Source organism: Hyperolius riggenbachi, chromosome 3, assembly GCF_040937935.1.
Source record: "Hyperolius riggenbachi isolate aHypRig1 chromosome 3, aHypRig1.pri, whole genome shotgun sequence".
NCBI lineage: Eukaryota > Metazoa > Chordata > Amphibia > Anura > Hyperoliidae > Hyperolius > Hyperolius riggenbachi.
In genome coordinates, this window is record NC_090648.1 from 166,320,357 (window position 1) to 166,464,535 (window position 144,179).

The 144,179-nt window shown below is 43.8% G+C and overlaps 1 protein-coding gene across 2 annotated transcripts; it reads right to left on the reverse strand.

Moving 5' to 3' along the window:
- Nucleotides 1-22,200: 22,200 nt before the first annotated feature.
- On the reverse strand, nucleotides 22,201-110,558 carry TICRR (TOPBP1 interacting checkpoint and replication regulator). Of its 2 annotated transcripts, none has more exons than XM_068275197.1 (22): nucleotides 109,809-110,558; nucleotides 102,003-102,249; nucleotides 98,757-98,983; nucleotides 91,692-91,926; nucleotides 90,769-90,898; nucleotides 89,682-89,815; nucleotides 85,992-86,186; nucleotides 80,822-80,973; nucleotides 80,352-80,449; nucleotides 80,182-80,275; nucleotides 74,471-74,550; nucleotides 71,373-71,606; nucleotides 71,200-71,287; nucleotides 66,642-66,723; nucleotides 65,079-65,219; nucleotides 58,765-58,855; nucleotides 51,786-51,847; nucleotides 49,353-49,503; nucleotides 49,095-49,221; nucleotides 39,888-42,579; nucleotides 39,684-39,803; nucleotides 22,201-23,229 (listed from the first exon to the last, which is right to left on the reverse strand). In XM_068275197.1, exons 1-22 carry the CDS (start codon nucleotides 110,436-110,438, stop codon nucleotides 23,090-23,092), a joined length of 6,150 nt encoding a protein of 2,049 aa, XP_068131298.1. In that variant the 5' UTR covers nucleotides 110,439-110,558; the 3' UTR covers nucleotides 22,201-23,089. The 2 variants fall into 2 exon arrangements, with proteins under 2 accessions (XP_068131298.1, XP_068131297.1); XM_068275196.1 differs by having other exon boundaries at nucleotides 90,769-90,901.
- Nucleotides 110,559-144,179: the final 33,621 nt, after the last annotated feature.

Sequence of the window (144,179 nt, forward strand, 5' to 3'; positions counted from 1 at the left end):
TATTGTGGAGAAAAAAAACACTTCTCCGATTTTATTTGTGAAAAAAGTGTCCAGTCCAAAATTATTCATACCCTTCACAAACTGTCACAGTCTGCGGGAAAATCCAAAGTTCTATAGCATTTCAAAAAGTCCAAGCTGTTCTAAAGCATCCTGATTACCCTGATTAATTGGGAACAGCTGTTTTAATCAACTTCACAGGTAAAAAAAAAAGCAGCAGCTCTCTGCAGTTGGTTTGTGGACAGTCATGGCTAAGACAAAGGAACTTAGTGAAGACCTGTGGCTGCGCATCATGGCTGCTCACAAGTCAGGAAAGGGCTACAAGGCCATTTCTAAATGTTTTCAAGTTCCAGTGGCTACAGTGCAAAGTATTAATAAAAAATACAAGATGCTCCGCACTGTGGAAAATCTCAGAGGACGTCGTCGGAAGCCAAAAGTGACACCTGTGCTGGCCAGGAATATAGTGAGAGAGGTGAAAAAAATCCACGGATCACCACCAAGGCCATCCTGGTAAATCTGGGCTCTGCTGGTGGCAGTGTCTCAAGGCAGACAATCCAATGGACACTGCACACTGCTGGGCTCCACGGATGCAGACCAAGGAGGACACCACTTCTCCACATAAGGCACACAAAAGCTTGCATGGCCTTTGCAAATGCTCATCTGGACAAAGAAGAAGACTTATAGTCTTCTGTGTTATGGTCAGATGAAACAAAAATGTAATAGTTTGTCACAATGATGATTCCTTCATTTGGCGTAAAAAAGTAGAAGCCACTGTCAAACATGGTGGTGGGAACCTACTGCTTTGGGGGAGTTTTTCAGCCAATAGACCATGAAATCTAATCACAGTAAAGGCACCATGAAAAAAGAGCAATACATGAGGATTCTCAACGTGAACATCAGGCACTCTGCAGAGAAACTTGGCAGTGGACTTTTCAGTATGGCAATGACCCAAAACACACAGCAAAAGTGGTGAAGACATGGTTAGCAGACAATAACATTAACGTTTTGCAGTGGTCCAGTCAGAGTCCTGACTTGAATCCAATTGATAATCTGTGGAGGGAGCTAAAGATCAGGGTGATGGCAAGAAGACCCTCCAACCTGAAAGATTTGGAGCTCATTACTGAAGATGAATGGGCAAAAATACCTGTGGAGGCATGCAAAAAGCTGGCCTGCAATTATAAGACGCATTTGATTGCTGTAACATCCAACAATAAAAGCTTTTCTATTGATTATTGAGAAGGGTATAATTTCAGACAGGATACTTTATGCTCAAATGTTAATAAAAGCTGAGAAATATTTTTTTCCACAATAATGCCTTTTGTACATTGTCTTATCTTTTGGGAGACAATTATGTCATTTCTGGTCAAAAAATTACTTGCTGGCTGAATAAAAGTAACTAAGTAAAAATTTGCCAGGGGTATGAATAATTATGGGCGGCACTGCATATAAGAAGAACTGCATTTCTAAGCTTCCTTTTTATTATTAGTTTGCTTTTAGAGTGTTGGTTACCAAAATGTTCTTACCTGGGCTTAGTCCCCCTGAATAAAGTAAAAATACAGTAGATTGCCAGTTATCTGGAACTCAGTTAACCAGAACAGCCACCAGAAAAAAAAATCCAGCCTTGTTAAAGGACAACTGAAGCGAGAGGGATATGGAGGCTGCAATAATTATTTCCTTATAAGCAATACCAGTTGCCTGGCTGCCAGGCATCATACCGACTCGGGACCCGGTGCAACAGAAAGCCGGGACTTTCAGCTTTCCAAAAATGATCTTCTGGGGGGACTAAACAGAACTTTAACAAAAAACTGCCAAACCTTCCAGGCAGGATAATATGTAAGTACCATATTTTCTTTTAAGAAATACCAGTTGCCTGGCTGACCTGTTGATCCTCTGCCTCTAATACTTTTAGTCATAGACCCTGAACAAGCATATGCAGATCAGGAGTTTCTGACATTATTAACTGCATGCTTGTTTCTTGTGTTATTCAGACACCAGTGCTGCCAAATAGATCAGCAGGGCTGCCAGGCAGCTGGTATTGTTTAAAATGAAATAAATATGGCAGCCTCCATAGTTTTCTCACTTCAGTTGTCCTTTAAAGAGTAATTGAAGCGGAAAAAAAATGATAACGAATTGGTTGTGTAGTATGGATAATTACCAGATTAAATTAGACAAGCAAAGAAAATATTTTCATATTTTTATTTTCAGTTATATAGTGTTTTTTTTTTTTTATAACATTGCATATTTCTCTAATATTTGCAGTTTATACTACTCAGCATTCTAAATGTTTTTACAGAGCAGTCTTGTGAACTATTGACCTGTCCTCTGGAGAGAAAAAGAAAATACAGTGACTAACAGTTGAGATAAGCTTCAGCAGACAGAGCTCTCTGCGACTTTCAGCTCAGTGACTTTTTTGCATAGATAACTGGAGTTTCTTAACTCTTCCTGTACTGGAAACAATATTAGACTTACAGTATGTCTCTGCTAATTATAAATAGACAATAAGGTGCGCTCCTTCACGCAATATCAATCCTAATGGCAGTCAATGTTTGGATCGCTCAAATCTATGGTTTGGGTGTCAAAACCGTACGTATGTAGTTCAAAGTGGTTTAGCGCTCAACAAGTCTCTATAAGGTACAATACTTTCTTCCCATAAATACAATTCAGTCCTCCAGTGGATTACACTCTTAAGCTGGCCACTAACTGTCCAATATCTAGCGAAAAATCGTTAGAGCGATCAGAAATTCTGATCGGATTGGTTGTAAATAATATCCATTGGTGGACACAATCAATTATGAACGAGTGAAAAAAATGTCGCCCGAATGAATTTTCGTCGAACGAAAATTTGGATTTTCTTGGTGGTCGTGATAGATAGGAAGCAATGATTGGATAGTTGATAGTAGTGAACGATTTTGCGTCCGATCAGAATTTCTGATCGCTCGAATGCTTTTTCACTAGAAATTGGACTGTTAGTGGCCACCTTAAGATTGCGCTCACCAGATTGTGTTGCTAATCGATTACAGATCAGCCCATAAACTTTTATCCCAGCCAGTGTTGAATTCTCCTGATCATCTTCTGAATACCTCAAACAGAAAAAAAACCCACTACAATGGTGCAGTATGTTCAAGCATTTAGCGCGTTGCCTCCCCACATATACAATGCGCTCACCAGATGCTTATGCCAATCTATAGATCAGCCACTTCACTTTTGGCCTTGCCAGTGTTGTCTTTCTCCCCAGGGTCTTTTCAATTGCTTGTAGATATGTAAGGGAATATAAACACATGTATAGTGTAGTATGTTCAGTAACCACCACCACAGGTGCACATACACATGCAATGTGCTCACCAGATTGCAGTGCCAATCGATCACAGATTAGCTACAACAGCATGTGTCCCAGCCAGTTCGCAGTTGCGTAGTTTCAGATCTCCACCAGCTTCAAAATAAAAGTGAACACATCTATGGTGCAGTACATCCAGCATAATCAACCCTACACACACCATGCAATGCGCTCACCAAATATCGTGGCCAATCAAATAGATCAGCAGTAACGCTTTTGGCCCAGCCTGCAAGCTTCTCTTAGTTGGTAACCTCCATCACACTGACAGCTCATGTAAAAGAATAAAACACTCCTTTGGTGCAGTATTTCACCTTAAGCTCACAATGCAATCCACTCAATAGTAAACACAGAGCCTCTCACCTATTTGTGTTGCTGACCCACATGGAACCAGCCACAATTCGCTTAGGGTTTCGCTTTCACAGCTTTCTTCATACAGATTCGAACCTTGAACTTGTATTGTACCTTATAGAGACTTGTTGAGCGCTAAACCACTTTGAACTACATGTCTCTGCTAATGTTTTAGCTGAACTACACATACAAATCATTATATAATAATTTTTTTTCTCGCTTCAATGTCTCTTAGTTTGTCTTTATTTTACCTATTTGTTTTTAATTACTATATTTTAACTGCAATACAAAGTTTATGAGTTTATGATGTGGGTATTGTAAGAGGTATATGGAAATATCAGTTAGGAGAAAATGCTGCACGCTGTAGTTAGACTAGTCCCATCAGGATACATTTGGCAAGGTGCTGTAACGCTCCTCAAAAGCACCTTGCATGTGTGAACCAGGCCTGATCAAGTGTTCATGTGACCATACCCTTATTCATCACCTAAACCTGCTGTTCTGTAGTTTTCGCAACTATGAACGGATAGTGTTCTCTGTCCTCTCTAGGGCTCCACCCCCCTTCCCCATGCTTCTCCTTAGGGCCCATTTCCACTACATGCGGTGTGATCATCGCATCACATCCAAACTGCCGCTAATGTTGGAACAGCTTCCATTGACACTAATTATTGTTTGTTATGCGACACAGCAAAAAATATGGATAGCATGCTGCAGTTTCCCGCAGCACACATCCGATTCCCATAGGGATAGTATTGGGCCGCGCATGGAACCACCCATGGCTGTTGGCGGTGCGATACAAATCGCACTGCGGCATTAAAAGCTAGTGGAAATGGGCCGTTTCTGATTATTTGCTTATGCAATTATATCCATCCCAAGGTTTACAGTCTGTCCCTTTTACAAGGTAGTTATGCAAATGCATTCACAGGAGATAAGAACTGCCACTAGATATAACCCATTAAGGGGTAAGGGTCGGTTCCCACTTGAAAAAAAAAAACACGTACTCATTTGGTACATTTTTTACAGCGTATCAAATAAATGCAATGCAAAAAAATGTTTGCTCCTACTAGCATTTCAAAATGGACCTGTATGCTGCATTTCAATAAACAAAGCGCAAAGAGAAGCAGGAAACTTGGGCACCAGCTAGCGGTGGAAATTTGGCTGGCCAAATTTCACTCTCTTGCCAATACTTTGTATGGGTGCCTATGGGGCTCGGAGGCAAAAATCTGTTTGCTGCTGTGTAGAAATTAGGTAGTAGGAGTCAGGATCTTCTAAACACTCGCACACAGCTGCTGCTGTTCCCAGATGAGTACACATTGCTGTGTGCGAGTGTTTAGAGGATCCTGACTCCTACTTCCTTTACAGGAATTTCTACACAGCAGCAGACAGAGCCCTACGTGGCTCCGAAACGTTGGCCATATGCTTTTACATGGAACCAGTAAAAATGTACTTTGGATGCGCCAGCTCTTTCTTCTATTGAATACTGCATAGAGGGTGTCATCCCTCTTTTCCAGCTGTTGCACTCCCTTCAAAGACAAAGGGTTTGATCCTTTAGACAATAATACAAATGTGATGCAGCTCCTAAGTGTATCAGATGAAGCAAAAACACCATTCAGAGGCTTTCCTCCACTTAGGTAAGTATGTAACATTTTATGTTTAATCTTAAAGGTTTGCTTTAACACCATTTTTGCTTTTATGCGTGCTCTATAGAGACACAATGGGCCTGATCCTATTCACTTTTTCTCCTAAGTTTTCTCCTAGTTGATATTTCACATCTTATCAATAAAATGCCCTTTAAGCCACCAGCAAGCAAGAAAATACTCTGGCAGCACTTTTCCACATACTGCATTTTTTGGACTATAAGACTCACTTTTTCTCCCCCAAAAGTGGGGAAAAAAGTCACTGCGTCTTACAGTCCAAATGCAGGGAGTTCCTGATATGTGAATCCCTGCCAATACGAACCTCCAACCCACCACAATGTTAGGAGACCCCCTGTACTGTGCCCATGCAGAGGAGGGCACGGGGACAAATGGAGGACACAGGGAGACACAAAGGGGCATAGAGGACACAAGGGGGACACAAAGGGGCATAGAGGACACAAGGGGTACACAAAGGGGCATAGAGGAGGAAAAAAGGGGGCACAAAGGGGCATAGAGGAGGACAGAGGAGGACACAGGGAGACATAAGGTACAAGGGGGCATGAGGTACAAAGGGGACATAATCCACAAGATGTACCAGGTTTAGGATATTTTTTTTCCCCTTGGTTTTTGACCTCTAAACCTAGGTGCGTCTTATGGTCAGGAGCGTCTTATAGTCCAAAAATACGGTACTTTTTTGGTACTTTTTCAATTGCAGAGTATAAAAAGTTATTTTTGACAGAAGATGAAAATGATCTCCTAGGAGAAAACTTAGGAGAAAAGTGAATTGGATCTAACCCAATCTGTCTTAACCCCCTGCGGTAATCCTGAGCTATGCTCAGACTAAGAGAAAGCAGCCAGGAGCGGTAAGCCCATGCGTAGCTAGCTAAAATAGCAGCTCCAGCTGCTTACCTGGGTGCCTCGCGCGATCAGCGCTTTCCAGAGGGACTTCAATCCCCTCTTGCTGGCCACCGGGATCCCAATCTCCTCTCTGCTTCCTGGATCCTGTTGGCCAACCAGAGGCGGTGCGGCGGAGGCGGCGACGAAATTTAAAGTGGACCTGAACTCTTGCACAAGAGGATGGAAGGAAAACCGAGAAATGCACCTGGTAAGTATATAAAGAGTTTAGCCTGTCTAATTCCCCCATCTGGACCTGAACTCTTGCACAGGTCAGAAGAAAAAAAAAACAGAGAATTGCACCCTGTATGTATTTAGAGAGTATATCCTGTCTAATTCCCCCTCATTTGTCGCTAATCACAAGTTGTAATTTGATCTCTCCCGTGTCACATGACTGCCATGGCATAGATGGCAGATAAGCTCATTTGAAAGCATAGGATGTTAACAATATAGCCATTTGGTTCCCAACCGCATCTGCTGATCTGCCTTACTGTTACTGCCCGAATAGGGTGTACCAGGGAAATGCACAAATACAAACTATAGTCTAAATAGACAATCCCTTGTAGGTACTATAAACAGTAGCCATACACTTTTATTATAAATACAAGGTAAAATGCAGGTTGTGGTGGAGTCACACTCCTAAATACACATAAAATTCAGTGGGGATATCAAACCACACGAAGGGGGGGGGGGGGGGTGTCTTTGCTTATCCCCACCACTCTTTGCCCAGTCAGGTATGTATCAACAGAGTGGGGTGTAGCTATCCTCCCTGTATGTCTCTCAGTCAAACTCCACTGTGAGGGGGGGGGGGGGGGGGACACTCGGAGCAGTGCTTTTCAGCGCCGCGATAGACTGTAATGGGAATCAGTCTATAGTAACGTCAGTGAGTAACGTCGGCTCCATCAGAAGACGGAGCCGAAGTAGCTTAAAAAACAATAATTCGGCCTCCAGCAATCGCTGGAAGCCAAATTATTTCATTCCCCCACTATCCATGGCGGCCTGGAGGGGGAATAGTAATTAAAATGGCCCGGACTTGTGCAGAAGCAGGATCAGCCATATAACAGCTGGATCCTGCGTCCAAGTCTACCGGCGCCGATTTCAAATGTACTCGGGAACACTGGAGAAAGGTCCAGTGTTCCCCCTCACAGTGGGTTTTACCTGAGAGACATACATACTGGACACCGGCCCATATGCAACCCACTTTTTCACCTGAGTTTTCTCCTAGTAGATAATTTTTCATTTTCGATTTAAAATAACTTTCCAGCACTTTTCAACTAAAAAAGTGTCAAAAAGTAGGTGAAAGGGTTCTATCATAATTATTTTGAGTATTTTCTTGCTTTCTGGTGGCTTAAAAGGTGTTTTATTGACAAGTTTAAAAATATCGCCTGGGAGAAAACTCAGGAGAAAAATGTAATTGCATATGGGCCACAGAGTGGTGGGGGATAAGCAATGACCATGATCATGTGTTTTGATATCCTCACTGAATTTTATGTGTATGTAGGAGTGTGACTCCGCCACACCCTGCATTTTACCTTGTATTTATAATAAAAGTGTATTGCTACTGTTTATAGTACATACAAGGGATTGTCTATTTGGCCTATAGTTTGTATTTGTAAATTATTTTTTGCATGAATTTTGACTGCTCTCTGTCTGCCACCTGCACCAACCTTTGCCTAGATTTTTACTACTCTCTGCCTGCCGCCTGCACTGACCTCTGCCTAGATTTTGACTACTCTCTGCCTGCCGTCTGCACCGACCTCTGCCTAGATTTTGACTACTCTCTGCCTGCCTCCTGCACTGCCCTCTGCCTGGATTTTGACTACTCTCTTCCTGCCGCCTGTACCGACCTCGGCCTGGATTTTGACTACTCTCTTCCTGCCGCCTAAGACTGATAGCAAAGGGAAAAAAAGTCTGAAAGGAATCACGCTTCTACTGCCCCGATTGTGATGTCGCCCTCTGTGCTATTACCGGTTTCAAAATATACCACACGCAAAAATATACCACACAAAATTGTTGAAATAATAAAAAATTTATGAATAAACAAATTTTTATTTTAAATGTTTATTTATAAATTTTATTATTTCAACAATTTTGTGTTCCAGTCTTATTATACACGGGATGTCTACAAGACCTTTATTCTGACATATTTTGGTGAGTTAGGACTTAAGAATTGGAGGTCTAAAATTCTTGAAAAAAATGTAAGAAATTAACTGCCAGGGAGGTTAAGATTAGATGTTACTGTATATTAAGGAGTGATCCCTTTGACCCACACAGCTTAGGAGTACACAATGTAATATGTATGCCTAGTTTTCATGCTGTGATGTGTATTAGAGTACAAAAATTCAGTGGAGCATACTCGGTTTTCTTATGCTGCTGGGTCTGCCTTGCAGAAATCTGACCTCAAACCAGCAATAACAAATCCACACAAATATCATAAGTGCTCATTATATTTGCAAAAGGCTTTCCAACGTTTTGTAAGATGTCTAATCAGTTTATGATTGTTCTTATTGTTCTCTTTCTCCATGGAAAATGGAAACAATCATTTCACTGTGTGTGTGTGTGCTGAAATGAAACGCCTCAAAGAATTAAAAAAAATATATATATTAAAAAAAAAATGGTGGCAAGTTTGGTAGAGTCGGTTGCAGCTGGGATACATGGTGCTTTCATCTTCCATGCTAATTGATTAGTTATGCCATCATGTATGAGGCCCAACCTTTGACATATGATTTTGGGTAAAAATCATAATCCTATAAAAAATCCTAAACATCGAAAGAAAAATAAATAATAATCATGTTTTTATAACGCTTTTCTGCCTGGGGACTCAAATCGTGCAACATTGCGTTCTGCAGTCTCGGGAAAAAAGGTGGGATTTTAGCCTTTTCTTAAAGCTGTCCAGAGAAGGAGCCTCTCTGATTGGGGAAGTGAGTTCCTTAGGGCTACATAGGAAAATGCCCGTGCACCAAATGTTTTTAAGTGGATCCTGGGAATAACCAAATTTGTCTCATCTGCAGTTCCCCCCAACATACACAAACTGGCAGCAGTTTCCCAAAATACACTTAAAGAGAAACTCCGACCAAGAATTTAACTTTATCCCAATCAGTAGCTGATACCCCCTTTTACATGACAAATCTATTGCATTTCACAAACAGACCATCAGGGGGCGCTGTATGACTGATTTTGTGCTGAAACCCCTCCCACAAGAAGCTCTGAGTACCGCGGTACTCTGGGCAAACTGCCACAATGTAACAATGTTCACAGACAATGTTCACAGACAATCTGTAACAGCCAGAACAGCTAAAAACAGCTACATAACCTGCCCACAGTAACAATGTCACCATGTAATAAATGTCAGAATGTGAATCTGGGAGAGGAAAGATTTTACAATGAGCAAACACTGACTAAATCATTTATACATAATTATGGTAAAAAAATGAAGCGCTTTTTTATTACATTATTTTCACTGGAGTTCCTCTTTAATCTGGCAGCAGCGGTTCCCCAAAATACAGATAATCTGGCAGCAGTTCTCCCAAAAAATGTGCCCCCAGTATAGGTTGCCAGGTCTATAGGTGTCCCCAGAATAGGTAGCCAGGTCTATCGTGTCCCCATAATAGGTAGCCAGGTCTATAGGTGTCCCCAGTTCAGTTAGCCAGGTATATAGGTGTCCCCAGAATAGATAGCCAGGTGTCCCCAGGAGGAGGGGAGGCAGTGCAGTAAAGGGGAGCAGAAAGCACAGCGGCGGGGAAGGGGGGACGTCTTCCCTCTTACCTGGGGCTCCCCATTCTCACTCCCCCTCCAGAACTAAGCTTTTTGGCAGGCTGGCAGCAGGCAGGGAACTACTTACCTCTTCCTCGTTCTGGGCGCGATAGGGAGCTCTGCGTGCCGCTTGTCCGGTCTACTCAGTCGCTGAGCAGACTGGAGCAGCGGCACACAGAGCACCCTCCCGTGCTTGGAACAAGGCAGAGGTAAGTCCCTGCCCACTACCAGCCACCCACAAAGTGTAATTCTGGAGGGAGGCGCAAGGAATTGGGAGCCCCAGGTGAGGGAAGGCGGGGAAGACATCCCCCCTTCCCCACCACTCCCCCTGCACCTCTCCTCACAGCGTGGCTGTGCACAGTTTTTTTACGGATGTGCCCAATCCACTTATGGATTTTACGGGCACATATTTAATTGCAAATTTACGGAATGCCCGTACATCTACGGGCGGTTGGCAACACAGTTTGGGGGGCAGTTTAGGTTCCCTTTTTGAGTTCTAAACAACAGCCTAGACAATGTGATGTAAAATTAGCTTTATTCAGCTGCAAAACAGAAGCTTTGAACTTTACAGCACTAAAACCTCATCAGCAGTTTTTCCATCAACTTATCTTTTCAGGAAATGGGGCTAAATTGGACTTGGCCTAATTTGCATAAATTATAGAACTTGCTGTACAGGAAATCTGAAAGGGACTAAAGACAATTTCTTCATAGGATTACTACTACTATATATACCTATGTTTATCTCATGTCACATATCAGGTCAGGTACCCTTTACATTCAAGGAAGCGAAAATTTAAAATAAATAATGCTCAAAATAAGCTGCATGATATTCCTTTTTACCCATGTTTAATCTTTTTTTTTTAACTTGCTATGCACTAAAAATTTATTTTTGTAGATTAAAGAAGACCTGTAACAAAAAAAATAAATAAAAAATCTCCCTCTGGGAGATACTTACCTCTGGAGGGGGAAGCCTCAGGGTCCCAATGAGACTCCCCCATCCTCTGTAGCTTGGGGGAATGCGCAGGCACAAACGACTCGCACCTTGCAGTAGAGCGGATATGGCGCTCAGAAAAGCGTTTATAGTGTGATGAAGTCTAACATTTATATACAGCAGCCCCCATCAGTTATATACTGATCCCTTGGGCAGCAGCTCCCCATCTCCATGTGCTCTTTATTTGCAACCTCTTTATTCCATATCAAACAATCCCTCTTCCATTTCTAAACGCCCCTTGGCCTGGTGCCGCCCAAGATCCGGGCCTTTGTGGCTTTTTAAAAAATTCAGCCTTGATGTTGATCCTCAGCCTATAACTCTGTCTGAACTACTCACATGGATCAGTATAAAGAACAGCGATTCTAACAATCCGCAGATGTACGCTTTCTGTATATGTATGTCAGAACTACTGTTTCACCACCTTCAATTACTTGTACTCTTGAAACACTGAAACAAGACAACCTCTATCTCACTATGGTCCTCTGCACATAAATTTTACACCGACTACTATCACGAGGGCCAAAACAATCATAAAAATGTGAAACTGTCCAAGGCTACAAAAAACAAAACAAAAAAAACCTGTCCAAGGCTACAAAAAAGAAAAAGAAACTTGAACTGGGAGGGATAGCCACCCTCTTCATTTCCTTAAAAGGGAACCTAAACTGAGAGGGATATGGAGGTTTCCTTTTAAACAATACCAGTTGCCTGGCAGGCCTGCTGATCTCTTTGGCTGCAGTAGTGTCTAGATCACAGACCTGAAACAAGCATGCAGCTAATCCAGTCTGACTTCAGCCAGAGCACCTGATCTGCATGCTTGTTGAGGGGCTGTGGCTGAAAGCATTAGAGACACAGGATCAGCAGGAAAGTCAGGCAACTGGTATTTTAAAAGGGAAAATGTGGAGTTAGCACACCTAATCAGTCAACCCTCATTCATAGTTTGTGTTTAGGATTCAGCACATCAGCCAGGTAAGTAGGATGTTTAAAAATGGAGTTAACAACTGCACTTTTCTTGTTCCCTTCAGTTAACATTCACTTAGGAACCCGAAATGAAAGGAATACATCTTTATTCTCCAATAAACAATGCCAGTTACCTGACTTCTGTGACTGATGCTCTGCCTCTAAAACGTTGTCACTGGCCCAGAATGGGGGTTCACATTCATTCTGGCTGTTTATATAGATTAAATTCAGCTACTGTACATTGTACATTTATAGACATTAAAACTAGCTCCATGGTTTAAAGGCAGATCTAATTGCTTACCAGTCCTGATCTTTAAGTGAAACAGAATGGGTGTTTAAAATCAGAAATCCTAAAAATATCCAACAGTGCCATCTAGTGGCCAAGAATAGGTCTCCAGTATTGAAACAACGAGTGCTATTCATAGCTTCTGTAGCGGTTGATCTAGAAAAAAAAAAAGTAACATATTTGAGGGGAAAAATGCATAGATCAAGAACAGGACAATCTTTCAACAGAGAATACAGAGGTGTTTTCAGGACTGGTTGGCGGGCTCCGAAAGGAAACCCCAACTATGTCCATAACTCTGCAGTTTCATACTGTTTGGCATCCTTGACAAGGAACATTCATTGCGATGTCTGGATGTTGTATATCAAAAAAAGTACTTGGCTATATAAGACTACGTGTTTCATATCTTATATATGTTTGCAAGCACCGAGGTTGAATGTTTGCAAACAGAAAAGTGTGATACATGGATAACCAACACACTAGCATATATTCATAGATTCAGTAGACCTCAAAACACTTCCAGACTCCTATAAAACTGCTAGACGGGATGCTCTCTTTGGAGACATCTGATGATGATTTAAATAAGCAGCATGTTAAAACATTCTTTTATGTTATATAGTGAGAGTTAACATATAAAAATATGTACACAGCCTATGCTGAGCAAATTACTGGGACTACACCCGAAGGATTACCTATGCATAGGCTATAGTCTACATTACAGGTGGATGGAGCCAGATTCTGAAATACCTAGGTCGGGTCTTTATTAATTCCAGCTGTGCAAATAGCTACATCTTTTATGAGTCCTAAAGAGACCTATAAGGTTTTTGAACACTTCCAGATAAACCGCTGTCAAAAATTACAAAGAATGACAGTTTTAAAGCCATTGCATTTGGAGTGTGATCTACGGTATGTACTCAATAAAGAAAGGAAATGGGCTATTGGAAAGGATTCAGTTTTAAATGCAAACTTCTGTCTGCAACAGTTTATAAGGGAAAACTGGTCCATAAAACGGTAGGTTTTGAATTCACAATTAAAAAAATCTGAATGTAGGCCCCACATTTACAGTATGGGCCTCTGTGCACACCAATGTTTCCATGACTGGGCAAAGATTGCACAGAGCAGAATCAGAAAGTCTCACTGGAGGCATGCTGAAATGCTAGCTGAAACTGGGTGAAATAGCGTGAAACTTTAACCACTTCCCGACCGCCTAACGCACAGAGGCGGCCGGGAAGTGGACCGCGCAAGGACCAGCTCATGCCCAAAGGCGGCGGTCCTTGTAGGGGCATGGGCGGAGCGATCGCGTCATCCGTGACGCGATTCTCCGCCGGCGCCTGTCACCGCTCGCCCGCCGCAACATCCCGCCGGCTATACGGTGGGATGTTAACCCCACGATCGCCGCATACAAAGTGTGTAATACACTTTGTAATGTTTACAAAGTGTATTATACAGGCTGCCTCCTGCCCTGGTGGTCCCAGTGTCCGAGGGACCACCAGGGCAGGCTGCAGCCACCCTAGTCTGCACCCAAGCACACTGATTCCCCCCCCCCCCTGCCCCAGATCGCCCACAGCACCCCTCAGACCCCCCCCCCCCTGCCCACCCCACAGACCCCTGTTTGCACCCAATCACCCATCAATCACTCCCTGTCACTATCTGTCAACGCTATTTTTTTTTTTAATCTCCCCCCCCCCTGCCCACTGCCCCCTCCTGATCACCCCCCCCCCCCTGTGTACTGTATGCATCTATCCCCCCTGATCACCTGTCAATCACGCCCTGTCACTGCCACCCATCAATCAGCCCCTAACCTGCCCCTTGCGGGCAATCTGATCACCCACCCACACCAATAAATCGCCCGCAGATCCGACATCAGATCACCACCCAAATGCAGTGTTTACATCTATTCTCTCCTCTAAACACCCACTAATTACCCATCAATCACCCCCTATCACCACCTGTCACTGTTACCCATCAGATCAGACCCTAATCTGCCCCTTGCGGGCACCCAATCACCCGCCTACACGCTCAGATTGCCCTCAGACCCCCCCTTTATCAATTCGCCAGTGCATTAGTTACATCTGTTCTTCCCTGTAATAACCCACTGATCACCTGTCAATCAACCATCAATCACCCCCTGTCACTGCCACCCATCAATCACCCCCTGGCACTGCCACCCATCAATCACCCCCTGTCACTCATCAATCAGCCCCTAACCTGCCCCTTGTGGGCAATCTGATCACCCACCCACACAAATAGTTCGCCCGCAGATCCCCTCCCAAGGGCAGTGTTTATATCTGTTCTCTACCCTAAACACCCACTAATTACCCATCAATCACCCCCTGTCACTGCTACCTATCAGATTAGACCCCTATCTGCCCCTAGGGCACTCAATCACCCGCCCACACCCTCAGAATGCCCTCAGGCCCCAGCCCTGATCACCTCGCCAGTGCATTGCTTGCATCTATTCCCCCCTCTAATCACACCTTGAGACACCCATCAATCACCTCCTGTCACCCCCTAGCACACCTACCCATCAGATCAGGCCCTAATTTGCCCCGTGTGGGCTCCTGATCACTCGGCCAAACCCTCAGATCCCCCTCAGACCCCCTTCCGATCACCTCCCCAGTGCATTGATTGCATCTATTTTCCCCTCTAACCACCCCCTGAGACACCCATCAATCACCTCCTGTCACCCCCCTAGCACCCCTATCCATCAGATCAGGCCCAATACAACCTGTCATCTAAAAGGCCACCCTGCATATGACCGGTTCCACAAAATTCGCCCCCTCATAGACCACCTGTCATCAAAATTTGCAGATGCTTATACCCCTGAACAGTCATTTTGAGACATTTGGTTTCCAGACTACTCACGGTTTTGGGCCCGTAAAATGCCAGGGCGGTATAGGAACCCCAGAAACTGACCCCATTTTAGAAAAAAGACACCCCAATGTATTCTGTTAGGTGTATGACGAGTTCATAGATTTTATTTTTTGGCAAAAGTTAGTGGAAATTGATTTTTTTTTTTCACAAAGTGTCATTTTTCACTAACTTGTGACAAAAAATAAAATCTTCTATGAACTCGCCATACACCTAACGGAATACCTTGGGGTGTCTTCTTTCTAAAATGGGGTCACTTGTGGGGTTCCTATACTGCCCTGGCATTTTAGGGGCCCTAAACCGTGAGGAGTAGTCTAGAAAACAAATGCCTCAAAATGACCTGTGATTAGGACGTTGGGCCCCTTAGCGCACCTAGGCTGCAAAAAAGTGTCACACATGTGGTATCGCCGTACTCAGGAGAAGTAGTATAATGTGTTTTGGGGTGTATTTTTACACATACCCATGCTGGGTGGGAGAAATCTCTCTGTAAATGGACAATTGTGTGTAAAAAAAAAATCAAACAATTGTCATGTACAGAGAGATTTCTCCCACCCAGCATGGGTATGTGTAAAAATACACCCCAAAACACATTATACTACTTCTCCCGAGTACGGCGATACCACATGATTGGCACTTTTTTGCAGCCTAACTGCGCTAAGGGGCCCAAAGTCCAATGAGTACCTTTAGGATTTCACAGGTCATTTTTGTTTCAAGACTACTCCTCACGGTTTAGGGCCCCTAAAATGCCAGGGCAGTATAGGAACCCCACAAATGACCCCATTCTAGAAAGAAGACACCCAAACGTATTCCGTTAGGAGTATGGTGAGTTCATAGAAGATTTTATTTTTTGTCACAAGTTAGCGGAAAATGACACTTTGTGAAAAAAAACAATTAAAATCAATTTCCGCTAACTTGTGACAAAAAAATAAAATCTTCTATGAACTCACCATACTCCTAACGGAATACCTTGGGGTGTCTTCTTTCTAAAATGGGGTCATTAGTGGGGTTCCTATACTGCCCTGGCATTTTAGGGGCCCTAAACCGTGAGGAGTAGTCTTGAAACAAAAATGACCTGTGAAATCCTAAAGGTACTCATTGGACTTTGGGCCCTTTAGTGCAGTTAGGGTGCAAAAAAGTGCCACACATGTGGTATCGCCGTACTCGGGAGAAGTAGTACAATGTGTTTTGGGGTGTATTTTTACACATACCCATGCTGGGTGGGAGAAATACCGCTGTAAATGGACAATTGTGTGTAAAAAAATAAAAAAAAAATCTAAATTTACAGAGGTGTTTCTCCCACCCAGCATGGGTATGTGTAAAAATACACCCCAAAACACATTGGCCTCGATTCATAAAGCATTCCCGCATGCGGGAATGCTGAAAACGGCATACTTTACCGACCACACAGCAGAATCTTTATTCATAAAGGCTTTTTCCGCATGAAAAGCCGACTTTCGCGAGCAGAGTGATAAATCACCGCCTTGCGCGGTGATTATCATAGCAAAAGTAACAAGTAGTCAATTCATAAAGATTAGAGGTAGCGGTATGCGGACGGGTATTACCGCTACCTCTGATGTGGCGAGAAGCGTGCGGAATACATTGCAGTGAATGGGACAGACCTCCCAAGCAGCTGCAGAGAGAACACCGCACGGAGGGATTCCGCCTGCTTCTCCTGTTTCCGCATGTCTCCCGACAGCCTAACGCCTGCCTACAGCGGAATATCTCCGCACTCTTGTCACAACTAGCAAAATTTTTATGAATTACCACCCTGAAGGCGGAAATACCGACAGCGGTGTTTCCCCGCTCGACTTTACCTTCCCGACAGCACTTTTGTGGCCATTGTACTACTTCTCCCGAGTACGGCGATACCACATGTGTGGCACTTTTTTGCACCTTAACTGCGCTAAAGGGCCCAAAGCCCAATGAGTACCTTTAGGATTTCACAGGTCATTTTGAGAAATTTCTTTTCAAGACTACTCCTCACGGTTTAGGGCCCCTAAAATGCCAGGGCAGTATAGGAACCCCACAAATGACCCCATTTTAGAAAGAAGACACCCCAAGGTATTCCGTTAGTAGTATGGCGAGTTCATAGAAGATTTTATTTTTTGTCACAAGTTAGCGGAAATTGATTTTAATTGTGTTTTTTCACAAAGTGTCATTTTCCGCTAGTTTGTGACAAAAAATAAAATCTTCTATGAACTCACCATACTACTAACGGAATACGTTGGGGTGTCTCCTTTCTAAAATGGGGTCATTTGTGGGGTTCCTATACTGCCCTGGCATTTTAGGGGCCCTAAACCGTGAGGAGTAGTCTTGAAACGAAATTTCTCAAAATGACCTGTGAAATCCTAAAGGTACTCATTGGACTTTGGGCCCTTTAGCGCAGTTAGGGTGCAAAAAAGTGCCACACGTAGTATCGCCGTACTCAGGAGAAGTAGTATAATGTGTTTTGGGGTGTATTTTTACACATACCCATGCTGAGTGGGAGAAAGATCTCTGTAAATGGACAATTGTGTGTAAAAAAAAAACAACAAATTGTCATTTACAGAGATATTTCTCCCACCCGGCATGGGTATGTGTAAAAATACACCCCAAAACACATACTACTTCTCCTGAGTACGGCAATACCACGTGTGGCACTTTTTTGCAGCCTAACTGCGCTAAGGGGTCCAAAGTCCAATGAGCACCTTTAGGCTTTACAGGGGTGCTTACAATTTAGCACCCCCCAAAATGTCAGGACAGTAAACACACCCCACAAATGACCCCATTTTGGAAAGTAGACCCTTCAAGGTATTCAGAGAGGGGCATGGTGAGTCCGTGGCAGATTTCATTTTTTTTGTCGCAAGTTAGAAGAAATGGAAACTTTTTTTTTTGTCACAAAGTGTCATTTTCCGCTTACTTGTGACAAAAAATAATATCTTCTATGAACTCACTATGCCTCTCAGTGAATACTTTGGGATGTCTTCTTTCCAAAATGGGGTAATTTGGGGGGTATTTATACTATCCTGGAATTCTAGCCCCTCATGAAACATGACAGGGGGTCAGAAAAGTCATAGATGCTTGAAAATGGGAAAATTCACTTTTTGCACCATAGTTTGTAAACGCTATAACTTTTACCCAAACCAATAAATATACAATGAATGTTTTTTTTTTTTTATCAAAAACATGTTTGTCCACATTTTTCGCGCTGCATGTATACAGAAATTTTACTTTATTTGAAAAATGTCCGCACAGAAAGTTAAAAAAATCTTTTTTTTGCCAAAATTCATGTCTTTTTTGATGAATATAATAAAAAGTAAAAATCGCAGGAGCAATCAAATAGCACCAAAAGAAAGCTTTATTAGTGACAAGAAAAGGAGCCAAAATTCATTTAGGTGGTAGGTTGTATGAGCGAGCAATAAACCGTGAAAGCTGCAGTGGTCTGAATGGAAAAAAAGTGGCCGGTCCTTAAGGGGTAGAAAGCCCTAGGTCCTCAAGTGGTTAAAGAGGAGATGTCAGCTATACTATCTCAGAAAACAAACAAACACATATATATGTAAATAAATACTTGCTCTACTTACATAACATATGTATTGCACTGTCCACGTTTTGATTTTAGCGATTTTCCTACAGTAAAAAAAGAGAAATTCCTTCTCTGCATTTCCCATTTTAAGTGTGGGTATTTTTGTTTCAATCATTTTTATTGGAATTTTTTCAAAAATTAAACATATGTCACAGACATATATGTATAAAAACAAGACACTGTATACATAAAACATACTTTGTTTAACAGATATATGAATAAAAGAAAGAAGGACCTGTACACCTGACCTTTTATATCACATAATGATCTTAAAATAAACACATATTTATTCACAAACATCTGTTGGTCTTTTTATTTCTATATTTATACACCTTAGACTTAGAACTCCGCATCAAATACGCATCATAATACGCATCTAATACGCATTCCCTCAAAAAAAAAAACGCATCTAAACTCGCTTAATGCGTCTGAAAAGTGTGGGTATTTTGAAGCCAATCCTGTTATTTAAGGAGTTCAAGGCAAGACTCCCTGCAGCTCTTGAGCGCTTTGAGTCCGACAGGAGAAAAGCGCTATATAAATGTTCAGATTATTATTATTTCCTGCCCTTAGGGCCCATTCACACTAGAAGCACTTTTCTGAGCGTTTTGCGGTTGATTAGCGTTTTTAAAATCGCTCCCATTCACTTTCATTAAAATTGTGGTAAAAATCGCTGAGATTTCATTGTCGTGTACGTGAAAATCGCTGCCATTTTTCCGCAATTTTTAATGGAAGTGAATGGGAGCAATTTTAAAACTGCTAATCAATCGCGCTTCTAGTGTGAATGGGCCCTTACTCTCCTCTGCCTGATAAACCCGCCCTTCACCATAGAAAGTGCATTGTCTCAGCATGAGAAATATTGACCAAAAAGGAACAGAGGTGTGGGAGGGGAAAACAGGAGGGAAAGAGGCATTATTAAAACTTCTCAGAGACGTGAAGTTCCGAAGGCTGCCTCGGGAGTTCCAGAGACCTGGCAGTACGAATAACTAACTGGGTATGGTGCAGAAACAATGTGACAGACCAAGAACCAGGAAGGCTCTATGGTATTCAGAGTCTTTCTTCTACTTAGGTATGTATCGAACCTAAAACTAATTTTTGATGATAATGTAATGGAAATTTTCAGGCAGTTAATGCATTTCCAAAGAACTGTTTGCTTGCTCTGCAACAGCTATATGCTGGACTCAGATATTGGTATACTGTTACCTTAAAACAGCTGTATCCTTACTAAACTATTGTAATAAACTACAGTCAGATTCGGTCTTTACATTTATGCTGAAATGTTAGAGTAAATTAATAACATTAAAAGGTCAAAAGTATTAAATTTCATGAAAACAGTACCAGTAGTATAGGCTTCCTTGTTGCACAAGGCAATCGGTTAGCAGTTTTTCATCCATTATTGGTCACAACAGGTCATCTTCAATCAATCATCCCAGCAATTGTATTGTTTATGGGCACTTTTAGTGATAAGATCTCTGCGTGATCTAAATGGCTGTTACTGACGGTGGGGAGAGTTTATGTTATTAAAGTTGTACTTTTTACATCAATCACCAGTATTATTCTGTTGCAGCTTTTCAGTATTTCAAAACAATGCTAACCTCTATTCTGAGGCAAATCCAGGTTCAAATGCAAATTTTTGGAAGATCCTGTAGTAGACAGAAGGAATTGGTGCTGCCATTGTTCTATAATCAATAACTGCTCAGCTAACCGACCTTCCTGGTTTGTGAATCGGGCTAGATAGAGAAACCCCCACACACACCTCGATTAAGGTGTGTACCATCAATGCGATTTTTATGGCAACTATTTTTCACAACGAACAATGTTTTTGTGACACTGGGTAGATTCTCGTGATTGAACAAACTTTTTTGTCATGAAATACAGCGATTGCAACAGTCATGAATGATCACATCCTGGACGATCGATCCAAACCCCGTAGACTCCCGAGTACCACACTTGTCCTGTTGTTCTCACAGAAGATGAATTGGGAAACGCTCACTCATGGGGTCACCGTAAATTCCCTGATCTATGTTCTACTGGTCTTGTGGTTAGTGCTCAGCTTTAGAGGGGGGGAAAAAAAAAAAATCGCTTCTTTTGATTTTGGGTAAGCCTACCTAATGATCCTGTTGCCCGTGGAAAAAGCCTTAGGCACCATTCACACTTGCAAAACGCTAGTGCTTTTGCTAGCGTTTTGCTCTGGCTTTTTTTTGTCGATTAACGGCCCCCCCAAAAAAAAGTCGGCATTCACACTTGGGGGCGATTTTCCACGATCGCAAATAGCGCTTCTATAGCACTAAACGTGATTGCCAGGAAATCGCCTGAAAATTGTGCAGGCTACGTGCTTGCGTTTGCCGATTTACATTAATCGCCGGCGATTAACCCAAATCGCCCAAGTGAGAACGGGCCCATCGCCGGCAAAATGCTCTAGTGTGAATGGGCCCTTAAGTAGCTGCAGCTCTGGTGCTGAGTGAGCCAGAAGAAAAACAGGATATAAATGTTCTGTGCCTTCTTGGCCACCTCTTGAGTACAGAAAGCGCCTGGAGTAAGCGAGGGCTGCATGCCCAGAAAAAGCGGCGATGCAGAACCACCAACCCCAAAAACGTGCAGGGGCGACCTCGGGCCTCTCAAGACGGGTCCTTCCAGTTCTACACTTGAGTTGTAGTCATTTTGACCCTAAAAGCTCTGAGATAGCAAAGTGTTAGATCCTTCAGCGACAATGTTTTATAAATAGAGCTGACAAACCTACTTAGAATGACCTACAATTTATTAATCAAACTTAACTTAATCAAATGTAGGGCAATGCTCTCACCTGGCTAAGATTTTTGTGCTTGTAGGATTGATGCAGCTCTGTAAAATTTAAAAGCTATAACCTTGCTATACACCAGGGGTTCTGGATGCCTGGCTTTAGGGACATAGAGATAATTTGCATATTCAGTAGTGATGCACTGTGGGAAACCAGTTGCACACTTCAAGCCGAATTATTGCAAATACCTTGTTTTAAGAACACAAAATTACACTGAGCTAACTTGAGTCTTCAGGTTTAACCTAGAACAAACAAAAATATTTTGTAAAGCTTGATCCCGCAGGTGACAGGGCGCGGAACAAGTGCTTTACAGACACATGCTAAGGTGTTCCCTTAGCGGGAGGAGGGACAGCGGTGTAGCACATAATGGAGCAGATTTCAGTGGATGTGGTAAGAAAGGGAATAATAATATCTGGCAAGCTTAGGGGACACTTGAACACAAGCTACCTTCTTAGCCAAGATGGTCTCCTCAGCAGAGATCTATCTACATTGTGTGCGAGGCTTAAAGAGAACCTGAACTGAAAATAAAAAGTCAAAATAACCATACACAAGGTCATACTCACCTCCTGTATAATCTACTACTCAATCTCTTTCTCCTCTCCTGCGTCCCATTTGTCCACTGTGCTCAATGGATTTCTTCGTCCTCCATTTTAAAAATGGCCATTACCCCCTAACAGCTTCCTGGTCAGCACAATTCTGTGTATAAAATGTATTTCTTCAGCTATGCACCCATCCCAATCACATAGAAAACAACTTGAATAAAGGGCATAAAAATACTCAGGATTTACGGTTTATTAATACAAAAGTACCTTAAAACGATATTCATTTCATATACAAAATTTGTACAAACAAAACATTAACAAAAACAGACACATAGAAAGATGTTATACATTTTTTTTTACATACATACAAACCAACAGCAATTTGATGACAGAAAACATGTGACAGATGAATTGAGTTGACGCCTCCCCACAGACCACACAAAGGCACTGGGCACCTCTTAGAGGCCTCCCAATACAGGAGAAACTGACAACAAATGATCAGTGGATACAGCACATACAAAGATAATGCCCCAACTCATTCCTGCTGCTATAAAACACCGGAAGGGCCATGCACTGGATTTTTTGCCTGTGGTAAGAATGTGTAAAAGCATTCATGGGTATAGCGAAGTGATGGCTAGAGTCAGACTTTAGCAGCAATTGCGCCACATATCAATAGAGAGCAAAGTACTGAGGTGAGCTAAAAGAAAACAATTGGAGTAAAAATATTTTATCTTTTCATTTTTAAAACCTTTGTTTCCGTTGCACATAAGAGTCTTGAGAAATTCCATTGCAAACAGAGAATGTCCAAACTAGATGATTTGACCTTAACTGCATGGTCAAAAAAAGATTTCACTGGCATGTAGAATGTGACTCTACAGCCCCCATGTCCAGGTAAAACCACAGTGCTGCAGATAAAAATACACACCTGCTATATCATTCCTCTAACAAGCACTTTCATCTATACAAGCCATCTCTGACATCTTTCAAAAGTATTTAGGTTTCAGCAGACTTCGGTAGTAAGTATTCATGAAATGCATTCTGGAACAACACAAAATGTGAATAGTGGATGTGTTAGCAGCTGTTCTGGGAACAAAGTTACAATGAACAGTCCAAACACTATAGCAGAGTGTCACGTGATCAGTCTTTTGCGTGTGTACGTTCTGCTAGGTGTCCGCTTTGTGGTGGCTCTGTTGAAAGGAGAGTCCTCAGGGTTAGTGGTCTGAAGTGCTGGCCTTTTCTCTTCTGGTGTACTTTGCTGGGTCTCACAATCTATAATGCAGAATTAAAATGTAGTTTAACATTTTTGTTCACCAATGTATGTTACTGACAACCAAGATTGCTTACATTTTTACGCGTTGCATCACTAACGCATCAAAATGTATATGTTAATGTTCCTGCTCCAGTGGGAATGCGTAAAAATGTACGCAATGCGGCCCGCCGACCCCGAGGTCGGCAAAAACGAAACTAGCTGGCGGCAGGGGATTGGAGCAGCAGTGAGTGACTACGAGGGCACAGGATGGATGCATGGGGCTGGTAGAAGCCCCAGGTAAGTGAATTTTTTTTTTTTTTTGCCTGACTATTCCTTTAAGTGCTACTGTCTCCACAGCCCTGACCGTAACTATTACACATGTATTTAACAGTTTATTTTATTTCTATTTTTGCTACACAAGTCGTTTAGTTAAAAAGATAGCTCTGCCTGGAAAGACCTAGTAAACATACCCGTGTATGCCCTTCAATGCCAAGAAAGCACTGAAGCCTCCTTAAAGTGGTCTGAAACTCTGCATTTAGTCTTTGCTCTAAAAGATTTACAGCCTTAACTACTCTAAGGCTCCCTGCACACTGCAAATCCGTTTTCTGATTCTCAATTCCGATTTTCCTTGAATACATTCAACAGAAAAACTGATTAAAAAAAGCAGCATGCAGTAAAGATTAAAAATCTGAATCTAAATATTTATTTTAGAAATAATAAACAACGGGGGGGGGGGGGGGGGGGGGGCGATTAAACCCCACCAACAGAGAGCTCTGTTGGTGGGGGGGAAAAGGGGTGGAGGGAAATCCCTCATGTGTGGTCCTGCAGCTTGGCCTTAAAGCTTTGGCCCTTTTAGCAAAAAATAGCCTGGTCTTTAGGGGGGTTTAGCACTGTGGTCCTGAAGTGGTTAAACCTACCATAAAAAAAAAAATGTAGCAGAACATCATTTAACAAACAAACACAGAACATTTATATCGCGCTTTTCTCCTGGCAGACTCAAAGCGCCAGAGCTGCAGTCACTAGGACTACTAGGACTAGGACTGCTAGGCAGACTTTCCCAAGATCTCCTACTGAATAGGTGCAGGCTTACTGAACAGGCAGAGCAGAGCAGAGATTCGAACCCAGGTCTCTTGTGTCAGAGGCAGAGCCCTTAACCATTACACTATCATGCCACTACTTTAAACAGTTAAACACAGCTGTGTGGCAAGATCCTTTAGCTTGTGATCCACATCTGCAGCGGTGATAACATTATCTTTTGTTTACATTTATCATTGTTCCAATTAGATACAGCCAGCCAAGAGGTGAAACAGAACTGTACTGACAGACCGATGAGAAATTTTCCCTAGTTAGCTAGTATTGCTGTATTTATATATTCAGGTTTATGACTAAAATGCAATGGCATCTTTCAGAGCAGATAAACTGTACTTTGTGAACAGGCAATATTACTTGTGCCCAAAAGCAAATATGGCAACTGAATGGGTAAGAAAGTAGGAAAACCAGTTTTTATTAAACGTTATGTAGGAGTTTTATTCCACTTTGAATGCAGATAAAGTAGTTGCCATAATTACTTCTGAGGCAAGATATTCCAGATTTTAACCACTCACTGTAAAGGACCCCTTTCCAAATTGATGGCAAACAACTTTTTTCCCTCCATTAACCTCCTTGCCGGTTATCCCGAGCTCAGCTCGGGGTAACCTGCGCAGGAGGATTTCTCAGGCCCCGCTGGGCCGTTTTGCATATTTTTTTTCCTACACGCAGCTAGCACTTTGCTAGCTGCGTGTAGTACATGATCGCCGCCGATTCGCCGCTACCCGCCACGCAGCCCCCCCCCCCCCCCCCCCCCTGCGCAGCCTGGCCAATCAGTGCCAGGCAGCGCTGAGGGGCGGATCGGGATTCCCTGTGACGTCCCGACGTCGGTGACGTCATCCCGCCCCGTCGCCATGGCGACCGGGGAAGCCCTGCAGGAAATCCCGTTCTGAACGGGATTTCCTGCTTACTCTGATCGTGGGTGGGGGGATGCCGCAGCTCAGCGGCTATCATGTAGCGAGTCCTGGGCTCGCTACATGATTTAAAAAAATAAATAGAAAAGTGCTGCACTGCCTCCTTGCCGGATTAATTAGACCGGCAAGGAGGTTAACAGATCATTTGTCCAAGCTTTAGTATTGCCTCTAATGTATTTATACATGTTAATCAGGTCACCTCTCAGTTGTCTTTTTCCCCCAAGCTAAATAAACCCAGTTTGTGCAATTTTTCTTTGTGAGTGAGACCTTTAATCCCACTAACTCACCTTTTCACTCTGGTCTACTACCCCTCACAAGTGCTCTAAACCCACAGCTAAACTCTGGTCCCCTACCTTTCGTGTCCTTACCTCTCCCTCTAGATTGTAAGCCTTTGGGCAGGGTCCTCCTCCTTTTGTGTCCTACCTGATCATGCACCTCCATTACTGTAAATCCATGCTATGCATTTGAGTGAACCTAACTTGCCTAATCTCCATGCTCCATACAGTGACTGACTAAGCATTACCTTGTACTCATACTGTGCTGTGTGATCGGTTTGCATGTATCCCTGTATTGTCATATTGCTGTATGTCACCCCTAAATATTGTCTGTAACCTAAATTAATGTCCAGCGATGCGTAATATGTTGGCGCTTTATAAATACAATACATAAATAATAGTATACTAGAATGTCAATCATGCATTTTTGTATTTTATGCATCCCAGGCACTAGGTCTGCAGGAAGGGTGGCATCCCGGTGTCTGTCCGCTCATCCACGGGCAGGGATCCAAGTTACGGATGGTAGCAGCCGAGCCCCTGATGAGTCTATTGAACGAAACACGTAGGCCAGAGCCAGCACAAGCAGAAAGTAACAAGCTTCTACCATCCATTCTACCATAGCCCAAAGATAGCAGGATGCCGCCCCTCCCTGCAGATCTAGTGCCTGGGTGGATCCTGAGAAAGCTCTGTATGTGCCAGATAAAATCCATCTGGTAAGTGCAATACATTCTTTGCGGGCTGAAGCCATTATGTGTTTTGGTTTATACTTTGAGATGGAATTAAAACTGGAGTTTTGAAGAACGTTTGTGGAAGCTGGTTGTTTTGACCCTGAATTTGGCGTGTGGCAACCAGAGGAGCCTCAATTGCCTTATAAGCTAGATCCACCTGGTTTTAAGGTGGTGATTATCCAGTGAACAAATACATGATATGGGAGTGGAATGTTCCATCACTGTGAGACACCTGTCACCGCCACTTTGTTGTGCACTGCGTGCTATATACGTAACAGAATTACTCTATTGTCAGACTTTTTTTTCTTTAGGTCGATTGTGAAGAGCGCAGCAAGAAATGCGTGTGTGTGTATACACACACACACACAGTGGGTTGCAAAAGTATTCGGCCCCCTTGAAGTTTTCCACATTTTGTCATATTACTGCCACAAACATGAATCAATTTTATTGGATTTCCACATGAAAGACCTACACAAGCACAAAGTGGTGTACACATGAGAAGTGCCCCCTTTGACCTGAGTGCAGTCAGTTGCCTATAGACATTGCCTGATGAGTGCTAATGACTAAATAGAGTGCACCTGTGTGTAATCTAATGTCAGTACAAAAACAGCTGCTCTGTGAGGGCCTCAGAGGTTGTCTAAGAGAATATTGTGAGCAACAACACTGTGAAGTCCAAAGAACACACAAGACAGGTCAGGGATCAAGTTAATGAGAAATTTAAAGCAGGCTTAGGCTACAAAAAGATTTCCAAAGCCTTGAACATCCCACGGAGCACTGTTCAAGCGATCATTCAGAAATGGAAGGAGTATGGCACAACTGTAAACCTACCAAGACAAGGCCATCCACCTAAACTCACAGGCCGAACAAGGAGAGCGCTGATCAGAAATGCAGTCAAGAGGCCCATGGTGACTCTAGACGAGCTGCAGAGATCTACAGCTCAGGTAGGAGACTCTGTCCATAGGACAACTATTAGTCATGCACTGTACAAAGTTGGCCTTTATGGAAGAGTGGCAAGAAGAAAGGCATTGTTAACAGAAAGCATAAGAAGTCCCGTTTGCAGTTTGCCACAAGCCATGTGGGGGACACAGCAAACATGTGGAAGAAGGTGCTCTGGTCAGATGAGACCAAAATGGAACTTTTTGGCCAAAATGCAAAACGCTATGTGTGGCGGAAAACTAACACCGCACATCACTCTGAACACACCATCCCCACTGTCAAATATGGTGGTGGCAGCATTATGCTCGGGGGGTGCATCTCTTCAGCAGGGACAGGGAAGCTGGTCAGAGTTGTTGGGAAGATGGATGGAGCCAAATACAGGGCAAACTTGGAAGAAAACCTCTTGGAGACTGCAAAAGACTTGAGACTGGGTCGGAGGTTCACCTTCCAGCAGGACAATGACCCTAAACATAAAGCCAGGGCAACAATGGAATGGTTTAAAACAAAACATGTCTATGTGTTAGAATGGCACAGTCAAAGTCCAGATCTAAATCCAATCGAGAATCTGTGGCAAGATCTGAAAACTGCTTTTCACAAACGCTGTCCATCTAATTTGACTGAGCTGGAGCGGTTTTGCAAAGAAGAATGGGCAAGGATTTCAGTCTCTAGATGTGCAAAGCTGGTAGAGACATTCTGTAAAAGACTGGCAGCTGTAATTGCAGCAAAAGGTGGTTCTACAAAGTATTGACTCAGGGGGCCGAATAATTACGCACACCCCACTTTGCAGTTATTTGTAAAAAATGTTTTGGAATCATGTATGATTTTCGTTCCACTTCTCACGTGTACACTACTGTGTATTGGTCTTTCATGTGGAATTCCAATAAAATCGATGCACGTTTGTGGCAGCAATGTGACAAGATGTGGAAAACTTGAAGGGGGTCAAATACTTTTGCAACCCACTGTATACAATATACATCTCTATATCTCTCTATCTCTCTATCTCTCTATCTATCTATCTATGTGTACCCTTGCTTGTTTGCCCCACTGTACAGCAACATGGAAGATGGCGCACACACAAAAAAAAAAAAAAAAAAAAAGCTGTCAGTTTTTTCTTAGAAGTAAAAAAATAAATAAACAGATTAGATGGAAACCAGCCCATTGATAAACATGAGCTGTAAAGGTAGCCATACACAATACATTTTTTTTAGCCCAAATACATGGATGATTGTTAACTGAAGTGGAAGTATTTATGATCATAATTGCAATTGAAACATATGTTGCAAAACAGGTCAGTGCTATGTAAATACTATATGATAGATTAGATTGTGAGTGCCTCTGGAAAATAGCAACATGACTGTGCTGTGCAAAAACAAGGCAGAAAATATCAGCAATACATAAATACACAGTAAGCTGCTAACAATGAATAGTCATGAATTAGTCAGAATATAGCCTGCTGGTCCTGGACACTGAAAAATGACCTTGAATTTAGATCTTTGGCAAACTAACCAACCATCAACTAAGATATACTCGAGTATAAGCTGACCAGAGTATAAGCCGACCCCCAAGTTTTCCCTAAAAAAATTGGGAAATATTATTGACAGTGTATAAGCCGAGGATAGGAAATGCTCCAGCTACTGATTCAACTGAGTGGCCCCTACCCCCCCCCCCCCACCATAGGCACAACAGAGCAGGGAGGGCACAGTGGTGATAGCGGTGTGGGCTTTGTGCCATGCTGCCCCCCTCTCCTCCATGGCAGAGTGTATGCTAACTGGCACCCCTCTGAGTGTCCCCTCTACCCCACCATAGGCACAATGGAGCCGTGGGTAAACAGGGGTGACAGCTGGGTGGGCTTTGTGCCATGCTGCCCCCCCTCCGTGGCAGTCATGCTAATTGCTCCCCCCTCTGAGTGCACCTCCCCCTACTACCATAGGCACAATACAGAGCAGTGGGGTACAGTGGTGATACTTTGTGAGCTTTCTGCCATGATGCCCACAACCATGGCATAGTGCATGCTAACTGGCCCTCCTCTGAGTGCCCCCTCCCTCCACTAGCCACAACAGAGCAGTGGGGGCACAGTAGTGATAACTGTGTGGCCCGTGCTGCCCCCTCTTCCTGACTAAGCGCATGCTAAATTTGCATAGTGAGGTGAGGCCTATCGCACTGCTCTTACCTCCTGTCCGGGCCTCTTTCCGTGTCTCCGGTAGTTCCTCTGCTCTAGCTCTTTCATCCCCTATGCTGCTCATTCTCACTGTCAGCAGCATGGAGCTCCGGTCTCGTTGGGGCAGTGTGCAGCCAGGGACGCTCATAGTCTCATTGCTATGACATCATCTAGTGGCGCTTCCCACAATGTGCTGCACGCGTCATAGCAATGAGCCTATGAGTGTTCCTGGCTGCGCGGGCACTGTGTCCTGAGACCGGAGCTCAATGCTGCTGAAAGGGATAACGAGCGGCATAAGGAGAGGAGAAAGCCGGGGGCAGAGAAAATACCGGAGAAGCAGAAAGACGCCCGGACAGGAGGTGAGAGCAGCGTGATAGGCCTCACCTCACTATGCAAATTAGCATGCGCTCAGTCAGGAAGAGGGCGCAGCACGGATCGCACAGATGTTACTGCCGTCCCCGCACTTCTTCGCTGTGCCTATGGCAGGGGAAGAGGTGGCGGCGGGAGGGGGCACTCAGAGGGGTGGGGGTCACAGTAACTTGTCAGACTCGTGTATAAGCAGAGACCACCACTTTTGGGCCACTTTTTTGGGCCCAAAATCTCGGCTTATACTCTAGTATATACGGTAATTGATTTTCACATGCAGAAAAACTTGACAGCCGCATGCGTAGACAGCTGCATGTAGTGTGAAAGGAGTTCAAAAACTTTCCTGACCAGTGGAAACGACCTTCATAAGTCAGAAAGTAACAGAACTGCTCCACTCGCTTTCTTGGATGTACAGTTGTGCTCATAATTTTACATGTCCTGGAAGAATTTAGGATTTCTTAAAGCGGAATATAACCCTGCATTTCAACTTTGCTCTAGTCTAAAACATTATTTACAGTATATTATATGCAACCAGCATTTTTTTTTTTCACTAGACCAGCATTGGAAGGGTTACACAGGGCTTTAAAGTTCCTGGAGATTTTTGCAGACGCATCCGAACCTGAAATAGATACATTTATGTAAACAAAATGTATCTAAGTGTGGCATGTGACTCATCTCTCTCACTGAGAAGGAGTTGGAGGACAGCCAAAGAGTGTGTAACTGTTTATCAATAGATACAACTAAATAGAATGTATCTATCTGAACTTCTGCATATCTCTCCACGGAACATGAAACCTCTGTGTTTAACCCTTCCAATGCTGGTCTAGTAAAAAAAAAAAAAAAAAATGCTTTTTGCATACAATATGCTGTAAATAATGTTTTAGAGCAAAGTTGAAATGCAGGGTTATATTCCGCTTTAACCATTCAAAAAAACTTTTCTTTCACTCATGGTTAGTAGTTGGCTGAAGCCATTTAATTTGATGTTTTGGACTGATAACACAACTTGACACAAACCGGTTTTAATAGCCATCAAATGTAACCCTCGTCAACTGATATCTATTTGCTTGTAATAAGTGGGTGTGTATAAAAGGTCAATGTGTTGCTGGACTCCTGACAGACCCTGGCATCTTTCATCCAGTGCTGTCCTGATGTTTTTTGAATTCTAAGTCATGTGGAAAGCAAAGGAACTGTCATAGGATCTGTAGGAAAAAGTAGTTGAACTCCATAAAAAAGGGATAAAGGAAATATACAGGGAATTGAATGCCAATCAGCAGTGTTCAAAGGGCTGGTGCACACCAGAGCGGTTCTAGAGCGTTTTTTAAAACGCTTGCAGGGGGAAAACCGCTAGGCTAATGAAAGTGAATGGGATGGTGCACACCAGAGCGGGCCGTTTTTTCCACAAACGCAAACTCGGGGGCTGCAGCATTTTTTAGACTTCTGAGGCGTTTCTGCCTCAATGTTAAAGTATAGGAAAGTGAAAAACTGCTCTAAAAAATGCTAGATCAGAGCGGTTTTCCAGGCGTGTTACAGTAGCTGTTCAGTAACAGCTTTACTGTAACAATATTTGACATCTGCTACACAAAAACGCTCCAAAAAACGCTAGGCATGTTTAGAAAACTTCTCTAAACATGCCTAGAATCGCTCTGACATCTGCTTGAAAAACCTCTAGCGTGTTGCAGATCTGCTAGAGGTTTTTGGTGTGCACTGGGCCAAACTCTAATGAAGAAGTGGAAAATTATGGGTTCTGTTGAAAGCAAGCAATGTTCAGGTAGACCAACTACAATTTCAGCCACAACGGCCAGATTTTTTTTTTTTTTTTTTTTAACCAACAAATAACTTCAGGTTAAATACAGGACTCTGAAAGAACCTTAAGAAACATAGGTTGTGTGGTCAAGCTGCCAGAAGAAAGCCATTACACTTACAATATGCCAAACATCACAGAGACAAGCCTCAAACCTTCTGGAACAAAGTCATTTGGAGTGAGGAGACTATATTGGAACTTTTTGGCGACAACCATAAACACTACATTTAGAGAGGAGCCAACAAGACCTACAGTATGATAAAAGGTACACTATATTTACTGTGAAACCTAGTGGTGGATCGCTGATGTTTTAGGGATGTGTACAGGAAATATGGTCAGAATTGATGGCAATATGAATTCAGCAAGTTATCAAAAATAACGGAAGAAAATGTACACTTTTCTGCCAGGAAGCTGAGCATGGGATGACACTACAACTACAATGATCCAAAGCACAAGGCCAAGTTGACCTGTCATTGGCTACAGCAAAATAAAGTGAAGATTCTGAAGTGGTGATCTGAGTCTCCTCATCCTAAGGTCATTGAGCAACACTAGGGAGACCTCAAATGTGCAATTCATGGAACATAGACCAAGGATTTACAAGTAGTGGAGGCTTTTTGCCAGGAAGAATGGAGAGCTTTACCGTCAGAGAAGATAAAGACGTATCCAAAGGAGGGGTCCGCACACAGTCTTAAGGTGGCCATACATTTATAGATTTACAACAGATTCGACCATCAGATAGATTTCTGTCAGATGCCTGTCAAATAAATTCTGACAGGAATCTGATGTGTGCCACACTCTGGGAACAGATTTCCAATAGATTTCAGAATGCAATCTATTGGAAATCTTTTGAAAAACAAAGCTAGTACCGGCTAACGTTGTTTTTAGCAATCCTTCAGGGCAAAGGTGAGAAGTCGCTCCTCCCAGGAACAGTACTTCCCCTATAAAAAAGTCACATGGTTAGTCCACCCTCAGTGCGTTTAGCCAAGTACCGACAGGTGAACATTCCACTAACCCATAACCGTGCAACTATCAGACCGACAATTAACACCCGGGTGGGATCGTTGCCCTGAAGGATTGTTCAAAACAACGGTACTAACTTTGTTTTTTTTCCTACAATCCTTCAGGGCAAAGGTGAACTGTTTAACAATACAACCTCAGGGTGGGACCACTGCTTGGAGAACCTTTCTACCAAACGCCTGGTCGTGTGCAGACATTGCATCAATCCGGTAATGACAGATAAACGTAGAAAAGCTTCACCACGTTGCTGCTTTACATATTTGCTCAGGCAAAGCCCCTGTATTATTAGCCCAAGAAGCTGCCATAGCTCTAGTAGAGAGCTTTAAAAGAGGCAGGAGCCTCACTTCCCATAACTCTGTAAGTTTCTATAATAGCTAACCTAATCCAATTAGCTATTGTAGATTTAGAAGCTCTCTGTCCTACAGTTTTATCTGAAAAAAAAAAACAAATAAGGAATCTATCTTCCTGACATCTGCAGTTCTGCTCAAGTATTCCAGAACACATCGTCTAACATCTAATGAGTGAAAAATCCTCTCTTTCACACTTTGGATTCACACAGAAGGTAGGCAAAATAATATCTTGCGACCTGTGAAACCTAGACATAACTTTTGGACAAAACTTTGAATCTATCGGTTATACTAACTTATCCTGAAAATAAGGACTTTTCATTGACAAGGCCTGTAGCTCACTAACCCTTCTGGCTGTAGTGATGGCTAGTAAAAATACAGTCTTTCATGTAAGAAATTTAAAAGAACTGTCCCCTAGCAGCTCAAAGGGACGTTTGACCAGCCCCTCTAATACTAACGATAAATCCCAAGGAGAAACGTATGGCTTGTAAACTGGCAGTTTTCTAGATAGAGCCTTCCGAAATCTCACTAAAGGAGAGGAAGACAAGGGGATACCTGAAAAAGCAGATAAGGCAGCAATCTGCACCTTAAGCGTACTCACAGAAATATTTTTATCCCAACCGTCCTTGAGAAAATCCAGGACTGCTGGGACTGACAAGCTATCAAACTTAGAGCCAAATAACCAAAGATGGAAAGTCTTCCGGTATTTCAGATAGATCCTCCTAGTAACTTCTTTACGGCTAGTAATCAGTGTAGAGGCCGCCTTGTCAGATACTCCCAACTTTTTGAGTAAGGCTAATTCAGGATCCAGACTAACAGATTCAATATGTCTGGATGCGGATGCCACAGGTTCCCTTGCAGCAGTAGATCTGTCTTGCAAGGATGTCTCCAAGGGTCTTCTGATGCTAACCTCCTGAGAGCTGAAAACCAGCTCCTTCTCGGACACCAAGGTGCAATGAAAATCATCCGATTTTGACAACCTCTCCATTTGCTGATGGCCGCCGGAATCAAATTGAGAGGAGGAAATGCATACAGAAGTGGAAAGTTCCACTCTTGAATTAAAGCATTCACCCCCCTGCTTTGATCTCTTGGATTGAAAGAGAAAAAAACTCTGAATCTGGGTATGGTCTTCTGTTGCAAACAGATCGATTGACTGTGTTCCCCATCGTTTTATGATGTCTGCGAACATCTTTCTTTAGAGACCATTCTGATGACAGAATCCTGCTTCTGCTCAGTTTGTCAGCCTCCATATTGAGTGTTCCCTTGAGATGAACAGCTCTCAAGGATAACACATTCTTTTCTGCCCAAGACAAGATATCTTCCGCTTCCTCCTGCAACAGGGATCGTGTGCCACCCTGTTTGTTGATAAACGCTACTGCCGTAACGTTGTCTGACTGGATCAGAACATTGGACTGCAACAGTATCGATTGTGCCTGAAATAAAGCCAGCCTTACTGCTCTTAATTCCCTCCAATTGGATAAGCTTTGAGACTCCGATTTTTTCCAATTACCCTGAAAGGTTCTGTGAGCAATATGAGCTCCCCAGCCCCATGTGCTTACATCTGTAGTTATTACGTTGTCTACAGGCTCCTTCCAAGGCCTGCCCTTCACAAGGTTGGATTCCTCCAACCACCATTGCAGAGACAACACAGTTTGAGGGATTTTGACTTTGAAATCTAATGTTTGTGGACGACCATCCCAATTTTCTAGGAGGAACCTCTAACTTCCTGATGTGCGCTAACGCCCAAGGAACTGCCACCATCGTGGATGACATTAACCCCCACACCAACGAAATCATTCTTAGGGAAACTTTGTCTTCCCCTTGTAATGATTTCACTGCCAAACTTATCTTCAGAATCTTCTCGGGAGGAAGGAAAATCTGTTTTACTGAATCCACTAGCATGCCGAGAAACTGAGTTCTCTGACTTGGAATCAGAGAGAACTTCTCCAGGTTGATGATCCAACCTAGGGATCTGAGATGTTCCGATACCAGATTCAAATGGCTTTTCAGCTGTTCTGCTGAACTTCCTAGAATAAGCAAGTCATCTAAATACGGAATAATTAAAATCGATTGTTCCCTTAACGGTATTAATGCTTCTCCCAGGATTTTTGTAAACATTCTTGGGGCAGAAGTGATCTCAAACGGGAGGCAAACAAACTGGTAGTGTTCTACCATCCCATCTATTCTGACTGCAAAACTTAGGAATTTTTGCGATTTTTGGTGAATCAGCACATGCCATAAAGGCCTCTGGAAACAATAACTCCCTTACTGAAAAGATGGATTCCATTCGCAACTTTTTCATAAACAGATTCAGGTTTTTTAGGTTCAGAATCAGGCCAAACTTGCCCGACTGCCTTTTTACTACAAAAAGAGTTGAATAAAAACCCTGTTTTTGTTCTTTTACTGGCACAGGATGAATTACATTCTGTCTTAGCATGTTCTGCAATATGCTCAAAATCTCTGGAACCAGAGTGGGAGCTCTTGGGGCATTTGAGATCACCAATCTTGACGGTGGAGGAAGGGCAAACTCTTTGGAAACCAAACCTTATTGTCTGGCGAATAAATGTATTTTTTTGCCACTTTTGCCCACCGGAGAGAAAAGTATATTAGCCTTCCCCCCACTGCCTGACACTAGTCATTGGGATTTTGACTGGGTCTCTGGAGCTTTAGACTTAAAGCCCCCTTTCCTGGACTTGTCAAAAGTCCACCTCCTGCCTTTACTTTGATCCTTAGAGGCATCATTTTGATCACTCCTTGGCTTACGAAAAAACTGTTACCACAGTCTTATGTTTCTTAAAGAGACTCTGAAGCGAGAATAAATCTCGCTTCAGAGCTCATAGTTAGCAGGGGCACGCGTGCCCCTGCTAAACCGCCACTACAGCGCCGCTAAAAGGGGGTTCCTTCACCTCCAAACCCCCCACTGCGACACTTGGTCGCAGACTTGGTCGCTCCTGGAGGCAGGGCTAACGGCTGCAGCCCTGCCTCCAGTCGCATCTATCAGTGGCGCATCGCCGCCTCTCCCCCGCCCCTCTCAGTGAAGGAAGACTGAGAGGGGCGGGGGGAGAGACGGAGATACGCGCTGACAGACGCGCGTGGGGCAGGGCTGCGGCAGTTAGCCCTGCCCCAACCAGGAAGCGCTCCCCCGCTGAAACAAGGGGATATGGGGTGAAGGGACCCCCGTTAAGCCGCCGGATAGCGGCGGTTTAGCAGGGGCACATGTGCCCCTGCTATCTATGAGGTCTGAAGCGAGATTTATTCTCGCTTTAGACTCTTTAAGCAAAACTTTCCTTTTATTCAATGTTTTTTTCCAAAGCTGAATCCCGCTCTGGACCAAACAATTCACCTGAAAAAGGGACACCACACAGCCTGTTTTTGGATGAGATATTACCATCTCATATTTTAAGCCACAGGGCTCTACGAGAAACAGAGCAATGGACCTGGCTGTAAACCTAATTACTTCAGAAGAAGCATCTGCTAAATATGCAACAGTTTAAATGAGAATGGCAATAGAACTCAACAATTGCTAAACAGGTGCACCAGCCAGTATGTTAGCTTTGAGCTGATTAATCCACAGCTCCAAAGCTGTGGCCACACATGTAGAGGTAAAAGCCGGCCTAAACATAGCCGCACTAGCCTCCCAAGACCTTTTCAAATAAACATCCACCTTTTTATCCAGTGGATCCTTCAGCTTTGTATAATTGATTATGAATAGAGAAAACAGCTACCACACCCTTACTCAACTCCAAAGAGTCATTAATGGCAGCAATCAACACCTCCGTATCCTCAATACGGAATTTAAACTTTGAAACAGATTCAGATTTTATTTCTCTAGCATCTGAATCCTCAGAACTAGCTGCCAACTCAGCCTAATATCAACTTCAGTCACTGATACTCCAGATACAGCAACCTGAGAAGTAGATGGATTAGCATTCAATAATGAGGACTTAATTGATTCCAATGAAGCATTAATCACCTCTCTAAAGGATTTAATGTATCCTGAACAGAGTGACCCGGCTCCTCCCCTATAACCCTCTGTATGCACAACTGACAGAGTTTTTGCATAGGGCAACATAAAATTGCACAAATGGCATGTTTAATCATTAGGAGGATGCCTATGCTCATCTGCAGCAGCAGCAGTTTTAGCAGAAGCCTCAGTATTGGCATAAATAACAAAGCAACAAGGCATGTAACTCTGCTCACAGCTATAGCACAATCAGCCCAGAAAGAGAAACCATTATCTCACCTTCTGGGCGGCCTGGTTGCTCTCAATCCTCTCAGCGTCTGACATGCTTCCAGCTGACACATCCAGCGCAGGACAAACTCTCTCTGAGCAACAGTGCTACAGGCCAGCGCAGCTTCCCCTTTAAAACATATCTGGCCTGCCGCGAATGGATGAGTGGCGGACCGGAAGCTGCAGAGAGAGTAATGATCCGGCACTACAAATTGTTACATTCGGCATACCCGCCAGAAAGTACGCATCCAGACGCGGTCAAGCATCCTAATGGTTGCAATGCGCTACACACTGCACATGGCCGCCGGCTTACCTCCGTACTGCTCACTCCGCCGCAAGGTCGCCAAGGGGAACCCACGCCTTCCACGCTTGCTCTCCCTAGAAGCGGGAGAGAAAAGGTAGGCAAACCCCAGGAAAGCTCCAGCCTGGGGTGCATGGCCAGACTGCCTCAGTACCACAGTCTCAGCCACCCAGAGAGATCCACCTGCAGCCCAGCACACAGGCTTCACACAGAGGGGAGATGCCGACCTGCCTGGACGCAGGAACAAACAGCACTGAGGGTGGACTAACCAAGTGACTTTTTTATAGGGGGAAGTGCTGTCTGTTCCTGGGAGGAGCGACGTCTCACCTTTGCCCTGAAGGATTGCAGGAAAAAAAAAAAAAATCGATCTAAAAGCATTATTGGACCATTAGATCCAATGCAACTCTATGGGCCATCGATCTGCTGCCAGCAGCAGATCGACCTAGATCTTCCATCCTGTTACATAGGTCGAATTGATCAAAATCGATCAAAAATCGGCCACAAAACGATCTAATGGTGTATTTAATAGAAAAGATTTCTGATCGATGGATAGATTGATGGCTAAAATCGACCAGTGTATGGGCCCCTTTACTGAATCAAAAAGTGCAAGTTTTTATTGTTCCATTGCACACATGCAACATTCATCTGACTGTTTTGGCAGACAACCGTTTCGGGGCCTTCAGGGCTACCGGCATAGGCAGAAAAAAAATATACAGATAACTTCATGTTTTTTTTTTCTGCCTATGCCTTGGCAAAGGGGACCCCTAAAGGTCCCGAAACGATTGTTGGCCAAAACAGTCAGATGAACATTGCATTGCATGTGTGTGTGTAATGGAGCAATAAAAACTTGCACTTTTTGCTTCATTAAAGAGACTCTGAAGTCTCGAAAAAAAAAAAAAAAAAGTATTTTTATGTAACAATGATGTTTAATAGGTTAGCCCTAACTAAACTGTGGCGCGGTCCTTTGGGGATTGTGCTTTACTCTGGTTTCTATTACACAAACCTATTTAATCTCGTTTTTTTCAGGACCAGGGCTGTGGATTCAGAGTCGAAGAGTAGGAGCAATTTTGGGTACATGAGTCGGAGGTTTCATAAATTGAGGTATCAGAGTATTTTTGTACCGACTCCACAGCCCTGTTCAGGACAAATAGGGCTTTCATTTGATATATTAATAGTAAATCTGGATTTTTTTTTTTAAAGCGATTTCTGGATTTTTCAACCAAAAATATGTAATTATCTTAAATTGCAGCAGTAAAACTTTCAGAAACAGATTATTCTATATGTTTATGCAGAGATGTAAAAATTATGTACGGTATATTATTTTTTTAGGTACACTGCAGAGGCACTAAATAGAGGTGGAAATTAGGATTTTAAGAATAAAAAAGTGATAATTATGCGATCCTAGTGATCAGGAGCCAATAAAAATCGCTCCTCATACATTCTAGAAGGTGCCAGCTGTCAAAGTATCATTCAATTTTAAGATCCATCGCAGTAGGCAGATTATGCAGACATAGGTATGGGGGCATGCAAACATAGCCTCCAAACCAGTGAATAAAATGCAATGCTATCAAACTGCCATGAACACAACCAGTTACTTATAACTCATAAATACAGAAAGATTGGGTATCAAGTGTAATCATCATACAAATACTTTATTATATCAAAAAACAGGGATTAAAATATCAGGGTCATATTACAACTTGGGAAGAGATATTGCGGAGTCAACATATATAACATAACAGTTATGTTACATATGTTGACTCTGCAATATCTCTTCCCAATTTTTAATATGACCCTGATATTTTAATCCCTATTTTTGATATAATAAAGTATTTGTATGATGATTACACTTGATACCCAATCTTTCCATATTTATGAGCCAGCTGTCAAAGTGCACAAAAATGGTGGAGTAAAAATCTGCAATGTGCCAGAAACTAGCATTCATAGACAGGACATAGATTTTAATATACATGGTCCTGAAGTGGTTAAGAAATCAATTTCTGCCAGGATATATAAACATATGCAGACAACTGTAGAAAGAGTAGACTGATAATTATGAAGGGAGATGTATAAGGCTGATATTCTGAAAACCCTGTGCATACAAAATACATAGTATCAGCTGCCTACTGTGCTGCTCCATAGCCAGATAGAGATTACTATTTTTATGACATTTCTAGTACAAGATGGAAGGACAAATAGGTGCTTGGCTGGTGCACATCAATTCCACTCATTTGTTTTTGGACTATAGTTATGCTTTAAAGTTCAGTATTTTAGCTTCAGACCTTATTTAATATACAGATTCCCAACTTCTCACCTTGCATCTTTCGTTTAGATGATGGAGTTTTTCCTTTAAACAGCATTGGTGATTGTGTAAGGGAGAACAGGCCACTTGCGGATAATGAAGCTTTTGCTACCTTTGCTGGCGGGGTGATCACTGGGAAAAAAAATAACTAGTTAGATTTGTAATGCTGAAAAGTGAGAAAAAATACACTGCATAAAGTATAGTTCTGTTAATTACCTGCAGCACTGAATACTTCTTCTTCACAAGAACTTTTCTGTGAAGAACTCGGGTCTGAGGAGAGGCTTTGGCTTGAAGAAACAACAGAGTCTTCCGCATCTTCACCACCACCACTCAATGCACAAGATCGCTTACTGCTGGGTTTGGAATCCTTAGTTGGAGATAAGAAGTCAAAGCATCGTTTTTTAGATTTAAATGTCATTTTCCCAATGCTACCTTTTCCTTTCCAATCTATGACTGGAGAATGATCCAGAAGTTTGGAAACTCCATCAAACAAGAAGTCAGTCAAAGGAGATGCCTTATTTACATCCTGTTCTTGGCCTCCCTCTGTGGGCTGCAAACTAACTGTATAGTCCTGAGGTTTATCTCCTTTTAGCATGTTAGCAGTTTTGACAGCAGATGCTTTCTTTCTCCTTGGCCAGTTATTAATATCACTGCCATTTTTATCTTTGTATTTTGGTGATGGAGTCCAAGGGCTTGGAGCATCTGCTTGTGTTGGAGAAGCAGTATTAGAAGTACACCTTTTTGGTGTGTAAGATTGACAGATAAAGGTTTGCAAACTGCTTTTTCCAGGCGTACTATGTGATGATCTTAGGCAAGGGGAGACACAGCCAGACTCCAGTTTCATCACATGTTTATTGCACCATGTCTCACAAAAAGTGCCTTCCTCTCCTGGTCTAGAGTGTGACACCTTTGGAGATTCTTCAATTCTAGTCCCATTTCCCATATCAGCAGTAGAGTTTGAGTCTGTCCTCTTAAAACGAAGCTTTGGCAAGCCTGACTCTTTCATCTCAAGTTGAACTTCATACATTGGGGGAGGGGGTGACTTCTTCTGACTTTTTGGAGTGGAGAACTTAGCAGGAATCTGCGGTGTACCGAGTCGTGCAGCAGCTTCTCGTTGCCTCCTGTCAACAGTATTCCGTAGACCATAGGGTGATGTGCACAGCAGATTTCCCATACCCTTTGGTGTACTTGGCAAAGAGCGCAATGATCCAGAGTCAGATGATTTCCTTTTAATCAACAATTTCATTTTAAGGTCAGATGTTGCTTCTTGAACAACAGTGGCTTCTGTTATATCAATACTTTCATCTTCTTGTGAAGTAGTTGCACAAGATTCAGAACCACCTGAGCTTTCAAAAGATGACACATCCAACCTTTCACACAGAACAATAAGATCACCTTTAGGGGAGATTGCTGAAGTGTGCTTAAGACTTGTGGATGAAACCTTATTAAATTCCAAACTTTTTGTAAAAACAGCTGAAGAGTGTGCAGAAGGCGAGGGACATCTGTCAGACATATTTTCATCAGTTTTTAAAACATTGATGGGACACCTAGAATCCTCTGAAATTGAAGTCAATTCATTATTGCCAGCCTTGAAGTCTTTCAACTCTGATTTTGAAGGAGTTGTGAGCGCTGGAAGGCACACGGGAATGGCAGACATATCTGCAGCTGATGCTATAAAAGGTAAGGTGGTCTTTGATGAAGTATTTGCAATTTCACACTTTCTAGGAGAGTTCTTCCATTCCACATTCTTCTTTGGTGTTTGCAGCAAAAGTGAAGCTGTCTTTTGAGGTGTTCGAAGCTGATACCTTGTGATGAAAGAAGGGGATGTTTTTGGTGATGTGGACCTCTCTGCATTTGCACGCTTTCCAGGTGAGCAGACAGACTTTTTAGGAGTACACATAGTAACAAAGGGAGATGCCACAGGGTTCTTCCACTCCACACATTTCTTAGGTGTGGGCGTGTCTGATGCAGTCTTTTGTGGTGTTTGAAGTGTATACCTTGTAGTGAAGGACGAGGAAGTGTTTGGAGATGAAATATCCTCTGCAGCTGTATTTTGTCTAGAAGAGCAGACTAACTTTTTAGGTGTACATTCAGCATCCAACTGTAACACAACAGAGCTCTTCCTCGCCACACATTTCTTTGGTGTGGGAGTTTGTGGCAAAGACTTCTGTGGCGTTTGACAAGGATACCTTGTAGTTAAAGAGGAGGAGGTGTGAGGTGACAGACTATCTGCTGTAGCCATATTTTTCCTAGAAGAGCAGTCTGCCTTTTTAGGAGTACATTCAGGAGTCAAATGAAACACAGCAGAGCTATTCCTATCCATGAACTTATTTGGTGTTGGTGTCCGTGGAGCTGACAGTATACACTTCTGTGGTGTTCGAAGTTGATGACTTGGTGACATATCACATTCTGCACTGAAACTTTGCAATCTAGGAGATTTTCTAGGAGAGCAAAAAGCGCCAACTCTCTGCTTTGCTGGAGTAGTAGCATACAAAAGAGTCTTTGGTGTGCCCTGTACATTTTTAAAGACTTCCACTTCTGGCCTTTCAACTCGATCCTTTTGAGGTGTGACCTGTTGTGCTAGTGAATTCAAAGGAAGCATGCACCACTTATTTGGAGAGTCACTTTTACTTGGCGTCAACTTGGCTAATCGCTCACTTCTTCTTTCAGGAGAAATAAAAGTAGATTTTTCTACTGCTTTAGGTGGTGAAAAGTATTTTCCCAAACTTTTAGCAACACTTTTCTTTTCCAGAGGACTTTTGGAAGGGGTTTTCAGCCTTTTGGGAGAAAGAACTGGTGTGCGAGGGGTACAGGGAGACTTTCGCAACATCTTTTCTAGCAATTCTTCTCTGCTTGACACAGAATCCTGTGGAGTTTTTCTTGGAGTCTTCTCAGATTTCTTCGACGTCTATAAAAGAAACAGGAATTTAAGTATGTTATGAAATATATAACCTGAACTGCTCTGTTGGTGTAAACACAATATTTCAAAAATATTAAAGCCCTGAACAGACTGAGGGAAGTTAGATATGTATCCATGATCAGACACTCATTATGGAGCTGCAAAGGGAGGCATATATGAGCAATCCTGTCAAATTGAGGAGAGAGAGAGGGGAGTTGGAAGGGCTTCACTCATGGCTGAAGCATATAAAGGAGGAAGGGGGGGGCAACATGCTTTACAGTACATTTAAGTTTCATTCTAGCACCTACTGGAAACAGCTGTGCAGTGTGTGGACAGGCAATAGATCCCGCTTTAATCAGATTCAAATCAGAGGGGGATCTATCAACTGGTCAATGTGGCCATACATCAAGTGATGTATAGCCACCTTCAGAATAATTTTCAAATCTCCAACTAGTTCTCCTGGCCCAAGTTGCATACAAAAATATCTGTTATGCTGCCCACTAATGATCCAATCTTTTTCATCCAATCCTACCATTTCTATGTAATATAAGGCAACTGTCTAAGTTATCCATTCAGTATATTTACTCGATTTACCCTTCTACTACATGGATTTGGCAAAATTGGATGAAAAAGAGTGGATCATTATTGGCCACCTTAAGGGTGGCAAGGATAAAAAAAAAAAACATTTTAGATGTAGATGTTCTGAGTGCAATTGCTTAACCTCCTAGGCGGTAATCCGAGTCAGGCTTGGGATGGAAATCCGCAGCTCAGAGCGTTAATCCTGTGTCGGAGTGAGTTATTTGCAGGGGTTGTTGCAGATCTGTGGTATTTTTTTTTCAGGGTAGCTTGAAAAAGAACTAATTAAGAGCATAGAGTAATATATTGTTGTAGCATGTCCTGTCTGTAAGAACCAAGCATGTTCTGTCTGGAAACAAAGGTGAGCCATGTAAATATATTACAAATATTAAACACTGCGCCGGATTAATGGAGACAATACAAAAGATCTTCTTTGTTATAAACACCTATTGATTCTTGATGCAGATATCGCTACTGTCCATGGCAGCTGGAGGGGTTTTACCCCTGTAGAAAGTGCAGGGGATGCAATGAGGCTACCCCAGGGCGTTACCTCTTTTAGTAATAGTCAGAATTTCAAGCTGAAAGGGTTTACAACCTGTTGCACCACACATTATTTACGTGGTTTGGTGAAATTGTGGACTACAGTACATAGGGAGGACGGGGAGACAATTTAAAAACCGGCTGTCAGAACATGTGGGTAATATTATAAGAGGTTATGAAGGGCACAGTGTGTCCGCTCATTTTAAAGAAAAACATGGATGTAATCCAAAGGAACTGAGATTCTGTGTTCTAGATAAAATGAAATACTTGTGGAGAGGTGCCAATAAGGTGAGACGTATGGCACAAAAAGAGATGGAATGGATGTATAAAATGGACAGTCTGGATCCCAAAGGATTAAATATTGAAATTGACATTGTTTTATTAGTGATGACTAATTTTAGAGTTGGAATTTAGAAGTTTATAATTTAATTTATCATTTTATTGTAGTCTATATGGATAAACTGATGAGTTATGTGTATATTTTAGGTAAAACCATTGTAATGGTCAGGCTTTCCCCCTGGGCTGCAATTAGTATAATAACCACAAGATAGGGTAAGAGAGCACAGCTCTCTGATATGGGTGGAACGCAGCATGTGAGCTGCGGAAATAGCCCATGAAATGCAGGAAGGAAGTAATGCGAAGGGAATCCCGGGACTATGTACGTCCCCACGCTCCTGATGAGAACTGACGTCCGAAACGCGTAGGGCGGGGACGTGTGTGCCAAGGAGGAATCATGGATGTGAGCCGGGAGCAGAGCGAGGGTGATCGGTGTCCCTACAGAGTGCTAATCCGGAGAAGCGCATGGGGGAGAGCAGGGCTGTGGAGTCGGAGCAATTGTGGGTGTCTGAAGTCGGAGTCGAGAAAAAAATGCACCGACTCCCGACTCCTAATGAATTTGTAACTGTAATTAAAATAGAAAATATGATAAAATGTTCTATTTCTCAGATAATAGTCATTAAAAATGTATATATACAGTATATATACAGTATATATACAGTAATAGCTGTGCTCAGTCCACAAAAATGAAATAAACCAATCAAAATTAGTTACTTGTGCTGCTTCAATAAAGCAGTCCCCGTATTTATAAAGTCAGATATACATAGCTGATTGTGACTGTACCGTATATATGATGTGTACACAGGAATCTCATATATACTAAATAACGTCTATGCTGTAAGAATAAAGCCTGATGTGTAGCCGTGTCACTAATAGAGATGGTCAATGAGATGGAAATAATTCTGCGTTGATGCTGGTTTATGCAAATGTATGCACTCTCTTTGCTCATGAAATCAAATAATTTGATAGGCTGTTAAAATGTGGTTTGGTGACTACAAATTAAAGGGTACCTGAGACGGATGAAAAGAAAAAAAAGTGTTATACATACCTGGGTCTTCTTCCAGCCCCCTTCAGGCTAATCAGTCCCTCGCTGTCCACCTCCACCAACTGGATCTTCTGCCAAGAGTCCTGGTAATTCAGCCAGTCAGCACAGTCTGGCTACGTGCCGCTTCCACAGCCAGGAGCATTCTGCACCTGCGCGATAGTGCTGTGCAGGTGTAGTACGCTCCCGGCGGCGGAGTGTGTGCATGCGCACTACACTAGACTGGCTCAAGTACCTGGACTCATAGCAGAAGATCCAGGTGGCGGAGGACGACAGCGAGGGACTGGTTAGCCTGAAGGGGGTTGGAGGAAGCCCCAGATATGTATAAAACTTTAATTTCATCTGTCTCAGGTTTACTTTGTTACACAGTAGTACTATACTCTACATATGCACTCCCCACAGAGCTGAAGGGAATCCACTGAGAATTTTGTGCACATTGAACACAGAGGTGTTGTCTATCACCCATAAACCTGGTTCAGATTGTGCATGAAGAATGTGTAATAGAGGAAGAATCTCCTCATTCCCCTGCAGAGTACCTGCACATCATTCTTACTTGTACCCACGGTTACATTGCCTAGGGCCTTATAGATGTTCTTTGTTCCGGTTTGTACCTTTTACAAGTACTCTTACCAAGGACTAGTTTTAGTCTAAAGGGAATAAATATAGTAGTCTACATATCCTTCTCACTTCAGTTGTCTTGTAAAATTCCTAAGCGTTAGCAGTTAAGAAACGAATTTCACGTTACATACTGTTAATCAAAAAAATAGTAATATGCAAATTAGAGGAGTCGGTGGAATCCTAAACTGAGGAGTCGGTGGATTTTTGGACCGACTCCACAGCCCTGGGGGAGAGCCCGACCAAAAACTCTATGCTGGAAACTACCGCCGCCTTTGTGAGTGTACTGGATGTTTTTAAAAAGTTTTTTTTAATACATTGTGTTACGCTATGGGAGCTGTTTATGCTGGTTTTTGAGGATATCCGCAAAGTTGGTGAATGGAGGAATATAGTATTAAGCTGTGTGAAGCTGATTCCTCTGTAATGGGGGTGGATATGATGGTGCAGATACCTCTGTAGTGGTGGTCCAGAGGGTTTGAGAAGCTCGTGAGCTAGGAGGGGGGCAGAAACCCCTCACTGCCTATACTGACTCCTGTGATTAAGAGTCAGTACGTCCGGTGAGTGCATTTACTACCTGTTTGTGCACATGCTGGTGTGAAGTTGAAGAAGTCAAAGGCATACTATTAAAGACTGGATAAATCATTTGCATATAGCGATTTGCACAAAAGTGACTGAGATAGCGCTGCTGTTTTTGTTCTGTGAGTCATGTAAACAGATTACTGTGATACCAGGAAACATGTAAACCTCTTTGAATCTACAGGGTGGACCATTTATATGGATACACCTTAATAAAATGGGAATGGTTGGTGATCTTAACTTCCCGTTTGTGGCACAGTAGTATATGTGAGGGGGAAACTTTTCAAGATAAGTGGTGACTATGGTGGCCATTTTGAAGTCAGCCATTTTGAATACAACTTGTTTTTTCAATAGGAAGAGGGTCATGTGACTTTATTCATTCATGAGTTATTTGCAAGTTTCTCTTCGTTTACAGCCATTGACATGTCGCCGAAATTAACACGTGAGGAGCGGATAGAAATTGTGTTGATGTCAGGTGAACGCAGTAACCGGGTCATTGCAGCAGATTTCAATGCAAGACACCCTACGAGACCACCCATCTCCCATGTTACAGTTAGCAAACTGCTAAGTTTCGCAAAAAAGACCTTGTAGATTTTAAGAAAATCCATTTTAAAAATGCAAAGGTAAATGGTTTTTAAACTGTCATTTTTATGAGTTTAAAAACATTTTTCTTTGCATTTTTAAAATCTATTTTTGTAAGTTGTACCCACTAGTCTTATTAACCTACGTAGCAATTTTGGTAGCAATAGCATGTATGGGGACTTTGCTATTCAACGCCATAGCCAGCACAAAATTATGCGTAATTACAAATGAGTATACAAAGTCAATTGAATTACGAATATGTAATTACGTATATGCGCAATTGCAAAAATGTACGCGTAATTGTAATTACCAGATTACAATCATCACTACTGGAGAGTGGCATTAGTCAAACATCCCTTCAGCAGATATTAGCTACTCACAAATGGCACCCTTACAAATTCCAGCTACTGCAGCATCTCAAAGAGGATGACCCAGATCGGCGCACTAAATTTGCAGAATGGGCAAAACAAAAACAGGGCCCTCAGTTTACGCAGAAGATCCTATCATAAGGAAATTTGTATGTGAATGGTGAAGTGAACAAACAAAACCACCGCTATTGGTCTGATACTAACCCACATTGGATAGATCCCTCCAAGACTGTTGGAACAAAAAAAATTATGGTATGGTGTGGTATATGGGGTACAAAAGTAGTGGGGCCATTCTTCATTAATGGAAACCTCAAGGCCACTGGATATGCAAAATTACTACATGATGATGCGTTTCCCTCTTTATGCACTGAAGCTGGCACGTTCCCTGAGTTTTTCCAGCAAGATGGAGCACCACCACATTATGGGTGTCAGGTCCGAGCATTCCTAGATGAACAGTTTTCTGGAAAGTGGATTGGTCATCGTGGGCCAGTTGAATGGCCCCTCAAGGTCTCCCGATCTGACTCCCTTAGACTTATCTTTGGGGTCATCTGAAGGCAATTGTCTATGCTGTGAAGATACAAGGTGTGCAGCACCTGAAACTACGGATACTTGAAGCCTGCGCTAGCATTTCTCCTGCGGTGTTGCTATCAGTGTGTGAAGAGTGGGAGAAGAGAGTTGCATTGACAATCCAACACAATGGGCAGCATATTGAACACATTTTATAAGTGCTCAGAAACTTGTAAATAACTCATGAAAGAATAAAGTTACGTTAAAACCAAGCACACTATTTTTTTTTCTTGTGAAATTCCCAATAGGTTTGATGTGTCACATAACCCCCTTCCTATTGAAAAAACAAAAGTTGGATTCAAAATGGCCGCCATGGTCACCACCCATCTTGAAAAAAGTTTCCCCCCCCCCTCACATATACTAATGTGCCACAAACAGGAAGTTAATATCCCCAACCATTCCCATTTTATTAATGTGTATGGCCCACCCTGTACAATGGTAATCTGCTCTGTGCACATCTGTGTTCTGAGTTTCTCAAATAGGCAGCAATGTCTGAGCACAGAACTGACTCTGCCCACATCCTTCTTGGGCTTCCCATGAGGAAGCACAGGGAAGATGTGGGCATGGTTGGGTAATATCTGTGCTGAAGAAAATACTCCTGCTCTCCTGTAAGCTCTACGCTTTGTGCAAAGATCTTTAAATCATGGTAGATCCAAAGGGAATTTCTCTGTGACAGCAGCATCAAAATTTTAGGAGTAATGGCATAGTCCTATATTCCCTTTTACAAACATAGAAACATTCAGAAGGGGCTTTAAGATCTGGCTAAGTGAGCTGGATGGACTGAGATAGTGAGTCCCAGGTGCCAGATTTACAAGTTTCTATTGGCTATACCCCATATGATAAAACTGCTCCCAATCACTGGGTGCCAAAAAGAAGCATATACCAAAAAGAAGCATAAACCAAACTACTGCTTTTGTGCCAGATTGCAGGTAAGCACAGTCACCACCCGCACACCATCAATATGCTTGCAGTAGGTGCTTGGCCATGGTGTTTGGCAGGCATTTGGACACACCTCAGTCTTGTACATACAGAACTAGCCATTACAGGACATAGGCTTAATGAACAGGATTACTTGTAAGTATATCTTGACAGAGAGCCATTTTCACGGAAATTTGTCCTGCACTAGCACAAGACAAGAATATATGTACTTTATAGTAAGCTAGTGGTAAAGCTGCCAACTGTTCAGTTTCCTCCCTTTGTAAAAAGGTACAGTCTTTCAAAACCAGGTTCTACTGAACTCTACCAGGGCACCATTTTACCGGGACTTGCGGATTTCCCACTCAAATACGTTGTCAACTTTAACTGTTAGAATAAATAAACACCTCTTGTGTAACAGGCTCTGGTTCATTCAGCAGCTTTCTTCTTGCTTTTCGTTTTGGTGGACTAGTCAGTCCCAGGACCTCCCCAAAGAGTAAACGTTTAGGAGTCTTTGCCTCATTTCTTGGTGCACTACCTACAAAAACACATATGCCGAAATATTGCTAAATGCATTCACCGTTAATTTTAAAACAATCTAGCATGTACGTATATAATTCCCTATGGGGTTGCAGAAAGTCAAGGTAACAAATCGCACGAGAGACCTACCTTTCTGATCTGCAGCGAGAACCAGCTGGCTGGCTGAATGTACTCTCTCCAGATTACGAGACTTTGGCTGCGATGCATAGAATGAGGAAGAATACCTCCTTGTAAGAGCCAGCTGTTTAATGCGAGGACTCCTCCGAACATCTAGTTCTGAAAGGAGCATGGAAAATAGGTCACAGCTCTCAAGGATTTAAGCCATTTTCAAGCATGAAGACATGAATATTAAAACTTCCACATACAACCTTACTTAGGGAACACAGCCTACCTGCGGAATGTCTCATTTATACTCTATCACTTGTCGCCTGCACCTGCCAGCTAAATGCCCATAGCGGCTGGTATTTATGTAAGGCCACAGCCGTTTGGAGCCCTCAAGAAAATTTACTGAAGGTTGCAGAGGAAGATGATTTCACAAGGGGCATACGAGCTAGCATCAGTGAAGAAAGAAGAACATACTGAATGCAGGTGAAAGTACAGAAAGCTCAGGTCAACTACAAATTTTAGGGGATAGTACTATCAAGGCTTCCCCATCCTCGTGTCCCATGGCGGTCTCGCTGCAGCCCACAGAACTCACAGCTGTCAATTTGTCAGGCTGTGCAACATTTACCTTTTCTGGCTCCAGCGGGGGGCGCTGTTGCAGCTCTCTGCTCGTAAATAGGCAAAAATTGCCGGTCTGCGCAGGAGACTTGCACCTGCGCAGTAGAGCGGACCGACAGGGATCGGCTATTTCCGCCCATTTCCGAGCGGAGAGCCACAACAGCACCCCCGCTGGAGCCGGGAAGGTACATATTTACATCCCCGCTGTTCGGAGGGGCACAGCGAGACCGCTGTGTGACACAGGAGGATGGGGGAAGCCTCGATCGGTTTCAGAGGCTTCCCCCCTACCGAGGTGAGTACCCCCCAGGGGATTGTTTTTAGCTACAGATTCTCTTTAATACTAGGGAATGGTTATAAAATTTCTCATTCTTTTTATTTATATCAAGCCCCAGTATTCCCTGGACCCATCAGACGTAGAGAACTTCGGTTTAAAATGATGGTATCTTGTTTTTTTTTTTTAAAATAGCTAGATTAAGTCAACCTTTTGGGATCACACTGACTAGTAGTTATTGACTTGTTTTTTGGAATACCTAGCCCAAGTAAATCCAGAACTGGAAGGATACCAGATCTGAAAACATAATGAGAAACAGGAGGAGTAGGCATGGCTGGGGAGCTGTCCTGATGGCCACCGCTCATCCCGTTCTTTCTGCCCCCCTCCTTTCTTACCTAACCCCTTCCCAGCAGCCTCTTCCGGGTCGCTGGAGTTGGGCTTCACTGCGCTGGCCTAGCTGCACACGTCCTACAGTGCACAACCACTCAGCACATGACATCACGATTATGTCATGCGCAAAGCGCTCCCAGCCGCATGCTGTAGGACGCCTGCAGTTGGCCCAGAAGAGGCTGGCTTAGGTAAGAAAGGAGGGGGCAGAAAGGAGAACGGGAGGAGCGATGGATATCAGGACAGCTCCCCAGCCATGCCTACTTCCCCCTTTTCTCCTTTTGCTATCGGCTCTGGTATCGAAGTAACAATAGTAATTTTATATAATTTCCCTGGGTGTAGCTTCGGTGCAGACATTTGCGTCATGCAGTTTTCTCTGAACGTAACCTCAGATTATGGACTTCATTATCACATGCTCCATTTCTCAAGTTCACTTCAGGGTCACGTAAAGTTATACAAATCTGTGATTCATCCGAGTGTGGTAATGTAAATATTTACGCGACAACAATAAGTCTAATACAATTTTATTGGATTACTTATGATAGCCCCACTGGATATCCTTACACGAGCACTACAAACATAGTCTATAGGGATCAGGACTCAACGAGTAGGGTGACATTTTTGGGCATGAGCAGATAGGGAGACATCTCTCGGTTGCAGCCGAGCGACATGTACAGACTCTAAAGAGGGGTGGTGGGTGGGGCGGGCGGAGACAGCACGGCGCACTATGGAGCAGCTTCTGACAGGCAGAGTGAGGTGGAAAAACGTGCGCTTGCTTATTGTTGTCAATTAAAGATTTGGGGCTTGATTCACTAAGACAAATAGCATGCCTTACCCGAGTTAACACTCCTTATCTGAAATAACGCCTTATCAAAGTTAACACACCTTATCAGAGTAGCATAGCGAGCGCTACAAACTTATGCCTGCTAATTGGCAATGACGAGAGCTCCACTCGTCCTGCCCTGAGCCCCTGCGGGTTCGCAGCGCTCGCTATAAGGCTGATAAGGCATGTTATCTCTGATATGGAGTGTTAACTTGGATAAGGCGTGTTATCTAGCTAGATTTTCAGCTGAGATCGTGCCAAATGATCATCTCAACCAAGTCCCAGCTAGCATGTAAGTAAATCAGGCAATATAGAAACCATGCACATTTAAATTTAAAAATGATAACTAGTAACTACCTTTTATGTCCTTTTCTGGAGATTCTTCGACAATGCTAACGTCACAAAGAGAGTCACTGCGCCTAAACAAGCAAATGTTAATCATCAATGATTACCCTTTACACTGGTTTATTAATAAACAGTTTTTTTTCATCTTTTTGGATACTTTATAACTCCTAGTAAGGACCTTTGCTTTGTTTATAGCTTCTCAGGCAAGTCCAAGTCAGAGATATAGAATACTGTATTTTTCGGACCGTAAGATGCACTTCCACCTATAAAGAAGGGAAAACCGGTGGTGTTTCTTAAAGTGAACCTCCAGACTAAAAATCAACTCAGCAGCACTGAAAAGGCCTGGTGTTTCTTTAACAGTTTCACAGCATCAGAACTTTGTTTATCTTATACAAGCTTCATTTTTAGCTGCACAGAAGAAAACTGCCTGGGCATTTTTCCCCTGATGCTGTGCAAAGCATGATGGGATTTCTGATGTTGTTCTTGTTCTGCTGTTTTGGTGCAATTTTTTTTTTTACATTTTGAATGTGACATTTGAAGCCTAGTGCGTGCAGCTGGGAGGGGTTATCAGGACAAAGGACAGTTGGAACTGTGTCTTATGCTCCCTGTCACCTCCTTTCAACCAAAAAGATGGCTGCCCCCATGACAAAGATGGCAGCCCCCATGAATCACAAACATTTGCCTGTTCTTTTAAAACAGGGTGGGTAAATAAATTATATTACCTATCTATTCTAATTAACATAACTAATGTAACTTAATGACAGTATGTTTGTTTAGGCTGAAGTTCCCCTTTAAGGTTCGCATGTTCTGCCACAGATTTGCCTCCCCTAAATCCCTGGAAGTCTTGTGCTCCCCTGATTCCCCTTCCCTTTGAATTCCAATGTCCCCATGCTGGCCATGTAGTGCCTTTTACAGCAGCAATGTCCCCATTTGAGGCTCTCCTCCTCTCGATATACAGCGTGCTGCAGCCTGCGGGTTGTGTTCTGTACTGTAGCTTTAAGGGCCCCTTGCTTGATGACTTCATCAAGGGAGCACCCTAAGCGAGAGTACAGAAGAACACCCACTAGTGTATAGCGAGCAGAGCCGCCACTCATAGGACAGAGCGTGCGTTACACTGATAATCACAGGCTGCAGAATGTTAGGTACGCACAATTTCCTTTCAGATTGGTGAGTAATCTGACAGGAAGCTGCATTGTGTTAAAGTGGACCTGACCTCTAAATATCAAATTAAACCATTTCAAACCTTGTTTAAAACTGTAGGCAAAAACATTAGTATATACGGCAACCAAAATTTCAATAAACTCTATAATATAACATACATGAATTCCCCCCTCCCCTCTATGACGTTCATTGCCGCGGCACTGAAGTTGTTACATTTGGGCTGTTTACAGCCTGTTCTCCCCTCCCTCCTCTGTGAGCTCTCTGCTTCCCCGGAGCTGATTACACACTGATACACTCAGCGTGGATAGGAATGTCAGTCTCCGCCCCCCTTCCTCCGGGAGACTGAAGACGCTGGAGAGAGGTGGATGACAGGAAATGCTGCTGACTGCTGCTATAGGAGAGAGAGGTGCAGTGTTTGTGTGTGGATGCAGTGTGTATATGTATGTGTGCATGTATGTATGTGATATAGAGCATGTGTGTATTTATGTATGATGTGTATGTATGTGTACAGGGCATATGTGTATGTGTACAGGGCGTGTGTATGTGTACAGGGCGTGTGTATGTGTACAGAGCATGTGTGTATGTATGTACATAGAGCGTGTGTGTATGTATGTATGTGTACAGAGCATGTATGTATGCATGTGTACAGAGCATGTGTGTGCATGTATGTACATAGAGCATGTGTGTGCATGTATGTACATAGAGCGTGTGTGCATGTATGTACATAGAGCGTGTGTGCATGTATGTACATAGAGCGTGTGTGCATGTATGTACATAGAGCGTGTGTGCATGTATGTACATAGAGCGTGTGTGCATGTATGTACATAGAGCGTGTGTGCATGTATGTACATAGAGCGTGTGTGCATGTATGTACATAGAGCGTGTGTGCATGTATGTATGTGTACAGAGCATGTGCAGTGGAGGAAATAATTATTTGACCCCTCACTGATTTTGTAAGTTTGTCCAATGACAAAGAAATGAAGTCTCAGAACAGTATCATTTCAATGGTAGGTTTATTTTAACAGTGGCAGATAGCACATCAAAAGGAAAATCGAAAAAATAACCTTAAATAAAACATAGCAACTGATTTGCATTACATTGAGTGAAATACGTTTTTGAACCCCTACCAACCATTAAGAGTTCTGGCTCCCACAGAGTGGTTAGACACTTCTACTCAATTAGTCACCCTCATTAAGGACACCTGTCTTAACTAGTCACCTGTATAAAAGACACCTGTCCACAGAATCAATCAATCAAGCAGACTCCAAACTCTCCAACATGGGAAAGACCAAAGAGCTGTCAAAGGATGTCAGAGACGAAATTGTAGACCTGCACAAGGCTGGAATGGGCTACACAACCATTAGCAAGAAGCTGGGAGAGAAAGTGACAACTGTTGGTGCGATTGTTCGAAAATGGAAGGAGCACAAAATGACCATCAATCGACCTCGCTCTGGGGCTCCACGCAATATCTCACCTCGTGGGGTGTCAATGGTTCTGAGAAAGGTGAAAAAGCATCCTAGAACTACACGGGAGGAGTTAGTGAATGACCTCAAATTAGCAGGGACCACAGTCACCAAGAAAACCATTGGAAACACATTACACCGCAATGGATTAAAATCCTGCAGGGCTCGCAAGGTCCCCCTGCTCAAGAAGGCACATGTGCAGGCCCGTCTGAAGTTTGCCAATGAACACCTGAATGATTCTGTGAGTGACTGGGAGAAGGTGCTGTGGTCTGATGAGACCAAAATAGAGCTCTTTGGCATTAACTCAACTCGCTGTGTTTGGAGGAAGAAAAATGCTGCCCATGACCCCCAAAACACTGTCCCCACCGTCAAGCATGGGGGTGGAAACATTTTGCTTTGGGGGTGTTTTTCTGCTAAGGGCAAAGGACAACTTAATCGCATTAACGGTAAAATGGACGGAGCCATGTATCGTGAAATCCCGAACGACAACCTCCTTCCCTCTGCCAGGAACCTGAAAATGGGTCGTGGATGGGTGTTCCAGCACGACAATGACCCAAAACATACAGCAAAGGCAACAAAGGAGTGGCTCAAGAAGAAGCACATTAAGGTCATGGAGTGGCCTAGTCAGTCTCCGGACCTTAATCCAATAGAAAACCTATGGAGGGAGCTCAAGCTCAGAGTTGCACAGAGACAGCTTCGAAACCTTAGGGATTATGGCCTAGTGCACACCAAAAACCGCTAGCAGATCCGCAAAATGCTAGCAGATTTTGAAACGCTTTTTCTTATTTTTCTGTAGCGTTTCAGCTAGCGTTTTGCGGTTTTGTGTAGCGGTTTTGGTGTAGTAGATTTCATGTATTGTTACAGTAAAGCTGTTACTGAACAGCTACTGTAACAAAAAACGCCTGGCAAACCGCTCTGAAGTGCCGTTTTTCAGAGCGGTTTGCGGTTTTCCTATACTTAACATTGAGGCAGAAACGCATCCGCAATCCAAAATCTGCAGCAGCCCGGGAGTATGCGTTTCTGCAAAACGCCTCCCGCTCTGGTGTGCACCAGCCCATTGAAATACATTACCCTAGCGGATCCGCACCCGCAAGCAGATCGCAAACTGCAGCGGAAACGCTCCGGTGTGCACTAAGCCTTAGAGATGATCTGCAAAGAGGAGTGGACCAACATTCCTCCTAAAATGTGTGCAAACTTGGTCATCAATTACAAGAAACGTTTGACCTCTGTGCTTGCAAACAAGGGTTTTTCCACTAAGTATTAAGTCTTTTATTGTTAGAGGGTTCAAAAACTTATTTCACTCAATGAAATGCAAATCAGTTGCTATCTTTTATTTAAGGTTATATTTTCGATTTTCCTTTTGATGTGCTATCTGCCACTGTTAAAATAAACCTACCATTGAAATTATACTGTTCTGAGACTTTTCGTTTCTTTGTCATTGGACAAACTTACAAAATCAGTGAGGGGTCAAATAATTATTTCCTCCACTGTATGTAGGTATGTGTACAGAGCATGTGTGAATGTATGTACATAGAGTGTGTGTGTGTACATAGAACATACATGTATGTATGTATGTATGCATGCATGCATGCATGCATGCATGCATGCATGTGTACAGAGCATGTGTGTATGTATGTACATAGAGCATGCGTGTGTATGTATGTGTACAGGGTGTGTGTGTGTGTGTGTGTACGCGTACAGAGCATGTGTGTATACTTGTGTACAGAGGTGAGTGAATCTGCTCCCGCTGCGGAGGGGGGGGGGGGGGTATTTGTTGGAGGACATCCACACTGGCTCCTGCTCTCCTGGGGGGGGGGGGGGGGGGGGGGTGACACAGAACAGCACACGGGACTGGCTGCTGTTCTGGTCAAATCTGCCAATACGATTGAACGTCTTTGCTGGTCAAATCTGCCGACACGATTGAACGTCTTTGCTGGTCAAATCTGCCGACATGTTTGAATGTCTTTGCTGGTCAAATCTGCCGACACGATTGAATGTCTTTGCTAATCAAATCTGCCGACACGATTGAACATATTTGCTGGTCAAATCTGCCGACACGATTGAACATATTTGCTGGTCAAATCTGCCGACACGATTTAACATATTTGCTGGTCAAATCTGCCGACACGATTGAACGTCTTTGCTGGTCAAATCTGTCGACATGATTGAACGTCTTTGCTGGTCAAATCTGTCGACATGATAACAGGTTTTCCTAAGATTTTGTACTGAAATCTGGTCGGGAATTGGCCTGTGGTGTATGGCCAGGTAACAGATCTCAATGGACAATGAAACCTAGAACTGCCAAGGGCAGAATACAGTGTAAAAATCACACTGGTAGCAGAGCACACACAAAAGCAGAGTATAACGCTGACAGAGGATAGATAATATAGAGCAGAAAAATGACAGGCTGGAAAACACAGCAGACATTACATACACAGGCACAGCCAGATGACATCACTGTAACTGTACACGATCACAGGCTAATTTGCATGTGAATGGAGAAAGGAGCTGCTTGAGAAAGGAGGGGCTGGAGGAAGTAGAAATCAACTGGATGGCCCTGTAAACTTGCCAACCAACATACGGCCACGCACACTGCACTAGAAAGCAGTAACAGAAATAAGGACATCTGACAGGTATATTACAGCAAACATACATTTTTATTAATTAAAGCAGTATTAAGCAACACATCAGACATTTTTACAGTGTCAAATTTTAAGGACAGTTCCACTTTAACATGTCCTAATTCTTAACGTGATAGATAGTGCTCCACAGTATGAACACAGCATTCAATTCACGTCTCATATGGTATTACACTCACCCAGTCCAATTGACCACTGAGAGATTGGTCAAATATCGCTCATATCGTTCTCCTGCACAGTCTGTGCCCCGATCTCCTCTTCACCTTTATGGCAAAGGAGATTATTATCCTTGGGAGGTAAAGGAAACTCTTAGCTCTTTTCCTCCAATTCCATCAACAAGTTTTGTAAGCCAAGAATTAAGAGGTAGCTTGCTTTGTTATTTTGGTATCTGGGGCTGCCCCTCAGTAGTTACTCCACCGCAACCGCTCAATCCTGCTTGCCCCAGCCGGTGGCAAGACAGGAGAGTGACGTGCACCCAAGCTGGATGTTTCGGGCTGGATTCGGCTGGCTCCAACTCTGACAGTGCAGATGGCCATCAGGGCACAGACGGTGCAGGACAACTATATGAGTGATATTTGACCAATCTCAGTGGTCAATTGGACTGGGTGAGTGTAATATCATATGAGACGTGAATTGAATTCTGTGTTCATACTGTGGAGCGCTATCACTAAGAATTTGGTCAAGGTGAAGCTAAAACCTACATAGAGCACATACACGCCGAGGGACTGACTTTTTGCAAATAGACATTGGACTTAAACTTTTAGACCAATAGGTCAATTTTAATTACCGTACTTTTCGCCGTATAAGACACACTTTTTCTCCCCAAAAAATGGGGAGAAAAAGTCCCTGCGTCTTATACGGCAAAGGCAGGTAATCCCCGACTTACGAACGCCCGCCGATACGAAACGCGACCCGCCGGCACATCGGGAATTCCCTGCCTGTGTGTGTACACTGTGCCTGCTGACATGTGCCGCTGCCCTCTCCCCATAGCTGCTCTAAGTGTCCAGCCGCATGTCCCCCGCTAGCGTATAGGATGCCCGATCCCCTGTGTTCCTCATCTTCCTCCCCCTGGCGATTGCTGGCCCCCCGGGTGTTAATCTGTAGCGGGCTTACCTCTCCGCTAGTGTATAAGATGCCCGATCCCCCTGTGTTCCTCATCTTCCTCCTCCTGGCGATTGCTGCCCCCCCCCCCCCGGGTGTTAATCTGTAGCGGGCTTCCCTTTCCGCCATGCCCGTTAGGATTGGAGACCTGCCTCACAGCCGCGCATCTTGCTCTAGTGATCGTCATGTGGGGACACCATTTGGGGGCGAACATGTACAAGACGCTCCTGGAATATAGGTGGACCAGGTTTAGGTTTTATTTTATTTCCCTGGTTTTTGCCCTCTAAACCTGGGTGCGTCTTATATTCCGGAGCGTCTTATACGGCGCGAAATACGGTAATTGATAATCCAACTGTAGAGCTTATAAGAAATTTGAACATGTCCTAATTGCAACCCATCGTTAATGGGACTGATTTTCCATTTAAAATTTCCAAAACTGATCCAGTTATCGATTGGACATGTTGGAAATAATTGATATGATCCCATTAATTGGGATGGATGTTGCATGGTGTGTGCCCAGCATAAAGAATTTCTTGAACAGTACCTTAAAATGTAAACTATGTTAGAGATCTGAAAGCTGCAAATCTAAATTTTAAATAATTCAACAAGGCTAAGATGGTATCTTACCGGCCTTTAATTTGCCTGTATAGTAGCCGGTTAGAGATCTGTTTGTGCACAGGAGTCTCTGTCACCTTCTTGGTTAACAGCTTCTGATGATCTAATGAAAAGACAATGTATGAAATATTTTAACACTCAATATATTTCTGAAAAGACATTTGCATACAACTTCTCTATAGTAATGGAGCATATTTGAAGTAAAAAACAAGCAAATTTAAAATAATGTCTGCATCTCAAAAATCAGCAAAACTAACCACACAACTCAGCTAAACATAGTGACCTAATCTTCCTTTGCCATCCTTTCTGTAACATTTACACAGCTCTACTCCATGAGTTAACCACTTAAGGACTGCAGTCATAAAACCCCTTAAGGACCAGAGCCTTTTTTTTCCCATTCAGACCACTGCAGCTTTAACAGTTTATTGCTCGGTCATACAAACCTACCACCTAAATGAATTTTACCTCCTTTTCTTGTCACTAATAAAGCTTTCTTTTGGTGCTATTTGATTGCTGCTGTGATTTTTACTTTTTATTATATTCATCAAAAAAAGACATGAATTGTCGAAAAAATGATTTTTTTACTTTGTGCTGACATTTTTCAAATAAAGTAAAATTTCTGTATACTTGCAGCACGAAAAATGTGGACAAACATGTTTTTGATTAAAAAAAAAAAAAACCATTCAGCCTATATTTATTGGTTTGGGTAAAAGTTATAGCGTTTACCAACTATGGTGCCAAAAGTGAATTTTCCCATTTTGAAGCATCTCTGACTTTTCTGACCACCTGTCATGTTTCATGAGGTGCTAAAATTCCAGGATGTTATAAATACCCCCAAATGACCCCATTTTGGAAAGAAGACATCCCAAAGTATTCACTGAGAGGCATGGTGAGTTCATAGTAGATTTTATTTTTTGTCACAAGTTAGCGGAAAATGACACTTTGTGACAAAAAAAAAAAAAAAAAAAAAGACAAAAAAAAAAAAGGTTTCCATTTCTTCTAACTTGCGACAAAAAAAAAAAAAAATTAAATCTGCCACGGACTCACTATGCTCCTCTCTGAATACCTTGAAGTGTCTATTTTCCAAAATGGGGTGATTTGTGGGGTGTGTTTACTGTCCTGGCATTTTGGGGGGTGCTAAATTGTAAGCACCCTGTAAAGCCTAAAGGTGCTCATTGGACTTTGGGCCACTTAGCGCACCTAGGCTGCAAAAAAGTGCCACGCATGTGGCATTGCCGTACTCAGGAGAAGTAGTATAATGTGTTTTGGGGTGTATTTTTTACACATACCCATGCTGAGTGGGAGAAATATCTCTGTAAATGACTTTTTTTTTTTTTACACACACAATTGTCCATTTAGAGATATTTTTGCGACATTTGGTTTCAAGACTACTCCTCGCGGTTTAGGGCCCCTAAAATGCCAGGGCAGTATAGGAACCCCACAAATGACCCCATTTTAGAATGAAGACACCCCAAGGTATTCCGTTAGGAGTATGGTGAGTTCATAGAAGATTTTATTTTTTGTCACAAGTAAGCGGAAATTGATTTTATTTGTTTTTTTTTCCACAAAGTGTCATTTTCCGCTAACTTGTGACAAAAAATAAAATCTATGAACTCACCATACTCCTAACGGAATACCTTGGGGTGTCTTCTTTCTAAAATGGGGTCATTTGTGGGGTTCCTATACTGCCCTGGCATTTTAGGGGCCCTAAACCGTGAGGAGTAGTCTTGAAACCAAATGTCGCAAAATGACCTGTGAAATCCTAAAGGTACTCATCGGACTTTGGGCCCCTTAGCTCAGTTAGGGTGCAAAAAAGTGCCACACATGTGGTACCGCTGTACTCAGGAGAAGTAGTATAATGTGTTTCGGGGTGTATTTGTACACATACCCATGCTGGGTGGGAGAAATATCTCTGTAAATGACAATTTTTTGATTTTTTTTTTTTACACACAATTGTCCATTTACAGAGATATTTCTCCCACCCAGCATGGGTATGTGTAAAAATACACCCCAAAACACATTATACTACTTCTCCTGAGTACGGCGATACCACGTGTGACACTTTTTTGCAGCCTAGGTGCGCTAAGGGGCCCAACGTCCAGGTCATTTTGAGGCATTTGTTTTCTAGACTACTCCTCACGGTTTAGGGCCCCTAAAATGCCAGGGCAGTATAGGAACGCCACAAGTGACCCCATTTTAGAAAGCATACACCCCAAGGTATTCCGTTAGGTGTACGGTGAGTTCATAAAAGATCGTATTTTTTGTCACAAGTTAGTGAAAAATGAAACTTTGTGAAAAAAAACAATAAAAATCAATTTCCGCTAACTTTTGACAAAAAATAAAATCTTCTATGAACGCTTCATACACCTAACAGAATACCTTGGGGTGTCTTTTCTAAAAAGGGGTCACTTGTGGAGTTCCTATACTGCCGTGGCATTTTACGGGCCCAAAACCGTGAGTAGTCTGCAAACCAAATGTCTCAAAATGACTCTTCAGGGGTATAAGCATCTGCAAATTTTGATGGCAGGTGGTCTATGAGGGGGCGAATTTTGTGGAACCGGTCATAAGCAGGGTGGCCTCTTACATGACAGGTTGTATTGGGCCTGATCTGATGGATAGGAGTGCTAGGGGGGTGACAGGAGGTGATTGATGGGTGTCTCAGGGGGTGGTTAGAGGGGAAAATATATGCAATCAGTGCACTGGGGAGGTGATCGGAAGGGGGTCTGAGGGGGATCTGAGGGTTTGGCCGAGTGATCAGGAGCCCACACGGAGCAAATTAGGGCCTGATTCGATGGGTAGGTGTGCTAGGGGGTGACAGGTGGTGACAGAAGGTGATTGATGGGTGTCTCAAGGTGTGATTAGTGGGGGGGGGGGGAATAGATGCAAGCAATGCACTGGCGAGGTGATCAGGGCTGGGGTCTGAGGGCGTTCTCAGGGTGTGGGTGGGTGATTGGGTGCCCTAGGGGCAGATAGGGGTCTAATCTGATGGGTAGCAGTGATAGGTGGTGATAGGGGGTGATTGATGGGTAATTAGTTGGTGTTTAGAGGAGAGAACAGATGTAAACAGTGCACTTGGGAGGTGATCTGACGTCGGGTCTGCAGGCGATCTAATGGTGTGGGTGATCAGATTGCCTGCAAGGGGGAGGTTAGGGGCTGATTGATGGGTGGCGGTGACAGGGGGTGATTGAGGTGACAGTGACAGGGGGTGATTGATAGGTGATCAGTGGGTTATTACAGGGAAGAACAGATGTAAATAATGCACTGGCGAATTGATAAGGGGGGGTCTGAGGGCAATCTGAGCGTGTGGGCGGATGATTGGGTGCCCGCAAGGGGCAGATTAGGGTCTAATCTGATGGGTAACAGTGACAGGTGGTGATAGGGGGTGATTGATGGGTAATTAGTGGGTGTTACAGGGGGGATAGAGGCATACAGTACACGAGGGGGGGGGGGTGATCAGGAGGGAGCAGGGGGGCAGTTTGGGGAATAAAAAAAAAAATAGTGTCGACAGATAGTGACAGGGAGTGATTGATGGGTGATTAGGGGGTGATTGGGTGCAAACAGTGGTCTGGGGGGTGGGCAGGGGTCTGAGGGGTGCTATGGGCGATCAGGGGGCGGGGGGGTAGATCAGTGTGTTTGGGTGCAGACTAGGGTGGCTGCAGCCTGCCCTGGTGATCCCTCGGACACTGGGACCACTAGTGCAGGAGGCAGCCTGTATAATACGCTTTGCATACAATACAAAGCGTATTATACGCTTTGTATGCGGCAGATAGTGGGTTAACATCCCGCCGGCGCTTCCGTATGGCCGACGGGATGTCGTCACGGGTGGGCGGAGCCTAATGCCGGCGGATGCACGCGCATCAATGCGTGCGATCCCCGGCCCAGAAGAGTCCCAGGACCCAACGCCAATGTGCGTTACGTGGTCCTGGGGCTGCCACTTTGCCGCCGCCAATGTGCAGTGGGCGGTCGGCAAGTGGTTGAAGTGACACTGAAGCAAAAAATAAATAAATATAAATAAACCTCAGGATATAATGAATAGGTTGTATAGTACGGATAATTAATACAACATTAGTAGTAAATAGAATAATGTCATTTTTAATTTCAGGTATAATTTTTTTTTTTTTTAACATTGCATCATTCTCTAATAATTGCAGTTTCCACAATACACTCAGCATTTTAAATGATTTCACAGAGCAGGCTACTGGCCCTTTTAACTTTTCTCTGCAGAAAATCCATAAACAAAGAAAAAACAATGAGAGACAGTTAAGATAAGTCCTTCAAAAGACAGCTCTGTTCTTGACTTTATAAAGTCACAGAGATCACAGAAGCTCTTTTGCATAGATAACTAACGATTCTTAACTCTTCCTGTACTGAACACAATATGACTCATATCTGTGCTAATGATTTATTTCTTAACAGTACTACACAAATCGTTATATCATAAGTTTATTTTCACTTCCCTTTAAAGAAGGTACCCGAGATGAAAGACATCTCAGGTTCTATAATTACCTGGGGCTTCCTTAAGCCCCCTTATTGTCCACTCGATGTCTTTCCGGGAGCTCCCCACTGGGCGACATTCCGGCGGCGGGCTGCACACACGCGTCAGCTATGTAGTGGACGACACGCTGGAGGTATGAGGAGTGGTGCATGCATGATATCACGCAGCGGGCGGAGGAGCAGCGCAAACAATTGGATCGCTGTCCCCCAGAGGCCACTCAGTCCCTTGCCGTCTCTCCAGGAGGCTCCTGTCTCCTGCAGTATGGCCCGGTAGCCTGGCCGAGTCTCGCTTCGTCACGCACGCTTCCCCAGTTGTACTCTCTTCGTTCTGCACAAGGGCAGAATGCTCCAGTCACAGGAGCGTGTGCATAACGCGGCCAGGCTTTCAAGCAATATTGCAGGGAGAAGATAATTGTATAAACAAGAGAACAGTTAAAGGCAAGTCTAGCCTAACTTTCTCCAGGAAAAGGCTAGGAAGAGACAAGATGTTAAAACACTTTTACATCAAAGATTGAAGTAACATTGCCTGACGATAATAGGATATTTGATTTCAGCCTGGGAAGAAGGAGGGGGGGGGGGGGGGCAATGCTGTTCTCCTACTTTAACTGGCATGAACAAAAAAAGCAGCTTTGGGTTGCAAATGTTATTTAACATCAAAAGTGAAACTAATTTAAAAAAACAAAAAAACAAACAAACCGATACCACTGTGGAGGGAAGCCCATGGATAGTTCCATGGCTTCCGAGGACCTCAGGACCGCTTAGCACCCAACGTTCCTGCACAGGGTCCCTCTGAACATATCCTTCAAGAGCTTGTGGGATATGTACTTGTGGCCATGCTCCCTTACACGTAATTATTGACCAACTTCTAGCACCTTTTTGAATTACAAGAGTGTTGATTACAGTTTTTTTTTTTTTGTTTGTTTTTTTTACACTTTTCCCTCATTAAATGCAATTTCATTTGGGTGATCGCCTAATCAGTAGCAAAAAACAGAAAGTAGCTTGTGCAGGATTTATTCACTGGCATGGAATGGTTGTCATACTCAGAGATGCTGATTCAAAAACTAGAATGGATGCTTGTTAAAGAAAACCTGTACTGAGAAAAACTTCCCCTGGGGGGTACTCACCTGGGGTGGGGGAAGCCTCCGGATCCTATTGAGGCTTTCCCCATCCTCTTCGGTCCCACAGCAGCGGAGATAAAGCTCCCCGAACAGCGGGAATGTAAATATTTACCTTCCCGGCTCCAGCGCAGTATCGGCTCTCTGCTCGGAGATAGGCGGAAATAGCCGATCGCTGTCTGGCCGCTCTAATGCGCAGGCGCAAGTCCCCCTGCGCAGTAGAGCGAACCCGATGGAGATCGGCTATTTTCACCTATCTCCATGCGGAAAGCCGCAACAGCGCCCACCACTGGAACCAGGAAAGGTAAATAAATCAGGCTTGTCGAAGGAGGATTCCAGAAAACTTTGGGGGAGCCAGCGTTGGACTGCCTGCAGCTACAGGGGAGGGAGAACCCTCATTGGGATCCTGAGGCTTCCCCGTTCCGAGGCGAGTACCCCCCAAGGGGACTTTTTTTAGTTACAGGTGCTCTTTAACACTAGCGCACCCCCCCCCCCCCCCCCAAGAGCTTTTTATATATTTTTAAACTCTTTACTACTGTGGGTATAGTAAACTCTGTACACAGGTCCCAGCAAATGTGTCTGTATAAATATGCAATGTATGACTAATTCCGAGATAGTAAACTACTTTTCCTGGTCCCCTGGAGTTTACTATAAAGGAATTCTACTGTATTTCTTATTGCTACCGAGATTTGAACTGTCATATAAAAGCAGCATTACCTCTAGTTCCATCATGAGTCTTACTACGTTTATGCTTCAATCTGTCCACTGCAGACACAGACTGGCTTCGTGGCATCTTGCCGCTTCTTCTTGTGGGCGATTGGTTCTCTTGGACAAACAAATTTCTTCTGACTTTAGTGGCTAATAAAAGAATTTAATGTGATTGTCATAAATTTCCTGACACGAGGTTAATTTGCATTACCCCCCCCCCCCCCCCCAAAAAAAACCTAGAGAGAGTATAATAAAGCACACTATAATAGGTGGTTCTGTAACAAGAAGCATTAAATTGGGGGCAGTGTAATGGGGGTAGTGAAATAAACAGCCACACATACTTTTAAAGACCATGCCTCCTGCAAAATAAATGCAGGGGTTCCTCGAGATCGAAACATTGTTTGCAGGGGTTCCTTGAGATCCTAAGGGCTCTTTCACATCAGAGCTTGCGTTGGAGAACGCTCAAAGCATACGTTTTGTTGTATGCATTTTAATGCGTTTTGATATGCGTTGCACTGCAGCGAGTGTGCGTTTTTAATCCATTTTCAATGCGTTACAGCACATAGAAAAACGCAGGTCATTTTTTTTTCTTTTAGTTTTCAACTTTCTACATTGTTCCTCTGTTGCATTCTGGGACTGATTGCCGTAGTTAACATAGTGTGCGTTTTACATTGACTAACATTGTAACGCATAAAGCTAGCGTCGGCCGAAAAACTGCGCCTGGGTGCAGTGTAACGCAACTCACAAAAAGGCTGCGTTTATGTGAAAGCTAAAATGAAAGTCTATGGACTTTCATTTCACCTTGGGTAACGCAAACTTTACACTTTGCGTTGAAACGCAGAAAATCTGCGCTAATGTGAAAGAGCCCTAAAGTTATTTGCAGGGTTCATCCAGGGTAGAAAGGTTTAAAAAGGCTGCTCTAGCAGATCCGCAAAACTCTCAAGGTTTTTATAGCAGATTTTTAGAGTGATTCTAGGCATGTTTAGAGAAATGTTCAAAACATGCCTAGTGGTTTTTTTGAGCGGTTGTGTAGATTTCATATATTGTTACAGTAAAGCTGTTACTGAACAGCTTCTGTAACAAAAACACCTGAAAAACTGCTCTAGCGTTTTTCAGAGCAGTTTTCCAATTTCCTATACTTAACATTGAGGCAGAAACGCCTCCGAAATCTAAAAATTGCTCCTGCCCCAAGTTTGTGTTTTCAAACCGCTAGGATTTGCAAAAATGCTCACAAACCACTCTGGTGTGAACCAGCCCACAGAATTTCTAAGTCTCTAAGACATTAGCAGAGAAATTAAATGAAGAATATATAGGCTGCCATGAGAAAAAAAAAAAGCACATATTCATACTAAGCACAGCTGCATTGCTTTTTGGATGGCGTTAGTAGCTCAAGGTTACCAAATATTGATTATAAAAACAATAAATGGTTCTGCATATTAGTTAGAGAAATGGTTCAGTGTATTTGTTAAAAAATGTTTTATTCATGGAGAATGAATAACTTAAAAGTGGTCATGTCTGTAAACCAAATACAAACGGTTCAGTCAAGCAACACCTAAAAAAGCACTTTTATACCTTCAGCATCTTTCTGTGGCTTTTCTGGTAAAGGTAGCTTCAGTCTTTCCAGCATTATAACAGGATTGATGTTCTGTCTCTCCTAAAATTAAATAAATGTATGTTTAAGAGGATCAACCACTAAAATGAAAACTAATTAGCTGTACTTAAAGTGGACCTATAGCAGCATTTTTAACAGTTACCAGATGTGATGTGACAAACGTGTATGTATAAAACTACAGGTAGTCCCCGACTTACGAACGCCCCGACTTACTAACGAACCGCCGATATGAACTGCATGGATTCTGTGTTGGAACAAGTAGAAAAAAAAAAAAAAAAGGAAAGTCAGGCTGCATACAGCCGAATAATAAAAAAAATAAAAACCAAAGGATCGTAGGAGTGATCAGACACCTCCAAAAGAATATCCTGTTAAGAACAACAAAAGGAGGGAAGATTTATTTGTGTGCCGAGTTGTACGGCTGTGCAGCATCCTAACAAAGGTGCACAGCCCTGTGCTATGAAAAATGGCCTGGTCACCAGGGGGTGTAAAACCTGTGGTCCTGAAGTGGTTTAAAAATAAAATAAAAAATAAAAAAACACCAAGGAACAAGCGCATTGTTCGCGCACTCACCCCTCTATACTTCTCTTCCACAGAAAAGATACATGCCACTAAGGTATACATGAACAATGGGTCTGCTTAGCACTTTTTGCCTGCAGTGTCACTGTAAGTATCAAGCTTTACAGTGGCTTGCAAAAGTATTCGGCCCCCTTGAAGTTTTCCACATTTTTTCACATTACTGCCACAAACATGAATACATTTTATTGGAATTCCACGTGATAGACCAATACAAAGTGGTGTACACGTGAGAAGTGGATCGAAAAGCATACATGATTCCAAACATTTTTTACAAATCAATAACTGCAAAGTGGTGTGTGCATAATTATTCAGCCCCCTGAGTCAATACTTTGTAGAACCACCTTTTACTGCAATTATAGCTGCCAGTCTTTTAGGGTATGTCTCTACCAGCTTTGCACATTTAGAGACTGAAATCCTTGCCCATTCTTCTTTGCAAAACAGCTCCAGCTCAGTCAGACTAGATGGACAGCGTTTGTGAACAGCAGTTTTCAACTTCAAGAGGGCAAAATACTTTTGCAAGCCACTGCATATTTATCTTGTATTCACCTCGAATTACAAAACAGTCCTACTTAGGAGTCAAAAACAGATGTTTTTCTCAATTTAATTTTTCTCAGTTTAATTTCACTATGATTTAATCTCTCTGGTGGTAGGATTATTTCTGGACTTTAGGGTCTTTTCAGCACGTTTCAGATCCTAAAAATCAGGAAAAAATCATGCCGCCAGAATGCCTGCAGCAGCCCCTGTACTTACCTCCCTGGGCTTCAGCGCTGCAATTATCCCTCCATCCTCCAGGTGGCGCTGTAACTTTGTAGTGAGATCACTGGCAGTGATCTCACCAGAGTGATTCAGAGCCTTGCAGGACAGGAAGAAGAACAGCTACAGACGTCTGGATCCCCCAGGAGGTGAGTAAAAACGCCTGCTGCGTGCTATACTTTGCATTGAACTCCCAGCGGCTAGCCAGAGCTTAGCTTGGGGCTACCGCAAGAGAGGTTAAAGAGACACTGAAGCGAAAAAAAAATGATATGAATTGGTTGTGTAGTACGGATAATTACTAGAACATTAGTAGCAAAGAAAAAAAAATCTTATTTTCAGTTATATCTTAGGTTTTTTTTTTTTAAATATAACATTGCATCATTCTCTAATATTTGCAGTTTACACACTACTCAGCATTCTAAATGATTTTACAATGCAGGCTAGTGAACTTTTGAACTGTTCTCTGCAGAAAAACAAACAATACAGTGAGACACGTGAGAAAATAAGCTTTAGAAGACAGAGCTCTCTGCAGTGGAGCTCAATGGCTCTTTTACATAGTTAACTGGACTTTCTTAACTCTTCCTGTACTGGAAACAATATTAGACTTATGTCTCTGCTCCTAATGTTTTATTTCTTAGCTGTACTACACATACAAATCATCATCATTTTTTTCCGCTTCAGTGTCTCTTTAAGCTGTCTATCATGTACCATTCAGACTTATGCAATCAGATTAAGAACAGCATTTGCCCATCAATGTTTGAATTACAAAAAAACAAACAAAAAAAAAACAGATAGAGAGCGCCTCTTTTTTAATAGATCTTTATTGAAGCTTGTACACAGGCTAGACTAAATTCAGCAAAGACAGCCCAGATGAGCTGCCTCTGACAAGATTCTAGCACATGTGTAGCTGCCCAATTGTGCTGCTAAGAGATCTGGAATGTCAGATAATCTCGGCTGAGTGCATCACTCCCTTTCTTACTTCGCTAGCTGGAAGCTGCTCTGTTGTCTGCTGCACCAACATCTTTTATCTCCACCCCATGGCAGCAGAATACACCATAGGGCGATACGGCACTTGGCTTTAAACTGTCACCTGAGAGATTGCGTCCCAATCCCTGCAGGTAACAATTGTCATGCACCTTGAAGACCCAAACTCTTGCACAGCACACAATGAAAAGTCTTTATTCCACATGTAGTTGAAGAAATTCACTTCTTGGTGTTCTGTGTTTGTTTAGCTAGATCAAACCATCTTATGCTGGGAATACACGGTTCGTTTTTGCCTTAGTTTAAACCTTCAATTCGTTCGGTAAACGAATCGAGTGTTGAAAACGTATGTGAAAATAGTCATAATCTCATTATAGTTTCGATTAATAGACCCCAAAAACGAACGACTAGTGATCGAACATGTTTGATATTATCTCTCTTTATCCATCTAATCGAGCCATTGGTAGGCTTGATGGCTGTTCAGATCGATTATATATTCGTTTATGCTAGTCCGTCCCTGTAAAAAGGGATTTTCGTTTCGTTTCTTTGCAGCCTTCGATCATTGGAAAAACTAAACCATCAGAATCGAAAAAAAAAACGAAACCGTGGGTGGTGATATTAACCGTATGACCGATTATTTCGGGATCGAAAAGGTCAAAAGGCACAATCGAAACGAAGGTTTAAACGAAGGCAAAAACGAACCGTGTATTCCCAGCATTAGCAGCTATAAACAGACTGCAGGAGAGCTCTGCCTAGGCAACTCTCAGTGTAAACACAAGCTTAACCTTTTTAGTGCCCTCTGCAAAATTGAAATCAAGTCAAACTTCGGGTTGATTTTAGGATTTCCATAAATTGTAATTTTTTTTTTTCGTTAAGGTTATCATGCCATAGCTAATCTTTTAGAGCAGAGAGAAATGTTTGCATGTAGCTCCACCTTCCACAAGATGCAATCATTTTATCAAATCTAACACCTAATCTGTTAAAAATATTGTATGCTGGATGGTCACACAATAAGTTGGAAAAAAAAAAAAAAAGGAAACTTTTTTTTCTTTAGTTACCACACTAAATTACTTAACCACTTCCGGATTCTCGGAGCGTATATACACGCCCCTGAATCCTGAAGTGTATACCATGGAAACGGCCGCTCGTATGAGCGGCCGTTCCATGTCAGTTCATGGAGGGTGTCTCCGTGAACACCCTGCGAGCCGATCGGCGGCTCGCAGGGTAAATGTAAACACACGGGGAAGATCTTCCCCGGTGTTTACATGTATACGGCGCTGCTGCGCAGCAGCGCCGTAGAGGAGATCGGCGATCCCCGGCCTCTGATTGGCCGGGGATCACCGGCATCTGATAGGCTAAAGCCTATCCCATCAGGCGCAGGACGGAAATCCGTCCTGCGCCGCTCACAGGGGGAGGGAGAGGCAGGGAAGGGGAAGGAGGCCAGGAAGCGCTGCGGAGGGGGGCTTTGAAGAGCCCCCCCCCCCCGCAAGCGCAAGCAGCCGGCGGCGATCAGACCCCCCCAGCAGGACATCCCCCTAGTGGGGAAAAAAGGGGGGGGGGGGGGGGGGGGGGGGGAGTCTGATCGCCCTGGCTGCTAGCTGATCTGTGCTGTGGGCTGGAGAGCCCACGCAGCACAGATCAGCACAACATTTCATGGTGTGGAAGTGGTTAAAGTGGATCCGAGATGAACTTTTACTCATTGAATAATTTTGTTCCTTTCCTATTGTTTATAGGGCATTCCTCAAGCCAAATACTTTGTTTTAATACTATAATTCCCAATAAACTAAACAAGGCACGCCCACAGGTTTTCAGAGAGCCAAGGCACTTTCAGACATTAGCTAGGGCTCATGGGAGCTCAGTCTGGGCAGGAGGAGGGGGAGGTATTACTAGCCAGAGATTTCAGAGGCAGAAGGGGGGGGGGGGATTAGGTTTTTTGTTCAAGATGCAGATAAGCCTGCCTCTGTGTAATGTTTACAAACAACATGGCTGCTGTCATTGCATCACAGGAATAATCAATCATATTATGTTAAAGTTGTTTGCAGCTAGATTTGCTGTGTAAACTATCTAAACTTTAGGTAACATATATAGACAAGTTACTTGTTTTAGTTTTTCATCTCGGATCCGCTTTAAGATTATTTTATATAGGGCTGTAAATCAACTTTTGAGATGATTTGTGGTTCAGAGCCACTAAACAGAAACTATAGGTACCTTATTAATTTGCTTCTTTGAAACTTCAATCTGCTTCAAACTTTGAGATGACTCAGCTATACTCCTGTGTCGTCCCAGGGTGCTTGTTCTGCAAAAGGTACAATATGAGGTAAAACATAGAATAAAAAAATAAAAAAAAATACAAAAGGAGAAATATATAATTATAAACAAACCTTCGTTTTGTGGCTGATCTAGTTCTAAGCTCTTCCAACTGATCTTCCTCATTAGTTATCTGAGGGATACTCGGAACCCTTGAGATGGATGGCTGTGTGTACATGGGTGTCTTTCCTTCGTAATTATGAGAATCATCTCCATCTGAAGGTAGAAGCAGTGCCAGCTCATCAGGGATCTGTGTCCCTAGACTAAAATATATTTCTGAGAGGATTTTGGGTATACTTCCTATGTACCTGCCAAATTGAAGAAATAAGATACAGCTACAAAACTTTTGTTGAAAGCATCCATGTATTTTCAGTATTTATTCTAGCTCCTGAAAAGAAAGTTGTAGTGAGAACAGAGAGGCTACCACAGTTCTTAGAAATGTTTCCTTTAAACAAAGCAGGACACAGAGCAAAAAAAGTCATTTAACTCAGACACCCCAGTAAATTCCTATCTGCAGCATTTCTAAAAAACAAAACAATGCATACACCCCTCCCAACTAACAGGAAGGCACTGGAGCTTCACACAGGTCTTGTTTTGGATATACAAATTTGTTTTTGAATGGAAATTGGCTTTCCTTTAGGCCCTCTAAGCAACACTCCAGGAAGAAGCTATGTCCGCCAACACAATTCACAAATACAGATGTCCACCAAGCCTCATGAAGTGGTCTTTCAGATCTGGTCTGCTAATGAACCAGACATATGTCCATTATGCAGATACTTCTCTGACTAAATAAAGGCTCACACTCCTTGTAAGACTTACCTATGACTGAAATTAGTTGCCTCAAGCAAATGGCAAGAGAAAGAGGAGAAAGAGGAGATGAGCTTCCCCCCCCCCCCCCCTCTCCTTTGGTAGTTCTAGAAAAGTTTACAAAAATGGTCTCAATTTTCTAGTCTACTACAGCAAAGGAATTTCAGGTGCTGGATCCCTTCTTTTCGTATCCTTACTGCTGTTCCTGGGACTGAGGGACAACGACCATAGCACGTCGCTCTTGGATGGTTGGGTGCAGGCTAATACTTCTCCACTATATGCATATGGAGAGCAACGCTGTGATCTATGGAACAAAGCTAACTTTGGCAAATGAGGACTACCTTATCTGCAGGGAAAACCAAGTATGGACTTTACAATCAGGGCTATGGAGTGGGTACAAAAGTCATCCGATTCCGACTCAGTTTATGAAACCACCAACTCCAGGTACCCAAAACCCGTCGACCCAGACTCCACAGCCTTGCTTGCAATGCCTCCCAAACTGCTCTTAAAGCGGATCCGAGATGAAAAACTAACAAGTAACTTGTCTATATATCTTATCTAAAGTTTAGATAGTTTACACAGCAAATCTAGCTGCAAACAGCTTTAATAGAAAATGATTATTTCTTCCTGTGATACAATGACAGCAGCCATGTTGTTGGTAAACATTACACAGAGGCAGGCTTATCTGTATCTTGAGTACTCAGCCTGTGAAAAAAAAAACGTAATCCCCCCTCCTCCCTGCCTCTGAAATCAATGGCTAGTAACACCTCCTCCTCCTCCTGCCCAGACTGAGCTCCCATGAGCCCTTGCTACTGCCAAGGCTCTCTGAAAACCTTTGGGCGTGGTTTATTTAGTTTATAAGGAATTAGAGTATTAAAGAGGATCTGTAACATGAAAAGATCCCCTGGGGGGTACTCACTTAGGGTGGGGGAAGCCTCCGGATCCTATTGAGGCTTCCCACGCCGTCCTCCATTCGTCAGGGGTCTCGCTGCAGCCCTCCGTGGAGTCCGTGCAGCGGGGACGTCAATATTTACCTTTCTGGCTCCTGCGCAGGCGCTCTGACGGCTGTCTCCGAACTAAACGGAAATACCCGATCGCCGTCGGATCTGCTCTACTGCGCAGGCGCAAGTTTCCTGCGCCTGCGCAGTAGAGCGGACCCGAATGAGATCGGGTATTTCCGTGTAGTTCGGAACGGAAAGCCGCTACAGCGCCCCCGCTGGAGCCAGCAAAGGTAAATATTGAACTGACAGTCGGCACAGTCGCCGGCTGTTCGGAGGGCTGCGGCGAGACCCCCGTGGGACAGAGGACGGCGTGGGAAGCCTCATTAGGATCCGGAGGCTTCCCCCACCCGAGGTGAGTACCCCCCAGGGGATCTTTTTAATGTTACAGAGTCTCTTTAAAACAAAAAAGTATTCGGCTTGAGGAATGCCCTATAAACAATAGGAAAGTAACACAATTATGCAATGAGTAAGTTCACCTCGGATCCACTTTAAGCTACGTACACATCCTTATCTGAACTCTGCCATGGTGGACAATAATGACTGCCATGACAGAAAATAAAGAGTCAGAACAGCATGTGTACAGCAGACACACGTTTACTAAAATCTGGCATGCCAGATCTTTAGCGATGCCCTAGTTCCCCCGACCGCTGGAAGGTGCTCTGTTGCATGTCGCCCCTCCCACATAGCAACAGACAGATCGCTAGCCAGAAGGCTGATGAAGTGTCTGTACTGCATCATCGATGCTCTATCACACAGCAGGATTGGTATAGCTTTCTACGTCCGCTGTATTAGTAATTTAAATATGTAAGCATAATTAAGTTCTTTTATATTTAAAGTGCAGATCTTTTCAGACATTTCTAATCAAGCAGTTTCCAACCACGTCCAGATCCTATATCTCTGTTGCATTCCCACTAAAGGCTTCGGTTTCCCTGCCCAATACACACCTAATAGGAGTTCATGATCTCACTTTGGTTAACAATAGTAGCTTGGTGAGCGTACGAGAGAACGGCGCCGGAGACTTGGGCGCAGGACACAGCCAGTATATTGCTGATCCTGCTGCCACACAAGTCCAGGCCGTGTTAATTACTATTCCCCCTCCAGGCCGCCATGGATAGTGGGGGAATTAAATAATTGTTTTAAAAGCAACTTCAGCTCCTTCTTCTGACGGCGCTGAAGTTACTCCCTGTGCCTGCTATAGCCGTAGTTCCTATTATGGCCTATGGTGGCGCCGGCTGCGCCCAAGTCTCCTGTGCTGCTGCGCCCAAGTCTCCAGCGCTGGATTTAGCGTGTTCGCTTGGTGACTTAGCACTAATGATTGCAAAACCCGTCAAACATGGAAATAAATCAAATTGAAAAATACATACTCTGCCAGAAGCGTTCCCAGAAATTTCGCTAAGAACGATGGATCTTCTGTTAAAGAAATAATCCGAAGCATGTCCGTTATCTGTAATAAAATAAGTGCAACTGAGAACACACGGCTCATCTCATACCTTTTTTTTTTTTCTTATGTAAAGAGCTTCAGTCCAGTTAAACATGTTCACATATTGAAACCATATACACTAACAAAGTTCACCTGAGGCATTAAAGTATTATTATTCATTTAGAACTTATACGTTCCCAATTGTTCAGTAAAGGTTAGGCTAGCACACCTGCTTCAAAGTGCAATTATTCTCTTTTTATTGCTCCATCAACACAAAAATTGACAATTGTTTCGGAGCCACGGCGGGTCTCCTTCTTCAGAATGTGCACATTCAGAAGAAGACGACCCGCCGTGGCTCCGAAACAATTGTCAATTTTTGTGTTGATGGAGCAATAAAAAGAGAATAATTGCACTTTGAAGCAGGTGTGCTAGCCTAACCTTTACTGAACGGTTGATTTTTCTGGTGCTTGGGCTTAGCACCATAGGCTATGCACCCACATCCGGGGTAAGGTGTGCCACAACCACTGTCTCTATACCTTATACATTCCCAAAGTACACTTTTTTTACTCTGAGAGCTTACTTTGCATTTTATTCATAACTGCTTTATTCATCGAACTTAAAGTGGATCCGAGAAACTTTTACTCATTGCATAATGGTGTTCCTTTCATATTGTTTATAGGGCATTCCTCAAGCCAAATACTTATTTTGTGGGAGGAGGAGAGGGAACTGAATTTACACAGAGGCAAGCTGATACCAGCCTATGACAAACAGAACATGGCTGCCCTCATTGTATCACAGGATGAAATAATCATATTCTGTTGAAGCTGTTTGCAGATATGCTGTGTAAACTATCTAAACTTTAGATAACATATTGACAAGTTACTTGTTAAAGTTAGTCTTTCATCTCGGATCCGCTTTAACCACTTCAGCCTACAGTGTCGAAAATTGTATGCATCTGAACAACGTTCACCTCCCATTCATTCGCCAATAACTTTATCGCTATTAATCACAATTAATTGATCTAGATCTTGTTTTTTCCACCACTAATTAGGCTTTCTTTGGGTAGTACATTTTGCTAAGAATTATTTTTTTTCTAAATCCATTTTAACAGGAAGATTGAGAAAGAAATGGAAAAAAACATTATTTCTCAGTTTTTGGCTATTATATTTTAAAATTAACCACTTTACTACCAGTGGTGCGTATAGCTACGCTCCTTTTTACACCCTTTGCCCACCAGGAGCATAGATATACGCACCTCCCGCCGCTGTCCACGCTCGCACACACCGCCGGCAGCTCGCCCGGAGATCAATGAACGGGAAAAAACGTTCCCGTTCGTTGATCTCAGCCCCCCAGCAATGATTGGCTGCCTCTATGAGAAGCAGCGCGATCATTGTGAAAAAACAAAACAAAAAGAAAAGTTTCCCAGCCGCATTGAACCTACTTCCGACGCTGACAGGTCGCATTAACAAAAAATTACTGTGGCCATCTTGGGGCCAAATAGTAAAACTACATCCAAAACATTTTTCATATACAAATACATCATTTTACACTATAAAATTAACTCATTACCTCCCACACTCCCCAATTTATTTATTTTTTTTGTAATAAAAAGAAAAAAAAATTACAATAAAAAAACAACAACAAATAGTTACCTTAGGGACTGAACTCTTTAAATATTTATGTCAAGAGGGTAAAACACTTACTTTATAAACTATGGGCTTGTAATTAGGGATGGACGCGAAACAAAAAAAAATGCACCTTTATTTCCAAATAAAATATTGGCGCCAAACATTGTGATAGGGACATAATTTAAACGGTGTAATAACCGGGACAAATGGGCAAATACATTTCATGGATTTTAATTACAGTAGCATACATTATTTAAAAACTATAATGGCTGAAAACTGAAAAATAATGATTTTTTTCCCCACATTTTTTCCTATTTTCCCATTAAAACACATTTAGAATAAAATAATTCTTGGCATAATGTCCCACCTAAAGAAAGCCTAATTGGTGGCGAAAAAAACAAGATATAGTTCATTTCATTGCGATAAGTAATAATAAAGTTATAGACGAATGAATGGAAGGAGCGCTGAAAGGTGAAAATTGTTCTGGTGCTTAAGGGGTAAAACCCCTCAGTTGTGAAGTGGTTAATACATACTACCGCAATTAAAACTCATGTATTTTATTTGCCCATTTGTCCCGGTTATTACACCGTTTAAGTTATGTCCCTATCACAATTTATGGCGCCGATATTTTATTTAGAAATAAAGGTGCATTTTTTCAATTTGCGTCCATCACTATTTACAAGCTTATAATTTTAAAAAATATAATAAGATACTCTCTTGACATGTGTATTTAAAAAGTTCAGACCTTCGGTAACTACCGTATTTCGCGCCGTATAAGACGCTCCGGAATATAAGACGCACCCAGGTTTAGAGGGCAAAAACCAGAGAAAAAAAAAAGATATATACTAAACCTGGTGCGTCCATATTCCAGGAGAGTCTTGTACATGTTACCCCTCAAATGTTGTCCTCCTGTGTCCCATTGTCTCCCCATGTGTCCTCTGTGTCCCCAATATCTGCCCCATGTGTCCTCTGTGTCACACATGCATGCCCCATGTGTCATTTGTGTGTCCCTCATACATGCTCCATGTGCCCTGTGTCACTCATGCCTGCCCTATATGCTTGCCCTATGTGTTCTCTGTGTCCCCCATACCTGTCCCATGTGTCCTCTGTGGCAATCATGCATGTCCCATGTGTCCTCTGTGTGTCCCTCATGCCTACCCCATGTGCTTGTGTCCCTCATGTGTCACCTATGCATGCCTCACGTGTCCCTCATGTGCCTGTGTCCCCCATGTGTCCCGTGTCACCCATGCCTGCCCCATGTGCCTGTGTCCCCCGCATGTGTGTAAATTGTGGCTGCACCCGACCGTTGCCTCTGCCCGCTCCCCATGCCTGTAATGTGTCGGCGTGTGTAATAAGTTCCCTCCCGCTGTGTGGCTGATCTCTGCGTGCCCCGCTAGTGTTTAATATGTCCGCTCCCCCGCCTGCCTTATCTCCCTCCCCCATGTGTTCGCTGGCCCCCCCGGGTGTTAATCTGCAGCGGCTTACCTCTCCGCCATGCCCGCGAGGATTGGAGACCTTCTTCACAGCCGCGCATCTCGCTCTAGTGATCGCCATGTGGTGATTGCGTCATTACCACATGCCGATCACTAGAGCGAGATGCGCGGCTGTGAAGGAGGTCTCCAATCCTCGCGGGCATGGCGGAGAGGTAAGCCGCTGCAGATTAACACCCGGGGGGGCCAGCGAACACATGGGGGAGGGAGATAAGGAAGGCGGGGGAGCGGACATATTAAACACTAGCGGGGCACGCAGAGATCAGCCACACAGCGGGAGGGAACTTACCGTATTACACACGCCGACACATTACAGGCATGGGGAGCGGGCAGAGGCATACATCGGGTGCAGCCACACAGGCAGGGAATTCCCGACGTGGCGGCGGGTCGCGGTCCGTATCGGCGGGCGTTTCTAAGTCGGGAATTCCCTGCCTTTGCCGTATAAGACGCAGGGACTTTTTCCCCCTATTTTTGGGGGAGAAAAAGTGCGTCTTATACGGCGAAAAATACGGTATTTATGTTTATTTTTTTAATTGTAATTTTTTTTTTTTTTTTATTAAAAAATGTATTTGGGTAATTTTTGTTGTGGGAGGGAAACAGATAATTTTAAATGTAAAATAATGTAATGTAATGTAAAAAGTGTGTGTGGGTGTAGGTTACTATTTGGCCACAAGATGGCCACAAAGGAAATACCGCGGTCTCTGATTAGAGAGCGTCGGTTTTTCTGCGGGGGACTTAGATCGGTGAGTGGGAATTTTATTCCCATTCACTGATCGGTGGGGTAACGGCAAGCAGCGGGAGCACGCGCGGTGGTGCGAACGATCGCGCCTCAGGCAGCGGCAGCTGCACAGTCTATTTGGACAGATATATCCGTCCAGATAGACTGAAGTGGTTAAGCATAAATGCTTTCTGATTGTCTCACTGTCTTTAGGAGACCCAACAGTGTCAGAGAAGACTTGGTTTACATTCCTCACTTGATACAATTAAACACAAGATAACATTAACTACAACTTCCGGTAGATCGCGGCAGCCTGTCATATTTTACTGCCGGCACCGCTCTTCACGGACGCCGCTTTGTTATATTGTGTTGCTCTGCTAACCAATGCAGAACAGCACACAGCTAATCAGAAGTCAGGGGAGGGGGGGGTGGCAAGGGGAGATGCGCGGCTAAAGGGGAGAGACGCAACTGAATGACAGCGTCTCTCCCTCCAGCACTTCCTGTGGAGATAGCGGTCCTTCGCCTTCCCCACGTGGTTGGACACAGTGCATGTGGGGATACTCTGCACCATGGGGGGGGGGGTCTAATTACTTTGTAGGGGGGGGACTCTGCTATGCTTGAGAAAGGGACTGGGGTTGAGTGATTGTATCCACTTATGCTGGGATGGGGAAACTATGAATAATTATGTTTATTTTTGATTGATTTAAGAGGTAGTTAGCCCAATTATGCCATAGCGCAGTAGATCACTGTGACCGGATAGTTCTCAAAGTAGCTCGCGACCTTAAAAAAAAGTGTGGGCCCCCCTGTTCTAAGGCCTGTGTTAACCCTTTGAATGCTGTTCTAGTAAAAAAAAAAAAAGGCTGGTTGTATAGAATATGCTGTAAATCTATTAGAGGAAAGTAGAAATGCTGGGTTTCATTCCGCTTTAAAGGAGAACTGTAGTGAGAGGGATATGGAGGCTGCCATATTTATTTCCTTTAAAGAACAAACGACACCCATGCTAACCTAGAAATAAACACATATATAAGTAGATAAATACTACTTCTATTTACATAACAGATGTATTGTGCTATCCACAACGATTCCTGTGAATTTTATAAAGGAATAGCAGAGAATCCTACTCTAGGCAGTGGCCATCTTGCCAAGCTAATGCTGACATCATATCCTTCCTGACTCTTGTTTTCCCCCCTCCTTTCTCTTGCTCATTGTGTATTCATTAACTGCCCTCCTCCCAGAGTCTTTTTTTTATTTACACATCCAATCACTGAGTCACCTCAGCCTTGCTTGTAAACACAAGTGATCAGCTAGGCAGGGAAATAAATGGAAGAGGAGGAATATATTATATATAAAAAGAACTCCCAGCATTCAACTTTTTGTCACTAGTGCCAGTGCTCCTAAAGTATGTGATAACTCCAAACCATAACAGCAGAAAAAGTCTTGAATGCAGGATTAGCATCTTTATCACTTAATACACTCAGACCAGTTGCTGTTGAAATTTGATTTTTATGGCGACAATACCACTTTAAGCAATACCAGTTGCCTGGCAGCCCTGCTGGTCTATTTGGCTGAAGAAGTGTCTGAATCACACCAGGAACACACATGCAGCTAATCTTGTCATATCTGTCAGATAGTTGTCAGAAACACCTGATCTCCTGCATGCTTGTTCAGGGCCTATGGCTGAAAGTATTAGAGGCAGAGTATTGGCTGAATAGCCAGGCAACTGGTATTGCTTAAAAGGAAATAAATATAGCAGCCTCAATATACCTCTCAATACAGTTCTCCTTTAAAGCAGGTAAAATGCACTTGGCTGATTGCCTACCTCCTCAACAATTTCTTCCAGTTCATCCTCATTAGCTTGCATTGAAGGACACTGCACACACATTTCCAGCCTCAGCATTGCTTGAATTTGACATCTAGAATAAAATAAATTAGGTGAATGGTACAAGTCTTAATTTATAATTATGGCATGGTAATATAAGAATCACTTACTCTCTGAGCTTGGCTTCCTTGTTTGAATTCTGTCCATAGAGTTGCCGGATCATTTTACTGGTCTTTAGCAAAAGTCTGATTTTATCTTTGCAGTCACTCTGTAACACAAAAGATTTTGCTTGCTATGCTGCTTTAAAGGATACCCGAACTGACATGTGACATAATGAGAGACGTGTATGTACAGTGCCTAGCACACAAATAACTATGCTATGTTCCTTTTTTTTTCTCTGCCTGAAAGAGCTAAATATCAGGTATGCAAGTGGCTGACTCAGTCCTGACTCAGACTACAGTGACTACAGTGTGACCCTCACTGATAAGAAATTCCAACTATAAAACACTTTCCTAGCAGAAATTGCTTCTGAGCGCAAGAAAGGTAAAAAAAAAAAAAAACATGTCTCTCGCATAATGTCACTTCGGGTATCCTTTAATGGTGAAATGAAGAAGACTGAGTGGACAGGACATATACTCACCTCTACCTGCTGGCTGCTTGCTGTCTTCAAGTAAGATTTTACAGCAGAAAATGCATTCCTGACACACGATACCAGCACAAGACCTTCCCCAGATACCTCTTTATCATAATCCTCTTTTAAAAAGGAAATTAAGTCATCTTCAGACTTAAAACCTGAGAAATAAAAAGTAAAGTTTACATGTTTATCTATGTACACACAAACCGGAAACTCAAAATCATGGTTTACTTACATATACATACATTTTTGTAATGGCTTATATAAATCAGATAGGTGAAACAGAAGCAAATAAATATTTAGGTTGCTTCTGGTGAAATTTTACACAAGTTCATTGTACAGGTGAAACGCAAAAAAAATTTAGAATATTGTGCTAAAGTCCATTGATTTCAGTAATTTAACTTAAAAGGTGAGGCTAATACATGAAGGCACAGGAACAGTTTCTTCCCCTCAGCAGTCAAATCACTGAACTCTCTAGACTCACTCCCACCCCCCTCCACCACCGCACAGTCCTCCCATCAGCCTGTTCTTCCTCAACTAGCCAGAACCGTTCTTACTCAACTAGCCGGAACCGTCCATTAAGCATGTCTGCACGGCAGATCTCCTTAATTACTGTGAACAAGGTTTTTCTCTGTTGTGTATCACCACTGTACTACATTATGTTTGATGTATGCTTCCTGTTATCTCTGTTGCCTGTCTTTTCCTTTACCTGCTTTGTGCCAAGCCCAATTCCGGGCACGACCAAGTCGTGCTTGGCGATAAATAAATGATTCTGATGATTCAGATTCTGAAATAGGAACCCTTTGCAGGCGTTTTGGATTAATCAGCTGATTAGAGTGAGATTTTGATGTTTTTGTAAGCTGTAAGCCATAATCATCAAAATAAAGCCTTGAAATAACTCGCTTTGCATATAATGAGTCAATTTCCTAGATTAGTTTCACCTTTTTAAAGAGACTCTGTAACTTTAAAAAGATCCCCTGGGGGGTACTCACCTTGGGTGGGGGAAGCCTCCGGATCCTAATGAGGCTTCCCACGCCGTCCTGCGTCCCACGGGGGTCTCGCTGCAGCCCTCTGAACAGCCGGCGACAGGCCCGACTGTAATTTCAATATTTACCTTTGCTGGCTCCAGCGGGAGCGCTGTGGCTGCATTCGGCTCGGAAATAGACGGAAATACCCGATCTCCGTCGGGTCCGCTCTACTGCGCAGGCGCTGGAGACTTGCGCCTGCGCAGTAAAGCGGACCCGACGGCGATCAGGTATTTCCGCCTACTTCGGAGCCGACAGCCGTCAGAGCGCCTGCGCAGGAGCCAGGAAGGTAAAATATTACGTCACGGCTGTACGGAGGGCTGCAGCGAGACCCCCGAGGGACGCAGGACGGCGTGGGAAGCCTCATTAGGATCCGGAGGCTTCCCCCACCCGAGGCGAGTACCCCCCAGGGGACATTTTGCCGTTACAGTTCCACTTTAAGTTGAATTACTGAAATAAATGAAGTATTTTGTGCTACACAAAAATGGGAGCCTGAACTATTATTATTTAGTATTTATATAGCGCCGACATATTACGCAGCGCTGTACAGTGTGTATATATATATATATATCTTGTCACTAACTGTCCCTCAAAGGAGCTCACAATCTAATCCCTACCAGTGCCATATGTCTATATTATGTAGTGTAAGTACTGTGGTCTAGGGCCAATTTTTTTTCAGGGGGAGCCAATTAACTTATCCGTATGTTTTTGGAATGTGGGAGGAAACCGGAGTGCCCGGAGGAAACCCACGCAGACACGGAGAGAACATACAAACTCTTTGCAGATAGTGCCCTGGCTGGGATTCGAACCAGGGACCCAGCGCTGCAAGGCGAGAGAGCTAACCACTACGCCACCATGCTGCCCATTCTGGGGGCTTTTTATGGCCCCCAGAATTTCATCACATGACCTGCAAGTAGCCCAAGTGGTGTTGATATCAAAGTGCATGTGTGCAGGGCCGGCCTTAGGTTTCACAGCACCCTGAGCGAAACCTGATTTTTGTGCCCCCCTTCATCCTCTTCGCGCGCGCACACACACACACACACACACACACACACACACACACACACACACACACACACACACACACACACACACACACACACACACACACACACACACTTAACCTTTTCTCCTGAGCTATCTCCTAGGACAGTGGTTCCCAACATTTTTGACGTCATGACACATCACGCCAAATGACACATCACATATGTATAATAGAAAAAATACTATTAGTAACCACAAATGGATGGAAAGAGTGCATTATCCTGAATAAACTTAAAAATGAAGGCTAGAACCATTCAGGAATATGAATAAATCAATCAGTGGGACAGTGATAGCACAGCACCGACAATTTGCACCACGCATTATAGCCGCAGTGCGCCATTCCAAAAAAGAAAAAAACGCCCTCACGCTCAGTATAGGTAGGTAGCCAGGTATAGGTGCCCCAGTATATGATCTCATGCGTAGGTGCCCTCAATATAGGTTGCCAAGCATAGGTGCCCCCAGTATAGGAAGTCAGTTGAAGGTCTCCATCGCCCCCATAGGTAGCCAGGCGTAGGTGCCTCCAGTATATAGGTAGCCAGCTGTTGGTGCCCCCAGTTTAGGAAATCAGGTGTAGGTGCCCTCATAATAGGTAACCAGCTATAGGCGCCCCCTTGGAAGCCGGCGCCCTGAGCCGTCGCTCAGGTCAAAGGCCAGCTATGCATGTGTGCGCCAATAGATTGAGGCGGCACAAGTAAAGTGCATTTGAGCATTGTGTCAGGAACTGGGAGGGAGAACACGCTCCCAAAAAATAGGTGGTGGTGGTGATCTTACCTCAAAGGAAGGGGCAAAGCCAATTTCAAACAAAAAGTTTTATTATTCATCAGACACCATCAATGATAATGTGTTTTGCAGAATACAGTCCGCTTCCTCAGATCAAATACAAAGCAGTGTCTTTATACTGTAGACCGTAAGTTCGGAGCACCTTTACTCTGCCCATCAACATAGTTTAAAATAACCTGTAAACCTAAAGTAACCAGCTATTCTTTAGTAAGTGCAGTAGTGGCATCTGCACAAAGGTCAATTAGGATGTTCAGATTCAATACCTCTCGGTGGCATCGTCATAACAGCACACAAAGCTATTACACAAAGAACAAGTCAGCCATACACAAATGGGCCTCAATTCACTAAGGGCAGTTCGATAAAATTATGGTTGGTAAAATACCGCACTCGGCCAGCTGTGGAGCAGGTCGGCGATGAGGCAGGATGCTGTGTGCACAACTCCGGGTTTTCAGTGTAGTGCATCCTGTCATCCCTTAAGATATGCTGCCGCCACCAAAGGGAGCTCTTCTGTGTGCCAGAATACAGATATGCACATCTAAAGGGATGCAGAAAAGCCTCAAAAAATGCCTTTCCCCTGCTCTGTGAAAGTTAGAGACACTGACACAAACTTATTGTGCACCTGTTACCTTATAAGTCGCTTTAGTGCTCTCATAACAAGTAATCCGCCGTGTCCCCGCCACTAAACGAGGGCCGCAGAGCCCCCAAATCCCCTGGGGGCAATCCAGACGGCATTTCCTGGAAGGGGCAGAGCTTTCAGCTGTAGCTCTGCCCCTCCTGATGTCAATCGCGGCGCATCGCCGCCTCTTCCCGCCCCTCTCTCTTCCTTCACAGAGAGGGGCGGGGAGAGGCGGCGATCCGCGCGGCGATTGACGTGAGGAGGGGCAGAGCTACAGCTGGAAGCTCTGCCTCTCAGCGCAGCAAGAACCACGACCAAGTTGGTCATGGATATTTGCAGAGTGATTTGGGGGCTCTGCAGCCCTCGTTTAGCGGCGGGGACATGGCGGATTACTTGTTATGAGAGCACTGAAGCGACTTATAAGGTAACATGCAAAATAAGTTCGCTTCAGTGTCTCTTTAAGTCCCGCCTCCCAGCGTATCAAACCAAAAAGTGCGAAGCAGGGCTGTGTAGCTCTCCCTATTGGCTGCCTGGCTCTCCCTAATGGTTGTCTGTCAATATTACTGCCTGAAGAGAGCATGTGGAAAGAGTGAGTTATCAGCTGCTAAGTGCTGGAGAAAAATACTGAACACTTGTTTAATTTACCGAATGCATACATCTTTGTGAATTGCAATTATTTGACATTTGAGGTTTTTACAGCACAAGTTAGTAATTTACCTCACTAGTCGGTAATTTCAATTTTCTGTGCGGTAATTGGTTTAGTGAATTGGAATTTGGGAAGGTGATCGGTGAAAGAATTTATTTTTTGCATTACCAAATGCAGCAATGCTTAGTGAATTGAGGCCTTGGTGTAGAATTCAGTGTTTCTCATTGTTTTAGCATGTCCCCCTTCATAAGAGATATTGTTTGCCCTGTACCCCCTATTGCAGATATAATCTTCCCCTTGATACATATGTTAGGAGTCCTCAATGCTTGTGTATATATGCATTTCAATAACTCCCTTTAAAAATACTTAGGCTTATTTACACATGATTAACCATTTTTAAATTCCAAGGCTAAGGGCTCATTTCCACTACTAGCCGTTTCCGATTCAGCCGCGGCTCGCATTCTGCTGCGAAGCCGCAGCCCGAATCACTAAGCCGTGTCTAGCTATAGGGATTTTGCAGTAGGCAGCTATGGAAGAGATAGACAGCATTTCCCTGTCCCTCTCGCCTGCGGGGGAAACGCTGCAGATTCTGCCTGGATTCGGGCGTAGTGGAAATAGGCCTTCACTGTAACAGATTTACCATAGGTGTGACAACTTCAGGTACCCTCATAAAACCAACCCAAGTACCCCCAGGGGTATGCGTACCATGACAGATCTTTTGAGGCCCCTTTTACACTAGTCGTTTCCAAATCAGCCACAATCCCAACATACAACCTGCAGCGTATTCCCGCAAGCATTGCGCTTAACACATGGTGTTGGGGTAATAGAAATCTAAGGGCAACGCAGTAAGCGTAAATGGTGGAGTGCGGTGTGTCGTGGCACATATCAACGGAAATCCCAGCAATGTACTTCCTGTCCAGCAGAGCGTACGTCACTGACAGGAGGGGGGGCAATCCGCACACTCTGCTGCAGGGTCATACAAGTGACTTTTTTTTGCATTGTGATGCGGCAGGAGCTTCGCAATGCAAAAACACAAATGTAAAACCGGTCTAAGGAGAATCTCACCTATCTGTTTCTTGGTCGGAGGTTCTGTCTTCTCTGAAGATCTCCTCTTCGCTTGTGAGCTTCTCTCCATAGGGCCAGTTGATGACCCATCTGGCTGTGTTTTTTGAGCTTTAGAATATAACCTTGCTGCATTTAACATCTGCAGAGAACGGGGCATGGTTTTCATCTTCTGCCTTACCGGAGTGCAAGGCTGACCTGAAGCAATTAAGCAACAAGATAAAACAGCAGGCCTGACTTCATTCTAACATACCTGAAGATGACCAGGCAAAGCTACTATTAGATGAGCAAACTGTTTAAAAGATTTCCTTATTCATACATTGGGTTTAAACTCCATATTAAAAAACAAAAAATAAAACCTTTGAGCTGGGTTCCATTAAATCTTTTGAGAGTTCGGTAACCAAAATGTGCACTCCCTCAAACCCCGCAGTTAGCTTACATGCAATTAGCACACAACCTTAAGGGGAACCAAAAGTGAAAATAAACGTACGAAATAATGCATTGTATGTGTTGCATTGTATGTGTAGTACAGCTAAGAGATAGAGCATTAGTAGCAAATAAATTATTCTCATGTTTTCCAGTACAAGACGAGTTAAAGGATACATCCGAACTCTCCCAAAATGAGATCTACTTACCAGGGGCATTCCTCCAGCCCCTGGCAGGCGGTATGTTCCTTGACGCAGCTTCGGTGTCCCGGGACCACCTCCATAGCAGCAGATTCAAACCTGTGCTTATCTGAGTTATTGCACTTAATTTGGGTCTGATACAGTGCTGTTTTCTGAAGCAGGTAAAGTAACAGTCAGGCCTGGAACCCACTAGCAGTGCTTTTTTGAACCTTTAGTAAGCAGTTGTAATTTGAGAAAATGTAATGCTATGGGTATGATCCTACTTGAGAGATGTGATTTTTTAAAAATCTCCCCATAGCATTACATTAGTAACAGCTTTACAAATCACAAGCGCTTAGAAATGCACTGCTAGTGGGTCCCAGGCCTCAGATTTAGATAAGGTTTTATTGCAGAGAAGTTCAAAGGATCATGAGCTCTGCTCAGTTTTATCGTTTAAAATACATAGAGTGGTTTGTAAATTGCAAATATAGAGGAATGCTGCAATGTTATAAAAAAAAGCTATATATCTGAAAATAATATGAGACTTTTCTTTGCTGCTAATGTTCTATTAATTATCCCTACTGCACATACAGTTCATTAAATCATAAGTTGTTTTTTTCTTCAGTGTCACTTTAAATCACGGTACCCAATTATTCTAACTGAGGTTTCTGACATTTTCAACATTCTCACTGGTCCCTCTACTAAATAGTGGATTTAAGTTTTATACTATTATTATTTAGTATTTACATAGCGCTGACATCTTCAGCAACGATGTACAGAGTATATAGTCTTGTCACTAACTGTCTCTCTGTGGAGCTCACAATCTAATACCTACCATAGTCCTATGTCTACAGTGTTCTCCCCAGAATTTTTTTTCCAGCCGGGTGGGGCGAGATGAGAGAATACAGGGCCGGCACTTCTCTGCACAATTCTGCTTACAGCATAGGAGGAGGTGAGCTGATGACAGCTAGGTGCTCACGAAAACTAGGTGGGTGGAGCACCCGACTAAAAGAGCCTGGGGAAAACACTGTCTAGGTATGTATCATACAGTATATGTATTGTAGCCTAGGGCCAATTTAGGGGGAAGCCAATTCACTTATTTGTATGTTCTTGGGTTGTGGGAGGAAACTAGAGTTCCCAGAGGAAACCCGTACAGACATGCAGCGACCATACAAACTCCTTGCAGATGTTGACATGGCTGGGATTTGAACAGGGGACCCAGCGCTGCAAGGCGAGAGTGCTAACCACTAGGCCACCGTGCCACCCACTTTACTGTTGCTACTCGTAGAGCCTTTACCAAAAGATCTACATGGCAGTGAGATGGTAAGGAGTGAAAGTACTCTTTCTGCTGTAGCTCAAGTCTCTCCACATCTCTTTGATAGGTTACCGCAATTGCTCTTTATACTTTCCATTTACAACACCAAATGTGGGGTTGTAAAAAAGGTACCTACTTTCATATGTCTTGAGGCTAAGGCCTACTGGACTCACATAATCCGCTTTTTGCATGACCGAATGGGATGCCCCGATTCTGTGGACCCCAAATTATGCCTACTAAATATACTTCCTGAAGGCCATTACTAGTAAAACCACTACGGTATTCCTCCTTGTGTCTACACTAAATTTTGGATTCAGCCACTGGTCCTAGCTGTAGAGGACTGGATTATTCCAGAAAAAAAAACTCCCAGATCCTGAAGCAATCAAGAGGCGCTCCACACAGATTTAACAGGATTTGGTGAGAACAGAAGCACTTCCCACATACTAGAATATTGCTCTTTCATTTCTCCTTCCAGCATTACTTATTTAGCACCCATCTCTATTGTATTATTGGATGTGATGATCTGGAGGCAGACTTTTTATGGTAAGGGTTTTAGTTAGGTGTTCTAACATTTCATTCCTTTTTTCTTTGCACTAATGTTTTTGTTAAACTGCTGGCATGCCAGGTTTGTTTTATCCGTTTGTACTGCGCTGAAGACTAAAACATGAAAGCACAAATCTTTCTACTTGCAACAGGTTAATCCTTACTTTTTGTATTAGTGTGTGATTCATGCGCAGTGTTGTACAGTATTTGCAATGTTTGTCTAACTGTCTTCCAAATAAACCTGATGTGCAAAAAAACAAACCTGACCTGAATAATAATTTTATCTCTGTGTTGAGAGGCAAAACAAACAGAGTAATTATGGGACTAGTTTTGAGATAAGATGGTTGAGTGTAGGAGGTACAGGAGGCTGGTAACCATCTGTGTAGGGAGGACAATTAACCCCATTAGCAGCTTCAATAAAGTTATTGTTTGAGTTAAGTGCACTGTGTTTGACCTCTAGTTCGCAGAACTCGTGGTGCTGTAAATTCTAGGAATGCTTTGATGTCTCTCTCCTAGCAGAAATATAGAAACTGAAATCAGAAGTCCTCTGTTGCTGTCTCACTGACCCCTAGGGACAAGTGGCCATAAATATACATTACAGAAGTACTAATTAGAAGCATGGAGATCTAAAAAAATAAAAATGTGCTAAAATAAATTGGCTTGAAGCACTTGCAAGCATCTAAATAAATTGGCTGCTAAAGGGTTAAAATAAGAATACAGTGAGTGATTCAAGGTGGCAAAGTAAAAAATGAAAGCTAGCCATACAAAGGCCAATAAAAGCCTGATTTAGTAAGTAATGACTACTCTGTTGGAAAACAAGAGTGGCCAAAACATATAGGTGTAAACAGTTCCATAGTAAATCTAAATGTTGGTTTTGTCCAATCGATTTTTTGTTCACTTTTTTTTCATTCCATCAAAAATGCCAGGCAGAAAATCTAGAGTGACCTTAGCATCACGTCCAATGTAATTTATACAGTGAATACCTTAACCGCTTCCGGACCATGCTGATTGAAAGCTACGCTGTTTGGAACAGGTTATTCCTGCCAGAGCATAGATTTTAATCATCCCACCCCATGCTCCCACTGCTACCGCCAATCGCATTGCTCTCTCACTGCTGCAGCCCTCTTGCTCTGCTGTCAGTATGATGGCAGCGCTCTCCGAGCCGGTCAGAAGCCAATTTTATTGGCCTGCCTAACCCCGTGAGTCAATCACAAAAACAAATACACTCACGTTTCTTTTGGTTCTCTCCTTGGGTTACATTTCCAGACTCCTCTGTGGACTTCTGATAAAACTCAGACAGCAGATGCGTTATTTCTGGATCATAACTCTGTTCATCTTGGTCAGAAGATGCTGCACTTATGAGACTAAGCATGAAAAGTACCACAGTTAGCATAGCCCTGTAATTTTGATATAAATATTCTCAATATCAGTTACAACTCAAGGCACATAAAAATAAACTAGGTACCACATTAAATATGGCCACTGTTGTTGCAACGATACATTAAAGGAATGCTATGGCAGGGCAACAAGGTCCAATAAATTTTTCATTTTGTTTTTAATTTTCCATAAGACAATCAACACTATCTTGCTAAGTAGCAGGTGCAACACCTATGCAAACACAGGATGAACATATAAACTCCTTACAGATAGTTGTCTGGCCCAGATTTTAACCCGGGACCCAGCAAAGGCAAGACCACTATCCACTACACCACCAGCCTGCCCAACATTTTAAGATTGTCAAGATTTTCATGAGCAGATTCGCATAACAAAAACTGAGATATGTTAGCCATCCTTTAGACCATGGAAGAATATGTGCAACATCAATATAGATGGCATTCAACTTCTAGCATTGGTACGGATGTACTTTTTAACTTGAAGGAGAACAGTTTACAGGAGATGGCTAGGTTTATAGTGAATGTTGTGACAGCATATCCCTTGCTGTGCAGATTCCGTGCCTTTTTCAGTGGAACAATACATCTGTTGTGCTAAAAGTTTATGCAGCAGTGCATTATGCACTGCAACTATGTTGTACATTGAATTGCAACATCTGGACGGCAATGGATACACAGACATGGGGGCATTCAGTATAGCTCAAATCTTAGGCATCAGAGGTTTATCTTAGTTCAGCTGACCATTTTTTTTTTTTGATACATGCATCTCTAATAAACAAACCTGGTAAAGCAACCTATTCAAACTATTTTACATCTGTTATTCTGCTTACTTCTGATTGCCTCTAATAAAGTTTTGAAGAAAAAAAAAAAATACTCCAGTAAGGGCAACAGTTGAGACTGACAGAAAGCATACAAATATAGCTCACCTAAATGATTCCATTAAATTACTACTAGCACCAGAAGCTCCCGACATGAGGAACCATCTTTCAACAATGGAGGAGTTCCAGTGATTGCTCTGAGACAGTTCTTGTTTGATCCACTCTGGTACGGGAACATCTGCTGAAGGGGGGGGGGGGGGGGAGGTGGGAATGTCAGGATTCTTATACAATTACTGTTTAAAAGCAAATTCTTACTTTTAATAAACATGTGGCATTTATTATATATATATATATATATATATATATATTTATTTTTTAAATAAAGTGCAGATATCACAAATAGAGTCTTTTTAAAGTAAATTACAATATTTTTTAAAATTTCCATCCATACATAAGACATTCATTTAAGGGGAACCAGAGATGGGCATTTTTGAAAAAAAAAAACAAAAACAAATGCTATTCTATATAAATTGGCCTCAATTACTGCCGCTCCTGTGGCCAGATAGGTTTCACTTTCACTGACCCCTACGGCACGACGCTGCAAGTTGTGCTCTGTGTGTATCATCACAGAGCAGGGAGGCGGGGGAGAGCTGGGGAAGGGGCATTAGGAACACTCCCAGTGGGCGTTTTGCAGGGGAGCCTCTCCAGCAAGGGACGCCCCTTCCCTTCGAGATTACTGATAGGGGACACAGACGCATGTCATGGACCAGGGAACATGCCTCGGTGTCCCATCTGGACCCCCTGCGACGCCTCGGGTACACAATTTCCAGAAATACAGAAAAAAATTCACTGCAATGCCGTGATTTTCTTTTCATAAATAGCTTAAAAAATTGCTACAGCCAAACTATCACAAACCATTAAGAAGAAGGGCAAGAGCAATTGTTACAGCTGCACAACAGATGTACTGGACTTTTCCATAGCTTGTCACTAACAGCAGGAACACATATTGATCACTTATGGCTGTAGCTTACCAGTTGGGTTGGCATTCTCATCAGAGCTACAAACAAGGCTAACAACACGATTCACAATGTCCTGGAGATCAGGGGAGGTTTGCTCACTGGAATCTTTTCCAGATTCATTCAGACAAACATTGTACTGCTCAACAGACTCTGTACATCTGATCACATGGAGAGCTGCTGCGGTTCCTGAAATTGGAGTCAGGATTCCAGTCCGTTCTGGCAAGCCATCTGTGAGCACATCAGCAACCTGAAAATATTTACACAAATATAGTCAACTAACTTCACCTTCTTTCAAAGTACAGGTACAGGAAATTATAGTATACACAATGAAGGTAATAAAAGTTTTACTTTGTTCAGCACAAAAGATGATTTTTACTACAAGAATTCATAGATGCTCATTTGATTCTCAGCAACTTCCAGATGCCTATTCTTTCGCTAGAAAATAACAGCCACAACAGACCGCCAGTGGGAAGACATAGCTAAAGCAGACAGAGCATCACCCTACTACCCGTATGCCTTTGTGACCAGAGGGGGAGTCTTTGGAATGACAAGACTAGGACTGTTGATTCGGTACAAAAATCATCTGACTCCAACTTTGAATCCTCAGTTCATGAAACCACTGACTCCAGGTACCCTAAAATTGTTCTGACTCCTCGACTTCAGTCTCGACTAAGACTAAGCAGTCACCTGTAGGTCATGGAAAGTGTGATGAGTGCGCTGTGTGTGTTATACGAGTTTAGGAGACATACGAACACTGGGGAACCTCTACGTCGTGTATGTGACTTCACAAGAGAATATATTCTTTTGTAACAAAAACCCCAGCTTTTAACTTAGCTGTAGGACTAGCATTAATTGGATTTTGCATTTTCTTGTCACATCTCCTTTAGCACCTCCTTATCACATATTTAACCCTCCTGGCGGTCTATTAGAAACCGCCAGGGGGACAGCGCAGCACTATTTGCCTGGCGCTGATTGGCCAGGCAATGCATGGGGTCTGGGGGCGGCAAGGCGATTGGCAGTGAATCAGCGCGGAGCGGCGGCGATCGGAATGCACACGCAGCTAGCAAAGTGCTAGCTGCGTGTTGCAAAAATAATAAAAAAAAAAAAAGTATGCAAATCGGCCCAGCAGGGCCTGAGAAGTCCTCCTGCGCGGCATATCCCGAGCTTAGCTCGGGCTTACCGCCAGGAAGGTTAAGATGTCTTAGCTCGAAGTGAGGAGCCTGGATTCTGTGTTTTTCTTGAGCTTTATACTTGTGGCTAGGATTTAATCCAGTGATCTCCCTCTTTTCCCCTCAGTGACCATTGTCAGCATGTACACACCTTATGCTTGTGGTGTGTCTGGTGCACATGGATGTATTTTCTCAGCTCCCTTGTGGGATTAATTTGAGGCACTCCCAAAGGGAACAGCAGCATATGTGCTCTTAATCTTTACATAAAAACAGGGAACACCAAGAGCCCCAATAGTGTAATACGTACTGGATAAGGTGGCAATAAATTCGTATTGCTAGATACTCACAAGTCAGGGTCACCAGCAGGCAACCACTGTAAAGGCAGGTGGGGAGATTGTCCTGACCCCACTCAGGATTAAGAGGTTGCTCTCTGTAGACAGGAAAAAAGGGTAGCAACCCTTCACCAAGGGTGGACTCGAAATCGTATATAAGGAACCGCGGCGCCAAAAGTATAAAATTAGATTAAATTAGCTTAAAAACCAACTTAATTGGCAAAAATGAAAGGAGGAAGTGGTGGTCTTACCCCCCTCAAGCAGACACGACAACGACTGCGTTTCGCAGGCTCAATCCCGCTTCATCAGGCAATACAGGGAGGAGTATCAAGCGATCTGCACAAGGATTGAAGTTAAGCGCCTCTGTGTCTTAATCTTTACGTAGGTTTGATGCACTGAATACTTCCATGTTCGCACTACGCGTTAGATAGCCAAAGTTAAGAGACATACGTACTCTGGGGAAGCATCTACGTGGTGTATGTGAGAATGTATGTAAAACTAATTATTTTGTAACAAATACCCTGGCTTTTAACTTTGCTCTAGGGATAGCAGTGGTTCCTGCGTGATTGGTTTGTATGAATCCGGATAAGGGTCGGAATTTGCGACTTAGTCGCAAAACCAGTGGTGTCAGCAAAGTGGCCGCATAGGCGCAGTGGTTTTTATGGAAGTGAAGTGGCGCATCGGCGAGTGGCTGCGTGGACACAGGACATCTGCGGGGAACCGTTAGAAGCCAGTAGGTAAGTTCAACTCTTTTCCTCCCTACAGCACTCCTTTAAGCTGTCAGGGCTTCCTGTGCCTTCTGGTTGCAGACTTATGCATTGTAAGTTTGCAAGGTCTACATTTTGTCATTGCTTCAATATTTGTTTGCATGTACAAGAGATGCTGAAGCATAATTTTCACTGTAAACGTCTGCAATCCATACACTAGGTTTTGTTTCCATTTTAGTTGAGGGCCTAATCTATTTTTATTTTTGTCAATATACTATGTCACCCAGTGAATGTGAAGAGAACTGGATTTAGTCTAATGTATTGCCTACAACACCATTATTTTATCACCCCCACTCATCTATGGCAACATACTACTTCTGCCCCCCCCCCCCCCCCTCCCAAAATAAGACATAGTTTTTGTACTTTTCAGCGGATGTCTTATAGTTCCATGAGCAACAATCTACATTTATTCTTAAACAGTGGGGGTGGGGGAGCCCAAACAATTGGGTTTGGCAAGTGTTGGTGGATGGAATTTGGGCACACACACAGTAAAAACCCGCTAGCATAGCTCCAGTCAAAAGAAAAATCGGGCTCACACACAGATCATGTAAGTCAGGCATGGGCAAACTCGGCCCTCCAGCTGTTATGGAACTACAAGTCCCACAATGCATTGCAGAAGTCTGACAGCCACAGTCATGACTCATAAAGGCAAATGCATTGTGGGACTTGTAGTTCCGTAACAGCTGGAGGGCCGAGTTTGCCCATGCCTGATGTAAGTCCTTTAAAGAGACACTGAAGCGAGAGTAATTCTCGCTTCAGAGCTCATAGTTAGCAGGGGCACGTGTGCCCCTGCTAAAACGCCGCTATCCCGCGGCTAAACGGGGGTCCCTTCACCCCCCAAACCCACCCCCGCAAAATCTACGACCAACTTGGTCGAAGATTTTGCTCTTCCTGGAGGCAGGGCTAACGGCTGCAGCCCTGCCTCACAGCTCGTCTATCAGACGCGCATCGCCGCCTCTCCCCCACCCCTCTCAGCGAAGGAAGACTGAGAGGGGCGGGGGGAGGTACGTGACTGATAGACGCGCATGAGGCAGGGCTGCAGAGGTTAGCCCTGCCTCAATACGGAAGAGATTCCGCTCTGCACGGAGGGGGATTTGGGGGTGAAGGGACCCCTGTTGTGCGGCGGGATAGCGGCGTTTTAGCAGGGGCACACATGCCCCTGCTATATATGAGGTCTGAAGCGAGATTTATTCTCGCTTCAGACTCTCTTTAGGTGTCACTCCTGTCACAGGAGCATCATGTGCAGTCAGGTCCTTTGGCATTCAAGCTGCTCTATTTGGTGTCCCACAGAAGCCAAGTGAAGCGGAGCAATGCTTTTCAGCGCAGGAAGATTTGGGTGCAGCCGGCGCCACTATAGACTGTAATAGAAATTACAGCTATAGCAGCGCTCAGTGAGTATCATCGGCGCCGTCAGAAGATGGAGCTGAAGTTGCTTTTAAAACAAAATAATTCGGCCTCCAGCAATAGCTGGAAGCCGAAATATATCATTCCCACCATCCATGGCGGCCTGGAAAGGGAATAGTAATTAACGCGGCCGGGACTTGTGCAGGAGCAGTCATATAACGGCTGTATACTGCGCCCAAGCCTCCCGGCGCCGATTTCAAATATACGCAAGTGAAGCAGCTGCCTACCCCTGGTGCCTAAAAAAAAAAAAAAAAAAAAAAAAAAAATCAGACTCTATGCTCTAATACAATGAGCTAAGGAATGAAGCGACACCAGACGGACTACCTGATCTGTGTGAGAGAGCTCAGGACATGCCAACCCTCATTGTTTTGGGTCTCTTGAATGCGATTTTTTGGAAGGGGGAGGTGTTAACTGAAAAATCGTGCTAGGGTTTATTTTGAGGGAAACAAGGAATTGAAAAGATTGTTTTCCTTAACATAAAAGTTTGGCAAACAGTGGCTAGCAGCTTAGCAAACAAACACCTGCTGCAGAGTAAGGCTTCATTCACTGTGGTTGTGTTGAGAAACGTATAAAAGCGTGTTGATAAAAACAACCATGCTTTAGTGCACGTTTCAGTGCGTTGCTTTTTTTGTTTGTTTTTTTAAGCATGTTTTGCTTATTGTAGCAGTAGTCAAAGCTTGGTTTTGATATGAAAATGTATTTTTTCTTCAATTAGGGGTAAAAACGCATGCGCTTCTATGCGCTAAAACAGCGCTCCCATTCACTTGCATTGATGTGCGCTTCACAGCTCAGTGCACAGAAATGCATGTAACAATACATTTTTTGTAACGCAGCTCAGCGCAGTGCATAGATGTGAACGAGGCACATTACATGGGAAAATCAATACCTTGCAGAACACACAGGGCAATGCGCTGAGGAAAGTGCTTGGGTAGTGGCAGGCACTAGTACCACATCATCTGACATCTGGTGTAGTATGAGGACAACACATAAGTGAATATGCTACTCCATAGGGACCAGTCTGTATACTTACATGTCTTTCTAAAATTATACTCCGTGAACTGCATATTTATGCAAGCACAGCCCTCACACTCTATTGGAGTTAGAAAAAAAAAAATAGTTTATAAATGAACAGGTGGCCTATAAGAAAAAAAAAAAAAAAAAAATGGGAGATTCTCTTTGCAAGTTATAATCTGTGGTTCCTTTATTCAGCCATCAATTGATGAACCAATTTCAAATGTGGAAAAAGAAAAAAAAAAAAAAAAAAAAAAAAAGTAGGTGTAATACATTGCCATTTTTATGCTGTGAAACTCAAAATAATTGACACCTTAGCAGTGTTCTCCCCAGGCTCTTTTAGCTAGGTGCTCCACCCGGGTAGTTTTGGTGAGCACCCGACTGTCATCAGCTCACTTCCTCTTCTGCTGTAAGCAGAGTTGCACACAGAAGCACTGGCCCTGCATTCTCTCCTCTCGCCCCACCCAGCTACTTTCTAATGCCACCCGGCTGGAAAAAAAATTCTGGGGAGAACACTGCCTTAGGATATATTAATAGGATGTGATGCTGCTAGTGTTAACCTTTAATGATCCATTTATGACATAAGCTAAAAAAGTATTAATTAAGGGTTAAGGTGACCCCAACTGCAACTGTCAGTGAGAACAGGTAGAACAACTGACCATGTGTACTCAAGCCACACAGCTGACGACTGACAAACAGCCAGCTAGGCAGAATCAGCTGAATCATCATTTAGTTTCCGGGCGAGTTACAAGATAGGGGGATGTACCCTAGCCAAAGCTTGGTTACAAAATGAGATACTAACCTAAAAAGGAGGGAAGCTTCAGGATCTTATTGAGGTTTCCCTCTGTATCCTGATGATCCCTGTCACTGAGCTCACCCCCCCTGGAAGATTAGCAACCATGCCTTGTCGCTAATCATATCGAGGCCTTACAGCTCCTCCTCTTGCAGTGTAGCCGAGTGAACCTGCATGCGCAGTAAGCCGGAGCCTCGGGTTCCGTGCTACTGGGCATGCACGGCCACACTGCAAGAAGAGGAGCTGCGTGGCCCCGATGTGGAAAGGGGACGCGCTCAGCGGCCGGGGACATCACACCACCGAGGAAAGCCTCAATAGAATCCTGAGGCTTCCTTCTCTTCAGGTTACTATCTGATTTTGATCCAGAGCTTCAGCCCAAGATCACTAAAACCCACATGTGCACTTATACTGGTATAGGTTTTAGAATTCTCAATACATTTCCGCCTTTTTAATGATCAATTTAAATAGCTATAAAGTATCACACTATCACCTCCCTGCAGACTACTCATTAGAAAGGAGTTGGTAAAATCTCCCCAAGCAACAGAAACACTTATTTTAAATTGGTGAGGTATAAGAATCCAGACTAGTTTTTTTATGCCACTTATTTCCTGTCCCCAGGACCACCAGTTTTCACAATAAAGCCACCAAGTTCCATGAATTTCCCACAGGAATGAAGTGGTAGAAACATTCTCCCACTGACAGTAATAGAATCTGTCCAAGCTCTTCACACAAAAAATAAAATTAGCAAGGATTCTTGGAATTGATCTGACTGGTCATTAGATGTCAACTGTAGCAATGAAAGGGCTGAATATTAAAAATAAATAAAATGATTGCCAGTAGCTCACCTTTGGGCTGACCAGGATGGCCTAGCTATAAGGGTGCATTCATACAATGACTGTTGCATTGCACAATTCAGTGTTCATACAATTATATGGTTATGCTCTCAACTCTGCCTTGCCGGATCATGTTATTCTAACTTGCTGTGAGAGTCTGTGGATAACATACAGCGTCCTCCCAAGATTTTTTTCCCAACCGGGTCGCATGAAAAAGGTAGCCATGTGGGGTGCAACCAGGGGAATACAGAGCCGGTGCACCTCTGCTCAGAGCATAGGAGGAGGATGAGGAGGCAAGCCAATAACAGCCAGGTACACACCAAAATTAGCCTTGTGAAACCCCCATCTAAAAGGAGCCTGGGGAGAATGCTGACATATGTGCATATGCACACATTGCAGAGTTGATCAGGCTTTGAAACAATGAATGTGTTAAGGCCCCATTACAGCGACTGAGTTTCTGGATCCCATGGGCAAACATGGTAATTGCATACTGCAGTGGCTGTGATTAGCCTTTAGTTTTTAGACAGCCAGGTGAAAAGGTAACACATGCGCTTGGTGGAGATAGGGGGAAAAAATGCATCGCAGCGCATTTTTGATGTCGATTGTGATTTTCAGAGGGAAAAAAAAAAAAACCATGCATTACAACGTATGTGGTATCAAGCGCACACAGTGTAAACCCAGCCTTAATAAAAGTCCAAGATTCTGGGAGGCCAGCTTTAAACAAATAAAATCAGGATACAAAACTAATATCTGGATTACATGATTTACCAGAAGCAGGTTCTTAGACTTTGCAGTGTGCAAGAGCTGCTGGACACGTGGGCATGAAGCTTGAGTATTGTTGGCCTGTAGCAACCAAGTATCAAACATCAAAATGCTGACTTCCTTCCAGTTCTGCAATATTCCTTTTACATGTATTTTCATTAACTTCTTCAAGTAGTTTTGGTTTACAGAAATAGGATCCAGTAATACAGCAGATTCCCAAAGATCAATTTCACCTGCAATACATGAAAACACCTAAAAGTTTGTGCCGAGTAAAATATCACCAAAAACATGTGCAACTGTATGCAAATTTAAAAAAAAAAAAAAAAAAAAAGGTTAAAAAACATGAGCAATACTTCTCTCAACCATTAACTGGGGAGAGGAGGGAGAATGTTCATTCTCTGTGCCCAGGCAGGGCAAATTTATATGAAACCAAGTAGCCGATCTAATCTAGGAGCAGCTCCTCTGGCAACATTGACAGAAAAACTAGAAAGTAAAGCCTGGTACACACATCCAATCTTGACTGTCCAATTTTACTATGTAGTGTGTGGGCAAACAGATTTTAAATACTGAACAGATTGTGTGGTCAAGCTCTCATACTGCACATAAGTGCTAAAATTGGACCTGAACTCTTGCACAGGACAGACGGAAAACAGAGAAATGCACCCTGTATGTATTTAGAGAGCTTAGCCCGGGGGTCAGGAACATTTTTGGCTGAGAGAGCCATAAACGAAATTATTTTAAAATGAAATTTCGTGGGAGCCATACAATATGTTTTAAACTGGGACAGTAGGGCTCACGTCCATGATGATGGGCATACAGTTGATCTGCTGGGCAGCGGAAGTGTCACACGTCTTCAGCTTCTCTTGAGTTTCAGCACCATTAGCAATTTCCCAGAGAGTCAGACAGAAGAAATATCGGCTAAGAGCTTGTATAATTAGCTAGCTGACTCGGGAGTTTATTCACTTTGTAGGACGAGATCCCCGTACTTTGTCCCAATAGGCTGCCTGCCAAGTGACAGGTAGCCTAGTGGGCCAATCAAAGTGTGGGGATCTCGTCCTACAAGTCACTGGACCTGACAGGGCCCAGAGTGGGACCATTGGAGCAGCCGTTAGTTTTAGGGTAGAGTGAGTAAGTTAGTAGTGCATGCTACAGCAGTAGCATGGCTACTTTGAAAATGTTACTTGCGCTGCCACACTAAGCTGCGCTGCTTGAGCAGTGTAGCTTAGTGAATCAACTCCTACTGATTTGTATGTGAGCCAGATGTAGCCATCAAAAGAGCCACATCAGGCTCCCGAGCCATAGGTTCCCTACTCCTGGCTTAGCCAGTCTAATTCCCCCTCATTTGTGTCTAATCACAAGTTGTAATCTGTTGTCCCTGTGTCACCTGACTGCCATGGATAAGCTCATTTCAAATACAGGATGTTAACAATGTCTGCTTCCATGAAAGGAGGAAGTAGAACAGTGCAGATTTCTTGCAGGATTTGTATCAGCTGTAACAAATGTTTTTCTTTAAAGGTTATTATGCTGTTGCGTAGCTTTTAAAGCAGAGAGGAAGTTCTGAGCTCCTGAGCAATCCTTAAAAGGAACCCAAGGCAAGAGACATATGGAGGCTGCCAGTTATTTTCTTTTAAACAATACCAATTACCTGGCAGACCTGCTGATCTTTCTGGTCAGCAGTGTCTGAATCCCTAAATCAGCATGCAGTTAGAGACTCAGAGATGAGTTTTCCTGCTGTTTTTTGTTTTGTTTTTGTTTTTTTTAAAAACGTACCCAGGGCTTCCTCCAGCCCCATAAGCATGGATGTGTCCCTCGCCGTCCTCCCGCAGGCCTCCGTTCAGCCGCCGTCAACTCCTGGTACACGGCTCAGGCAGACTCAAATAAATGTACTGTAAATGTATGTTTTTGTCTCGATTTTCTTGGTTTAATCTAGGATGTGATCCTGTGGAGCACAATGGTTAAAAAAGCAGTACTTATATAACATCCCAACATTGTTCACAAAAATTTATGAAAACAATTTAACGGGTAAAGTTTTCTTTGTTTATTTATTTTTAAAACCAATGTCATACTTTATACCTTGACATTTTTGCTTCAAGTTACTATTCAAAAACTGACAGCATGAATACTGATACGATGTGCCTTCTGGGATGACAATCCGTAGCACAAAGAATGCTTTTCTGGGGGGTCTGGCATTGACTGCTTGTTTAAATTCAAATACAGCTTATGCAGTAAACTGCACAACACAAGAACATGTTCATACTACAACCAGTCATAATACCATGGGGTTGATTCATAAAATGTATTGCGGTCGGGCTGTGGAGTCGGTACTAAAATCTTCCGACTCCAACTCCGACTCATCAGTTTATGAAATCACCGACTCCAACTCCAGGTACCCAAAATGACTCCGACTCAGTCTAATGCTAACCAGGGCTGTGGATTTTGTACAAAATCATCTGACTCCGAAGTTTATAAAATCACCGACTCCGGGTACCCAAAATTGCTCAGACTTCGACTCCACACCACTGATTGCGGCATTTGTCAAATGTGTGAGAAATTACCGTTTGCGGTACAAAGATAAATTTTAGCTAATTCGTATATAAAAAAACAAAAAACAAACAAAAAAAAAAACACTCGCTCGTGGGTTGCTTGCGGTAAATAGCGAGATGTAAGCGGTAATGCTGCGATAAGCGTGCAGGTATGTAGCGGTTAGGAGTCGGTAAAATCCGTAATTTGCTGTGCTTTTCCGCGTATTTCGGTTGGACCCGTTGCATTTTGGGTAGAAGTAGGCGGGTGGGAAAGTCATCTGATGTCTTTCGCGCTATTCTGAGTTGGAAGTGGAGAAGGAAGCACGCGGAGCAACATTCCCTCGTGGCGGAATCAAGGATGTGTCATAGCGGGAGCGAGAAGTGTCGTGTACCAGAGACATTAAACTGTAAAGATTTGATACTTACCCAGGGCTTGATCCAGCTTCATAAGCTCGTCCGAGTCCCACACCATCCTCCCGTGGTCTGCAGATCAGCCCCATTAATAGGTTGAGTTACGTCCAGTCTGGGTCTACTGCGCATGCGCGGACCTCCTGCACATGTGCAGCAGAGACAGACTGACATGATGGAGCCTATTACCGGGGTCCTTCGCAGCTGAACAGCAGATCGCAGGAGAGCGGTGTGGGACAAACTTATGGAGCTGGGGTAAGTATCAAATCTTTACAGTTTAAACAACTCTGGTTTCCTTTAAAGAGGAAAAAAAAATAATTACCAGAGGGTGAGAAATACAACATGGCATCCTGCTGAGGAAACTGGACTTTCATCTCCCATTCGTTGCCGATAAGGGAACCCAGCACAGAATCACAAGGAATATTTAGTAATGTGTCTGGCAGATGAGAGTTTGTTGCTTGCTGAAAACTGGATTCCAACAAAGACTCTGAAGGTAAAACTCTTCCTCCAACCAACGACAGCAATTCTGACAAAGTCCAGTAGCCAAAATAATCAATGGACCCCAAAACCTAAAAACAAAAAACATAGCATAGAGTTTAAGTGCAAGTTTTGAAATTCCCTTTACGTCAAAATATACGCAAGCCTGGGATCTGAGTGTAAAGCATGTTTGTCAAGTCTATGCTGTACACCAAAGCTTCTCAAATCAGTCTTTAGACCACATTTGTACTTATTACAGAAATTGACTCAGCAGCAAGGGAGAGGGCCTCCGCTGTTAATACGGTTTTGACCTGCATATAAAATGGGATTTAATACAAGCAGCCATTTTTGTTTGCAAAACTTGGTCTATATTTGTGTATACAGATCAGTATTGGTTAGTAATAATATAGAGTATATCCATGCTGTAAAGGCACATAAGCAGTTTCAGTGTTCTCCCCAGAAATTTTTTCCAGCCGGGTGGCATGAAAAAGTAGCCAGGTGGGGCAATATGAGAGAGTGCAGGGCCGGTGCTTCTGTGCGCAACTCTGCTTATAGCATAGGAGGAGGTAAGCTGATGACAGCCGGGTGCTCTTCAAAACTAGCCGGGTGGAGCACCCGGCTAAAAAAAAGCCTGGGGAGAACACTGAGTTTTCAGAAGCATTCACTAGGGCTGCTGGGAGATCTCACCACGGCAAGGTAGGAGGCATCTCTTGGACTGTAGGTGTAGCACAACATCTCACCAGTGAGAGGAAGAAGGGAGTTTACCCTGCTTTGCAGCAAAGAATTTCATAAACTGCACTACTCTCAAAGTTATATCTTGTAAAACTTGTAACGTCCAGTATGTAGGATGCCCCTGATGCCCACTTAGTCTCTGCCATGCAGAGCATTATGGAGAAGCTAATTGCTGTACATTTCATTTGTCCAGCACATGCAAATAAATAATCTTGGGGACATGGCCTATCGACTTCATGGTGTTTAGAGTTTCAGTGTCTCCTACTGAAAAGGGAGGCCTTCTGGATCCACCTCAATGTTTGTTCCCTGAAGGGTCTTATGCTGGAGACACACGGTGCGTTCCCGCACTCGATGTGCCCGTCGATTCGCGTCGACACGATAATTTCCAAGCATTTCCGAGCGCATTTCGATGATTGTTAGGTCGATTTACATGTGAAGTATGCCAAATCGACCTAACGATCCATCGAACCGCGAATTGGACATGTCGGAAATAATCGAGTCGATGCAAATCGATGGGCGCATGGAGTGCAGGAACGCACCATGTGTATCCAGCATTAGTGCATGATCTTGAATCTCATGTATGTGGATTAAGTCAATAGCAAGACAACCCCTTTGGATGCAATACAACCTGGATACAATTGAATCTTCACATACCTGCTTTATTATCCCTTTTCCCAATAATCATCTAAGACTGGATAGGGCAAATTATTCATGGTAATGCATGCGCAGAAGAACCAGACTGGATGTGACTGAGTGTTACCGGGGCTGATCGCAGCTAAATGGCGGACCGCAAGAGGACGGCAAGGGACTCACAGGTGTTTATGCTGCTGGAGGAAGCCGCGGGCGAGTATAAAATCTTTTTTAGGACATCTCTGGTACACTTTAAAAAGCACGAAAAATAACTAAACAAGCTGTTGAGAGTCACTCCTATGCTTTCTTCTTCCGGGATGAAGTAGGAAGCATAAGAGTGACGTTGACCGCAACATGGAAATTGAGTGGAGCGCATCAGCTAAGGCGGCAGCATGGTAAGTTAACACCCCCTCCCCGCCGCGGGCAGCTCTAACTTATTTACATTTTTATTACGAGTAGCTACATACTCGTAGTGCACAACACTATACTCCTTGACCCCTCCATTGCCATGCACAGACCCTCACAAAATATCTAATGGCGGAAGCCTCATTGGGATCCAGAGGCTTCCCCCTCCCTAGGTACGTTCCCCCCAAGGAGACGTTTTCTAAAATAAACATCCTATTTTTCAGTAAAATTGCTGTGCACAGGCAGCAAACAACCATTTTATATATACTAACACTAATGAAGTAGTACCCATTGCGCAATTAGCATTACCCAGGTAACACGCCCATTGCTATAGTAATGCACGGTATGCTAATTGCGTACCTAGCGTACTGCAAGTTGAGCTAATTGTGCAATGCACGCTATTTCCCAGGTGTTAATACCATTAAAAAAGCTATGCACTACTGCTAGTGCATCCGGCCTAGGCCTGAAAGATAAAATCGGATTGAAACCAAAATCGCGATTACCAAGATCACAATTTCGGAATCATCAAAGCAGCAATTTTTTGCATGGGGAAAGTTTAAAGAAGCAACTTAAAACTTACCCCAACTCCAGGCGCGTGCGGCCCGCAGCATCAGCAGTGTTCGACATACCTTCCGCACGAGTCCAACGCTGGCCGTCCCCTCTTGCCATCTGCTGACTCTTGTGCATGGCATACTTCCTGGTTCCTGTATGTGACATGCAGGAAGTATGCCATGCATTAGAGCCTGCAGGAGGCAAAGTTGATAGATGGGCATCGCTGGAGTCATGCTGGAAGGTATGTCCAGCACTGCCGCAGCTTTGGGGCACAGAAGAGACCCAGAGGGGGCACAAAGAGACACAGATGCTGCACAAAGAGACGGGGACAGAGGCACACAGAGGAGGGGAACAATGTTTGATTTGAAGGAAACCGTGAATCGAAATCGCAATTTCAGACAGAAATCGCTTGATTCAATTTTTTCCTAAAATCGTTCATGCCTAATCCGGCCCATAGTGTGAACTCACCCTTACACCTCTTTTACAAGAAAGGCTAAAGGGGGCAAATCCACCATCTGTTAGATGTACCCAAAGCACTTCCTACACTAGTTGCATTAAAGCGGAACTGAAAGGATAGGGTGTGGGTGTGTGTGTGTGTGTGTGTGTGTGTGTGTGTGTGTGTGTGTGTGTGTGTGTGTGTGTGTGTGTGTGTGTGTGTGTGTGTGTGTGTGTGTGTGTGTGTGTGTGTATATATATTCACTTACCCGGGGCTTCTGCTAGGCCTATGCAGCCGACCTGTGCCCAAGCCGTGACATAATCCTCCGTTTACCCCGCGGCTCACTTTTCTTCTCGCAGTGGAAGCAGACTTCTAAGTCAACGTCCACTGCGCCCTGGCCACGCGTATCCTATACGGGATGAAGTAGGAGCGCCCTGCGCAGAATGAGAAAATCTCTACTGCTCCTGCGCAGTACACTGCCGGTGACTGGAGTGTGAACGAGGATGCAGGCACAGTGAACACCGGTTACAAAAGTGAAAGTGAGCCGTGGTGGGGGACCGGAAGATTGGTACGTCACATTGTGGGCACAGGTCGGCTGTAGGGGGCTGGCAGAAGCCCCAGGTAAGTGAAACTTATTTTTTCAGGACCTTTCAGTTCCGCTTTTTTTTAAAGCAAACCTGCAGAGATAAAGAAGAGTGCGTTTTTAAAAGCTAAAAATCTTTTTTTTTATGTTTTTAGTGTATAATCTGAATGATATAGTATGTTTCAGACTAACACTATTCACGGTACTTAGAAGTGGTTTCCACACTGAAGCGCTGCACCAGTCATGTTCTTCCACCGCTCCGCCCATTCAAAATTTGCACCAGGCTTTGTCTTCAGCATTCCTTGGACAGACTTAGGAAATACTTGGGTCCCCTAGTACGTCCAAAAATAAGCGGCTCCATACTATACATGTGCGAGTCCGTGTTCTTGCATGTCAAATATGGATCTGCTCACCTTTGGAAGTACTAGAGGACCAGAGTACTTCCAAAGCCTACTAGAGGGAGGCTGAATACATACAGTGGCTTGCAAAAGTATTCGGCCCCCTTGAAGTTTTCCACATTTTGTCACATTACTGCCACAAACATGAATCAATTTTATTGGAATTCCACGTGAAAGACCAATATAAAAGTGGTGTACATGTGAGAAGTGGAACGAAAATCATACATGATTCCAAACGTGTTTTACAAATAAATAACTGCAAAGTGGGGTGTGCGTAATTATTCAGCCCCCCTGAGTCAATACTTTGTAGAACCACCTTTTGATGCAATTACAGCTGCCAGTCTTTTAGGGTATGTCTCTACCAGCTTTGCACATCTGGAGACTGAAATCCTTGCCCATTCTTCTTTGCAAAACAGCTCCAGCTCAGTCAGATTAGATGGACAGCGTTTGTGAACAGCAGTTTTCAGATCTTGCCACAGATTCTCGATTGGATTTAGATCTGGACTTTGACTGGGCTATTCTAACCAAGGCTGTGGAGTCGGTCCAAAAATCCACCGACTCCTCAGTTTAGGATTCCACCGACTCCGACTCCTCTAATTTGCATATTACAATTTTGTTGATTAAAAGTATGTAACATGAAATTCGTCTTAACTGCCAACGCTTAGGAATTTTACAAGACAATTGAAGTGAGAAGGATATGTAGACTACTATATTTATTCCCTTTAGACTAAAACTAGTCCTTGGTAAGAGTACTTGTAAAAGGTACAAACCGGAACAAAGAACATCTATCAGGCCCTAGGCAATGTAAGTGTGGGTACATGTAAGAATGATGTGCAGGTACTCTGCAGGGGAATAAAGAGATTCTTCCTCTACTACACATTCTTCATGCACAATCTGAACAAGGTTTATGGGTGACAGATAACACCTCTGTGTTCAATGTGCACAGCATTCTCAGTGGATTCCCTGCAGCTCTGGGGGGAGTGCATATGTAGAGTATAGTACTACTGTGTAACAAAGTAAACCTGAGACAGATGAAATTAAAGTTTTATACATACCTGGGGCTTCCTCCAGCCGCCTTCAGGATAATCAGTCCCTCGTTGTCCTCCTCCACCACCTGGATCTTCTGCTATGAGTCCAGGTACTTGAGCCAGTCAGGCGTAGTGCGCATGCACACACTCCGCCGCCAGGAGCATACTACACCTGTGCAGCACTATTGCGCAGGTGCAGAATGTTCCTGGCTGTGGGAGCGGCATGCGGCCGGACAGCGCTAACTGGCTGAATTACCAGGACTCATAGCAGAAGATCCGGGTGGTGGAGGACAGCGAGGCACTGATTAGCCTGAAGGGGGCTGGAGGAAGCCCCAGGTATGTATAAAACTTTACTTTTCATCCGTCTCAGTTACCCTTTAATTTGTAGTCACCAAACCAAATTTTAACAACATATCAAATTATTTGATTTCATCAGCAAAGGGAGTGCATACATTTGCATAAATCAGCATCAATGCAGAATTATTTCCATCTCGTTGACCATCTCTATTAGTGACACAGCTACACATCAGGCTTTATTCTTACAGCATAGATGTTATTTAGTATATATAAGAGATTCCTGTGCACACATCATATATACAGTCACAATCAGATATGTATATCTGACCTTAAAAATACGGGGACTGCTTTATTGAAGCAGCACAAGTAACTAATTTTGATTGGTTTATTTTTTATTTTTGTGGACTAAGCATAGCTATTACTGTATATATACATTATTTTTAATGACTATTATCTGCGAAATAGAACATTTTATCATATTTTCTATTTTAATTACAGTTACAAATTCATTAGGAGTCGGAGCATTTTTTCCCGACTCCGAGCACCCAAAATTGCCCGACTCCGACTCCACAGCCCTGCTTCTAACACATGGCTATGTTTTGTTTTAAACCATTCCATTGTTGCCCTGGCTTTATGTTTAGGGTCGGTGTCCTGCTGGAAGGTGAACCTCTGCCCCAGTCTCAAGTTTTTTGCAGACTCCAAGGTTTTCTTTCAAGATTGCCCTGTATTTGGCTCCAGCCATCTTCCCATCAACTCTGACCAGCTTCCCTGTCCCTGCTGAAGAGAAGCACCCCCAGGGCATGATACTGCCACCACCATATTTGACAGTGGGGATGGTGTGTTCAGAGTGATATGCAGTGTTCGTTTTCCGCTACACATAGCGTTTTGCATTTTGGCCAAAAACTTCAGTTTTGGTCTCATCTGACCGGAGCACCTTCTTCCACATGTTTGCTGTGTCCCCCACATGGCTTGTGGCAAACTGCAAACGGGACTTCTTATGCTATTCTGTTAACAATGGCTTTCGTCTTGACACTCTTCCATAAAGACCAATTTTGTGCTGTGCACGACTAATAGTTGTCCTATGGACAGATTCCCCCACCTGAGCTGTAGATCTCTGTAGTTCGTCCAGAGTCACTATGGGCCTCTTGACTGCATTTCTGATCAGAGCTCTCCTTGTTCGGCCTGTGAGTTTAGGTAGACGGTCTTGTCTTGGTAGGTTTACAGTTGTGCCATACTCCTTCCATTTCTGAATGATCGTTTGAACAGTGCTCCATGGGATGTTCAAGGCTTTGGAAATCTTTTTGTAGCCTAAGCCTGCTTTAATTTTCTCAATAACTTTATCTCTGACTTGTCTGGTGTGTTCTGGAATTCATAGTGTTGTTGCTTCCAATATTCTCTAAGACAACCTCTGAGGTCGTCACAGAGCAGCTGTATTTGTACTGACATTAGATTACACACAGGTGCACTCCATTTAGTAATTAGCACTCATCAGGCAATGTCTATGGGCAACTGACTGCACTCCGACCAAAGGGGGCTGAATAATTACGCACACCCCACTTTGCAGTTATTGATTTGTAAAAATGTTTGGAATCATGTATGATTTTAGTTCCACTTCTCACATGTAAACAACTTTGTATTGGTCTTTCATGTGGAATTCCAATAAAATTGATTCATGTTTGTGGCAGTAATGTGACAAAATGTGAGAAACTTCAAGGGGGACGAATACTTTTGCAAGCCACTGTATCTGCCCTCCCCCAGGTCTAAGAACTTTACCGGGGAGATGGGAGTTGAACAATGTCACGGAGAGAGGATTTAGAGGGCACTATGTGATCCAAAGCCTTCCCTTTCTATAGGGACTGAAGTTACATACTTACCTTAGTAGTGATCCAGAGGCTTCATTGACCCTCCCACAACCCACTGATCTAATGTAGGGACCCTCTGTACCTATTAGGCCTCCTTTCTACGAACTGCTTGTTTGTCAACTACAATTGCATGCAGCCGAATGACAGTGGTTGGTAACACTAAGCATTACCTAGTGGCGCAAAACAATCTGGCATCGTGTCTGAGCACAACCGCTATGCTTAGATACATGGGAGGAGGTGGCCCACCTATCAACTGCCTGTGCCAAGAGATGGCAAGATGGTGGACAGGTGCTGCTGGCAAATAGTAAATTCTCTGCCTCGCCTGCTTGTGAAAAAGTGCCCTTACACTCAGCAACAGTCCAATAGGTTTCCTCTAGCAAGCAAACCCGGACATAAACATCAGGTGCGTGCATACCCAGTATAACAAAATCACTCATGCACTTTACACTGCCTCTTATACCTGGTACATACCGTGCAATTGCCCATTAGATTAACGGTCCAATCCATTATTTCAAACTGGTCCGACCTGATCTCTGATTACTTTTATACAAAATCGATCAGAAATCAGATCAGCTCTGTAGGAAATGATCAATTCAACTGTCAATCTGACTGGAAAGTGCCTGATGTGTGTAAGGCATAACACAGGATATTGAAATGTCACTCCCTAATCCAACCCACTCATGAGCCAGTTAGTAAGCTGGAGCTTCTTCATCACAACATTTGATTACCTGAGACCACAGAGAGGTGTCCACCCAGTACAGAGTGACACTCTTGCTGTGGAGAAGGTTCTGCAGGCCTCTGGGCAGGAGTTTGTCCATCACTTGCTGGACAGTCATGTCATCCCCCGCAGTGAAGTCACGTAGCTGTGCCCGGGAGTGAGGGCAGGGGGACAGCAGGAACACGGCATTCTTACTCCCGGCGAGACTCTTCTGCGGCTCGTCCACAGCGATCAGCGCCCCCCGCCGGCCCCTCCGCACCGCCGGCTTGGTGGGAGAGGTGATGTCCGGCCGGTCCCATTGGAAGTCTGCCAGCGTCTCCAGCAACGCAGTGTGGGTGAGCGCAGCCCGGCAGCTGCCAGGGTTAGAGGCTCGGCGACTCAGGCCCCGCTCCCAGCAGGCCTCCAGCTCCTCCTCATACTCATCCCAGCCGCGGGGCCTGAGCTCCCTCAGATCCGAGCGGCGGGCCAGCCTGCAGCGGCCGCCAGCAGAGTTCAGGAAGCGGTAACTCCAGCGGACGTGGCCCAGGCCTACGCGGCACGTCAGGAAGTTCAGCAGCCGGAGGGAGAGAAGCTTAATCCGCTCCTTCAGCGCTAAGTCCGCCGCGTCCACCAGTAACACCACATTATACGAGGACGTCATGGCGGCTCCGGTCCACACGTAACAGCGGGTCACCGAGCAGCCGCCATGTTACTTCCACAGCCTCTGCGATCAAACCGGCCGCGCATTCAGCCTACGTGCGAGCTGATTGGCTGGACGGATTCCATAGCGGCGCTCTATTGGTCCGTCTACAAGCCGAGTTGAAGTGACGTAGCGTAAGTTTTGATGTTTTCTTGCTTATCTGAGTTGCTCAATGGGAGTCGTTGATTGGTTGTAAACAGTGACACTTTGTTAAGGAACACGCCCTCGTGCTGCTATTGGCTACGGCGAATATTTAAACATTAAAGGGTTGAATGGTAGGCAACTAGGCATTTAATATGAAGTGACATGCAACAGTGTGTGCGGAGCTTGCGGGTTGGGAATAGGATAATGGTAAACCACTGTCCAGTGTCCATAGCTTCCGACCGATCATGTTTTGGAATCAAATCCCGTTATGGCGGGCGGCTCTTTTTTCCCCCCCATTGTTCTGCTTTTGGTTTTGTTGACGCATAGCTCCCAACTGTCCCGAGGTGACAATACACTGATGAGAAAAACAATTGTATCTATCCCCCTTCTCCTAATATTGACTTATTTAGATATCACAGTTTTAATTTAATATTTAAGTTTTACTGTTTCATTGTCCCTGCTCAATGACACCTTGAAGTATGCTAGAGTTCACATTTATGAATTATGGACTCCTCTTCTCTTTCCTGCTCTCAGAAGCCATTTACTGACAGGAAAGTATTGTATGGCTGTAACTACTTATCAGTGAAGGTTATGCTACAGTCTGACCCGGTCAGGGGTGAGCCTGGGGTGCCTGGCACCTGGGTGCAAGATTTTCTCTGGAGCCTATGGGAGTGGTTAAATTAACCGCGCCCAACCACATAACCACACCCGTGTCCTGCCTAATCACACCCACACCTTCCACCTCTTTCCGCATGCATGTGATACCCCATTCCTACCCCTCTTCCATGGGCTTGCTCCTGGCTGGCTTTGGCTTCCTGCGAGTCTGCTAGTCTCTGGACTGACTCAGGCTGAGAGGCTCTGCGAGTGCGACGCAGTCACACACTGCGTATTTATGGCTGCCTGCGGCCACCCTACTCTTGCTCGCTGTCGTCGGCTCCTCCCCCCGCCAAGCCCAAGCGTGAGGTGGGCTGCCTGTATCTTTCCCGTTGCGTCACGCAGCCTGCCAGTGTTGCCAACCTTTCACGTTATTTTTTTTACTGACAAATACCTAAAAATTTACTGACAAAAGATTTTTACTGACAAAATTTCCCCACTAAATGCACATAAAAGACAGCTTTTCCCCATGTAAATGCACATAACAAGAGACCGCTTTTCACCAGTAAATGCACATAACAAGAGACCGCTTTTCACCAGTAAATGCACATAACAAGAGACCGCTTTTCACCACTAAATGCACATAACAAGAGACCGCTTTTCACCAGCAAATGCACATAACAAGACAGCTTTTCACCAGCAAATGCACATAATAAGACAGCTTTTCACCAGCAAATGCACATAATAAGACAGCTTTTCACCAGCAAATGCACATAATAAGACAGCTTTTCACCAGCAAATGCACATAAGACAGCTTTTCACCAGCAAATGCACATAATAAGACAGCTTTTCACCAGCAAATGCACATAATAAGACAGCTTTTCACCAGCAAATGCACATAATAAAACAGCTTTTCACCAGCAAATGCACATAATAAGAGAGATTTTCACCAGTAAATGCACATAATGACAAACAGACAGTGTCCCCAGAATATATAGCCAGGGATATATGTGCCCAGTATAGGTAGGCAGGGGGTATATGCGCCCAGGATAGGTAGCCAGGGGGTATATGCGCCCAGGATAGGTAGCCAGGGGGTATATGCGCCCAGGATAGGTAGCCAGGGGGAATATGCGCCCAGGATAGGTAGCCAGGGGGTATATGCACCCAGGATAGGTAGCCAGGGGGTATATGCGCCCAGGATAGGTAGCCAGGGGGTATATGCGACCAGGATAGGTAGCCAGGGGGTATATGCGACCAGGATAGGTAGCCAGGGGGTATATGCGACCAGGATAGGTAGCCAGGGGGTATATGTGACCAGGATAGGTAGCCAGGTGGTATCTGTGCCCAGGATAGGTAGCCAGGGGGTATATGCGCCCAGGATTGGTAGCCAGGGGGTATATGCGACCAGGATAGGTAGTCAGGTGGTATATGCGACCAGGATAGGTAGCCAGGGGGTATATGCGACCAGGATAGGTAGCCAGGGGGTATATGCGACCAGGATAGGTAGCCAGGTGGTATCTGTGCCCAGGATAGGTAGTGAGTGACAGGAGCGCGCCCCACCGCCGCCGCCGCTACCTCCTCCGCTCCCCCCTCACCTTGCAGCAGCTTCAGTCAGACCTCAATCAGCGGGCGACCCGACCAGGAAAAGGGCGCCGGACGGACGCACCCGCTCTATATGCGGAAGTGATGTCACTTCCGCATATCAGTGCGGCGTGCTAGGTCGGAGGTCCTAGCGCCCGCCCGCCTGATCGAGGTCTGACGCGGCGGCGCCGGCGGCTAGAGGGAGGGAGCTTGAAGCTTCGGCCACAGGGGGAGAGCGGCGGCCACCGGGGGAGAGCGGGGCCGGGCGGCGCCTCTCAGAGGCAGGCGCCTGGGTGCCTTGCACCCGCAGCACCCGCCCAGGCCCGACCCAGACAGAAACTGTCACTTGCATACCCGATGTTTAACTCTTTCAGGCAGATAAAGAAAAAAAGAACACAGCCTAGTTATTTGTGTGCTTAGCACTATACATACACTTGTTTATCTCCAGTGGCGTAGCAATAGGGGTTGCAGAGGTTGCGACCGCATTGGGGCGCTTGGGCCAGAGGGGCCTCATAGTGCCCTCCCTCAATCACAGTATTAGCTCTTTATTGGTCCTGTGCTTGTTATAATCACTTCTGTAGAAGCTTTGAATAGTAGTAATCATTAACAAGCTGTTCCCCACCCCCTTCTTGCACCTCTGACTCTGTGGTTGTCCTTGGCAGGTTGTCTTGCGCCGTATCAATTGTTATGTATAGAGTGCTTGGGGGGCCCCATGTAAAACTTGCACCGGGGGCCCTTAGCTACGCCACTGCCTATCTCATCATGTCACCTCCGTTGTCCTTTAACAAAGGGAAAGTTCCTCTTAGGTAACTAAACCCCTCTGTCCTGTTTTCTTCCTCGTTTGTCCCTCTTTCAGTACTGATGTACAGATCTATGTAAATATATGTATTTTTCTACTGAAAATGTGTTTATTTGATCCTAAACATGATTTCTATAATTTAAATTGATTTATTTCTTATTTGCAAATGTTAAAATGACATTTCCATTAGTTCCACATGATGGGGGCTGGAGATTACATCTCCTTCCTGAAAGGGACAGGAAATGCAGTAAGGCTTTAAAAGCACGTGACCACCATGCAGACCTCAGTGCTTTTCCTGTCCCTCTCGGGATAGGAGGCAGTAAGGTCCAGCTCCATCAGTGAGCTGAGGGTGAGTAGGCAGGCTGTGGCTTACCACCGTCCAAGGGATGTTGTGGCAGCGGATCCTCGTGTGGGGGAGACCCGGGGTACCCAGTCTGTCGGGTCCTCGCATGGGGTGGGCCATGCGGATGGTTCCTGCGGGGGCCCATTGAGCGCAGCTATCGGCTCCTAATCGCCGTATAGCGAGCGCTTTGGCGTCCCACGTGGATGGTGCTGGCTTCCGCCGGAAGTTGCCGGGCGTCCGCAACTTCCGGCTACGTCCAAAGAAGCCGATTGCCTGAGGACAGTGCCGAGCTGCAGGGGGAACTGATTGTTAGCCGCGGTTGCAGCAGGAGCGGCTTTTGGAGGCGCACACTTCCGCCTGGTGGGACGCAGGTGGCCAGCATGGACCGGAAATGCACGCGGCGTGCACTGAAGATAATTGGGCGCACCTGGAGGCTGGCTGGAGGCTATTTAAACTTTCAGTCTCGCCAGCACTCTGTCCTAAGCAGCCATGGAAAGCGCAGCAGAGTCCTCTCAGGGCCGGGACACTTCAGCATCCACTTCAGCGTAGCAGGTTGTATTACTTTGCTGTTTGATGGTTGCTGTTCTATATGTTTGCTTATGTTTGCATACTGAGGGATCTTGTGTGTTACATGTTTTACAGGATTCTAAAAGGAATATGCCTGCATCAGAACCTAGAAAAAGGTCCTGTGGCGTTTGCAAAACATCTCTTTCCCCTAATTATTTAAAGCCTCTTTGTCACAGTTGTACTAAGAGTGTTGTGGATGGGGAATCCTCCTTGAAAAGAATGATGATTATGTTTCAGGAAGAAATGAAGGAGACTTTTAAAAATTTAAGAAAATTTAACTCCGCAAAATATTTCTAATCCTGATCCTCCTGTTGAATTGGGGTCACCAATTATTGGGGTGGGGGTGGGGTCAGGATCCGCCAAAACTTGACACAGAGACTTCCTCTGATGGGGAAGAGGCTGGGGCGGGTGCATCTGCCCAGGAGGAGGATATTCCTAGAAAAAGGAAAGGAAAGTTTAAATTATTACCCGCGCAAACAAACAAATTATTGCAATTCATTAAGGGTGCATTGGATATGTTACATGAGGTTCCTAAATCCTCATCAGTAGAGGACGAGTTATATGAGGAACTGTTAGAACCATTAGGTCCTTCTTTTCCCATTCATGATTCCATTATGGAGCTCATAGCTCAAGAATGGAAGGAACCAGACAAAAAATTAGCATTTCATAGGACGAACAAAAGGAGGTTTCCTATTGATGATGTCAAATCAGAAAAATTATAAAAAAAAAAAATGCCAAAATTAGATCTTGCTGTATCAAAACTGTCAAGAGATTCTCCCATCCCTTTCGAAGACACGGGCAATCTTAAAGACGTGTCGGACAAAAAGATGGAAGCACTTTTGAGATGCGCTTGGGATTCAAACGCTGCCTCTTTTGCTCCAAATTTGGTTGCTACCTGTACCGCAAGGTGTTTGAATATTTGGCTGACAGGATTGGATACTAATTTAAAAAAGGGGACTCCACATAATGAAATGTTGGGGTCTGTTTCAGTTCTCATGCTTGCAGCCTTTAAGCGATCAGAATTACGGCCAAATCTGCGGCTTTAATCAACTGTGTGAGAAGATTTTTATGGCTTAAGGGATGGGATGGTGATGTAACAGCAAAAAGCAAATTATGTGCCCTGCCTTTTGAAGGTAATCTTCTTTTCGGATCAGGTCTAGAACAAGCTCTGACCACGGCATCTGAAGATAAAAAAGTTTTTCCCTCAAAGAAAAAGAAAATTTTTCCAAGAAATTTTTTGGGGAACTTTAGGAAAAACAATAAGGGCAAGCAAGATCAAACTAAGAAGTGGCAAACTCAAAAAACAAACAAATCAAAAGGATTTAGGTTTAACCCTTCTCAGTCCACCACAGAAACAAAGCCTTCACAGCAATCCCAGCAATGACGGTCCAGTCGGCGGTCGGTTGATTAATTTCTTTCCTTTCTGGGAAAAGATAACATCCAACAGCTTTCATTCTAAATATTATTGCTCAAGGCCTGAAGCTGGAATTCATCAACCGTCCTCAGACAAAATTTGTGGCAACCATGAAGTGCCTGGGCACTCAGTTGCAAGAAGCTATGGAATTGTCTGTAAAAAATCTGTTTCAAAAAGGTGTGGTGGAAGAGTTTCCTGTTTCAGAACAAAGGAAAGGCTACTATTCCACAATTTTTTTTGGTCCCAAAGCCAAACGACGAATTCCGACCAATCATAAATTTACCTGAACCAGTACACAAAATATTGCAAATTCAAAATGGAGACCATATCACCCACAATTCTTCTTCAGAAGGATTGTTTTCTCGCTTCAATAGACCTCACAGATGCATACTATCACATTCCGATTCACTGGTCATACCGGAAATATTTGAGAGCTGCAGTGTGGGTACAGTCCACATTAGTGCATCTGCAATTCAGAGCATTGCTGTTCGGGCTATCTGCAGCGCCTCGAATCTTCACCAAGGTGATGACGGAGGTGATAGCATACCTGAGGTTAAAACAAATAATCATTGTCCCATATCTCGACGATCTACTTTTGACGGCTCTGGATGCGATTTCTATTCAGAGAAACATTGTACTGGTTCAGAGTGTTTTGAAGGACGCAGGCTGGTTTATAAATGTAAAAAAATTAGACTTGACTCCAGACCAGAGAGAGTTTTTTTTAGGAATAATATTGGACTCAAGGGTTCAGACTTCATTCCTTCCTCAAGACAAAGTGGAATCTCTGATTGTGAAAGTCGAGCAGTTCCTTTCCTCAAAGGAAGTGTCTATCAGGCAAGTAATGTCACTACTGAGGAAAATGTCCTCCTGCATTCCTGCTGTGAAATGGGCTCAGGCAGGATTCAGCATCTTACAGCTAAGCCTTCTGTTACAGTGGGATGGTCTTCAAGACTCCCTGGACAATCCATTTTGGGTATCAAGCCCAGTAGTAGATTACCTTTAATGGTGGTTGAAAACAGAGAATCTAGAAAGAGGGGTTCCTTGGTTAACGCGACATCAAGTAGTCATTACTACAGATGCAAGCGGACAAGGTTGGGTGGGGGGGGGCTCACTTCAGGTCCCATCTAGTTCAGGGTCTTTGGTCTCCCCTGGAAAGTTCCTTTTCCTCAAACCACAAAGAGCTTTTAGCCATTTGGTATGCCCTGAGGGAATTCATAATTCATCTGGTAGGACTAGACGTTCTGATTATGTCAGACAATCGCACAGCGATATCTTACATAAATTACCAAGGAGGAACAAGAAGTCCACCTCTGATAGCATTAGCTCAGATTATCTTTGCCTGGGCAGAAAAGACATTGAGGTTGCTAAAAGCAGTCCATCTAAAAGGAAAAGAGAATCAGTTGGCCGATTTTCTACGTCGACAAAATCTGAAGCAGGGGGAGTGGAGTCTGAACCCTCAAGTCTTCAGCCAAATCTGCAACAGATGGGGTTACCCATCAATAGACCTCTTCGCAACTCACAAAAATGTGCAGCTTCCTCGGTTCTTTTCACTAGACCCGACGGGTCATCCAGATGCGTTGGACACGTTCTTGCAGGATTGGGGGATGGAAAACAGTTTTGCGTTTCCACCACTAAATTTAATAGGCCGAGTAATTCAAAAGATCGTATCCAATCGAGCTCAGGTCATACTAGTGACCTCGTTTTGGCCCAAAAGGGCTTATTCTCAATGATCCTGTCATTATCGATTGCGGAACCGTGGAAGCTGCCTGTGAGTCAGGACCTGTTGAGTCAGGGACCAGCAAATCATCCAAATCCAGAGCAATTAGCTCTGACGGCCTGGCTATTGAAAGGCTAATCCTTCAAAGGAAAGGAGTTTCAGTGAAGGTAATTGAGACTTTGCTTCAATCCAGGAAGCAAGTCACTTCGGACATTTATCTCCGGATGTGGAAATCTTTTTGTAGATTTAACCTACACAGACAAGAATTTATTGAGAAGTTATCCATTCCAAATGTTCTCGATTTTTTTTTTGCAAAACTGTTTTGATTTGGGCCTGCAGTTGAGTACGCTCAAGGTCCATATTGCCGCGTTATCGGTCTTCTTTGATGTTTCTATTGCGGTGGATCCGCTAATTAAGCATTTTGTTAGAGCCATTAAACGGAAATCGTCTGTGAAGCCAAAAGCAATGGGCTCCCTAGGATTTAAATTTAGTCTTAAACATGTTGACTGGTGAACTGTTTGAACCTTTACAAGACATTCCCCTGAAATACCTTTCCTGGAAAATGTGCTTCCTTATTGCAATTACATCAGCTAGACGGATAGGAGAAATACAGGCGTTATGTATTTCTCCTCCGTATCTGACTATTTCAGAACAGAAGGTAGTTTTTAAACTTCCTCCAGAGCTTTTGCCAAAAGTGGTATCATCTTTTCATGTAGAACAAGAAATTGTCTTGCCATCTTTTTGTTCGAATCCGAAAACTCCAGGTGAGGAGAAGTTTTCCACACTGGATGTTAGGAGATGTTTATTAACCTATCTAGATAGGACTAAAGATTGGAGTAAGGATAGTAACTTTCTTTTACAGTTTCATGGGGCAAGAAAAGGGTTTAAAGCTTCTAAACCCCCTTTTAAGTAATTGGTTGACTCAAACCATTTCATTAGCATGTACTAGTTCAGACTTGGTGCCGCCAGTAGGCTTGAAGGCACATTCTACGAGAGCAGTATCCTCCTCTTGGGCATAAAAGGCATCCGCTTCAGTCTCTCAAATTTGCAAAGCAGCCGCATGGTCTTCTTTTCATACTTTTATTAAGCATTATCGTCTAGATCTACAGTTAAATCAAGACATGGTTTTCGGAAGGAAGGTTCTGTCTGCTGTGGTCCCGCCCTGAGGAGGTAGTAATCTGGAAGTCTCTCCAGCCCCCATCATGTGGGACTAATGGAAGTCTAAAGTTACACTTACCGGTAACTGAATTTCCATGTAGTTCCACATTATGGGTCTACTAATACCTTCCTCGGAATGGTGAGTAAAGTTAGAGATTAAGTATGTGCACATGCAATATGACGAGGTAATTGGAAAATACACTGAGGTCTGCATGGTGGTAAAGGGCTTTTAAGGCCTTACTGCATTTCCTGTCCCTTTCAGGAAGGAGACGTAATCTCCAACCCCCATCATGTGGAACTACATGGAAATTCAGTTACCGGTAAGTGTAACTTTAGACTTTCTCTGGATTCTCCAGAGGCTTCCTCCGTTCCACTGCTTGGACCCCTGAAAAACAGCTTGTTGACAGCTTGCACCTGTGTAGTAGTGCAGACCTGCTCAGGCTCCGGGGGAAAAAAGCTGAGCCCAATCATGTCAGTGCAAGTGCAAACTACCTAGGAAGTAGCATGGACCCCATTGGGTTAGGCTTTTCACGCTGAAGCCAAAGTAGGTCCATGCTATTGCGCAGGTGCAGTGTGGCTTCGCCTCAGGGGTTATGCCAGTCAGTCTAGAGTCACTCTCTTTCCAGTTTTGTTGGTCACACTGTAACATAGTTTGGTTGAAAAAAATACATCCGTCCATACAGTTTAACCAGAAAGAGGAAAAAAAGGCTTGTCAGTCTGGACTCCAGCCTTGCTTCTATCACGTCAGTCAGTCCAGCTAATGGTGGGAATACATGGGTCGATCCGGCGGCCGGTTAGCCGCCAGATTGACTCCCGCCACGTCCCCGCTCGTCCGCGCAGATCGATTACTGCTCGTCCCCGCCGGCGCTCCTTATCAGCCGCTCGATTCCCTGCCATTGTGCACCGGCGGGGATCGAGCAGCGTGATCGGACCAGCTGAATATTATCAGCTGGCCGGATCAGCTGCTCGATACACGGTACAGAAACGTACCGTGTATCCATAGCATAAGTCTGACCTGCCTGACAGTCCGGACCTCAGCCTTGCTTCAATTACCCTTTCAGTCAGTCCAGACCCTTGCTTTGCTTTGCAGTTACCATGTCCTGTTAGTCATGTTTGTTATCCTGTCCTGCCTGCCAGCACCGAATCCCAGCATGCCAGTCAACTTAATTACCCTGTTGTGAAATTCAATACAGTGCCTGTGTTCTGCCAGTCAGTTTTGTTATCTTCACATGCCTTCTCTAGTTATTCTTTCAGTATACCTAGTCCATAACTGCTATTCTTGTTCGTGTCCTGCCAGCCTCCAAGCTCAGTTTTTAAACTTTTGCCCTTGTCTCTGTCCTGCTAGTTGATTAATATAGTCTACTGGCTGTCATTTTGTATCCTGTCCTGACAGTCCAGTCTCAGCTCAAGCTGGTCATCTTTGCTTTTGACCTGTCTATTCTCAAGCCTTCCTTAGTCTGCACTCCAAACTAGCCCTGCCAGTTATTTTTCCTTATCCAGTTTATCACTCTCTCCACGCTGCAAAGCTCAGCCTCCTGTTCTCCTTGTCACTGGTGGGTATAACCCTGGAGGTCATGGCCTGGTGGCCAATTACAGCAAAGTAGTCTACTGCCTGCTAGAGGTAGCAACCCATTCACTCTTACAGGATGCTTTGGTGAAGAGCATTAGTCTTTCATCAATACAGAGATATACAGGGCCCTTACGTAAGCAAATAGTCAACTTAAAGAGGCACTGAAGTGAAAAAAAAAATTAAATCATGAATTGGTTGTGTAATACACTTTGATGAATGAATAAACACCAAATGGGATAAAGACACAGATTACGGAGAAAAGAAAAACAGAGAGAAGAGAGAGAGAAAGAACAAGATGGAAAGAGAAATAATGTGTTTATTGGATAGAGTGATGGTCAACACAATATTGTTTTTCTTAGGTAGTTAATGAATTTTTGATGGGATTAACATGAAGCACAATATTCATTTTTGCACATTGTCACTTTGTTGCACATTGGGTATGTGTGATTTTTCATACTATGTATATATGTATGGGATGAGAGGAATTATGGTAATATATTTTTTTAGCCACTAGATGGAGTCTGTGTATCATGGATGGTATTTGTGTCTTTTTGCACATATTTATTTATTTGTACATATTTTTGAGAATTTTTCATGTATTTAACATATCAGCCCATTTCCATTTTTGTATCCATTAATATTTTCTTAATATCAATTGTGTTCAATTTTGCATTAGATAGACCCAGCGCTTCCGCTTAGTAACGAGGTTGCTCGCTTCTGACTTCCTGACTATTATACGCATGCGCGATGATCCCTCAGAGTGAGTGGATCATCGTCATTGCGTACATGCGTGGCTACGCATGACGCATACCGGAACTGACTGTTTGACTATTAGCTCTGGGCAGCACTATTTAAATGCGCACCGCAGCACTATAGGTCACCTCTTGATAAAGCGACTACGCTGCGATACGCGTGGAGGGGGCACTTGGGGGACTCGCTGGATTGATCGGTGTACGGAGCAGGTAATCATCTTCATGTATTTACTTTTCAGGCACCATCACCATTACAGGGCTGGTTGGCGTGTGTGGAAGCGCAGGCTCATATTATGCAAGAGGTTTTTTTGTATTTTTTTGATCATTACCATCCAGCTTTGTTTTTTGTGTGAAACATTGAATTGTATTGGTGGTGCAGTTTTTACACTTACAGTGTGCACATAAGGTGTCTTGTTACAACTAGGTGTATTGTTGTATCCAAAAGTGTATATACATTTTTTTTTTGTCCGTGCTGCTGCAGAACTTTATGAGATACAGGATTGGTATCCTTGTGATATATTATTACCATGCCAGGACCCCCAATGTCTGTGTTTTCTCATTTTAATTGAATTTAGATTTTTTTTGTGTTGTGGTGTATTCAATAAAGATGTGTACATGGAATTGGTTTGTATGCATATTTATTTCTCAGGCAGATGATCTTTTTCTTTAAGTGTTTATTTTGGTTGTGTAATACGGATAATTACTAGAATTTTAGTAGCAAAGAAAATATTCTAATATTTTTGCTTTCAGTTATATAGTGTTTTTTATAACATTGCATCATTCTCTAATATTTGCAGTTTAGACACTAGTCAGTATTCTAAATGGGTTCAAAGGTTCACTAGCCTGCTCTGGGATATCTTCCCTGCAGAGGGAAAAAAAGATGCATTGTTTTTTAGCTTATTATCTCAAGTGTCTGGCAGAGTTCTCTGTGACTTTGAAAGTTGTAGCACTCAATGGCTAATTTGCATAGATAACTGGAGTTTCATAGCCCTTCCTTTACTGGAAACAACTTGTGTCTCTGCTGCTAATGTTTTTTTTTCTTAGCTGTACTACACATTCAAATCATTAGATCATATTTTTTTTTTCGCTTTAGTGTCTCTTTAAACCTGCCAGGGATTGATCTCCCATAGAACAATTTTACCAACAGACCTCAGAGGTTTGGACTTTCAAGAGTTCCCGCTATGTGTACCCCAACTCCCGAGCTTAAGATGCTCCTCCCAATCCGCTTCTCTGGTAATCATAAGAAGTTCTGAACTTTCAGGAGTATCTGTTTCTGGTAATCCTGGATGCTACCTAGAACTTTTTCTGATGGATGCTTGAAAATTGGCATGGTTGTTTCACTAATACAAGCAAAATCACAAACCTGGGGCGTCCCATCACTGAAGTGTCAATACCCAGTGGAACAAACCCACCTTAAAGAGTACCTGAAGGGAAAAAGTGGTCCTAGGGAATACTTACCTCAGGAAGGGGAAGCCTCTGGATCCTAAAGAGGCTTCCCCCGTTCTCAGCAGAGGGGATACAGCCGATACTGCGCATGAGCAGTGTATAATTTGTTTTTGTTACCTTTGGATGAGGGGGGGGGGCGGCGTTGGAACGAATGGGACGGAGAGGGAGAGGGGAAGCCTTAGACAAGGCCTCTCTGAACAGATATGTTAGTTACGGTGGATATTCAAAAAAGTGTAACGGAACCAGTCCAACTGGCCATCCAAATGAACCATATTTTTTTTTTTTTTACAAGAAATGTGAGTGTAAAGAAACGGTTCGCATTGCCTCGTTAGCTTGGTACTGTCTGTTTACCCATCTGCTCCCTTTTCCACTGAGTCACTTCCTTTTGCTTTCAATGCACTTGTACCTATGCAGAAGGGCACAAGGCAAGCTCCGCTAACCACTAAAGAAGGCCAGAGATGGCTAATCTCTGTCCATATTGGGGAGGATCTGGTCATGTTATAAATGGCTGCACAGTTTTTAAAGAAAATCTGTAATGAAAAAAACACCCCCTGGGGCACACTTACTTGCCTCAAGAGGGGGAAGCCCCTGGATCCTAATGAGGCTTCTTTGGGATCCAGCAGTGGCAGACCCTGAAAATACAGCCGACAAGCCTGTTGACTGTAGTGCCTGCAATATTTACCTTCCTGGCACAGTAGCGGCTTTCCGATGGGCTCCTGTGGAAATGGCTGAGCGGGGTCCGCTCTATTGTGCAGGCTATTTCCGCCGAAGCCCATCTGAAAGCCACAACTACGCCTGTGCTGGAGCCTTGAAGGTAAATATTTTCATTGCCGCTGTTCGGGGGCTGCCAGAGCTAAATCTTGGGTGGTGAAGAGAACGGGGGAAGCCTCCTTAGGATTCAGAGGCTTGCCCTTCCCAAGGTAATTATCCCCCATATGTTTTATCATTACATATTGTCTTTAAAGAGTAACTGTCGGGCATAAAATCAAAAATCAATTTTTTATTTTTATCCGGTAAACAAGTAATGAGGATGCTAATCAGGCAATCCAAAAGTTAAGATCACTATTACTTTTCTTGTTGATAAATGATCATTCCCCAGTTTACATGACTCTTATTTGGTACACAGAAAATTTGGTACACAAAAGAGAAGTTGCAGGGCATGTTGGGTTGTCTTTTTTTGCTTCTCTACTTCCCCTCAGAATGAACTAATGCAGCCTGATTGGCTGAAGCCTCTTTCCCTCCAGTTTTCTCCTCCCACTCCTCTGTTCCTCTCTGGCCAATATTTCTCATGTTGAAACAATGCACTTTCTATAGTGAAGGGCGAGCAAATCAGGCAGAGGAGACTAAGGGCAGACAGGACTAGAGATGGCTCAAACCTCCGATTTTCAGTTTGCGAACCTCGAATGCGAACCTCCATAAAAAGTTTGGTTCACGCCAACTTCCCACGAACAGCAATAGACTTCAATGGGGAGACGAACTTCGAAAATTAGAAACATTTATGCTGGCCACAAAAGTGATGGAAAAGATGTTTCAAGGGGTCTAACATCTGAGTTTTTGCATGGGGGGGGGGGGGGGATACACACCAAGAGTCCCGGGGAAAAATCTGGATTTGACGCGAAGCAGCGTTTTAAGGGCAGAAATCACATTGCATGCTAAATTGGAGGCCTAAAGTGCTTTAAAACATCTTGCATGTGTATACATCAATCAGGGAGTGTAATTAGAGTACTGCTTCACACTGACAGACCAAACTCGCTGTGTAACGCACCGCACACAGCTGTTTGTGTAGTGGCCGCCGTGCTGGACTGGTGCGCACCATGTTCAGAGTGCAAGCCATGGCGGTTTTCAAGCCCATATGGTCGCCGGGCTGAGGTGGCTCAATGACAGAACAACAGTGACTGTCCAGCTGATGGAATTTGGTCTGTCCACAATGAAGCAACGCCCCCCCCCCCCCCCCCCCCCCGAGACACTCATATAGCCAGTGGTCATTGCTTCATTGTGATACGCAAGCCCCTTCACCGCGGCAAAGTAACGATCACGAAGGGGAATTTACACATGTACATGCCTTTTGTTTTGTTGCTGCAGTGCAGCCAGAAAAATTAGGCAGGCATGTAGACACACCAGAAAAAATTGTTATTGGTTTTGTTAGTGGCCTCAGACATCTCATAAACTGCACCAACAGCAGGTACTTCATCATCCTCCTCCTCACACGTTACGTCCATAGTGTCGCCTAACTCAGACATATGAGGTGCTGTAACTTGCTTAGGGCCTTCTTCTTGTTGTAACAATAATGTCTGTGAATCAGTTAATTCCCCACCAAATAACTCCTGCGAAGTGTCAAATGCAGCGGATGTAGTGCTTGTTGTAGCTCTGGTGGCTGCGGAAGATGAGGTGTTCTGTGTTAAATAGTCAACCACGTCCTGACAATCTTGGGAGTTGATGGGACGTGCCTTCTTCTGAGCACTGTACTTTGGGCCAGGCCCGAACGAAATCACGTCAGCACGACCTCGAACAGGCCTGCCTCTGGGTCTGCCCCTGCCTCTACCTGTTTTGTCCATATCGGGGGGGGGGGGGGGAGGGGGGGGATGAAGTGAAAGGTATGCACTGACTTGACTAATACTATGTGCAGCCACACAGGTGCAGTGAAAGGTATGCAGTGACTGGTATTACAATACAATGTGCAGCTGTCACACAGGTGCAGTTAACAGGTATGCATTGAGTGGTATATTACACAGCGTGCAGTCACACAGATACTGTGAACAATTATGCAATGACTGGTTCTACAAGTTTGCAGCTGTCACACACACAGGTACTGTGAACAGGTGCAGTGACACTGCGTGCGCTCACATAGGTAGGTGGGTGCACTGAACAACAGGTAGGTATATGCAGTGATGGGTATTACAAATGTGCAGCTGTCACACACAGGTAGTCACTGAATGTGCTGGGCCTGGCAGTAGCACAGTAGGAATTACCAAGGGGCCAAGGTCTCACCAGCAGCTGTAACTGACTGACAGGGCTAGATATGCAACACAAGTGTCTGTGGGACACACACACGCAAAAAAAAAAAATAGATCTCAACAACATTAGCTCTCAAAAGAGCTGTTGAGGATGAGGAGTGCTTTTTAGCAAGAAGTATCAGCAAGAAAGTGCAACCTAACAAGCCTAACTGTAGCCTAACTAAGCTTTCCCTAATGTCTCTGCAGCGCCTCTCCCGTCTCTAATTACTGCAGCCACACGAGTGAGTTAAATGGCCGACGCTCCATGCTTTTTATAAGGGGGGGTGGGGCTCCAGGAGGGAGTGTAGCCTGATTGGCTACCCTGTGCCTGCTGACTGTGATGTATAGGGTCAAAGTTGACCCTAATGATGTAGTATAGGGGGCGGGTCAAACCGCCATAAAGTTTGCGGGCGAACCGTTCGGGCCATCTCTAATCAGGACTGGCTTCAAAATAGCCACAGTAAATATGGAAATTGTCTAGAATAGGATTCTCTACTTTTCCTTTATAAAATTCAAAGGAATCATAACGTGGACAGTGCAATACATCTGTTATGTAAGTAGAGCAAGTATTTATCTACTTATATTTGCTTTTTTTCCCCTGAGATAGTATGGCTGACAGCTCCTCTTTAAGGTCCACCTTCTTCTAAACATCCCTATCATGGGGCCTACATTTGCTAAAGTCCTTGTTCCCCTCACTTTGCAGGGCCAAAGGGGATCCACTGAAGTTCAAGCCATCTTTGACACTGGACCCTGCTCTTGTTTTATGAACATGAAATTGGCTCAGCAACTCCACCTCCCGATTAGTAAAAATAATCAACCGTCCAGGTGGCTTATGGTACCTGTGTCTGCACAGGGGCGGTCATTCAGGAAACCTCTCCACACAAAGAGTATCTTCATTTTGATCTGATTCATTCAACATCACTCTTTCCTGTCATTTCGGGAATGTCTTGGTTCCAAACGCACAACCCACTCATTAACTAGACTTCTAGAGAGGTCACTTTTTAGGTCACTTTTTGTCAGCAAATCTGTGTCCCTGAGATTGGGCAGATCTTATGTATCTCATATGGGAAAGAAGTAGTGTCACCACAAAAGGTTTTTCCTGCTGTCCTTGAACTGTAAGCTATATTATCAGAATAATCTAATTTTCAGATAAATGTTCACTGTACTCCTGTAGTACTTGTATATTGGGTGCTGGAAGAAGCCTCAGGTTAGGAAAAGGCGCACGTTTTAGGGGCACCCGGTGCAACGTTTTGCGCGCAGCGCTAAGCTTTGTGCGCGCTAAGTTAGCGCACAAAACTTTGCGTGTCTTAAAGGGCTTTAGATGTGCTAAGGGGCTTTTAGTCGTGCTAAGTTAGCACCCTTTTGTGAATCAAGCCCAATGTTTTTTATGTGTAGTACAGCTAAGAAAAAGAACATTAGTAGCAAAGATATGAGTATTATTTCCAATACAAGAGGAGTTAAGAAACTTCAATTGCTATCTATGCAAAAAGAGCTTCTCTGAGCTATTCGACCCAACTTGGGTTGAATACAGTCCCGTTTTCTGAAGCACTTAACCACTTGCCGACCGCCCACTACCTATGGGCGTCAGCAAAGTGGCACCCCCAGGACCGCGTAACGCCGATCGGCAGCGGTACCTGGGGGCCTGAACAGCCGGGGATCGCGCACATCCACCCGGCATTAGGCTCCGCCCACCCACGACGTCAACCCGCTGGCCATTTAGAAGCGCCGGCGGGTTGTTAACCCCCGATGTGCCGCATAGTAAGTGTATAATTTATACAAAGTGTATTATACAGGCTGCCTCCTGCCCTGGTGGTCCCAGTGATCAAGGGACCACCAAGGCAGGAGGCAGCCCCCCTAGTAAACACGCGCACACTGATCCTGACCCCCACCCCTGATCGCCCACAGCACCCCTCAGACCATCCCCCCCCCCCCCGATCACCCCCTCAGACCACTGTTTGCACCCAATCACCCTCTGTCACTATCTGTCAACGCTATATTTTAGATTAGGTCCTAAACTGCCCCCTGGGGGCTCCTGATCACCCCCCACACCCTCAGATCCTCCCCAGATCCCCCCCGTGTACTGTATACATCTATTCTCCCCTGTAATCACCCACTGATCACCTGTCAATCACCCATCAATCACGCCCTGTCACTGCCACCCATCACATCAGACCCTAACCTGCCCCTTGCGGGCACCTGATCACCCGCCCACACCCTCAGATCGCCCGCAGACCCGCCCTCAGATCACCTCCCAAGTGCATTGTTTACATCTGTTTTCCCCTCTAATCACCCACTGATCACCCATCAATCACCCTCTGTCACCACCTTTCACTGCTACCCATCACATCAGACCCTCATCTGCCCCTTGCGGGCACCCAATTACCCGCCCACACCCTCAGATCACCCTCAGACCCCACCTGATCACCTCGCCAGTGCATTGCTTGCTTCTATTCTCCCCTCTAATCACACCCTGATCACCTATCAATCACTCTGTCACCCCCTGTCACCACCTGTCACTGCTACCCATCAGATTAGATCCTAATCTGCCCCTTGCGGGTACCCAATTACCCTCCCACACCCTCAGATTGCCCTCAGACCACCCTGATCCCAGTGCATTGCTTGCATCTATTCTCTCCTCTAATCACCCCCTGAGACACCCATCAAGCTCCTCCTGTCACCCCCTAGCACGCCTATCCATCAGATCAGGCCCTAATCTGCCCCCTGCGGGCTTCTGATCACCCGGCCAAACCCTCACCCACCCCACCGCAGTGACAGAATTTTTTTTTCTGATCACTGCTGGTCTCTATGACTTAATTGTGGCTGAGACCAACAGTTATGCCACACAATACGCAACCACCAATCCAAGAAGCTACGATGCCCAGCCTTTTCCGAACATAAAAATTTTTGGGGCCTTCTCCTTAACATGGGTCTAGTCAAAAATAATATAATGCGGTCTTATTGGTCTACGCACCCAATACATCACATGCCCATGTACTCTGCTGCCATGTCCAGGTCACGATTTGAGAACATCCTGCGCTTCCTGCACTTCAGTGCCAATACAACCTGTCATCTAAGAGGCCACCCTGCTTATGACCGGTTCTACAAAATTCGGCCCCTCATAGACCACCTGTCATCAAAATTTGCGGATGCTTATACCCCTGAACAGTCATTTTGAGGCATTTGATTTCCAGACTACTCCTCACGGTTTTTGGCCCCTAAAATGCCAGGGCAGTATAGGAACCCCACAAGTGACCCCATTTTAGAAAGAAGAAACCCCAAAGTATTCCGTTAGGTATGGTGAATTCATAAATTTTATTTTTTTGTCACAAGTTAGTGGAAAATGACACTGAAAAAAAAAACAATAAAAATCAATTTCCGGTAACTTGTGACAAAAAATAAAATTTTCTATGAACTCACCATACTCCTAACGGAATACCTTGGGGTGTCTTCATTTTAAAATGGGGTCACTTGTGGGGTTCCTATACTGCCCTGGCATTTTAGGGGCCCTAAACCGTGAGGAGTAGTCTAGAAACCAAATGCCTCAAAATGACCTGTAAAATCCTAAAGGTACTCATAGGACTTTGGGCCCCTTAGCGCACCTAGGCTGAAAAAAAGTGTCACATGTGGTATCGCCGTACTCAGGAGAAGTAGTATAATGTGTTTTGGGGTGTATTTTTACACATACCCATGCTGGGTGGGAGAAATATCTCTGTAAATGGACAATTGTGTGTAAAAAAAAATGTCATTTACAAAGATATTTCTCCCACCCAGCATGGGTATGTGTAAAAATACACCCCAAAACACATTATACTACTTCTCCTGAGTACGGCGATACCACATGTGTGACACTTTTTTGCAGCCTAGGTGCACTAAGGGGCCCAACGTCCTATTCACAGGTCATTTTGAGGCATTTGTTTTCTAGACTACTCTTCACAGTTTAGGGCCCCTAAAATGCCAGGGCAGTATAGGAACCCCACAAGTGACCCCTTTTTAGAAAAAAGACACCCCAAGGTATTCTGTTAGGTGTATGGTGAGTTCATAGAAGATTTTATTTTTTGTCACAAGTTAGTGAAAAATGACACTTTGTGAAAAAACAATAAAAATCAATTTCCGCTAACTTTTGACAAACATTAAAATCTTCTATGAACTCGTCATACACCTAACAGAATACCTTGGGGTATTTTGTTTCTAAAAAGGGGTCACTTGTGGGGTTCCTATACTGCCCTGGCATTTTACGGGCCCAAAACCGTGAGTAGTCTGGAAACCAAATGTCTCAAAATGACTGTTCGGGGGTATAAGCATCTGCAAATTTTGATGACAGGTGGTCTATGAGGGGGCGAATTTTGTGGTACTGGTCATAAGCAGGGTGGCCTTTTAGATGACAGGTTGTATTGGGCCTGATCTGATGGATAGGAGTGCTAGGGGGGTGACAGGAGGTGATTGATGGGTGTCTCAGGGGTGGTTAGAGGGGAAAATAGATGCAATCAATGCACTGGGGAGGTGATCGGAAGGGGGTCTGAGGGGGATCTGAGGGTTTGGCCGAGTGATCAAAAGCCCACACGGGGCAAATTAGGGCCTGATCTGATGGGTAGGTGTGCTAGGGGGTGACAGGTGGTGACAGGAGGTGATTGATGGGTGTCTCAAGGTGTGATTAGTGGGGGGAATAGATGCAAGCAATGCACTGGCGAGGTGATCAGGACTGGGGTCTGAGGGTGTGGGCAGGTGATTGGGTGCCCTAGAGGCAGATAGGGGTCTAATCTGATGGGTAGCGGTGACAGGGGGTGATTGATGGGTAATTAGTGGGTGTTTAGAGGAGAGATTGGACGAAACGCGTAGGGCGGAGCTACGTCCCGTGCACGTCTGATGTCACTGCAATAGAGCGAAGCCGGAATTACCTTACCGGCTAGCGGGGAGTTGGGAGCCTGAGACGGACGGTTGCTGAGGGAGTGCGGGACGCCAAGCCCAGCCGGATGCCAGGACAGACCCCACTGCCAGGACATATGATGTGCATTGTGTCAAGACATACTATGTGAGTGCGCACTTGTAGCACGGCAGGCTTTTATTTTATGGCATAATACGCTATGATGGTCTTATCTGTTTTTATGTTCCATACATGGTGGAATTTTTACCTGAGTATTAAAGCTATTATTGAAGAGTGAAAAAGCCAGTGGGGTGATTTATACCATAACATGCTAGATCCACCTGGTTTCTGAGGTGGAAACAATTTGGTGAGCGCAATCTATCACTGGGGAGCGGTCTCACAAGAAGCACACCATTTCACTATCACCTGGGTGTTTGTTGTATTGTGACAGAATTACACTATGTATAGCGACCTTTTGTTTTATAGGCTTCATTGTGAGCGCAGCTCAGCGGAATAAGCGATTTCAAAACACATTATACTATTTCTCCTGAGTACGGCTATACCACATATGTGACACTTTTTTGCAGCCTTGGTGCGCTAAGGGGCCCAAAGTCCTATGAGCACCTTTAGGCTTTACAGGGGTGCTTACAATTTAGTACCCACCAAAATGCCAGGACAGTAAGCACCCCACAAATTACCCCATTTTGGAAAGTAGACACCCAAAGTATTCAGAGAGGGGCATGGTGAGTCCATAGCAGTTTTCATTTTTTTTTGTCACAAGTTAGCAGAAATGGAAACGTTCTTATTTTTTTGTCACAAAGTGTCATTTTCCGCTAACTTGTGCAAAAAATAAAATCTTCTATGAACTCACCATGCCTCTTAGTAAATACTTTGGGATGTCTTCTTTCCAAAATGGGGTCATTTGGGGTATTTATACTATCCTGGAATTCTAGCACTTCATGAAACATGACAGGTGCTCAGAAAAGTCAGAGATGCTTCAAAATGGGAAAATTCACTTTTTTCACCATAGTTTGTAAACACTAACTTTTAACCAAACCAATAAATATACACTTATTGGATTTTTTTTATCAAAGACATGTAGCACAATAAATTTGGAAACAAATTTATATAGAAATTTTACTTTATTTGAAAAATGTCAGCACAGAAAGTAAAAAAAAAATCATTTTTTGACAAAATTCATGTCTTTTTTGATGAATATAATAAAAACTAAAAATCACAGCAGCAATCAAACAGCGCCAAAAGAAAGCTGTATTAGTGACAAGAAAAGGAGGTAAAATTCATTTAGGTGGTAGATTGTATGACTGAGCAATAAATCGTTAAAGCTGCAGTGGTCTGAATGGAAAAATAGTGTCTGGTCCTTAAGGGGTTTTAAGACTGCAATCCTTAAAGAGACACTGAAGCGAAAAAAAAAAAATATGATATAGTGAATTGGTTGTGTACTATGAATAATTACTAGAAGATTAGCAGCAAAGAAAATATTCTCATACTTTTATTTTCAGGTATATAGTGTTTTTTCTAACATTGCATCATTCTATAATATGTGCAGATTACACAACACTCAGCATTCAAAATGAGTCTTTCAGAGCAGTCTGTGAAGTAATGACCTCTCCTCTAGAAGAGAAAAAGTAAACAGTCCACTTACAGTTAAGCTAATAAAAGTCAGATAACAGCTCTCTCCATGACTTATGCTGGGAATACACGGTTCGTTTTTGCCTTCGTTTAAACCTTCGATTCGTTCGGTAAACGAATCGAGTGATGAAAACGTATGTGAAAATAGTCATAATCTCATTATAGTTTCGATTAATAGACCCCAAAAACGAACGACTAGTGATCGAACATGTTTGATATTATCTCTCTTTATCCATCTAATCAAGCCATTGGTAGGCTTGATGGCTGTTCAGATCGATTATATATTCGTTTATGTTAGTCCGTCCCTGTAAAAAGGGATTTTCGTTTCGTTTCTTTGCAGCCTTCGATCATTGGAAAAACGAAACCATCAGAATCGAAAAAAAAAACGAAACCGTGGGTGGTGATATTAACCATATGACCGATTATTTAGGGATCGAAAAGGACAAAAGGCACAATCGAAACGAAGGTTTAAACGAAGGCAAAAACGAACCGTGTATTCCCAGCATAACTTAGTCGGAGAGCTTAATGGCTTGTTTGCATAGAGATAACAACTGGAGTTTCTCAACTCTTCCTGTACTGGAAACAATTAGACTGATGTATCTGATCTTAACGTTTTATTTCTTAGCTGTACTACACATACAAATCATAATATCATAATTTTTTTTCCGCTTCAGTGTCTCTTTAAGTGGTTAAACAACCAAGAAATAGTGAGAGACTGCTAGAGATAAGTTCAAAGGATCATTATCTCTGCTTTGTTTTTATAGTTTAAAAAACAATATATATATATATATATATATATATATATATATATATATATATACACAATACACACACACACACACACAGGTCCTTCTAAAAAAATCAGCATATTGTGATAAAGTTTATTGTTTTCTGTAATGTACTGATAAACATTAGACTTTCATATATTTTAAATTCATTACACACAACTGAAGTAGTTCAAGCCTTTTATTGTTTTAATATTGATGATTTTGGCATACAGCTCATGAAAACCCCAAATTCCTTTCTCAAAACATTAGCATATTTCATTTGACCAAAAAAAGAAAAGTGTTTTTAAAACAAAAAAATTCAACCTTCAAATGTTCAGTTATGCACTCAATACTTGGGTGGGAATTCTTTTGCAGAAATGACTGCTTCAATGCGGCGTGGCATGGAGGCAGCCAGCCTGTGGCACTGCTCAGGTGTTATGGATGCCCAGGATGCTTCGATAGCGGCCTTAAGCTCATCCAGAGTGTTGGGTCTTGCGTCTCTCAACTTTCTCTTCACAATATCCCACAGATTCTCTATGGGGTTCAGGTCAGGAGAGTTGGCAGGCTAATTGAGCACAGTAATACCATGGTCAGTAAACCATTTACCAGTGGTTTTGGCACTGTGAGCAGGTGCCAGGTCATGCTGAAAAATGAAATCTTCATCCCCATAAAGCTTTTCAGCAGATTGAAGCATGAAGTGCTCCAAAATCTCCTGATAGCTAGCTGCATTGACCCTGCCCTTGATAAAACACAGTGGACCAACACCAGCAGCTGACATGGCACCCCAGACCATCACTGACTGTGGGCACTTGACACTAGACTTCAGACATGTTGGCATTTCCCTCTCCCCAGTCTTCCTCCAGACTCTGGCACCTTGATTTCCGAATGACATGCAAAAGTTGCTTTCATCCGAAAAAAAGTACTTTGGACCACTGAGCAACAATCCAGTGCTGCTTCTCTGTAGCCCAGGTCAGGTGCTTCTGTTGCTGTTTCTGGTTCAAAAGTGGCTTGACCTGGGTAATGCGGCACCTGTAGCCCATTTCCTGCACACACCTGTACACGGTGGCTCTGGATGTTTCTACTCCAGACTGAGTCCACTGCTTCCGCAGGTCCCCCAAGGTCTGGAATCGGTCCTTCTCCACAATCTTCCTCAGGGTCCGGTCACCTCTTCTCGTTGTGCAGCGTTTTTGCCACACTTTTTCCTTCCCACCGAGGTGCCTTGATACAGCACTCTGGGAACAGCCTATTCATTCAGACATGTATTTCTGTGTCTTACCCTCTTGCTTGAGGGTGTCAATGATGGCCTTCTGGACAGCAGTCAGGTCGGCAGTCTTACCCATGATTGCAGTTTTGAGTAATGAACCAGGCTGGGAGTTTTTGAAAGCCTCAGGAATCTTTTGCAGGTGTTTAATTAGTTGATTCAGATGATTAGGTTAATAGCTCGTTTAGAGAACCTTTCCATGATATGCTAATTTTTTGAGATAGGAATTTTGGGTTTTCATGAGCTGTATGCCAAAATCATCAATAATAAAACAATAAAAGACTTGAACTACTTCAGTTGTGTGCAATGAATCTAAACTATATGAAAGTCTAATGTTTATCAGTACATTACAGAAAACAATAAACTTTATCACAATATTCTGATTTTTTTAGAAGGACCTGTGTGTGTGTGTGTGTGTGTGTGTGTGTATATATATATATATGAGACTTTTTTTCTTTGCTGCTAACGTTCTATTAATTCTCCGTACTACACATACAATTCATTAAATCATAAGGTGTTTTGTTTACTTCAGTGTGCATACCTATTACATAGCCGCCGGGAGGTTTTGGCACAGGGGAAAGCCGATAAACGACTTAGAGCAGGCTCACACATGTTTTAAAAACTTACCTGTGGCTCAGTTTTTTGGCCCGGATGAGAAACGGAGCCACGGATACCAATGTTAAAAATAACAGCCGTCTTCACTAAAAAAAAAAAGAAAAAAAACCCGGATCCGTCTGCGTTCCGGGGGATCCAGGCTGAAAAACTGGATGGATGGTCCGGACCCAGCACGGAGCTCGGATACACGGAGGGGTAGTGACATCGGGTCTCCCTCTACACAGACACAGAAACAGAGGGTGTACCAAAGGTGTAACAACTTAAAATGACATCACTTTTTTATCAGTAGCTGGAACATCCAAAGGCTGAATGCCTCAGCTTTTGAAACCAAAACAAATGATCCAGACTTTAAAAAGAGACTTTAAAACATTGATATTCAAATCCTCCTGGAGACATGGACGCAGGCAGAGGATGAATCTCTTGCACCAATGGGATGCAGGGAATTTGTTTCTTCCCAGAAAAACAAGATTATTAAACAGGGTTGACGTTCAGGAGGCATACTAATATGGTACAAGGAGGAGCTTACAGAGCACATTAAAATGATCAAGCTCGGGGACAGACACATCTGGATCAAAATAAACAGCTCCATCCTCACCTCTCAGTCTGACATGTACCTGTGTGCAGCATATACCCCCCCCCCCCCCCAACAGAGTCCCCTTACTACAAACCTGACATCTATGAGATCCTACAAAGAGAAGCCAGCCACTTCAGGTCTCGGGCAGAGTACTCATCTATGGAAACCTCAACGCCAGAACAGGCACAGAGCACTATCTGACCTCTGAGGGAAACACATACATACTTGTAGGAGAGAGCTATTACCAGGAACCATTTCAGACAGCAAGAACAATACAGTAAACAAAAGTATGAAAGCCCTATTGAACCTGTGCCGAAGCCTCGGCCTATACATAACGAATGGGCGAACCAGGGGTGACTCTTGGGAGATTTACTATGAACTCACACGTAGGCAGCAGTGTGGTAGATTATGCCATCACAGACACAAACCCCATAAACATCAATGCCCTCATAGTCTCCCCTGAAATACACCTGTCAGACCACAACCAAATCTTGCTGTACCTGAAATCCACCGATAAACCAACCACAGAGCAGCCTCGCCAGACCAGCTTCTACAAGCTGCCACCATCCTTCAAATGACCCAAACAGTCTGCCACCAAACATGACCAAATCTGCCAAAATCCAAGAACTGCTGAAAAACTTTTATACCAACCTATATGAACCAAAGCAACAGGGTGTCAGCCATACAGTAAAGGACTTCAGTAACATCTTATAAACCATGGCAGTACTAGCTGGCCTCAAGCAGACTCAACTTCAAGAGATCCAAAAATAAACATTCCCAAAAATGGTTTGACAGTGAATGCAAGGCTCTACGTAATTCTGCCTCGAACCAAAAGCACAGAGACCCCAACAACCGGAACCTATGGGAAGCCCGTGACCACCTACAGAGGCAATACAAAGACACCCTCAGGCAGAAAAAACAGAGCCACATCTCCCACAAACTCCAACAGCTGGCGGACTCCCTCCAAGACAACAAATTATGGGAGACCTGGTACCATATCAGTGCAAAGCCTAAGAAAAGCCATATCCAAAATGGCCACATCTGGCCCCACTACTTCAGGGACCTCCATAAAGACATCCCAGAAAATGCCCAAACCCTGGAACAGAAACAAATAGCTACAAAACTGAAGGACATGGAGGAGACAATCAAGGACTTTCGAAACCCTCTGGATACACCAATCACATTGCAGGAAATAAGAGAGAGAACAAAGCTGATAAAATGTATAAAGGCCAGCGGTACTGATGGCATCCTGCCAGAGATGATCAAATACAGCCCCCCATACATACATAAGGCACTCGCAGGACTATTCAACCTCATCCTAAGTGTGGGCACCTTTCCTCAGGCCTCTTAACACCCATCTACAAGAATAGGGACCGATATGATCCAGCAAACTACAGGGGAATCTGTGTCAGCAGCACACTGGGGAAACTAACAGCATCATGAATAAAAGGATCCTCTCCTTTCTCACACAGCAGGACACAACAGACCACATCTACACACTGCACAGCCTCATCAAGACCCATGCCCACAGCTCATGTGGCAAAATACATGCTTGCTTTGTGCATTTTAAGAAGGCATTTGACTTGGTGTGGCACCCAGGCCTTTTCCTAAAACTCCTAGATAACGGAATAGGAGGAAGAACCTATGATGTCATTAAGAGTTCATATACTGGGAACCAATGCTGTGTGAAAGTGGATGGGAAGAGAAGCGCGTTTTTCAAGCAGGGTCGAGGAGTCAGGCAGGGCTGCAGTCTGAGCCCAACACTCATTAACATCTACATTAACCGACTGACTGTAGCCCTGGAATCCTCCCCAGCACCAGGCCTGCTCCTGCATGACCGTGATGGGAAGTTCCTGCTCTATGCAGATGACTTTGTGCTGCTCTCCCTAACAGAGAAGGGGCTACAGGATAGCCTGGCAGTATTGGAGAGTTTCTGCACCACATGGACACTGCCCTCCAACCCAAAGAAGACAAACGTAATGGTGTTCCAGAGGAGGCTTCTAAATAAAACCCCCACCTCCTCATTTATCAACCAATCAGGGAGCTTTAAACCAGCAGTAGAGGCTCTGAAAGAATAAGCCTGCAGAACTTTTTTTGCCATCAGAAGGCAGCTTTACCACCTAAAACCACCAGTGAGAGTCTGGGTAAAGATATTCGACAGCATCATCACCCCAATCCTGCTCTATAGCAGTAAAGTATGGGGCCCGGTCACCTACCCTGACCAATCAAAATGGGACTCCAGCCCAACAGAAATCTTCCATCTAGAGTTCTGCAAGTATCTTCTCCAAGTCCATCGCAACAGTTCGAACTTAGTCTGCCGGGCAGAGCTAGGCAGATTCCCACTATGGCTGACTATTCTGCAAAAGGTGCTCTCATATTGGGTGTATATACAGAGCAGCAACCCCAGCACTTACCACCATAAAGCCTCACTGAGCCAGAGGGTGAGGCCATACCACGTGCTCTGAAACAAAGCATCAGCAGCTAGCCCTGCCAAGAGGCCCAAGACCACCAACACAGACTGACAAAAGCCCAAATAAAAGGGACTATAGAAAGCTGCAAGGAATGATACATAGAGGAATGGAGAAGTGACATAAAGAACTCCCAGAAACCCACCATCTACCAATCACTACAGAGGGAGTACACAATGGCTCCATATCTGGAGAGGCTACACCACCACAAAGACTGACAGACCCTGAGCCTGTACCATCTGAGCGCCCACAGCCTGGAGATAGAGACAGGGCGGCACAGACAGACATGGAAGCCCCGGGAAGAGAGACTGTGCAGACAATGTGACCAAGGGGTCTTGGAGGATGAGGCCCACTTCCTTCTACACTGCAGCAAATATGCACCTGTGAGGGCTGTCCACTTCCAGAGACTCTCCGACCACATCCAGGATTTCACCTCCACAGATGAGGAGAAGAAACTTTACATCCTACTGGACGAAGAGGAAACAACTGTGCAAATAGCAGCCTGATACGTCACGACCTGCCACCAACTGAGAGGAACATGATACCACATGGACTGTATACCCCCAATTCCCCCCTATGGACTGTATATACCATCACCCCATATTGTCCCTTACATCCTCTACACCCTATGGACTATATACCCCTCCCCTATTCCCACCCCCCCTCCATGTTAATGCTTTGTTTTGCTTTGGCAATGCTAAATGTATTTGGCCCTGCCAATAAAGCTTTTTTTTGGATTGGATTGGTGTCCCCAGGTATAGGCTAGAGGGGGAAGCAGCTAGGACGTGGGGCTGCGGAGGGGAAGCAGGTCCCCCCGTCCCCGCTTCCCCTCCAGCTATTTGCGCAAATCTTAAATGTATGCAGCGAGCGGGGAAGCTTACCTTCCTCCACTCACCGCGTGACTTCCTGCAGTGCTGCTCACTGAAGTATAGAGGGCGACATTGCAGGAAGTCAAGCGGCGAGCAGTGGAACGCAAGGAAGGAAGGTAAGCTTCCCCGCTTGCTGCATACATTTAACATTTGCGTAAATAGCTGGAAGAGGAATTGGGACGGGGGACCCAGGTGTGGGAGGGGGGACTGACTCCACCCTCCCCCCCCCCGCCGCCGCTTTGCTGCCACACTTCTTGGCTGCTACCCCTTCCAGTTTGGCACCACGGCAAGGGCATATGTTTCCACGGACTGGAAACGTATGCTGCAAACATGACAACACAAGAAGAAAAAACATTTAGAAAAACGGATCTGTTTGAAACGGATTTGATCTGCAAACGGACAAGTGTGGACCTAGCCTTACCCTGCTCTTGCACAAGTCCCCCTCCAGGCTGCCATGGATAGTGGGAGAAAGACGTAATTCGGCTTCCAGCTATTGCTGGCAGCCGAATCAGTGTTTTTGCAGTGATTTTTGCTCCGTCTTCTGACGGCGCCCAAATCACTCACTGAGCGCTGCTATAGCTGTAATTCCTATTACAGCCTATGGTGGCGCCTGCTGCACCCAAATCTCCTGCGCCGTTTTTACAGTGCTCCTTTAGTGTCACTTTAAGATGAACTCTAAGGACCTGAGTTTAATTGTGTGCTATTATGCATTTTTCAGCATTCTGTGTTGTTCATAGTTGCTGAATAAAGCGCAGAAGTGTGCAGGTAGGCTCAGGCCTTTAGGCATGTGTATGTTGACTCAAGTTTCTGGGGGCAAAAGAATGAAATTATTTTTATAACTAATGAGCACTGCTTTCTAGGTTACTGGAAAACGTTCCTGCGAATAAAAAAGGTATTTTTGCAATTGGCTTTTACACCAGTAGAGGGCATATTGCACACACCAATACCACAGAAAATATTCTACAAATGGAGGGTTAAGACTGATTGCATGGCTTCCTTATGTGAATAAACAAGGTAAATTATGTTTCTCTGTTCATTTATATATATTTGCTAATTTTATAGGCTGCAATTTTGTATAAAAGCTCCTAATTGGGGTGTACATACTTTGTGTTTGTAGAACAAAGTAATATTACTTTTCAAATTGCTATCTACATTTGTTCATAACTCCTTCAAAAGAAAGAGCCCGACAAGCACTGCACTACAAAGCAGTCAATGGAAGAAAATTGCAGTGACATTATTTATCCTTTTGTATTTTAAATTGGATCAATTAACTTTGCCCTTGCAAAGGAAAGGGCTTTGGGTAAAATGTTTAAATGATGGTGGTAGGTTAGAGATGCATGAGAAGCTGGTCATAGCCAGGCAATAAAGAAATATTGTAGATGTTACTTAGAGGCTTGTGGAGAACATTTCTTTATATGTAATTACACCAGAATTCGGCATTGAACCCATGCAACTCAATAATCTACGTTTTTAGCAATTGATTAACAGTTCTTCTGTGAAACGGCAATATGTGTGCCTGTAAGTTTTGTATTCATAAGAATTTTGAATTTTCCACTCTACAAGTTCCAGTCTCTGTAAAATGTAGTGTTTTGTTGAATTGTATGCTCATCATTACGGCAAACCATCACTGTATCAATTTACTACACACTGCGAGCCCTACTACTAAAGCCTCATACACAGGGGCGTAACAATAGACCCTGCAAGGGATGCAGCCGCAGGGGGGCCCAGAAGCCACAGGGGGGCCCCATCCTGACAGACTGACAACTAAAGGCAAGGAGAGAAAAAACGTTCTGCTCTTTGCTCAGTTGTTCTAATGACTGCATCTGCTCAGTCACTGATAAGTCACTGATAAGGAATCATACAAAGTTTTGCAGATAAAGATATTAGACAGTGTGCAGCAGGGTCTTGTGTACAGCCTGTTCTACCTCCAGCCTTTCTGTCCCCCCCCCCCCCCCCAAGTGTTGTGTCCTGTAGTGATGCTGAAGGAGTCTGGGCACAGAAAGAAGGTGGGAGGGGGCCCCATCCAAAGTTTTGCAGGGGGGTCCTGTGAATTCTAGTTACACCCCTGCTTATACACACACTGTCTTGGCGGAGAGTCTAGGGCAGCCTTTCTCACCCATTTTTGCATGGAGGAAGCCATTTGAAAATTTTCAGTTTATTGCAATCAAAAGCTATTTCAAGTAAAAACATAACAGGTCAAGTTACATATTAACCACTTCACCACTGAGGGGTTTTACCCCCTGACCACCAGAGCAATTTTCACCTTTCAGCGCTCCTTCCATTCATTCGTCTATAACTTTATCATTACTTATCGCAATGAAATGAACTATATCTTGTTTTTTCCGCCACCAATTAGGCTTTCTTTAGGTGGGACATTATGCCAAGAATTATTTTTTTCTAAATGTGTTTTAATGGGAAAATAGGAAAAATGTGGGGAAAAAAAAAATTATTTTTCAGTTTTCGGCCATTATAGTTTTTAAATAATGCATGCTACTGTAATTAAAACCCATGAAATTTATGTGCCCTTTTGTCCCGGTTATAAAACCGTTTAAATTATGTCCCTATCACAATGTTTGGCGCCAATATTTAATTTGGAAATAAAGGTGCATTTTTTTCAGTTTTGCGTCCATCCCTAATTACAAGCCCATAGTTTATAAAGTAACAGTGTTATACCCTCTTGACTTAAATATTTAAAAAGTTAAGTCCCTAAGGTAACTAATTATGTATTTTTTTTAATTGTAAATTTTTGAATTTTTTTTTAATTACAAAAAAAAAAAAAAATGGGGAGTGTGGGAGGTAATGAGTTAATTTTTTGTGTAAAAGTCATTTATTTGTATGTGAAAAATGTGTAGGGTGTAGTTTACTATTTGGCCACAAGATGGCCACAGTAACTTTTTGCTTTATTGCGACCTCCAAGCCTCCTTCCGGAAGCTTGGAGGAAGAATAAGGAGGCTGGACACGTGAGTTTCTTCTCACAATGATCGCGCTGCCCATAGGAGAGCAGCGGGTCATTGTGGGGCTTAGATCAACGAACGGGAATGGATTTTCCCGTTCATTGATCTCCGGGCGAGCGGGCGGCGGCGTTTTTACTAGCGGCGGGCGGCGTGTTTACGAGCGGGAGCGCGGACAGCGTCGGGAACGCGGAAAGTACGTGTTTCTCCGTCCCTGGTTTTTAAAGGATGGAAAAAGGGGCGGAGAAATACGTACGCGCGGGGGTAAAGTGGTTAACATAGGACCCCTTATTTAACCTACCTGGCGTTCAATTTCCTCAGGATTTCTGTGCAAAAGTGGTTCAATTAATTTCAAATAATTTTCAAGCATTTTTTTTTTTATCAATTTTTTTAATATTGAATTCAATACAGGTTACTGTATTGAATGAAAAAAAAAGTGTTTGCCGCGAGATGTTGATGACGCTGCATGACCCTGGTGTCATAGTTACATAGTTACATATTACATAGTTATTTTGGTTGAAAAAAGACATACGTCCATCGAGTTCAACCAGTATAAAGTACAACACCAGCCTGCTCCCTCACATATCCCTGTTGATCCAGAGGAAGGCGAAAAAAACCCTTACAAGGCATGGTCCAATTAGCCCCTAAAGGGAAAAATTCCTTCCCGACTCCAGATGGCAATCAGATAAAATCCCTGGATCAACATCATTAGGCATTACCTAGTAATTGTAGCCATGGATGTCTTTCAACGCAAGGAAAGCATCTAAGCCCCCTTTAAATGCAGGTATAGAGTTTGCCATAACGACTTCCTGTTGCAATGCATTCCACATCTTAATCACTCTTACTGTAAAGAACCCTTTCCTAAATAAATGGCTAAAACGTTTTTCCTCCATGCGCAGATCATGTCCTCTAGTCCTTAGAGAAGGCCTAGGGACAAAAAGCTCCTCAGCCAAGCTATTATATTGCCCTCTGATGTATTTATACATGTTAATTAGACACCGATCGCCGGGGAACATGTCATCGCCGAGGGAGAAGCAAATCTGCCAAGGGATATGGAAGAAGGCACTGGGGAAGCTATCAGGAATACACGACGAGAGATCAGCATGCCAATGGTGAGTGTAAGACCCCACCAAGTCACCCCCTAGAAAGTAACAAGACAAGGAATATTATTCACAGTATCTAAGGACCCAGTAACAGCTTAGACAGAGCTGAAACTATGACGGGCGGGGTCTAAAAGGGGAGGCAGACTTTTATGCTGGCATCAGCCAATGGATGCAAGCATGCAAATCTCCACACAGCTGAATGGTAATCATTCAACCCTGAGCTGGCCTGATTACCATTTGCTAGCTGAAAGACTAAAATGCATGCAGTACTATGCAACAACATGCATGCAGGAAATCCAGGGCTATCTGGCTGCAGTAAGCCATTGGTGGAATGATGACAGCATTCTGAGCTGCCCAGAACTGCAGAGCAATCGCAAATGACAATGTGACTCATTGCGAATGCACAACCGAATGCAGACTGACAAGCCAGAACTTACCAAACACACAAATGGAGTAACTCACTCCCAAACAGTTCTCTGCTGCTTTATAAAGCCTGCAGGCTGCTTATAAGCCAATGAGAAGTGCACACAAATAATACACCTAGCTTGCAGTGATTAATCAAGCAGAAGCTGAGCAAGTCTGCCAGTCAGTTGGAGAGGGCTTCAGTTGCATATAGACAATGGCTATATGACCAGCAGGGGGCACCAGCGTGCAGGATATTCCCTCTCATCTGCCCCCCTCCTAACAAAACTGCATGGGATACTACAATAAAATTAAAAACAATGGTGCATGAGCCAGCCTGGGGCCCCGGGAACTCTCACTGCCCGGGGCCCCAGAACCAGCATCTAACACCATATGTGAGCGCAGCCAAACCCTTGGCGCTGCCACCCCCAAGGCCTGTCTCCTACTGCTCTAAAAGTTACCAAACACACAAATGGAGAAACTCACTCCCAAACAGTTCTCTGCTGCTTTATAAAGCCTGCAGTTTGCTTATAAGCCAATGAGAAGTGCACACAAATAATACACCTAGCTTGCAGTGATTAATCAAGCAGAAGCTGAGCAAGTCAGCCAGTCAGTTGGAGAGGGCTTCAGTTGCATATAGACAATGGCTATATGACCAGCAGGGGGCACCAGCGTGCAGGATATTCCCTCTCATCTGCCACCCTCCTAACAAAACTGAATGGGATACTACAATAAAATTAAAAACAATGGTGCTCAGCTTCTGCTTGATTAATCACTGCAAGCTAGGTGTATTATTTGTGTGCACTTCTCATTGGCTTATAAGCAGCCTGCAGGCTTTATAAAGCAGCAGAGAACTGTTTGGGAGTGAGTTTCTCCATTTGTGTGTTTGGTAAGTTTTAGAGCAGTAGGAGACAGGCCTTGGGGGTGGCAGCTCCAAGGGTTTGGCTGCGCTCACATATGGTGTTAGATGCTGGTTCTGGGGCCCCGGGCAGTGAGAGTTCCCGGGGCCCCAGGCTGGCTCATGCACCATTGTTTTTAATTTTATTGTAGTATCCCATGCAGTTTTGTTAGGAGGGGGGCAGATGAGAGGGAATATCCTGCAC

Excerpts from the sequence above, each read along its gene's own strand:
- TICRR (XM_068275196.1), bottom strand. The coding sequence starts at position 110,438 with ATGACGTCCTCGTATAATGTGGTGTTACTGGTGGACGCGGCGGACTTA. Across the intron at positions 80,974-85,991 it reads TCCGACCAAGAAACAGATAG|GTTTTAAGTCTGAAGATGAC; the intron begins GTGAGATTCTCC and ends TTTATTTCTCAG. Across the intron at positions 42,580-49,094 it reads CAGAGCCTGTTACACAAGAG|ACGTCGAAGAAATCTGAGAA; the intron begins GTGTTTATTTAT and ends TTTCTTTTATAG.